Source organism: Chanodichthys erythropterus, chromosome 3 (assembly GCF_024489055.1).
Source record: "Chanodichthys erythropterus isolate Z2021 chromosome 3, ASM2448905v1, whole genome shotgun sequence".
In the NCBI taxonomy this organism is placed as follows: Eukaryota; Metazoa; Chordata; class Actinopteri; order Cypriniformes; family Xenocyprididae; genus Chanodichthys; species Chanodichthys erythropterus.
Window position 1 is genome coordinate 39,083,556 of NC_090223.1, and position 129,135 is coordinate 39,212,690.

Sequence of the window (129,135 nt, forward strand, 5' to 3'; positions counted from 1 at the left end):
TTCAGGACTTAGATTAAAGATGTCTATAGTTAGAGTCTTCTTGTCATTTTTGACTTCAACACGATCTTTGTAGTCTTTATGCAGAGTTAATTTGTCCTGTTTGAAATAATAGTAGAAGACTTCACGGCTGGCCGAACGTCGGCTGTACAGATACACACCCAGCGGTGCAGGTGTTTTAGGTGCAGGACACGTAAAGGTGTAATTGTCACCTTTATATTTGCTCACATCTAAAAATTATTAAAAGAAACAGTCTGGATCAGCTCACAGCATCTGTTAAAACAAACTCAAGATCATTCCATCCATCAAAATAGAACTAAATGAGACACCAAAACCAACACCTGGACAGTGTAGGCTAGATGAATGTACCTCATAAGATCTGCGGTGTTTCACTTATTTTCTTATCATTATATAGTAATATTGCTTATAATTATCAGGTGAGTGCATTTTGTAACATTTTGTTTGCTTTTGAAAACTAAATGCCCCAGCACTTAACACCAAAGTTAGTGCGTGTTGAAATAACGAATGCAGATGGACAAGAATACACTGTTATAAACTCTAACTCATGACTTGAGTAACAAGCTGAAGTAATCAAGAAATCCAGATTTGCATTTACCTAGTAACAGAGGAGGGCCCAGGGGGTTTGTTTCGATTTCGATCTTGATTCAGTGTCAATTCATATGTGTATAGCCTACTAAAAATCTTTTGTTGAATGCAGTTTGCCTTTTTTAGCACTATTTTGCAGTTTTTTACAGTTGGGTTCATTGCATTAATTAATATTCAGCTGTGTGTGCCTATACAAGTATCATTTAAAATATTAGAATGTAAGTTAACTTTTTTAAATTTCACATTTAAAAAAAAAAATCTAGTATTTGATCATGTCTAAATATTTATTCAAATGCAAAATCTAAAAATAAGTAAGCAGTTATGACCTGCAATACTCTGTTGAGCAACTAGACTAGTAGTTACATGTATATTTATTAAAGAGCCATACAGGCACCATGGGTAAACTATGGCATTACAAATGGAAATTATTTTTCCGGCCACAAAACGACTCTAATTTGCCTCTTTGCATTGGATTTAAAACCCTTTTCTCTATTTTAACCTTAAATACTACACTAATTGTATAAAGATATAAGAAAAGATATTATTTTAAGTGGTCATAAATAGACCATAGTTATTGCACAGATATAGTACAAAAAGATCTCAAAATATTAAATAAATATTAATGAACTAAAACATTTATTTAAAAATAGGTAAGGTGTATGGTCAACTCGTTGTTAACATTAATGTTGCCTCTCCATCACTCTCTAGATTAAAATGATATTGCCTACTGTAAATGTCGTTGATGTAATAATCAATGAATGCTATACTGTAATGTTTACCAAACATTGCTGCAAATACCTGTATAGTGAAGCTGTTGTATATCATGCTTAAAGCTATTCAAATGTATTCAGAGGTGGACAGTAGTCAAGTATTTTTACTTTACTCAAGTAAATTTAAAAAGTAGCCTATCTGTACTTTATCAAAGTGTTTTTCTTTGGAAAACTTTTACTTCACTACATAATGTCGTACATTTTACTGCACTACATTTCATAAATAAAAGTTGTTGTTTTTACCTTTAATACTTAAGTAGGCTACATTAAAAAGGTAGTACTTTCTTGTACTTAAAACTTTGCATTACTTTTACTTGAGGAAAAGTATGAAAGTACTAGATTTTTAATGTAATTAAGTATTAAATTAAATTTAATATGAAATGTAGTGGAGTTAAAAAGTACGACATTATGCTTTGGAATGTTGTTAAGTAAAAGTTTTACTGGACGTCAATATACAATATCGATAAACCAAAAATAAATAAATAAACTAACATTAAACAAAAGACGCAGCTTGCACGATCTATCTTCCTTGATTGTCTCGTTAAGATGGCGCAGAAGTGCGTTCAAAAATAAGAGTTTTTTGACCCCTACACTCTTCATCCCTTCGAAGCTCTCACACGGAGGGTAAATCCTTTGAAGGGATAAGGGCATTGGGATGAGCCCTTCCGAATGGAACGCAGGGCTTATCTCGTGTGTTCTGCAGTAAGGGGCTACTGAAATTTTTCAGTTTCCGAAGGAGGAGCATACATGAATATTCATGAGTTTCCCAGACATATGCAATTGCACGTATAATTTCGGATTTTAGTTCATATTCCTTGAATCTCAGCACATTAGTGGATTATTTCATAAAGGTATTCTCAGTGTTGCAGCTGACTTATGCCTAAACTACAGTTGTTTACTTCAAGGTAACAGTTTATAATGTTTTCATTAGTATGCACGTTTTGTGCAGTCGACTGTAACTGAATGACAGACACTTCGTGTAACAGCAGAGCAACCTTCAGCTATCATCTACAATGGGTTCAGCTCGTGGTGCTCTTCCTTTGTTCCTTGCAATGTTTTAAAACTCGGTCCTTTATTAGTTGTTTTCATTAAATAGCCTACATCACTGCCAGTAACAACTGAAATAAACCTGTATAAATGTTTCTGAGGACTAATATCTATGGTATTCTTAAATTCTTGTTCATTTTGATATACATGATATATTGCTGTTCAAAAGTTTAATAAAATTATTTCCCCTGGTTTCACAGACAAGGCTTAAGCTAGACCCAGACGAAAATGCATGTTTGAGCTGTTTTGTCTTAAAGAAACTTTTACTGACATCTTAAAATATGTCACTGCCATTTTTTTTTATTTTTTTTTGTCTCAAGATGCACATCAGTAATGTTTTTTCTAGTGTACGTTTATAAAAGATACTTAAATATCCTAACTGAAATAAGGTGTAACCCTGGCTTAATCTAAGCCTTGTCTGTGATTGTGGCTGCATTTATTTGAAAATAAAAAATAAAAATAAATAAATAAATAATAATAATAAAATAAAAATAGGCAAAAACAGTAATATTGTGATTTGTATTAAATGGCTGTTTATTCCTGTAACTTCAGTCTTCAGTGTCACATGATCCTTTAGAAATCATTCTAATATGCCAGTTTGCTCCCCAAGAAACATTTCATGTATTATTATTAGTGCTGAAAACAGTTGTGCTACTGAATGAAAGTGGAAACCGTGATACAGTTACTGTTTTCAGGATTCACAGAATAGAGAAATAGACTGTGACATTTACAGTGAAATAGATTTTTTTACCATTAACATTAGAACATTAACATTTTAACCAGTGGTGTACACTCTAAGAAGAAAAGGTTCAAAAATGAACCTTTTGAGGTTCCTGGCGATTGCAACTGTGGGGGAACCTTAAAGGTTCATTTTTGAACCTTTTTAAAAAGGTTCTAATTGGAACCTTCACTTAAAGGTGCATTAAAGCCCCATTAAGGTTCCATTTTGAACCTTTTCCTTTTAGATAGCAATAACATATATTAATAATAATTATTAAAATATAATATAAATTATACATTAACTATATGTCTTATATATAACTTGTATAACTATATCTTAATCCCATTTCAAAACACTGAATACAGAACACAATGATTGTCTATAAAATGTTTAATACATAAATATAAAATGTGAGCACAGGCACCAATGGACAGAGAAAAAAGGAATATTGTTTTTTATAATTCAAATAAATAAATAAATAAACAATCAAATAAATAAATAAATTAATTCATTCATTAATCTATACATTTCCATCAACTTTTAACAGAATGTAGCTGAATATCTATCATTTTTATATTATTAAATTTTTCATTTATATATAATTTTTAAGATAATGTTTAAACAGGACATTAAACAGGACATTTTTATTTTTCAAATAATGTTAGAGTGTTTCTCGGCTTTGAAGCATATTCAAGGTTGAAGATGAAGTACATTGTCATTAGAATAACATGGTCATATGACCTGGTCATATCGTCTACTTCACAGACCTTCTCCCTTGCATCATTATTTCTAAAACAGACTGCATCCAAGTGTAACCCGTGCGGCTCGCTTATGCCCAGCGTGATGTGCGGCCAGCGACACCGGGTATTAAAACTTGGTCTGCGTTGTTACGTTGTGTGGATGCAGAAACAGACACGGGACAGCAAGCAGTCGATTCACTGGATCTTTTTTACTGAGTAAAAGAGAAAAATAAGCAGCCTCAGACTGAGTGGCCCTTATAACACTCTCTTCCATCGAATCACATTTCAAAAGGGCGGAAGAAAACATGAACATAAGGAAAATAATATAGAAAACATACCTGTTTAACAGAGACAAATAAGCAGCCTCAGATCGAGTGGCCCTTATAACACTCTATAAAACAAATATGGTGCGCCTCCATTACCATGTGCTGGTCTCACATAAAGACAGAAATATATCTCAAAGAATGTAAAATATCAAAAATAATCCCAATGATAGATAAAACAGTACTTTACATATACATATTGGGTTGAAATAAAGATATAAAAGATATAATTAACATTAGGATTAAATAAAATTAACAGGATGACAAAAGTAACCTACCTCTTCCATCGAATCACATTTCAAAAGGGAAGAGGAGGAGACAGGACAGGAAATTAGGTCATACTGTGACCTCGCATCACTTAAAGGAGAAGCGCACCTTTAGATCAGGTATCATAAAACGTATATGAACAATTTTGTGTGAATTATAACAATATTTACTAGTATACTTTGTATACCTGTTACACAAGGCACATCCATTTACAGTATATACAGCACAGGGTTAGGTGTATGTGGTTCCTAAACAAGAAGAGAATAATGTTATATTCAGTATAACATGTATGTATTCAATATAAACGTATTAAATGATACATAATTTCCATTATTATTTGCTTTTAAGTCACAATTTGAAACACAATTTTACTCACAACTGAGGGGACATTAAGGGCTGGATATAATGATAATATTTCCTTTGTGGAGTGATGTTTCATATAGTCTGTCCTCTCACTCTTTGTCCGTGTCATTTAGTCCTCTAAAAGGATTTGGTGATCTCCAAGCATTTGGTTTTCATTTTATCCAAGTGGATCCCAATGCTGTAATCATCTTCTCCTGAATAAATCTACCCACAAAAATATGTCTGCTATTCTTAAAAAACTTAAGTTGATTCTGTCTGGGACACTTACCCCAACTGCCCTTGACCTCTTTTGATACACATCTTGGTCAGACAGATTGTCCATCTAAAAAAACAAAAGAAATATATTATTAAGCAAGTGTGTAATTTTAGAGAATGGTGGAGAGTAAAAACAGTTCTCTATATTTCCAGGTCTCCAACAAGCGAACAATTCAACAAGGTGTGCTCAGCCATTGTTACAAAATACCAGTGCCCGGTTGCATAAAGCACCTTAAGTGTAATTTTCCCATAAGATCGCCCTTATGTTTCCTTTAAACTTAACGGTTATTTTCTGCAACACCCTTAAGTGTTACTTAAGGGTTTCTTTAGGCGAAACATCATAAACCCTAAGAATATCCCTTAAGTAATCCTTTTAAAAACGATGTGTTGCATAAAGCCCCTTAACTGTCATTTCCCTAAGTATAACATAAGGTTTGGAAAACTTCACCTTTTTCCCCAAGTGTTACAAGGAGTGAGCAGGTTCAATCCAAGTATTCTAACAAGACACGATCGACTGCTTTATATGATGAACAAATTGTAATTTAGGTGTTTATTCACATAAACATTGATGGAATTACATACGTATTTATATCTCTTATGGTCAACGGATGCGGAAATGTGTGCATCACGTGCAAGAACAAATCTCATTGGTTCTTGTGTTTGCGCGCACATTCAAGCTTCCAAAACAGCCTTATTCAGTCTTTCAATGAATGGACATAAATGATGAGAGAATATTAAAAATATCTTTATTTGTTATCCAAAGATGAATGAATGTCTTATGGGTTTGCAATGACATGAGTGTGAGTGAATGACGGCAGAAATCCCAATTTTAGTATTAACAAATAACGTGTCCATGGCAACAGCAGAATTTTATAATGGCAAAACCTGGATTGCTGTCGTGAAACACTTAACGGTTTCTTTTACCTAAGAAAACAGGTATTATACAACACCCTTAAGTCATTCCCTTAGTTAAGGAGAAATCACACCTTACAGTATTAGTTCACTTTCCATTTAAATTTTCCTGATAATTTACTTCTCCATGTCATCCAAGATGTTCATGTATTTCTTTCTTCAGTTGAAAAGACATGAAGGTTTTTGATGAAAACATTCCAGGATTATTCCTCCTTATAGTGGATTTCACTGGACCCCAAATGGTTGAAGGTCAAAATTACAGTTTCAGTGCAGCTTCAAAGAGCTTTAAATGATACCAGATGAGGAATAAGGGTCTTATCTAGCGAAACGATCGGTCATTTTCTAATTTGTTTTTAAAATGTATATGCTTTTATATAAACAAATGATCTCCTCCAAGTGGTTCTGCCACTTTCCGTATTCTTCAAACAGCATACCCTATACGTCCTTCGCCTTCCCTATTCAACTTATGGAACGAATGCAGCACCAGTTCCGTTTTTTCCGTAAGTAGAATAGGGAAGGCGTAGGGACATACAGCATAAGCTTTTTGAAGAATACGGAAGTGCGGTTTTGCCGGAACCACTTGAAGGAGATCATTTGTTTATAAAAAAGCATATACATTTGATTTTTTTTAGAAAATGACCAATCTTTTTGCTAGATAAGACCCTTATTCCTCATCTGGTATCATTTAAAGCTCTTTGAAGCTGCACTGAAACTAATTAATTTTGACCCACAACCGTTTGGGGTCCACCTAAGTCCACTATAAGGAGAAAAATCCTGGAATGTTTTCATCAAAAACCTTAATTTCTTTTCGACTGAAAGAAAGACATGAACATCTTGGATGACATGGGGGTGAGTAAATTATCAGGAAAATTTTATTTGAAAGTGGACTAATTTAAGATATTTTGTTGAAATCCGATGGCTCAGTGAGGCCTGCATAGCCAGCAATGACACTTCCTCTCTCAAGATCCATTAATGTACTAAAAACATATTTAAATCAGTTCATGTGAGTACAGTGGTTCAATATTAATATTATAAAGCCACGAGAATATTTTTGGTGTGCCAGAAAAACAAAATAAGGACTTAAATAGTGATGATGAGTGTGTCGAATCAGCAGTTCGGAGCGCCAAAGTCACATGATTTCAGCAGTTTGGTGGTTTGACGCGCAATCCGAATCATGATTCGACACGCTGATTCATAACGCTCTGAAGCTTAAAGGGGGGTATAATGCTATATTCTGACTTATTTACACTGTTAAAGGGTTGGATTCTCATGCTAAACATGGCCAAAGTTTCAAAACACGAGTTGGACGAATGACGGAGTACTGTATTTCTGTGCCAAAAATACTACACCAGCTTCCTGCAGCAGTGTTTTGAATTTGGCCATCACTAAATAAGTTGTTATTTAGTTTTTTTGGCACACCAAAAATATTCTCGTCACTTTATAATATTAATATTGAACCACTGTACTCACATGAACTGATTTAAATGTGTTTTTAGTACATTAATGGATCTTGAGAGAGGAAATGTCATTGCTGGCTATGAAGCCATCGGATTTCAACTAAAATATCTTAATTTGCATTTCGAAGATTAATGAAGGTGTTACAGGTGTAGAACGGCATGAGGGTCAGTAATAAATGAACTAACCCTTTAAGGTGCTTTATGCAACCGGGCACAGTTCTTAAGAGACAAGACTGGAAGAGTGTATGTAAGAACATGTCAAAGAGCCCTTCAGTTTATATATATTAGCTATGTAAGTGAAAAGGTGTTATTTCATTTGGCATACTTACATCTACAATACTTGCCATATTTTTAGTGTCACAAGTCCTTGGACCCTTGGTAAAATAACCCATTTCCTTACTTTGCTAAACCTGCTACGAATTTAATTTAGTCTTTCAATACCAGCCAAATGTGATCTTTCTTGAATTAGTTTTTAAGCATCTCATGCCATGTGTCACTTACCTGGTTCCTTACCTGTTCGTCTCATAATTGAGATCCCTCACCTTCATCATCCTTTGTCTTCAGTCCAGACCAATCCGCTCACCATCATCTACAAATACAAAGAGACTGTTATCATCCAGCTGATTTCATTCAACCTGTCATCATTCAATCTACTAACCTGTTTATTCTCCCCATCTCTGCCACCTGCAATAATAAACCTTTGTGAACTGTATTACGTTGTCTCCTTCTGTCCGTGACACCATGACTCCTTTTAAAATAATATTATTTAAAATACTATAAAAGGCTGGGCTATGTTATAATGCAGGGCTCTTTGACACGTTCTTAAATACACTCTTCCAGTCTTGTCACTTAAGACTGGTTTTTGGTAACCAGGGCTAAACTAACCTTGTTGTATTGTTTGCTTGCTTTACCTGAAATTAAAGAGAGGCAATTTTACCCTCCATCTTTCTTTAAAATTATGCACTTACCTGTACTTCACTGTGGGAATTAAGATATATATGTGCACATCTGATCAAACAGATTATTTTTTAACTCCATTTGCTTTGTGATAAAAAAAAAAAGTAATAAATACATTTTATGAAGAAAAAAATCTCCACTCTCCTTAAGTTTTTTTGTATTGCTAGTGGGGTAGCTGATAAATTTCTGGTCACCCTGTTTGAGCAATACGTTGTGTTGAGATTGATCCATGTGAAATACCAAATCAAGTCCTACAGAAACAAAAACTGCAGAGAGGTGCATGTTATAATGGTACTACTAACAGCTCAGTAATTTGTAATGATAGCAATATAGTTTAGCTAAAAGTATGTGGAAACCTAACCATCACACCTATACAAGTTGATGGGCATCCCATTCCAAAACGGGAATGCAATATAAGTTTAAAGCAATGTAAGTTGTTTTGGATAACAGTGTCAACTAAATACATACATGTGAGAAAATGCTAGTCACTGAATTCTTCAGTACAACCTATTAAGTAATTAAAAAATGTTAATAATAATTAATAGAGGTGTCCACATACTTTTTTAAAACTTTAAGAGTAGATGTAATAAACTTACACATGAATGGTGTTTGTGGTCTTGGTAGGCATCTCAGTCTTTAGGTTTTCTTCTAATCTTATGAATTTAACTTGATCCTTCAATTTAGGGAATATTTTAGGTATCATAGTTTTCAGTTAGGTTCATTCAAGTGTCTGCATCAATTCCATTGTCTGTTAAAACAACAGGATTCAATAGTAGAATGTCATATCTGCTTAACTGTGAAAATGTCTGTTTTGCTGCAATAGGGAAGTTAAACAGAGTGTGCATTTTTGTGAGATAAACCTTGAAATGTAGGGATGATCACCTGGAAACTGTTGCCATCAACCAGTCAGCCACATGGATTTTCCAGTGAATCAGCTCTGAGCTCATTCTTGCCTCTATATGCAGAGAAATATTGCAATTTAGAAAACAATGCGTTATAAAATATGAATAAAAATAAACTTTTCATTTTTTACTAAATTCTCTCTCTCTCTCTCTCTCTCTGTGTGTGTGCGCAAACACACGCGCACACACAGTAAGGATAAAAACGGCAAAATATCTTGAAATAGTACATGTGGAAAAGGTGTAGTAAGTGGTACACCCGGAATTATTTCTCCAGGCCGTTAAATTGACAATATTGTGGCCGCATTAACACGACGTGTCTGCTTAGGCCCGTCGTCATTTATTCATTATCACACACCTTAAAGTTATTATGACATTAAATAGGTGTTTCATAGCTTTTCAAAAAGTTAATAGTTTATTTGAGACGTTATGTTGTCTTACCTCAGATTTTTGTGTCGTTCCGCTCAGTCCCACTCGGTCCAGCTGCTGCCGCTTCAAAATTTTTAACGGTTTTTTCCACGTGACCACTGACATCATTGCGCGAGAGAGACTTGTGGAGATTCAGTGCATTGCGTTGCGTACCAAAGCCCAGATACAGAAAACATTTAAAGCATTTTCAAGGATTTGCTTATTCATGCTTAAAAACGAAACAATATTAATAATCTCGTTTACTTTGAGTGAAAATAATGTACTTTTGAATTGCTAGTTATTTGTCAGTATTCTTATTTTGTAAAAACATTTAGGCACAAGCAATCTCAGCACATAAATGATTAACAACAGTTGTAGTAAAAGCAATAGTAGTAGTAGTAGTAGTAGTAATGATGATAATAATAATAAACTAAATAAAGAAAAAAATAATCTTCCTGATGAAACCTTACACAATACAATTATGAAATGTTTTCTAAAACATGAGCTAATAACAAAGTAGATAAAGTTGGAACAGAAGGAGAGATGAAACATAAAATAAATTGCCTGTGCATCACACTTTACTCATGATTTTTGCTCTAAAACTGCATAGTGTCCTTTTCAATTGGGGAATATTTATACGGTTGTCTAAGCGGAAGATATTGAACACAGTCTATTTTTAGGGCTAAGAATTTCACGTCACCTCTCCATTTAACATTGAACAGCTTCTTGTCCATTTATGAATGTAAAACTGAATTTTTATTCTTGGTCTTCTTAGTTTATGCTTTAAAAATGGACAAAAAACATGGTGTCTTTTCAATGTTATGATGCAATTTATAGAAATGTATGGGGGAGGTCCGGGGTACAGATGAAACACTGTATCGACTGTACACTCCAATCATATTAGAAAAGGTTCATAAACGAACCTTAACTACACACAGGTTCTAATATGAACCCTGTTACCACAACAAAGGTTCTAAAAAGAACTTCCAAATAACCATTTTACCTGTAAGTTCAACTTTGAACCTTTTTGATAGTTAGAAGTTCATATTTGCACTTTAAAGTTCTTTATTGAACTCCAAAGGTTCGACCTCTTCTAAGAGTGTAGTTGGGGCTTAAGGATCAGTATTTGCGTATACCCACTTGTTTTTTGCTTCGAAAGTCCTTAAAATAATGTCCTGTTAGCTTCCCCTTTAACTGTGTGTCCAATGCTGTTGTGTAAACTCGCGATTCTTTGTTGTAATTGGTGCATGAGCACTTCTGCCATTCTACCTTTTCCCGCTCATCATCGGCTAAAAACCAGGCTTCACAGTGCGTGTTCGCGCTGCAGTGAGAGATCTCCGATCAAAGCCGCTCGGTGTTTTGAGCCGTGCATTGAGCACACTTCTCTCACTGCAGCGGTCTCGGCTTGAGAAATATGCTGGTGAGGAAATGAGACTAATTAATTATAGGCCTATATAGCCTACATCATGCGTTCGGAGCTTTTATAAGCGCTAAGTTCCCGTACAAACTGAAAAGACCATCAGCGCAAATGAAGCCTTCTTTATTTAATGCATTAGTGCGCGAATCAAAAGCGAAACATAAGGCTGCTACTCAGAATCGTATTAAGCTCCAAAAGTTTGATAAGATTTCCACGAGCCATCCCGACACTGATGATAAAATGTGCGATCCATTTGAATATATTGAGAGTGAAACACTTTAAAACGCTATAGAGAAAGTCAAACGTGATCTAGAGTCTAGACTGATGGACAAAATGAACAAAAGACTGAAAAGAGGACAAACATCATCTTGCGCCAACAATTATTAGGGAGCATTTTAAACTATTCATGACCCACCCTTACTAGAATTTATATAGGCTAGTTTTATTGTAGTAATTATGGTAAATTTGGCTAACTTGTAGAATTTATAAGCTGTTAAGGGAATTCACTAGATTTATAGCCTACACCTGTGACATCTGTTGTTTCTATAGGCTATGTGTAGGTTGCTATTTTTCATAACAAATGCTTTGATAATGGAACATGATACAGTTGTTGTTGTTGTTAAAAAAAAAGTTTTTAACAAAAAAAGATTCATTACAATTCAAAGAGTAAAATGTCAAAAACTTGGTCTAAAAATTAAATTTTTTCAATCTTAGAAGCTCTCTTATGTATCGTAACTGCTATGGCCCATCTTTTTGTACGAAAACAAAATGTCATTCCCGTCTCACACAATGTCATGTTCACTCCATCACATTATACCGAGCATCCAGTAATCAAAAGCAAATCAAGGCCATAATCCCATCTTTATTCCAGGATTTGAGATGTTTTGACAGATCCAACAGTTTAAAATTGTATTCATTTATTTTAATTTCATGAGGTCAAAGTTGCCCCTAAGTAAAGCCTCATGAAGAAACATGCATGTTTATGAACATTAATGACCAGTGAATTCAGGTTGACTGGGACACTTTTGCCATTGAGATGACTGGGATTAAGTTTCCCAATCAACCTAAATTCAAACCAAAAGATGAATGTTTGTTGTGTATCAAAATAAATTCTCCATTTATATTAGTGATCATCATTGTCTATCCAGGTACACAAGTGAAAAAGAATGGATGGCAGAGAATAACAAAAGGTTTCAAACATCTATAAGGCCACTGATTTTGGACATTATTTCTTTAATTTCCAGAGGGATGACCCAGTTTTAAATCTTCATAAGGTGAAGTAACAGAAGAACATGGAAATACATCATTGAAATGGCAGCTGCACGTATTTAAGGAGCTCCTTGCTCTTTCGGAAACCGAAAATTTCATTGCACCGTCGAGATCAAAGCATGTCGCATGTTTTTTAACGGCACTGGCTTTAACTGTTGCGCTACAGCGTTGTGTTATGACAAATGTAGTGCACAAAAACGGTATTTATTGTACAAATTTCGAATTAAAACCTAAATTTGAAAGCTGCGACTTTGTTTTATATTAAAAGCAGGGTTGTCAATTTGGCGTGAGATTTACTTGGGAAAAGTGAGAGAGTGAAACAGAGCCTGAAAGTCTTTGAAATTTTAAGTGACGCTTGGGTCGACTGAGAAGCCCCAGGTTAACAGTCAGGTACGTAGGAGAAAATCTACCACAAAAGTTAAATATGTTTGGAACGACATGATGGTGAGTAAATGATGACAGAATTTTAATTTTTAGGTGAAAATTTACTATCAATTTAATGTTGAGCCATGCTCTTGTAAACCACATTTACAAAGTGTTTAAACCGTCAAGAGGCATTTTGGATGCACTCACATATATGCATGAAAGCAATAGTAAAAATATATGCAATACTGAAGAAAAAAAAACATTTAGTGCTAAAGAAAGTAGGTCAAATCTAATGTAAATACTGCTGTAACACTTTGTAACACACAAATTACTAAAATGTATAATAATGAAAACACAAAGCACTAACCTGCACTTGCAACAAAGTTGCAGAGACAAAGAACACCCAACAACAAGATGATTTGCAGAGACCTCATTATTATTATTGCCATGAGTGCATCTTAATAAAGCACATTTCACACAGAGATTCCGGAATCGTTTGATTTTGGTGCGTTCACACGCATCCCATAAAGATTCCCTAAAAACATGTGACATCGATGTGACGTGCAATGTCTCCATAGCGTCGTAAAGGGATAGTTCACCCCAAAATTTTAATTCTGTCATTTACTCACCCTCATGTTGTTCCAAACCTGTATGAATTTCAGTGTTCTGCTGAACACAAATATAGAGAATATAGAGATTTTCCTACTGCTCATAAAACATTCACTACTAGGCTTAAGAGATATAACCAGTTTAGATGGAAAGGATCTCAATCTGACTAGCTGAAGACTTTGCTGTAGCTATAAACATTAATAGACACAGACGATACTTCCTCAAAAATAAGTTGCAGCACAGCGCTGCAAAAACCACAATAAAAATGACCCTTCACAATAGATAATGCAGTGAAATTTGTACTTTACAGTGAATTCTGTTAGAGAGCTACATATTTACATAATATACATATACAGGTGCTTGTCATATAATTAGAACATCATGAAAAAGTTCATTTTTTTATTGTAAATTATTTAAAAAAATGAAACTTTCATTTATACTAGATTCCCTACATGTAAAGTAAAACATTTCAAAAGTTTTTTTTTTTTTTTAAGTTGTTGATTAGAGCGTACAGCTAATGAAAGTCCAAAATCCAGTATCTCAAAATATTAGAATATTTACATTTGAGTTTCATTAAATGACCATCCCTACGGTATTCCGGGTATCTCTTGTTCTTTGAAACCACACTAATGGGGAAGACTGCTGACTTGGCAATGGTCCAGGAGACAATCATTGACACCCTCCACAAAGAGCGTAAATCACAGATGGTCATTACTGAATGGGGTGGCTGTTTACAGAGTGATGTATCAAAGCATATTAAATGCAAAGTTGACTAGAAGGAAGAAATTGGGTAGGTAAAGGTGCACAAGCATCAGGGATGACCACAAGCTTGAGAATACTGTCAAGTAAAGCCGATTCAAATACTTGGGAGAGCTTCACAATGAGTCAAATGAAGCCGGAGTCAGCGCATCAAGAGTCACCACACTCAGACATCTTCAGGAAAAGGACTACCAATCCACTTCTGAAACAGTAACAACATCAGAAGCATCTTACCTGGGCTAAGGAGAAAAAGAACTGGACAGTGAACAGTGGTCGAAAGTCCTCTTTTCATATAAAAGTAAATTTTGCATTTCATGTTGAAATCATGGTCCCAGAGTCTGAAGGAAGACTGGAGAGGCACAGAATCCAAGCTGCTTGAAGTCTAGTGGGAAGTTTCTGAAGTCAGTAATGATTTGGGGGGCCGTGACATCTGCTGGTGTTGGTCCATTGTGTTTTATCAAGTGCAAAGTCAATGCAGCCATCTTCCAGGAGATTTTGGAGCACTTTATGCTTCCATCTGCTGACAAGCTTTATGGTGATGCTGATTTCCTTTTCCAGCAGGACTTTAGCACCCACCCACAGTGCAAAAACACTTCCAAGTGGTTTGCTGACCATGATATTACTGTGTTTTATTGGCCAGCCAACATGCCTGACCCCTGAATCTATGGGATATTTTCAAGAGAAAGATGAGAAACAGTCGATCCAATAATATACAAATGATCTGAAGGCTCAATAGTGCCTCAGCAGTGCCACAGGCTGATCACTTCCATGCCACACTTCACTGATGCTGTAATTTGTGCTAGGAGCAAGTCATTTGCTGTAATATGTGCTGCCGACCAAGTATTGAGTGTACAAATGAACATACTTTAAAGAACTTGAACTTTTATGTTTTAAAAATCAATTTTTTGATTGATATTAGGAAATATTCTAATATTTTGAGATGCTGGATTTTGGACTTTCATGAGCTGTACGCTCTAATCAACATTTAAAAAAAACTTTTGAAATGTTTTACTTTACATGTAGGTAATCTAGAATATATGAAAGTTTAATTTTTAAAAATAATTTACAATAAAAAAATTAACTTTTTCAAGATATTCTAATTATATGACCAGCACCTGTACAATTTATCTGTTCAATAAAATACCTAACTGACCTGAATAATAAAAATCTGTTTACAACATTTCAGATCCCTCAGTTTTTGCCATCTCCAAAAAGCCAAGCCAATGTTGATTGTCGTTTTATTACAAGCTCTGTCGCGTTTTCTTTTTGCCAGCAGAATCTCCTCTGTTCAGCTTTTTTTTTTATACACCCGAAGTTTGAGATTTAGTGTGCTCCATGTCACTCAAACGCATCCAGTCAGAGCCAGTTGGGTTCAGTCTGCAATTACAGTCATTGTTCAAATTCCATGTGTAAATATATAAATCGGCTTCAGTCGCAGGAAACAATCGCTGTGCATGTTGAGCATAGTCTTGGAATGTTTTAGCTAGTCGTTAAATGTGTGCCCGGCTTAAGGGTCTGTTTACACTACACCATTTTCAACTAAAAACAGAAAACTTATGGTTTTTGGCTGTTTATTTACACGACAATGCCATTTCGGTGGCATGAAAATGCAAACTTTTGAAAACGGGTTTCAAAGTGATGTTTTTTTGAAAATGATACCGTTGTCATCTCCGTGCAATATGCAAAAACTGTGAAAACAGTGGCGGTTTTTGGTCGTTTGCGCGGATCCCTGTGAACAGGGATAGTTTTGATAACATTGTCATCTGTACAAAGAAAAAACTTTTTTCCATTTTTAGTACATCGTTGTCATGTAAACATACCCTAAAGCAGCCCAACATGTCACTAACCCAGGAAGAAGCTCGTTGCAGTCTCTACCAGCCGTTTGTTGTAGTCCTTAAAAAGCCATTTCTTAAAATATCTCCCTTTGCATTGAACTTTGAGCGTCGTAATTTTGCAGATGTTGTTTATGCTCAAACAGTAACATTACACACTAACTAAAGTTAAAAAAGAGAAATCATAATCAACCTCCCCTTTAATTTTGGGTCAACTATCCCTTTAATTCTTGTTTGTTGAGTGTAAAATAAAATGAATAAATAAAGGAATATAAATGCATATTTTGGATTTGTTTTGCTCATTTAAAATATTCCCATTATGTCTATAACATACTAAACACAGCAAACATTAAATGGATAAATCAAAGTATTTAATTCATTAAACACTCCACTACTGTTAAGGATGCTGGTGTAGAGAGACGAGGCAGATACGGATTTCCACAATAGTAAGAGACTTTAATTAACACAGGGCAGGAACACCAAACATACATTAAACACAACAGAGAGTGCAGGGAGTGAGTGCATTATAAAGGGAGTGCAGATGATAGAGTCCAGGTGCAGGTGATCTGTGATGATGAGGAGCTGACGAGGGAAGTGAGTGCAGGTGATGAAACAGGAGGATCATGGGATATGGAGTCCAGGAAGACAAGGGATCTGTGACAGTACCTCCCCCTCCCGGTAGGCGCGTCCTCGCGCCGTAAATAGAATAACCGGGAGGGGGGGCGGGCGCCCTGGAGACCTCATGCAGGTGCCGGGGGATGAGTGGACTGGAGTGGAGGTCTCCAGGGCGGGTCAGGAGCCTTGGCAGGCCATGTCAGAGGCCCACCCACATGTGTGGCGCCCACATGTCCCCCACCCACGGGTACTTGGCCCCCCCCCAAAAAATACTTGGAGAGGTTTAGGATCATATTGCGGAGTCCGAGGAATAAAGTCAATGTGTGGGTGGAGGAGCATGGAGCTTTGCTCGGCGGCGGAGACTGGAGAGCTTTGCTCGGCGGCGGAGACTGGAGAGCTTTGCTCGGCGGCGGAGACTGGAGAGCTTTGCTCGGCGGCGGAGACTGGAGAGCTTTGCTCGGCGGCGGAGACTGGAGAGCTTTGCTCGGCGGCGGAGACTGGAGAGCTTTGCTCGGCGGCGGAGACTGGAGAGCTTTGCTCGGGCGGCGGAGACTGGAGAGCTTTGCTCGGCGGCGGAGACTGGAGAGCTTTGCTCGGCGGCGGAGACTGGAGAGCTTTGCTCGGCGGCGGAGACTGGAGAGCTTTGCTCGGCGGCGGAGACTGAGAGCTTTGCTCGGCGGCGGAGACTGGAGAGCTTTGCTCGGCGGCGGAGACTGGAGAGCTTTGCTCGGCGGCGGAGACTGGAGAGCTTTGCTCGGCGGCGGAGACTGGAGAGCTTTGCTCGGGCGGCGGAGACTGGAGAGCTTTGCTCGGGCGGCGGAGACTGGAGAGCTTTGCTCGGCGGCGGAGACTGGAGAGCTTTGCTCGGCGGCGGAGACTGGAGAGCTTTGCTCGGCGGCGGAGACTGGAGAGCTTTGCTCGGCGGCGGAGACTGGAGAGCTTTGCTCGGCGGCGGAGACTGGAGAGCTTTGCTCGGCGGCGGAGACTGGAGAGCTTTGCTCGGCGGCGGAGACTGGAGAGCTTTGCTCGTCGGCGGAGTCTGGAGAGCTTTGCTCGGCGGAGACTGGAGAGCTTTGCTCGGCGGCGGAGACTGGAGAGCTTTGCTCGGCGGCGGAGACTGGAGAGCTTTGCTCGGCGGCGGAGACTGGAGAGCTTTGCTCGGCGGCGGAGACTGGAGAGCTTTGCTCGGCGGCGGAGACTGGAGAGCTTTGCTCGGCGGCGGAGACTGGAGAGCTTTGCTCGGCGGCGGAGACTGGAGAGCTTTGCTCGGGCGGCGGAGACTGGAGAGCTCTGCCCGGCGGCGGAGACTGGAGAGCTTTGCTCGGCGGCGGAGACTGGAGAGCTTTGCTCGGCGGCGGCGGCTGGAGAGCTTTGCTCGGCGGCGGCGGCTGGAGAGCTTTGCTCGGCGGCGGCGGCTGGAGAGCTTTGCTCGGCGGCGGCGGCTGGAGAGCTTTGCTCGGCGGCGGCGGCTGGAGAGCTTTGCTCGGCGGCGGCGGCTGGAGAGCTTTGCTCGGCGGCGGCGGCTGGAGCTGAGGGCTCGTAGGCGGCGGCTGGAGCTGAGGGCTCGTAGGCGGCGGCTGGAGAGCTTTGCTCGGCGGCGGCGGCTGGAGCTGAGGGCTCGTAGGCGGCGGCTGGAGCTGAGGGCTCGTAGGCGGCGGCTGGAGCTGAGGGCTCGTAGGCGGCGGCTGGAGCTGAGGGCTCGTAGCCGGCGGCTGGAGCTGAGGGCTCGTAGGCGGCGGCTGGAGCTGAGGGCTCGTAGGGCGGCGGCTGGAGCTGAGGGCTCGTCGGCGGCGGCTGGAGCTGAGGGCTCGTAGGCGGCGGCTGGAGCTGAGGGCTCGTAGGCGGCGGCTGGAGCTGAGGGCTCGTAGGCGGCGGCTGGAGCTGAGGGCTCGTAGGCGGCGGCTGGAGCTGAGGGCTCGTAGGCGGCGGCTGGAGCTGAGGGCTCGTAGGCGGCGGCTGGAGCTGAGGGCTCGTAGGGGGCGGCTGGAGCTGAGGGCTCGTTCATTCCCTCAAATACAATTAAGATCCCCACAGGCACTGGAGCTGGCTCTGTGGGGACTGGAACGGGCTCTGGAGAGACTGGAGCGGGCTCTGGAGAGACTGGAGTGGACTGTTTCCTCCTCCTCCGCTTTCGGGACCCAGTTGAGGAGTGTGGGTTCCGTGTGGGACAGGAAGGACGTTCACTGGAGGGGTAAGCGGAGGACTACGGAGACTGACCAACTGGCCCGGCTTGACCGTGTTTCTGGACGGACTGAAGACCAACACTCATCCACATAGAATTGGGAATTATTCAAAAACAAAATAAAATTGATAGTTTCGCTTAAGGAGAGACGATAATCAGGTTCATGGAAACGGAGAGTGTTGTCATCCAGACCGTCCAAAAACAGGGCGATTAAATTAGCTTCGGACCAGTCAGACAGATAAGCCAGCTCAACGAACTCCTCCACATACCTCTCCAGTGAACGACCAACCTGAAGAAGCCCGATGAGGCGATCGCCGGCTGACAGATGAGAGAGAGGCGTAGGAGGAGCAGGAGCCAGGGAGCCGGTGGAAGTCTCCATTATTCTGTGGAAATCCAGCATAATTGGTCCGTTCTTCTGTTAAGGATGCTGGTGTAGAGAGACGAGGCAGATACGGATTTCCACAATAGTAAGAGACTTTAATTAACACAGGGCAGGAACACCAAACATACATTAAACACAACAGAGAACGGACCAGGAGTGCAGGGAGTGAGTGCATTATAAAGGGAGTGCAGATGATAGAGTCCAGGTGCAGGTGATCTGTGATGATGAGGAGCTGACGAGGGAAGTGAGTGCAGGTGATGAAACAGGAGGATCATGGGATATGGAGTCCAGGAAGACAAGGGATCTGTGACAACTACAAATATATCTACAAAGTTTGAATATTTTACATAACATATGGACTAACATTCATCCATTTCAGTCACTTGACTTTTTCCACTCAAAGAGATTAATACATTTCTTTTGTACTTAATTTTTGTACATATATTGGTACATAAAGCAAAACATTTCATTAAAAATTATTTCTGTCATTTTTAAGATTAACTGTGACAAATGCTGAGTGAAATCTGTTCTTTCACTTATTTCGAGGATTATTAACACATGTGCTTTAGATTGTTGTATGACAGTCACATTGTTTGTGGCAAAATGCACTTTAATGAGAAAGTGAAATAAGACATTAATGAGGAAGTGAAATAAGACATTAATGAATGCTCTGATAACCGCAATGTATTCATAGTACACTTCCTGAAACACTAGTACACTTCCTCTAAGCTTGAAATGTTGGTCTTCATGATCTAGGAATTAAATTCAAAGAGAGAAAGAATTGATGTTAATTGCAAAATGATCATAATTGCTGTGATATTAGTGCTGAATTACTCACGTAATAACTAATCTCTGTGTAACCATAAGCATTTCCTGAATGTCTGCAAGAACTGTTGAGAGCAACGTCTCTCTCTTCTGTGTGCCATCCAGAAACTCTGTATAAAGTGCAAAGACTTTCAGCCACACACAATTCACCACAAGAGCAAATTAACTCGGTGTGCTTATTGAGCTTTAAAATAACACAGTACCTATGTCATTTACAGCTTCTTCCATCGCTTTTCTGTTTTTCAGGTACATGGGCCAAACATACCTGTCACAGATCCCTTGTTCCCTTGGACTCCATTTCCCAAGATCCTCCTGTTCTCCACACCTGCACTCACTTCCCTCGTCAGCTCTTCATCTTCACTCATCACCTGCACGTGGACTTGATTATCTTCACTACATACCGTAACAATACCCATCAAGGTAGCCTGGTGGATCTGGAGGCACATAGACTCTTGAGCTATAAATTAGAAAGAGATGAAGGTGACAGTCTCAGTCAAAAACACTGAGGTTCATCAAACCACTCTTCTAACAGGAGTCTCATTCCTACCTTCTTCTCTCTTTGCATGTCTCATAAGGGATCTGCAGGAAGTACTTCTTGTTGAACAAGCTATTAAGATGCCTGGAAGTACAACACAGATCCATGAAAACACATTAAACTGTTCATGATGGCAGAATTCATACCCAAACTGAACTGAATTGTCCCACTGACAGGTGATGTGAATAACACTGATTATATTGTTACAATGGCACCTGGCAAGAGGTGGGTTTTACCTCATTCATGTATAGCAACACATGACACAAGGCTTTTATATATTTATTATTATTTATTTACTTACTTGATTTTTAACTCCAACCGTTGCAGTCTGTCAGTTGTATAATGCATGTCAATCTATAAGAATCAAAAAAACATGCATAGACAAATCCAAATTAAACCCTGCAGTTTATGATGACACATTGATGTCCTAAGAGACGAAACAATCAGTTTATGCAAGAAACCGAACAGTATTTATATAATTTTTTTTACCTCTAATACACCACTATGTCCAACTGCATTGCACATGGCATCCTGTGCGTGAGGTGTGTATGCACTCTGGCGCAGTTTAAAGGATTAGTTCACTTTCAAATAAAAATTTCCTGATAATTTACTCACCCCCATGACATCCAAGATTATTCCCCTTATAGTGGACTTCAATGATCTCTTCAAACGGTTGAAGGTCAAAATTACAGTTTCATTGCCACTTTAAATGATACCAGATGATCAGTCATTTTCTTAAAAAATACAAATGTATATGATCGCCTTGCACGTTCTTCTGCTTTCCATATTCATCAAAAAGCTTACGCAGTATGTCCTAAGATATTTTATTTGCATTATATCCGTGCAGCAATATGACAATTTCGACCCAAAAAGCACATTCTTTTCACGAGTGTTGTCACGAGTCATGCTCTCGCTGATATCTCATGCAAGGAGAGTTTGAGCGCACTTATGTATCTGATCGAGAGCAGAGCCATATGCTCGCGCATCACTTGGATGCGCTCTTGACGTTTGCCATTAAAATATTGCCATATAAACGGCCTTAAATAAACTATAAAAAAGGGTGAAGATAGTGTCTGAAAGCTCCAATTGATTTTCTGTTGGTTCTCTCGTATTTTTCTGTGGGTGCGGGATCGGCGCCTATGGCAGGACATACAGTGTAAGTTTTTTTTTGACTCGAGATACAACAAAATGCAAAACTGCAAAGTTGGATTTGTTATTGTGACAGCAAGTGAACTTTTAAAGCTGGAATAATGAGTGGATTAGGCATTTCAATCAGCAAGTGAGGAATAACATGAATGGAACTTTCTTGGCAAGGACTGTGCATCACAGTCAGGTACAAGGGAGAAGGCTACTATAGGTAAAACAAAACGTTTTATTTTCGCAACTTGTTTATTGACTTATTAATAGCAATTTGCTGTGGAATAGACCTATGTGCCGACTGCGGTCTGTGTCTTCCCGGCCTGGTTTGGGTCCAGCTTTCAAATAATAGACGGTTCCGCATTGGTTCCGGGTAGAACATTTATGGCATTTCTCGGTTCTGCACGGGTCCGGGTCCAACTTTCGAAATAATAGTCAAGCCCGGGTCGGTTCCATGTAGCACATTTACGGGTCTCTTAGGGTTCGGATATGAATTTTTGGACCTGTGAAGACCTCTACCTCACGTACAGGTTGCCGTGCGCAAGGCAGTTGGACATAGTGGTGTATTAGAGGTAAAAAATTATAGAAATACTGTTCGGTTTCTTGCACAAACTGATCGTTTCATGTCTTAGGACATCAATGTGTCGTACGAAATGCAGGGTTTAATTTGGATTTGTCTGTGCATGTTTTTTTGACTCTTGAAAACAGCGTCACTATACTGGGCACTCGCTGCCGTCACATGGTAGAAATGTCCAAATAAAAATGTGTTCAACAAGCTAAAATAAGTCGATCCATTTCTTTGTTGGAAACATTTAAATGTATTGTTGTCATTTAATTTATTGTTGTTATTGTAAATATTCACATTCCCATGGCCATTGAGGGGAATCAGAGAGTGTGTGGTTCACATTCAGCAGACAGACAGACAGACAGCGACACACTGTTTTTACATTAACACACAACAACCAAAATCAAATCCCTAAAATCTTGTGAAGAGTTTTGTGGTTGCTGCATGCAAGTTCTGCTAATTCAAAAGCCAACAAAAGCCTTGCAAAGGTAATGTTAAACCAAACAAAATACAAACTATCAAAAGATTTATGAGTGATTTAAAGCACAGAAGAACAGATAAAGGTCAAATAAAGGCTCATTAAGGAAAGTTTCTGTCAAACAAATTAATTGTATTAAAAGGGCAGCTGAGCAACTAACAGGTATTTGAAGCTGCTAGAGTCTCAAGAACCTTTCCATGCAGGCTGGCATTTGTGCATAAAGCTGCATTTCAGCCACCCCTAAACAAAGCTCACAAAGAGAAAGCTTAGCAGGTCAGTCGCCTCCAAATTCTCCAAATCTCATCTACCAACAAATCTGATCCATGGAGGCACCACCTCAAAACTTGCAGGACTTAAAGGATCTGCTGCTGATATCTTGGTGGCAGATACCACAGCACACCTTCAGAGGTCTTGTGGAGTATATGCCTTGATAGATGTGGTTGATCAGTGTAATTGTATGTAATTATATAAATTGACTGTGTAAAGTACAGTATAAAGTGTAATTAATTGTACATATTTATTATAAATAAATTTAATTTAAAATGCATGCCAAGCAATTATGGTTCAACTTCTATTTGTCATATTTGATGTGCTTTATGCGTATGGTAGATCAGGGTTTATGTGTGAATACAAGCCTTAAATAAATCTCATCATATAAAGTGACCTTTTTTTTTTCCATGGAAGACTGACTCCTCAAGTGTCAAAGTTTAGGTTTTATAGACTTTCAGTGGAGGGACAGAAATCTCTCAGGTTTGATTAAAAATATCTTCAATTGTGTTTTGAAGATAAAAGTGGAACTACATGGCTAAGTAATTGATGACAGAATTGTAATTTTTGGGTGAACTATCATGCCACTTGTTTGTCATGGATACTTAAACTCTAGTAATAAAAAAAAAAAAATCTCTTGATCTCTTCAAATCTCTTGAGTGAATTTATTCCTCTGAGATCGACAGAGTTCTATCTGATCTTGCTTTCCAGACTGTAAAAAAACTTCATCCATTATGACTTTGTCTTTACATAAGATAGTCTGTTGGACTAAAATCTAAATAAAATCTTAAAATAATTTTTAATCTTAAAAAAAAAAAAAAAAAAAAAAAAACATTACCTATGATTAAAAATGAGGAATCCCTCCACTATAAGAACAAACGCATTGGGTGGCTCTGATGCTGTGGATTTCACTGCAAAACCACGAGATGTCATGAAGTGCTCAGGATCCTCCTGCCACGAACCGATGTCTCCCATCATCCTGTCCATATGCAGGGCATCTAAACCTGCAGAGTTTTGTTTAAATATATATGGCATATGATGTGCATATTATATATATATATTATATATATATATATATATATATATATATATATATATATATATATATATATATATTATATATATATATATAAAATGAACAATGAAACTGAAACACTGGCCAATATAGAGTAGGTTTCATGCCTACACACTGTGTTCCAAATTATTATGCAAGTGACATTTCAGTAGGATTTTAGTTTTACAAAGAAAGTGTTTGTTTGATTTCTCATGTCTTTTTAGATATCTCAGACAGGCTTGTTAAATAGTCTTCCAGGTCTTCTTAGGGAAATGGAAAACCAACTTAAAGAGGTTGTTCCGCATTGTTAAGCAAGTCACAGTTCTCAAGCAATATGGGGAGGAAGAAAGATCTTTCTGAAGAGAAAGAATGGAGATTGTGATTTAGAGCACAGAAGAACACACTTAGATAAAGGCTTATTAAGGAAAGTTTCTGTCAAATAAATTAACTGTATTTAAAGAGTGATGGAGTATTTTATCGGTCCTACAGAAAACAATTGTAGAATTAGTTTGCTTACTATAAAAGCTAGAAGTGTTTTGAGACCTCTTGACCTATGTAACTGTAAGGGTCAGACAAGGTAACTTGGCCACTGAGCATATTTTGTTGGTAATTTTCCACCAGACAACAGGTGGCTGTGAAATGAATAAGACCATTATTAAGGGTGTCACATGAAGGCTTCTTGCCACCGGGGAGTATTGACTGTTTTGATACAATGTTTCATTTGTCCAATGGGAAAAGGGTTGACTATCAATTGGCAGAAGGCCCATGAGAGATTAAGTTAAAAGATCTCAGTCTCTTACATAAGCAACACCTGCAATTATATTAGTGAAATGACTATGGTAGAAAGGTCGGGGAGTACAAGGGAGAGAGGTGTGGGAGGAGAGCCCCTGTAAGTGAGAATATGGGAAAATACCTGAACTGAGACCAGAACTGAAGGGACACAGAGACATTAATTTGCCACGACAAGGGCAGCCATAAAAAAGCCACTGTTGATCAACAAACAGGTTTTTGAAGCTGCAGGAGATTCTGGAAGCGTTCCATGCAGGCTGGCATTTGTTCATAAAGCTGCATTTCAGTCACCCCTATCCAAAGCTCACAAAGAGAAACAATTACAGTGGGTGTAGAAATACATGAAGACTCATTTTTAAATGGTTTTATTTGAATGTTTATTGTACTGAAATCCTACTGATATGTCACTTGCATAATAATTTGGAATGCAGTGTATGTGCGCAGCCTGGTGGCCAATCTTCACAGATTTTACATTCCATCAGTAAGAGCAGAGTGCAAAGGTTGAATTAGCAGAGCAATAGCAACTATTGCAATACATACAACATAACGGGAGACATGTCAGAGTTCAAAAGAGGACAAATTGTTGGTGCACATCTCACTGGCTCATCTGTGACCAAAACAGCAAGTCTTTGTGGTGTATCGAGAGCTATGGTATACAGGGTAATGTCGGCATAACACCACGTAGGACGAACCACATTCAACAGGTATAACTGTAGGTATAACTGTTGACGCCTGAAGAAGCTGTCTGAAAGGGACGTCCAGGTACTAACCCGGATTGTCTCCAAAAAAAAACACAACCACAGCAGAATTAAATGTGCACCTCAACTCTCCTGTTTCCACCAAAACTGTTCATCGGGAGTTAATATTCATGGTTGGGCTGCTATAGCCAAACCTTTGGTCACTACTGCCAATGGCAAATGTTTAAAGGTGCCAACAGTGCAATTCTTGGGCTGTGGAGAATGTGAAACATTTATTGTTTACTGATGAGTCCAGCTTCACTGACTTTCCCACATCTGTGGGAGTTACGGTGTGGAGAAGCCCCAAAGAGGCTGTTACGTGCACAGAGTGAAGCACTGGTTGAAACAGTGATGGTTTGGGCTGCAATATCATGGCATTCTTTAATGTGCTTGATGGGCATGTCACTGCCAAAGGCTACTGAACCATTCTGGAGGACCATGTGCACCTAATGGTTCAGACATTGTACCCTGAAGGGGGTGCCATGCATCAGCATGATAATACACCAATACACCCAGCAAAACTTGTGACAAAATGGTTTTTAGTGAACATGAAAGTGAAGTTAAACATCTCCCATGGCCTGCAGTGTCATCTTATCTAAATATTTTGGGGTATTTTGAAGGGGCAAGTCAGCAAATGTTTTGCTCCACCAGTACCACACAAAAAGAGCCACTATACAAATAAATTATTGTGGTCTAAAACCGGGTTTTTACATTTCATTGTCCAACCCCTGTGTGTATATATACTATATAATCATACACTGTATCACAAAATAAGACAAGTGGCACGTACAAAAGCAAAGCTGAGAAGTAAATAAGAGAACGGTTCTTACTGTCATATTGCTTAAAGCCATTGATATCAGTAGGGACCACTGAGTCATCCTGAGAAAAAGACACAAATTAATTCAGATTCGTCAGCTACATGCTTGGGTCTAAATGACCTACTTCGATAAAGAAGGACAAATTAATTAAGTTATAAAGTGGGTGTGGTACCTTGAAAAAGTTGTCTTGAGAAATAACACAGCTATTACACAGAAGCTCCTGAAGGCTTTTACTCAAAGTGGTCTTTCCTCCATTTGTCGTCCTGTCACATCAGTTCATAATTCATATATGATAGGACTGAACATGGGAAAATACAAATCTTATAGCGTTTATTTTACTCACCCACCAATTCCTATTATTACTTTTCTCATTTTACCGATATTTCAACTTTTGTTAAGAAGTCAGCAACATGCATTTAAGAAAAATTGTAGTTTTTTTGCAAGCGGTTAGTTGATCTCTAGATACTAAGCTCAGTTCAACTCCACTATGGTAAGAAACTCGTGTATGTGGCTTGCAGCTCTTCTTCTTTGTTCACTTTTAGGGTCGAAACTGCTCTATGGCGCCACCTGAAGTGCTGGGTTGTCACTGGCGCAAAAAAAAAAAAAAAAAAAAAAAAAGGTTTTATTTACAAGTTTAAGTCCTATTCTGAGGGATAGTTAATCCAAAAATGAAAATTCTGTCATTATTTCCTCAACCTCATGTCGTTTCAAGTCTGTATAACCTTTTCTTCTGTGGAACATAAAAGAAGATATTTTGATAAAAGTCTCAGTGTTTTTTTTTCTTTTTTCTATACAGTGGAAGTCAAAACTGTTTGGTTTCCAGCATTCTTCAAAATATGTTCTTTTGTGTTCTGGAGAATAAATGCATGATGAAAAATATATTTAGGTGAACTACTTTTTTAAGGTTTTGATCTATCTAATAAGCATATAGTAAATAAACTATATAATGTGGGTAATGTCTAACTAATTGGGTATTGTATAACTCATCTGTTGTTCTGTAAAAGTCCCACCACTAAAATTCACAGTCTGTTGTTAATGCACAAAAACAGACAAGCAAAGTGATACAAACAGTAAAACGTATGCCTTCTCAATGACTTTATATCATCAATCTTGAAACGCCAATCAAATTTGAGATCTGTACCTAACAGTATAATATAAAAGGGACAAACAAAAGACATAAAAGACAACAGAGTACACTGCTGCTTTTTTTTTTTTTTTTAAATAATTTTATTTCTTTATAATATTTGTACAAGGCAACAGTGCAAACTTGCTTCTCTACTTACAGTCTATGTACATGAAAAAACATGAGGTCATATAAACATGACAAAACTTTTATTTCCTTTACTTGGAAAAAATCTGATCCCCAAGCAGTGCACCTGAAAAATAGGATAAAAAAAACAACAACAAATTTATGGTCACAAATGATACCCAATCAAACAACAGAATCCCATTTTATTTTTAATCAGGGCTCTTACCTAAGTTTCTGACACAGCTCCTAGATTATTGGCTTCAGTGGTTGGGATAACAAAAGAACTCAAGCGAATATCAGTAGCACTGTACTATAGAGAGCAATCAAACAAGAATAAGTAAACCAAACTGCCAAGAGTGTCAATTTACAGTACAGTACAAATCAAGAAAATTAGCTTGTAAACTATGAGTGACATACAGGCAGTTCTCTGGGTGATGACGAGAATGGCGGGTCACTGGCATACATGCGGGTGAAGGGTTTCTCTTTGGTAGTGGGGTGATTCGTGCAGCAGAGGCGCAGAGTGGCAGCAGGGAGGTGGATGTGCCAGATGCTGCTGTGTTTCTTCACTAGCTCATCCAGCATCCTGAAATATGCATTAAATAATGCTGGACATGTAGAAACAATATATTTTTTACAGTATATATTTTTTCCACCATTATAAAAAATGTATTGATCATGAAATAGTTAAATATCATTTCTGCTAAAGGGTTAGTTCACCCAAAAATGACATTTCTGTTCTGTTTCTGTTTTTGATGAAATGTTGAGATCAGATGTTTTTTATCCCCCATAGAAAGCAACGTAATTACCACATTCAAGGTCCAGAAAAGTAGTAAAGACGTTGTTAAAATAGTCAACATGACTACAGTGGTTCACCTTTAATGTTATGAAGCCACAAGAATACTTTTCTGGACCTTGAATGTAGTAATAACGTTGCTTTCTTTGGATAAAAATCCTCTCCGATTTCATCAAAAATATCTTAATTTGTGTTCTGAAGATGAACAAAGGTCTTGGAACGATGGGTTTGGAATGACATGAGGGTGAGTAATTAATGAAAAAATTTAATTTTTGGGTGAACTAACCCTTTAAGAAGCAAATAATACTGTTAAATCAAGTCACATCACATATTGGATACATTTCTCAAGTTCAAAATAATTCAATAGTGATGCTGTACTCATTAAGAAGTGATTCAGTGACCAAGTCCATGTAACCAGTTTGACGGTGGTGTATCACCAAGGCGTTTGCATTCAATCGCAGCCGTTTCTTCAACTCACGGTTAATCTATCAGAGAGAAAGAGGGAAAATGAGAACCATTAATCAATGATATGAAACTCAACTGCTTTTCCAAAACAAATGACTGATAAAGGAATTCCTAGATACACACTAGGGGTTTAGATTTTTTACATTTTCTGACAGAAGTCTCTAATGTTCAACAAAGCTGCATTTCTTTTTAAAATACACTAAAAACAGTATTACTGTGAAATATTAATAACTTTTTTTATTATTATTTTTTAAAGATTTTAAAATGTTTTCCAGTGATTCCAATAATTTATTCCTGTGATGCAAAGTGATCATTCAAATATGCAGTTGTGCTGCTTAATATTTTTATGGAAACTTTGATCAGTTCTTTTCAGGATTCTTTGATAAACAGAAAGATCAAAAGAACAGCATTTATCAGATTTAAATAGATTTTTCTTGTAACAATGTAAAAGTCTTTACTGTCACGTTTGATTAATTTAATGCACCCTTGCTGAATAACAAGTATTAAAATCTTATTTTTCTTTAAATCTTACTGAGCTGAAGTCTATGTGTCTCTTACGTCCAAGAGGATCCGCCTGGGAAGCCGGGAGAGAATTCCGAGAGGGTATCCTTGCTGACTGATGACTTCAGCAAGACACTGGGCCACATCCTGACTGAGTTTCTGAGTCAGAGGAAAAGCTTCCACCCATTTGGAATGGTAGTCCGTCAGAGTCATGATGTGCGTGTGCTTGTCTACTGTCGGAGAGAACGGGCCTCTAACATCCAGCCCAAGCCATTCCCACCTCTCTTTAACCTGAGAGAAAGGTTAAAAATTTCTTATTCAGCTACAGTTTAAAATGTTCTTATTTTCTTCTATACTACCTATAAAGGCCCAAACACAAACAAATATAACTATAACAATTACTATACTGGCATCTACATCAAGGGACAATACTGCAGTTATGCTGTCTGCTACTTTAAATGGTTTTTTCATTCATCAGCTTCATCCCGTTCATGGAAAAATAATTTTGAAAGTGTTTTGAACAATTAGCACTCCTCAGTGTTGTTATCGTTACAGTTGTGGTGTAGACTTTACTCTCCTAGAATTAGAAAGATGATTACAACTCTCAAATTATGAATCATGTATCATGTAGAAAATTTAGCTCCAGAAATGGCTGTTTTACACACACACACAAAATGCATTCAATCCAGAAGGGTTGTTGTCATTCTCACTATCTACAGCACAGCATGACGCAAGACAATATCTGATTATCTTGTCATCATCTTTCATAAAAATGCAATTCCCCAGAGGACTTACCCAAATTAAATCTTCCTGATGTAATCTTAGCTACAAGCAGATACCATTTTATGATAAAAGTTGCACTGCATTTCTGCCGTAAACAGCCTTACCTCGATTAAGTGTGGTTTTGTTTGTCCAAGAACGCCATAAGCCACATGAGGCATCTGATTAAGAAATAATAGGAAATGCATAATTAAGTCTTGAAATGTATTCAACTGTACACCATGATTACTTACAATATTTAATTCATCATCTCCAGTCCAGCGAATGTTCTGAATGAAAAAACAACAGACATATGTTACATTTTTTGTGCACAGGAATGTAAAAAAAGTCTTAATTGTCTTTATTAAGTTTTTTTATATGAAAAATAATTTTGAAAATGTTCATTACATTGGGCAAACAGTATCCACTGTGAAAGAAACTGGGTATAGTCATGCTTCTGTCCAGAGCTTCATCACCCATGATGGTCCATGGTGGGCTGAACAAGCAAATGAAAAGAATAACAATTGAAACAGAATAACATCAACACAGGTTGCATGCATCTGATGAGCAGCTGCAGACCTTTTTTCTGTTTCAGTCAGCTGCTGTGTGTAAACACTCTGTGGGTCTGCTCTCATCTGGCTGGAATTACTTTCTGTATTGTTCGGGTGTAAACTCATGTCTGTAGTTCTGTGCTCAGGCTTTTCTGAGTCAGACGTCTGCGGGGTTTCTGCTGTCATATCAGGTGCTGCTTGAAGGGAGGATTTTGAGTCACCAACTTTTCCCTTCAACTGCAAGCAAAAGACAGCAAAGAGGAAAATTTTGTCATCATTAATAAAGAAGGCAGTCAAAAGGCATCTATACTAGTGATGGGTGCATTCAAAACACTGCTTCAAAACTGTAGCAATTTTTTTACTTTGAACCATTGATTCGGACTCACATAGAATTTAATGGTTTCAATCTCAATTAACTAATGAACCAGTGTCTACATGGCTTTATACTGAAGACATTTTAATGGCACATTTGTATAATAAAAAAAGAAGTGTAGTAGTTGCATCACTAATCTATACTCAGGTGAGTTAAGAATGCTCTGAGCTGCCTTCAAATTTGGTGTAAAGATGCTGAATGAAAGCCATACTAACATGTGCAGTTCTGACCCACTTCAGTGTAAATGACGCAGCATCAGTGCGGGCTTAAAGGGTTAGTTCATTTATTACTCACCCTCATGCCGTTCCACACCCGTAAGACCTTCGTTAATCTTTTGAACTCAAATTAAGATATTTTTGATGAAATCCGATGGCTCTGTGAGGCCTTCATAGGGAGCAATGACATTTCCTCTCTCAAGATCCATTAATGTACTAAAAACATGTTTAAATCAGTTTATGTGAGTACAGTGGTTCAATATTAATATTATAAAGCGACGAAAATATTTTTGGTGCGCCAAAAAAAACAAAATAACGACTTATTTAGTGATGGCCGATTTCAAAGCACTGCTTCAGGAAGCTTCGGAGCACAAATGAATCAGTGTGTCGAATCATGATTCGGAGAGCCAAAGTCACGTGATTTCAGCAGTTGTCAGTTTGACACAGAATCATGATTCGATACACTGATTCATTTATGCTCCGATGCTTCATGAAGCAGTGTTGTGAAATCGGCCATCACTAAATAAGTCGTTATTTAGTTTTTTTTTTGGCGTACAAAAAATATTCTCGTCACTTTATAATATTAATATTGAACCACTGTACTCACATGAACTGATTTAAATATGTTTTTAGTACCTTTATGGATCTTGAGAGAGGAAATGTCATTGTTGGCTATGCAGGCCTCACTGAGCCATCGGATTTCAAATAAAATATCTTAATTTGTGTTCTGAAGATTAACGAAGGTCTTACGGGTTTGGAACGACATGAGGGTGAGTAATAAATGACAGAATTTTCATTTTTGGGTGAACTAACCCTTTAAACTTTGTCATATATTTTATAATTTATGGTTTCATATTTTCAATGTATAATTTCACATTAAAACATTAATTTCATAAAATGATTTCTAAAATTGTAATTTCTCTGTAAAAACATACATTCACATGTAATTCAAAGAAACAATTAATAGTGCAAAATGCAAATAAAGAAGGTTGCATAACTCACCAAAGCTCTTCTGCTTCTGGGGTTGATTTGAACCTGTATGGGAGAAACCAGAAAGTAAAAAAAAAATAAAATGTAACATAGAAAGACATTTTAATGGATAGTTGACATGAAATTTCAAGCCAGTGTCCTGTGTTGGTGTAACATACTATAATTAAACAACAACTATTCTAACCTGCTTTAATTTAAACCTAAATTATGCTAATATCTTATAATTATTCTAAACCCAGAGTTTAAGAATTGCTTATATCATGAAATACATGTACCTTTATGATTTAAACTAGTGAAAAACCTAAAAGTGAGTGACCAGTGACATGAAACAAGACACTGTACAACATTAAAAACACATGTTCATGTTCACTTTAAGTTTTTAAAAAAGTTTCACACACCTTTCTTTCTAGATAACGGTTTGGGAATGAAAAGATGGTCGGCACAGCCCATGAATGAAGTCTTGTTCTCTTTCCCTCTACAATAAAACACTTCTTTTCAAAGTGGATAGAGCAAATTTTACTACTGGGAACAGGTTTCCAGTCTTTCCATCTTAAATTTTTAAGCCACTTTTTCAGTAAGTTGGGATCTTTCAGCGGGAATCTGAAATAAAACAAATACGAGAACACGAACTTAATTACATACCTTCAAGAACTTTTAAATATAACCCTAATAAGTGAAAGCTTTGCTCTTACTTGTGGAATGAGACGCTCTTGTTCCTCGCAGCAGTGTTTTTACAGTTATATGCACAACATATGAACACCATCGTGTTTCGGGATCAACATTCAAGTTATCTACCGATTGTATACTTTTCTAATGGCTTTTATCAAAGAGGTTGTTTTATGGTTATTGTTTCGCTAATGCTGTGTTGTATTATATTTCAAAAGACATCTTATTAACAAACAGACTCTGCACTGACTATTCACCAAAAACCAAAACAGACACCTAAGAGCCAATCAGTTACAGCTCCGTCTACATCTGTGGTGTCTGTTTACGAGAAGTGAAAACACAGATATCGCCACCTTCCGGACAAAATGAGACTTGAGCTCAGATTAACTGACACTTTGAGTATTTTTTTTATTATTATTATTTTTTTTACAGTAACTCTTGAAAACCAGGAACATAGATTATGATTGTACATTTTAAAGGATATTCAGCACCAGTTATGCCTATAGGCGGAACATTTTGGCCTGGTTAGACTTTAGATCAATTATTTAGGGCATTTAAGTAGCTTTTATAAATGTGCTTTAGAAAAAAAAATCATTACTGGTCTATATCTTGAGACAAAACAATGGCACACTGACACATTTTAAAGTATGTCAGTTCAAGTTGCTTTCAGTTAAAACAGCTCAAACATGCATTTAAGTCTAGAACTATAGGCTTAAATCTTGTCTGTGAAACCGGGGGATAGGCAGGTTGTTTTTGTATGGAAAAGAGCCTGAAGAAACCTCAAGAGTTCCATAATGCAGTACTATATACTATATACAGACCAATAATAATGTATTGTAATATGCATAATATATTTTTATTGTTTCATGATGTACTCATTTTCTTCACTAAGACCCCACACAGCTCTGATTTGCTAAAATAGTTGTGAGTGCTCAGTTAAAATTGTTTCTAAATTTCACACCTGTCACAGACACGCCAGGCTCCAACGTCCACCAATCATAGCGCACCCCATCTCCTGAGTACTGATCACGCACACCTGCACCTCATCTTCTCACCCATCAACACCAGTACTTAAGACACACACAGTCCGGTGATGTTTGCAACTAGGACTCTTCCTGTATGCTTACCTCAAGGACGCCCATGCTACTTACATGTCTCCAGCGATCCCTCGTGTGTGACCTCAGTGTGTGAGTGTCTTCCAGTGTCTCCAGCGACCTGCACCAGACTTCACCCTGCAACCACAAAAGGACAGTATTACCATTCATCCACCTATCACTCTGATTATTGCACCTCATACTCACCTGTGTTTGACCATCTCTCTGCTTGTGTCAAATAAACACCTTAATTGTGATCTTCTGTCTCCGAGCCATCTGTACTGTAACAACACCAAATGCACAAGTTTTTTTTTTTTTTTTTTTTTTTTTCTGCAGACACTTCAAGAAGGGAATTAAGCACACTAAATTTCTTTAAAAAGCATTACTGTAAGAATAAAAGACAGCCATGTTATTCTTTACCTGCTTTCATTGTCATCAAAGTGACTCACCATTCAGGAGTAATAAACTGCATAACAATTTTACTAATTTTACTCAAACATAATAAAGGAAATGTATTTATGTGATGTTTGTTTGGATTATTTGTACTTTTTTTATTTTACATTTTGATAATTAGATTTAAAAGAGAAAAACAAACGCCCATAACAAGCATAAAGCACCATCAACACTAATAAAAAATAACATTTATCTTTGTGAATCCAGAAGGCAAACATATACGCCTTCTCTTCAGTTTAAAAGCATCTTCCAGGAACGTGAATTTAACATCATGTATCCAATTGCATGTTCTTTGTCTGATATCAGACAGCTTCCTGAAATTATATCCTTCCATTTCAAGGGCAAATCTTGCCTTTTCTCTAATGGCCTTCAAACCAACTAGGAAATTATGTCCAGTTTGCATGACAAGTGAAAGTGGAGAAACAGACAGAGTGGTATGATGATCTGGGCCACATGTGTCACAGACACGCCAGGCTCCACCATCACCCAATCACAGCGCACTCCTTCACCCGAATACTGAGCACACACACCTGCACCTCATCAGCACAGCAATCAATGGCACTACTGAAGACACACACACTCACTGTCTGGTCTTGTTAGCATCAAGACTTACCTTCATGTTCACCTTAAGGACTCCTCCAACCTGTCCCCAGCGTGTTCCCAAGTCTACTTCGTTGTTCCACGTCTTGTGTGAGTTCTCCTGTGTCAAGTCACCTTTATTTATATAACGCTTTTTACAATGCAAATTGTCAAAGCAGCTTTACAGTAATAACTGGCATATAATTTTGGATGGACAGCAGCTCTTAAAGAATAGTGTTAATGCAGGCAGATCAAAGCACCGTTGAATATCAAATGTCAAGTTAAATGTCAAGTGTCCCCAACTAAGCAAGCCAACGGCGACAGCGGCAAGGAACCCAAACTCCAACAGGTGACATCAGGTGGCAAATAGGTGTTAAAATGGAGAAAAAAAAACCTTGGGAGAAACCAGGTGTTATAATACAGAAGGGGACGGAGATGGAATATAAGTGAGTTTATTGAACAACCAGAATGTAAGCAGAGTGCAGGTGAGTGATAGCTGGTGAAGTTCTTGGCAGATGTGATCGTTGAGCTGATATTTGTCTTGTTATTTGCAAGTACCGTGGAGAGCAGGCAGACGTGAAGCAGGACAGACACAGAGAGATTCACTGGAGATGAGGAGGACACTGGGAGATGAGGAAGACACTGGAGACAGGTGAGTAACTTCGATGAAGTCCTTAAAGGTTCTCTAAGCGATCCACTGTGTCTGTGTGACTGTGGAGCCTGGCGTGTCTGTGACACCAGGCTTAGTCAGGGGCCAGTTCTCCTCTGGAAGAACAGTGCTTTGTTACGACTCAGGTTGCTATCATAAGTCCGATAGGATCGCAACATTCAAAGTATTTATTTCAGTTCCATCCAGTTGAGGATCATATTCATCACGCCGGTATGGATGGTCTGTTGAGGAGCTGTGCCACTGGTTGTCGTGTCGATGAGGCCTTCACAATGGATGATCCAGTTGACTCAATCTCTGCTGATACTTCAGGGCTACGTTGTGGTCGCGTCAAGGCGCCGGTCCTCAGTCCCATCTGGATACAGCCCGGATCCGGTTGACTATGGTAAACCTTGGGATAAACAGAAAGACTAATATTAGCGTAGATGCCATTCTTCTTCTGATTTAAAGAGTACATCTCATGTTATAGAAAGTGTTCCCGGTTCCAGGCTGGGATAATATGGTCATACTTCCTAGTTCTAGTAAGAACTCTAGCTGCTGCATTTTGTACGAGCTGTAGTTTATTTATCAGGCGAGCAGAACAACCACCTAGTAAAGAGTTACAGTAATCTAACTTTGAGGTCATGAACGCATGAACTAACTGTTCTGCATTTTTCATTGAGAGCATATGTCGTAGTTTAGGTATATTTTTAAGATGGAAGAATGCAGTTTTACAGATGCTATTAACATGGCCTTCAAATGAAAGATTGGTATCAAAGAGCACACCCAGGTTCCTAACTGACGACGAAGACTTAACAGAGCAGCCATCAAGTGTTAGACAGTATTCTAAGTTATTACATGAAGAATTACATGTCAGCAGCCATATCACCCTGTAGCCCAAGACTGGTTGCCCACTGAAGCTAAGCAGGGCTGAGCCTGGTTACTCCTGGGAAAACCAGGTAGCTGCTGGAAGAGGTGTTAGTGAGGCCAGCAGGGGGTGCTCACCCTGTGGTCTGTGTGGGTCCTAACGCCCCAGTATAGTGATGGGGACACTGTACTGTAACAAGCACCGTCCTTCGGATGAGATGTTAAACCGAGGTCCTGACTCTGTGGTCATTAAAAATCCCATGGCACGTCTCGTAAAGAGTAGGGGTGTAACCCCGGTGTCCTGGCCAAATTCCCTCCGTAGGCCCATACCAATCATGGCCTCCTAATAATCCCCATGCATTGAATGGGCTCTTTCACTGTCTCTCCTCTCCACCTTCAGCTGGTGTGTGGTGAGCGTACTGGCGCCGTTGTACTGTGGCTGCCGTCACATCATCCAAGTGGATGCTGCACACTGGTGGTGGATGAGGAGAGACCCTGATATGATTGTAAAGCACTTTGGGTGCACAGTAGTACATATGAAAGCGCTATATAAATGCCTCATTCATTCATTCAAGAAGTTTTTGGTCCAAAAATTAGAATCCTTGTTTTTACTGAATTTAGTAGTAGAAAATTACTGGTCATCCATTATTTTTATATCAGCTATGCATTCCTTTAATTTTGTGAACTGGTAAGTTTCATCAGGGCGCGAAGAAATATAGAGCTGAGTATCATCAGTGTAACAATGAAAACTAACGCCATGCTTCCTAATGATATCTCCCAAGGGTATCATGTATAGAGTACTGTGTACTTTGTAGCATGTACTGTGTCTTCTCTGCTCCAGCCAATCTCCATATCCGCTACATCTGCAAAGGAAAAGGACCGTATCAGTCAGTTATCATTACCAGTCACCTGCAATTCCCCATTCACTTACTTGCACTGTTGTTTCACTCATCTGGTTGTTCAATAAACACCCGTTACCTGCATTCCAGTGTGTCTGTCCATTCTGTTTGTAACAGAAGACCGGACCATAACCGCTAAACACCAGAATGAGCACCCCAGATCCATTCCAAGAGCTCGTGGATGTGTTGCGTGGATGCACCTGTACCCCAATGACCACACTAAGGTAGCGTTTATAATTTCTCAGTTAAATGGCTGGGCTGAAACTCTTTGGTCCCAGAATAATCCGATAACACAGTTGCTCTCCAATTTCATCTCTCGTTTCAAAGAAGTCTTCGGGAAACTTGCCGGGGATTCATCAATTGGTGAGCAACTCGTATGCAGTTGTGTCTCGAAGAGCACCAGGGCCAGCCACTCTTTACATCATCCCTCCACTGATCAGAATCCGTCAGCCCTCAAGAACCAGCCAACGAACCCATGCAACTTGAAAATACTCAAAAATACTCATGTCACCCACTAAACGGCAGAGGCAGCTAACCCAGAATCTGTGTTTGTACTGTGGTTTACCATTTGTCCTTCTCGTCCCATGGTGAGTGTCATTATTCCTTCGATAAATAAAAAAGGAAACCACTCACCACTATTGTAAATCTTACTGCTGCTGATGTTTCCATTCCAGTTAGTGCCCTCCTCGACTCTGGGTCAGCCGGCAATTTCATCTCTGGCGCCCTCTGCCATCAGCTCAACCTCAAGACGACTGCAACGCCGTCCATCTACCAGGTCCACTCGATAATTGGAAGACCCCTCAGAGTACGCTGACGGTCCTGTACAGCTTCAAGTTGGAATCCTTCATGTTGAGCAACAACATCTGCTGGTTCTGGAGGAATCCACTGCTGACGTTTTATTAGGGTGCCCATGGTTGGAGCAGCACAACCCCGTCATCTCCTGGAAAACCGACAAGATCCTGAAGTGGGGCGACAACTGCTTCCCGAACTGTTTCTCTGCTTTCCATGTGCCATCCTCTCCACATTCTGAAGATCTGTCAGTCTGTGCTACCGCCATCGAAAGCCCCGTAGAGAAATGTTTGATGGATATTCCACCATGTTACGCCCCCTTCAGTGACGTCTTCTGCCCTAAGAGAGCTTCCAAGCTGCCTCCACACCGGCCATGGGACGGTGCCATCGACCTGCTTCCGGGTGAGCCAGTGCCCAAAGGAAAGATCCACTCCCTATCATTACCAGAGGAGAAGGCCATGGAGGATTACATCAAAGAGGCTCTAGCACAAGGTTACGTCTGCCCATCTACTTACCCTGCTGCTTCCAACTTCTTCTTCAAAAGACGTTTGGTTACTTTGCTTTTTTTTTTTTACGAGATTTCGAAGACAAAAGCGGTCAAACTTTTTTCCCTAGTTTTCACTGATGGCCGGTTTTGTTCTGTCATCAACTTTCAAAAGACGGGCGATTTGGTTACTTTGCTTTTTCATGAGATTTCGAAGACCAAGGAGGTTGGTTTTGTTCTGTCTCTAGATTTCACTGATGGCCGGTTTTGTTAGAACACGCAATCTCAGTGGTGGTGGGATTTTGTTCTTTCATGAACTTTCAAAAGACGTCCGACTTGGTTATTTTGTCTTCGAAATCTCGTAAAAAAACAAAAACAAAGGCAGCCGGTTTTCTTATATCACTAGATTTTACTGATGGCCGGTTTTGTTAGGTTATGTAATCTGAGTGGTGGTGGGATTCTTAGGACACACTATCTCAGTGTGGTGTGGTTTTTTTTATTTTTTATTTATTTTTATTTTTTTATTACCTGATTTTAAAGACCAAGGCGGTCGGTTTTTGGTTACTTTTCTTTTTTCATGAGATTTCGAAGACAAAGGCGGTGGGTTTTGTCTCTAAATTTCACTGATGGTGAGTTTTCTTAGGACACGCTATCTCAGTGGTGGTGGGATTTTGTTCTGTCATGAACTTTCAAAAGACGGCCTGTTTGGTTACTTCGCTTTTTTTTTACGAGATTTCAAAGACAAAGGCAGACGCTTTTATTCTGTCTCTATATTTCACTGATGGCCGGTTTACTTGGGTTACGTGCTCTCAGTGGTGGTGGAATTTTGTTCTCTGAACTTTCAAAAGACGGCCAGTGTGGTTACTTTGTTCTCTTACAAGATTTCAAAGACCGAAGTGGTCAAAAATGTTTTTAAATTTCACTGATGGTCGGTTTTCTTAGGGCACGCTATCTCAGTGGTGGTGGGATTTTGTTCTGTCATGAACTTTCAAAAGACGGCTGGTTTGGTTACTTTGCTTTTTTTTTTTACGAGATTTCAAAGACAAAGGCGGCCGGTTTTGTTCTGTCTCTAGATTTTACTGATGGCCGGTTTTCTTATGACACGCTATCTCAGTGATGGTGTGATTTTGTTCTGTCATAAACTTGAAAAGACAGCCGGTACTTTGCTCTCTTACCAGATTTTGAAGATAAAGTCGGTCGGTCTTGTGATATTATGAGACTTAATTGATGTCCGGTTTTCTTAAATTACATGATCTCAGTGTCGTTGGGATTTAGTTCTGTCATGAACTTTCAAAAGACAGCCGGTTTGGTTACTTCGCTCTCTTACCAGATTTTGAAGATAAAGTTGTCGGTCTCGTGATATGAGATTTCAGTGATGGCCATTTTTTTCTAGGTTACGCAATCTCAGTGGTGGTGGGATTTTGTTTCTAGATTTTACTGATGGTCGGTTTTCTTATGACATGCTATCTCAGTGGTGGTGGGATTTTCTTCTGTCATGAACTTTCAAAAGACAGACGGTTTGGTTACTTTGCTCTCTTACGAGATTTCAAAGACAGAAGCGGTCAAAAATTTGTCTGTTTTTAAATTTCACTAATGGCAGGTTTTCTTAGGGAACGCTATCTCAGTGGTGGTGTGATTTTGTTCTGTCATGAACTTTTAAAAGACAGCCAGTTTGGATACTTCGCTCTCTTAAGAGCTTTCGAAGACAAAAGCGGTAATTTCTTTTTTTTTCTAAATTTAACTGATGGACGGTTTTCTTAGGATATGCTTTCTCAGTGGTGGTGGGATTTTGTTCTGTCATGAACTTTCAAAAGACGGCCGGTTAGGTTACTTTGCTTTTTTTTTTTTTTTTACGAAATTTCTAAGACAAGGCAATTATTTTTTTACTGTCTTTAGATTTCACTGATGGCCGGTTTTCTTAGGTTATGTGATCTCAGTGGTGGTGGGACTTTGTTCTGTCATGAACTTTCAAAAGGCGGCCCGTTTGGTTACTTTGCTTTTTTTATGAAATTTCAAAGACAAAGTGGTCAAAAATTTGTCTGTCTTTAAATTTCACTGATGGCCGGTTTTCTTAGGGCATGCTATCTTCGTGGTGGTGGGATTTTTGTTCTGTAATGAACTTCAAAAGACAGCCGGTTTGGTTACTTCACTCTCTTACCAGATTTTGAAGATAAAGGTGGTCGGTTTTGTTCTGCCTCTAGATTTTACTGATGGCCGGTTTTCTTAGATTACGTGATCTCAGTGGTTGTTGGAGTTTGTTCAATCATGAACTTTCAAAAGACAGCCAGTTTGGTTACTTTGCTTTTTATATGAGATTGCAAAGACAAAGGCAACCGGTTGTCTTATATCACAAAATTTCACTGATGGTTGGTTTTCTTAGGACACGCTATCTCAGTGGTGGTGGGATTTTGTTCTGCCATGAACTTTCAAAATACGGCATGTTTGGTTACTTTGCTTTTTTTTATGAGATTTCGAAGACAAAGGCGGACGGTTTTGTTCTGTCTCTAGATTTCATTGATATCCGGTTTTCTTAGGACATGCTATTTCAGTGGTGGTGGGATTTTCTTCTGTCATGATCTTTCAAAAGATGGCTGGTTTGGTTACTTGGCTCTCTTACCAGATATTGAAGATAAAGTTGGCCGGTCTCGTGATATCATGAGATTTCAGCGTTGCCCTTTTTTTTTTTTTTTTTTTTTTTCTAGATCACTCAATCTCAGTGGTGGTGGGCTTTTGTTCTGTCATGAACTTTCAAAAGATGGCCCGTTTGTTTACTTTGCTTTTTTTTTTTTACGAGATTTTGAAGACATGGGCGGCTGGTTTTCTTAGGACACGCTATATCAGTGGTGGTTGGATTTTGTTCTGTCATAAACTTTCAAAAGATGATACGTTTGGTTACTTTGCTCTCCTTCGAGATTTTGAAGAAAAAAGCAGTTGGTTTTGTTCTGTCTCTAGATTTTACTGATGGCCGGTTTTCTTTAGATTACATGATCTCAGTGGTGGTGGGATTTTGTTCTTTCATGAACTTTCAAAAGGCGGCCGGTTTGGTTACTTTGCTCTCTTACGAGATTTCAAGGACAAAAATGATTGGTTTGGTTCTGTCTCTAGAATTTACTGATGGCCGGTTTTCTTAGGACATGCTATCTCAGTGGTGGTGGGATTTTTGTTCTGTCATGAACTTTCAAAAGATGGCCGGTTTGGTTACTTCGCTCTTTTACGAGATTTCAAAGACAGAAGTGGTCAAAAAATTTGTCTGTCTTTAAATTTAACTGATGGCCGGTTTTCTTAGGGCACGCTATCTTAGTGGTGGTGGGATTTTCTTCTGTAATGATCTTTCAAAAGATGGCCGGTTTGGTTACTTAGCTCTCTTACCAGATTTTGAAGATAAAGTTGGCCGGTCTCATAATATCATGAGATTTCAGCGATGCCCGTTTTTTTCCTAGGTCACTCAATGTCAGTGGTGGTGGGCTTTTGTTCTGTCAGAACTTACAAAAGATGGCCCGTTTGTTTACTTTGTTTTTTTTTTTTACGAGATTTCGAAGACATGGGCGGCTGGTTTTCTTAGGACACGCTATATCAGTGGTGGTTGGATTTTCTTCTGATATCATGAGATTTCAGTGATGCCCATTTTTTTTCTAGGTTATGCAATCTCAGTGGTGGTGGGCTTTTGTTCTGTCATAAACTTTCAAAAGATGGCACGTTTGGCTACTTTGCTCTCCTTCGAGATTTTGAAGAAAAAGGCAGTCGGTTTTGTTCTGTCTCTAGATTTTACTGATGGCTGGTTTTCTTAGGACATGCTATCTCAGTGGTGGTGTGATTTTGTTCTGTCATGAACTTTAAAAAAATGGCCCGTTTGGTTACTTCGCTTTTTTTATGAGATTTCGAAGATAAAGGTCTCTTGATGGTCTCTTGGTCTCTTGATATTATGTGATTTCAGTGATGGCCATTTTTTCTAGGTTACACAATCTCAGTGGTGGTTGGATTTTGTTCTGTCATGAACTTTCAAAAGATGGCCGATTTGGTTACTTTGCTCTCTTACGAGATTTCGAAGACAAAAGCAGTCAGTTTTATTCTGTCTCTAGATTTTACTGATGGCTGGTTTTCTTAGGACATGCTATCTCAGTGGTGGTGGGATTTTTGTTCTGTCATGAACTTTCAAAAGATGGCCTGTTTGGTTACTTTGGTTTTGTTTTTTTTGTTTTTTAGGAGATTTCAAAGACAAAGGCAGACGCTTTTATTCTGTCTCTATATTTCACTGATGGCCGGTTTACTTGGGTTACGTGCTCTCAGTGGTGGTGGAAATTTGTTCTGTCATGAACTTTCAAAAGACGGCCGGTTTGGTTACTTTGCTCTCTTACGAGATTTCAAAGACAGAAGCGGTCAAAAATTTGTCTGTTTTTAAATTTCACTAATGGATGGTTCTCTTAGGGAACGCTATCTCAGTGGTGGTGTGATTTTGTTCTGTCATGAACTTTTAAAAGACAGACGGTTTGGATACTTTGCTCTCTTAAGAGCTTTCGAAGACAAAAGCAGTAATTTTTTTTTTTTTTTTCTTTCTAAATTTAACTGATGGCCAGTTTTCTTAGGACATGCTTTCTCAGTGGTGGTGGGATTTTGTTCTGTCATGAACTTTCAAAAAATGGCCCGTTTGATTACTTTGCTTTTTTTACGAGATTTCAAAGACATAGGTGGCCGGTTTTCTTAGGACACGCTATCTCAGTGGTGGTGGGATTTTGTTCTGTCATGAACTTTCAAAAGACTGTCGGTATGGTTACTTCACTCTCTTAAGAGATTTCGAAGACAAAAGTGATTGGTTTTGTTCTGTCTCTAGATTTCACTGATGGCCGGTTTTCTTAGGACACGCTATGTCAGTGATGGGGGGATTTTGTTCTGTCATGATCTTTCAAAAGATGGCCATTTTTTTACTTTGTTTTTTTACGAGATTTCGAAGACAAAGGCGGCCGGTTTACTTAGGTCACGCTATCTCAGTGGTGGTGGAATTTTGTTCATGAACTTTCAAAAGATGGCTGGTTTGGTTACTTTCTTCTCTTACGAGATTTTAAAGACCGAAGTGGTCAAAAATTTTTCTGTCTTTAAATTTCACTAATGGCCGGTTTTCTTAGGGAACACTATCTCAGTGGTGGTGGGATTTTGTTCTGTCATGAACTTTCAAAAGACGGCCGGTTTGGTTACTTTGTCTTTGAAATCTCGTTAAAAAAAAACAAAGGCGGTCGGTTTTGTTCTATCTCTAGATTTTGCTGATGTCTGGTTTTCTTATGACATGCTATCTCAGTGGTGGTGGGGTTTTGTTCTGTCATTAACTTGCAAAAGACGTCCAGTTTGGTTACTTTGCTCTCTTTCGAGATTTCAAAGACAAAGGTGGCCGGTTTTCTTAGGACACGCTATCTCAGTGGTGGTGGGATTTTGTTCTGTCATGAACTTTCAAAAGACTGAATCGGTATGGTTACTTCACTCTCTTAAGAGATTTCGAAGACAAAAGTGATTGGTTTTGTTCTGTCTCTACATTTCACTGATGGCCGGTTTTCTTAGGGACATGTTATCTCTGTGGTGGGATTTTCTTCTGTCATGAACTTTCAAAAGATGGACGGTTTGGTTACTTCGCTCTCTTACGAGATTTTCTTACCAGATTTTGAAGACAAAGGCAGTCGGCTTCATTATATCGTGACATTTCACTGTTGGCTGCTCTGTTTTTAGGTTATGCAATCTCAGTGGTGGTGGGATTTTGTTCTGTCATGATCTTTCAAAAGACGGCCAGTTTGGTTACTTTGCTTTTTTCATGAGATTTCGAAGACAAAGGCGGTTGGTTTTGTTCTGTCTCTAGATTTCACTGATGGCCGGTTTTCTTAGGTTACATGACCTCAGTGGTGGTGAAATTTTGTTCTGTCATGAACTTTCGAAAGACGGACTGTTTGGTTACTTTTTTTTTACGAGATTTCGAAGACAGAAGTGGTCAAATTGTCTGTCTTTAAATTTCACTGATGGCTGGTTTTCTTAGGGCACGCTATCTTAGTGGTGGTGGGATTTTGTTTTGTCATGAACTTTCAAAAGATGGCTGGTTTGGTTACTTTGCTTTCTTATCATATTTTGAAGATAAAGTCGGTCGGTCTCATGATATCATTAGATTTTTTTCTAGGTTACACAATCTCAGTGGTGGTGGGATTTTGTTCTGTCATGATCTTTCAAAAGAAGGCCAGGTTGGTTATTTTGCTTTTTTACGAGATTTCAAAGACAAAGGCAACCGGTTTTGTTCTGTCTCTAGATTTCACTGATGGCCGTTTTTCTTAGGACACGCTATCTCAGTGGTGGTGGTATTTTGTTCTGTCATGATTTTTCAAAAGAAGGTCAGGTTGGTTACTTTGCTTTTTTACGAGATTTCAAAGACAAAGGCAGCCGGTTTTGTTCTGTCTCTAGATTTCACTGATGGCCGTTTTTCTTAGGACACGCTATCTCAGTGGTGGTGGGATTTTGTTCTGTCATGAACTTTCAAAAGACGGCCGGTTTGGTTACTTAGCTCTCTTATCATATTTTGAAGATAAAGTCGGTCAGTCTCGTGATACCATGAGATTTCAGTGATGCCTGTTTTTTCTACGTTACGCAATCTCAGTGGTGGTGGGATTTTGTTCTGTTATGAACTTTCAAAAGTCAGCCGGTTTGTTTACTTTTCCTTTTTTTATGAGATATTGAAGACAAAGGTGGCCGGTTTTCTTAGGGCACGCTATCTTAGTGGTGGTGGGATTTTGTTCTGTCATGAACTTTCAAAAGACAGGCGGTTTGGTTATTTCGCTCTCTCACCAGATTTTGAAGACAAAGGCGATCGGTCTCGTGATATCATGAGATTTCACTGTTGGTTTCTCTTTTTTTAGGTTATCCATCTCAGTGGTGGTGGGCTTTTGTTTTGTCATAAACTTTCAAAAGATGGCCGGTTTGGTTACTTTGCTCTCCTTTGAGATTTCGAAGACAAATGCGGTCGGTTTTATTCTGTCTCTAGATTTTACTGATGGCCCGTTTTCTTAGATTATGTGATCTCAGCGGTGGTAGGATCTTTTTCTGTCATGAACTTTCAAAAGATAGCCCGTTTGGTTACTTTGCTTTTTTTACAAGATTGCGAAGACAAAGGCAGCCGGTTTTCTTATATCACAAAATTTCCCTGATGGTCGGTTTTCTTAGGACACGCTATCTCAGTGGTGGTGGGATTTTTTTCTGTCATGATCTTTCAAAAGATGGCCGGTTTGGTTACTTTGCTATCTGTGGAGATTTCAAAGACAAAGGCGGCCGGTTTTGTTCTGTCTCTAGATTTTACTTATGGATGGCTTTCTTATGACACGTTATCTCAGTGGTGGTGGGGTTTTGTTCTGTCATAAACTTGCAAAAGACGGCCGGTTTGGTTACTTAGCTCTCTTACCAGATTTTGAAGATAAAGTCGGTCGGTCTTGTGATATCATGAGACTTAATTGATGGACTGTTTTCTTAAATTACATGATCTCAGTGGTGGTGGGATTTAGTTCTGTCATTAACTTTCAAAAGACGGCCAGTTTGGTTACTTTGCTCTCTTATCATATTTTGACGATAAAGTCGGTCGGTCTCGTGATATCATGAGATTTCAGTGATGCCCGTTTTTTTCTAGGTTACGGTTTTATTCTGTCTCTAGATTTAACTGATGGCCGGTTTTCTTAGGTTACATGATCTCAGTGGTGGTGGTATTTTGTTCTGTCATGAATTTTCAAAAGATGGCTGGTTTGGTTACTTTGCTTTTTTTACGAGATTTCAAAGACAAAGGTGCCCGGTTTTCTTATATCACGAGATTTCACTGATTGACAGTTTTGTTAGGTTATGCAATCTCAGTGGTGGTGCAAATTTATTCTGTAATGAACTTTCAAAAAATGGCCAGTTTGGTTACTTTGCCATTGTTTATGAGATTTCGAAGACAAAGATGGTCGGTTTTGTTCTGTCTGTAGATTTCACTGATGGACAGATATCTTACGATATGCTCTCTCATTGGTGGTGGGATTTTGTTCTGTCATGAACTTTCAAAAGTCGGCCGGTTTGATTACTGCTCTCTCTTACCAGAATTTGAAGACAATGGCAGTTGCTTTCATTATATCATGAGATTTCACTGATGGCTGCTTTTTTTTTTTTTCTTTTTTTTTTTATCTGACACAATCTCAGTTGTGGTGGGATTTTGTTATGTTATGAACTCTCAAAAGACAGTCGGTTTGGTTACTCTTACAAGAATTCAAAGACAAAAATGGTCAACTCTTTTTCTGTCTCTAGATTTCAGTGATTGCCAGTTTTCTTAGATAAAAAAAAAAAGAAAAAAAAGCAGCCATCAGTGAAATCTCATGATATAATGAAAGCAACTGCCATTGTCTTCAAATTCTGGTAAGAGAGAGCAGTAATCAAACCGGCCGACTTTTGAAAGTTCATGAAATTATTCCTGCAATCAACAGATGTAGTCTTGCGGTCCGGCTGAATCATCTATGTGTGAGTTCAGAGGATTATAATGCTAAAAATCAGTTGAAATGTCATTATGTCTGTGGTCTCCCAATTTTAAAATTGGTTAAGAATTGAAAATAGTCTAGTGTGTCCCAGGGACACGTGATTTTTTTTTTCTTGATTTTTTTTTTGCATTGTAATCCTCTGAACGCACACACTAGATGATTCGACCGGACTACAAGACAACACACCTGTTGATTGCAGGAACGATTATGTTTGCAACATGTTTGATATTTACAATTTGAGATCAGAGATGCTTCTTCTCAATCAGCAGCAGTTAAATAATTGTAATGACATAACACAATAGAGGATTTTTGGGACAAATAAACATTTGTGACAAGCCTCAAATCAAATGTACAAATGTGGTTGACAAACACATCTTCACTGAAGCCAAAGAAGACAAATATATTATTTGAAGACAAATATATATATTGAAGTCATTATGGTGACTTCAAATGAAATAAAGTGTTAAACTTCTGTTAATTCTTAATAAGTACTTCTGTTAATGAATGACAGAAATAAAATAAATCTGGTTAGTAATGTGAAGCTGTAATATTGTGTGTGGAGTTGTTTAATCCTCTGCTGAGATCTGGAGAGATTTCATGTCTTTTTATCTTCAGTTGATTTCATCTAAGGCTGTGGCTAAAGTCAATTATAGCTCTTGTGTTTCTGTTTGTCTCTTTTTTTTATGTTCTCTTCTTTCCTTTAGTGATTCTGCTTGTTAACAGGCTTGTTAATGCAGATGATTCTATTAATAATATATAAGATTTTTTTTTGCTCAGATAAGGTCTAGTTCTGGTTTCTTTGCTCTTGGCTGACATGTGGCATTGCTACGGCCTGCTTGTGACTCAGATCTGGCAAACAGGAGCGGTCCGTCCAAGTGCCATCACTCCACGCCAAATGTGGCCCAGATCATCATACCACGCTTCACTGTAAATTCAAATTGTATTCCTTACTATGAAAACACTAGTATTTATACTTGATTTTAAATAAAATGTTGACTGTACTACAAATTTTTAATTGTTACTGAAATATTTGAAAAGATCGTTCCCATATAATGTAATTTGAGTAACATTTAAAAAAAATGTTCAAGACATGCTGTTAGGCATGCGTACTGGATGACAATTCCCCCTCCCCCCACACAGCATAGAAGCACACAGACTGAGGATTTAATGTTATGTTTGTGGATCTACTTTACGTTAAAAGCAGTAAAAGCTATTCTTGCTGCATGTCTATTAATGGCTTGTTTACTCAGAAAACACAAGTTAAGATTAATTGATTGGTTTGAGTGCCATTTTGTCAAGCAAATTATACCATTATGGTAATTCATGTTCCCTTTGGGCACTTGGACCGTTGTTTATGTATTTCTCTTCATTTTGGTACAGCTGTGCATCAAGAAACCACAGTTTGTGGTTTCAACGAAAGAGAAGTAATAAATGGGTCACTTTTAAAAGGTGATCTTATTTTTAACTAAATGTTGTTTAGTTGGATGTTTAATTTTCATATTCAGTAATGACGTTTTTAAAATTTTAAGGCTAACGCTGATGTTATGAACATCTTGTGAAACTTTTAATTTGGTATTTGTAACATCTTGTAGTTCACAGCATTTGAGTCACACACAGATATCAACATTCAACACGCAAACCACAACAATGGTAACAATTAAATTTATTTAAAGTAAATTAAATACTCTCTACAGTTCTTTTTTTAGTAACTAGCTCTCGTATAAGTAAATTATACTATCAAAACTTTTGTCAGTACAACATACTATTCCTCTTTCACTTTACCTGAAGAAAATGTGGAAACCGATTGCACTTAGTTTTTTAAGTCTCCATAGCTTAAAATGGCAGATTAAAACCATGTTGAGAATAATAGTATTTAAGATGTTTGCAGAACACAATAAAACTCTGTTAGTTAAATGGAATTCCTCCAGTAATCTTACTATTAAATCTTAAGTAAGATTAGTAAATATAGAGTATGTTTACTAGAATTGACATTAAACTAACTTGATATTTATTATCTTAATTTACGTGAGAAGAGTTTGCTTTCTTTACTTTTAGCAGATTATTAACATAACTTTTCCTTTTAGGTTTGCTTTGCAAAAATAAGGCAATCGGTTTACAACTTTTTTAAAGTAAACTGAACTTGTTAGTGTTGGCAGATGTGGGACAGATTTGGGCCGGCACAAAGTTGCTATCTGGGAAGTGTCATTTGGTGTCAAAACTCATATATTCTTAATAAAATTAACTCTATAAATATGTTGAAACACTTCAGTGTCCTCTAAAGGCACCATTTTTTTATGTACTCTATAGATAAAGGGATGGATTGTTTGTGTGTGTGTGTGTGAGAGAGAGAGTGGTCATCATCTACAATGATATAAATAATTTAATGAACAATGCCTATTTTACTACTCTTTGAACCAATAAATAAAATTATTTAAGGTAAAGTAATAGTATAGAAATCGTTTCCCTCCCAAGGAGATATGGGAGATCATTTTTGGGAGTCCTTAATTGGCATCATTTTGAAAAACCTTTTTAGTGCACAATAATTTTGCAAGTAATGCAGTAATCACACTATATTAAATTAGGGAAATAAATAAAGTTATTCTTTGTGAGTATTTGTTACTATACAAAGGGAAATTTAACAAACAACCTGACCTGGATTTTCTTATTACATTGTATTGTAGGCAAATTTCCTCTGTTTGCGCAACTGGCACGCAGCTTTGATGTTGTTTAATGTACACGCAAACGTACTACGTCATGCATTACGTCAGTGATGCTCTCTACGTCTGTTCTTTCTGTATTTTGTGTAGATCTGCTTTTCGCTTTTTATGGTAAAGAGTTATTTCGGTACATTTTACCAAATATTGATCCTTTCACGTTTGCTGGCCTTCACAGCGTGTGTAGCGGGGCCGCAGAGAGCGCATGCGCACTGCTCGCCCGTAAGGCCGTTGCTGTTGGAGCGGGAACACGCACAGGGATTGTGATTAACTGACAGCAGCACATCTCTCACCTTTTCTGATTGTACAGTGGAAATAACAGGATAGCATGCCTCGAGAAATCATCACCCTGCAGCTCGGACAGTGCGGGAATCAGAGTGAGCCAATCGCTTTATTACGCTCTGTTTGCTAATAATCTCTACATAAACAGTTAACGTTAGCTAGCTAGCTATCAGACTGGACAGCTTTAAAATGACAAAATTAAAAACAAAGTTAATATGACCAGGGACTGATTTTGATTGTTTATTGTATATTTCCATCTGCGAGAAGTCAAGGACTCTTTGACCTCTCTTTGTTTTTGATTGATAAATATTTAATGCTGTCAATTGGAGATAACTTGTAACGTAATGCATCAAATTGTAGTGTTACTTAACCTGCCCAGCTACTGCGAAACGTTGCTTTTTAGTATTTACCGTCACGTTTGATAGTTTAAGCTTGAGGGATTTGCATTGTGTTTATCATTTTACTCTGAGAAAGATGGTATTCATGCAGTATGAGTCTCACTGTAAGAGGAGTCAGACTTAGTCAGCAAATTATCATTTGATTTTTGAAAGATTTAAAAAAGATGTGATGTAAACAGTAGCCATTATTAATCTTCAATCAGCAACATATAATGGCATATGATGAAGCTTACAGCCTTATTACTTAAGCATCATGTTCTTAAGCATCATGTATTAATGGACTGAACTGAATTGTGTCTTTATTGTCTTTCTGTGCAGTTGGTTTTGAGTTTTGGAAGCAGCTGTGTGCTGAGCATGGCATCAGCCCGGAGGGCATTGTAGAGGAGTTTGCCACTGAGGGCACTGACAGGAAAGATGTCTTTTTCTATCAGGTACACAAATACAGACTGATAATGCATTCACAGCCTGAATCCTGCTTTATAATCTACATTTTATTTAGTGATATTAACCATTGAGTTTCTGTTTAGACACCAGTGGCCTGTTGCATGAAGGTAGTTGAACAAACTGAGTTTCAGAGTAGGTTTGTAGATGACAAATCCAGATAAATCCAACCTGGTTTAGATCAGGATCAACCGTTGCACAACGCTCGGTATAAACTTTCTCTATCAACTCAGGTTTAATCCAGAGTTTGCAAAGTGCATGCACCTGAAAGTGTGACACGTGCGACAAACAGCCAATCACACGGAACAAGGAGAACGTCAGTTTGATTCACTTCTCGCAAGAGAGCCGTGCAATTCATGCCCCTTCTGAAGATCATTATGAAAAATATGAAATTAAACGCATTTACGAAGCAGGAATAAACACTGATGCAGTGAAAGTTTGAGAAGGCAGCTGAAAGAAAATATCTGACTATATCAATGCATGTGAATCAAACAAATAGACCAAATAAATAATATAGTTTCATAAAAAGAATATCTACATGTAAATGTAAGCTTAATCTGTTTAACAGTTTTATATATTATGCATGTATTTATTTTAATTTAAAAGCAGTTTAATATTGTCAATTAATATAACAGGCCTAATTATATGAATATGTCATGCACTATTCATAATTTTAATTTATTTAATATAAATATAATAAGTAATTAACAGCAAATGTTGAGCAATTTTGTCTCTAAAATGTTTTCACTATCAACTGATTTAATTTGGATACAGGGGGAGTGGCTTTATAAAGCTACAGTAGCCTACTGTGAAAAGTTTTAGGCAATAGGCACTTATGTAAAAATGCTGTACAGTGAGGTTGCTTTCAAAATTTGTCATATCATATATAGATTTTATTTATCAATTAACATCTATTAACTAAATCAAATTAGTTTTTGCTTTTAAAACAGCTTTTGTCCTAGGTACACTTGTACATAGTTTTTCAGGTCGGTTATACTAACGTGCTCATTGTTAGTGAGGAGTTCACATAATTTACCACCAGGTGGAGCCAGGTTCCAATGTTTGCGATTGTCAAAAGTCCATTATTCCTCTGCAGTCATGATGTGAAGGCCTTTTCACCATCTGATGGAAGACTAATTTAAAATAATTGGTGCAGCTCCTAGTTCCATTTTTTCGGATTAAAAAATGTAAGATTTAATTAAAGACCTAAATTAGTTATTTCAGTGAAACTGGTTTCAGAGGGGCTGTGTATCTTCTGATGTGAATTTTCACAGATTCACAGATTGTGTGTTACAGTATTATAGTCATTTCCTTTGTATTTTTTTTTTTATTTTTGATGGTGATGCTGATATCTTTAGAAAAAAACACATGCTGCAATGAAATTTATATTTATTTTATATAATATATACTAAATTAGAAACAAATATACTTTATAATAATATATTTTATACTTTTGAATAGATAGCAACGTCTTGATTCTGGAATCCTGTTGATAGTGATTTTACTAATAAAGAAACCTTTAAAAACAGCAGTAGTCACACATTTTTTATGCAGGCTACAAATGCACACTTCTGAGCTGAGTTCAGTAAAGTTTGTGTGACTTGTTGAATTAAGTATTGTTTAAAAAATATAAATGTGAATGCTTATGTTATATGAGACAGTATTACTGCATTTGCTTTCTCTTAATAATTAGCTGGCTCTTTCAGCACTATCAAAATAAAAGTTTCTCTTCTGACATTTATCGGCTAGATAAATTATTGGTTGATGCTAAATATCAGCCAATATGTCAGTATCAATATATCAGTCGACCACTCGTATAAAGCAAGGCCTAACCTACGCAACAGCTTGAGTAGACCTGAACTGCTTCTCTTCATTTTTTTGTAATGAGCACTTGCTCAAATGCAGTTTCCATTGATCCTTTTTTTATTGTTTCGCCCCCTTCAGGCAGATGATGAGCACTACATCCCTCGTGCTGTGCTGTTGGACCTGGAGCCTAGAGTCATCCACACCATCCTGAACTCCCCCTATGCCAACCTGTACAACCCGGAGAACATCTACCTGTCAGAGCATGGCGGTGGAGCCGGTAACAACTGGGCCAGTGGCTTCTCTCAGGTGCAGTCATGTTAAATGTCAGATAATTGCTGACACATTTTTTTTTTTTATTTATAAAGGGTTTAGATTAAATTTATGTTATATTTTAGGTTCTATAACTGATTATCATTTCTTTTTCTCTATATAATTTCTTCTTTTTTTCTGTGGATATCTTTTCTTTTTCTCTTTTTGCCCCTGTTTAATCACTTTTTTTGCAGTTCACATAGTGTGACAATTTAATTTAAGATTTTAAGATGCTAATACAGGCTATACAGACCCATTATAGTTTCAGATTTACAAATGGGGTCATAAAAACTGCATGTATAATTGTACAAGAATTAAACTATTTTTAATAAAAATTTTTTTAAAAAAAACCCCTGAAGAACATGATTGCAAAGCTGTCACTGCTTGGCAAAATTATATCAACTACCCTAAAATACTGGAAGCTAAAACAGTAAAATTGTCATGTTTGACAACTTTTTTAGGTTTTGTCTTTTAATTCAAATGTTGTCAACATATTTGTTTACTTCAGGGAGAAAAAATCCATGAGGACATCTTTGACATCATCGACAGAGAGGCAGATGGCAGTGACAGTCTTGAGGTATGACTCTCATTTGATGTACACTTCTTTGTCAGGAGTTTTTTTTTTTTTTTTTTTTTTTTTTGCATAAAGTGATTTACCATAATATCAAATGTACTTCAAAAAATAAATTCAGATAATTCAGAAATAAAATAGCTGTAAGTAAATGTTGAAAGTAATGTGTATTATCAATGGGTTAGTTTTTACTCTTTTATTCTGTGTCATTCATTAATACTGTTTTCTCTGACTTTTGGAGAATATTTGGGTTTTTAAACAGATTATATTTTTAAACAAAGTAAAACGCTTCTGATGATCTCCAGATGGTAAAGTTATGTACCATTTGACGTACTTTCATTTTTTTTTTCCATCCCTTTTTTTTTTTTCTTTCTTTTACCCCTTTCTACAGTGCTCTGTCTACTCTTGTTCAGGTTGCTGACATACATAGAACTATGTAAAATTAAATATACATATACATTATATATGTGTGTGAATGGTTTAGATGGTTATACAAAAGTGCTATTTTATGCCATATTTTGCACTCTAAATGTACAAGATACAGATGTTCCTCCCATTAAAACAACAGACTCGGGCCTCCCTGCGTAATCTGTGTCGCTCACTTTATTACCCACAATTACTGGTGTGTGTGTGTGTAACTTGTATGTAAGTGGAGGTTAGGGAGTGGTTTGGAGAATAATGTTTAAAGTCTGTTAGTTGCATGCACGTGTGTGTGTGCAGCGTAGCTTGGCAACTGCTGAAGGTGAGTGACAGTTTCAGAAATTAATCAGAGCAAAAATTCCCCAGATTTTTTTAAATGTCGGGGCAAAAACGCTCCCTCCCATTTACCCTCGTAAAGACTAAAATGCCCCTCTTAATCAGTTCTAATATGGTAAATATTCCCACTTTGTTAAACTGGCACTAGATAGTAATAACTATTCTTTCTGGTTTTAGTTAGCACCTAAAGCAGCTTAATCATATACAAGTAATTTGTGTGTATTTTTAATATTCTGTTGTTTTTTTTAAGGGGTTTGTGCTTTGCCACTCTATTGCTGGGGGAACAGGATCTGGTCTGGGGTCTTACCTACTGGAACGACTGAACGACAGGTGCGAAAACACAACTCACTGATATAGGACTCAATAGGACTTTGCATCCCCCTGCTCTGACTGATTTTTGCAGTCCACACTCCTTCTCCTGAAGTGTAGATCCACACCCTCCGCATTGTTCGTCTAGACTTGCAGTCATGAAGCGTTTGGGTGGCAGTCAGTGTAATTAGAGGGAGATGCAGGCAGCAGCCATCACCGGGTGTAATTACCTCTCTTTAGGGGTGTGTTTAATACCATTGCGTGTGCAACCTCAAGGGCACCAGCGGAGTTCAGCTGGGCGCGTGTTCTTGTGCTTTAAACGTTCAGCTGTTCTTCTGTTTTTTTAGGTATCCTAAAAAACTAGTTCAGACCTACTCGGTCTTTCCTAACCAGGATGAGATGAGTGATGTTGTCGTACAGCCATATAATTCTCTTCTGACGCTAAAGAGACTGACCCAGAATGCAGATTGTGTGGTGAGTGAATGAATACATGCAAACACAGTGTCTGCTAACCTTTTCAGCTGGCCTAGAATTTGGGAAGAGGTGTTAAAAACACACACACACACTTCTAGGTTGTAAATCTCAAATGTGTTTCTATTTGAAACAGAGCCCTTCTCACATACAGCCTGCTACTCTAACTGCACATTTCCTCACAGTTACACAATCCACCTCCCCAAACAAACCTTCTTTTTTTTTCTCCCCCGCTTTCATTCCTCAAACACCAGCAGATGGAGAAAAGGAAAATAGTCTTACATGATTATCCACATCTCTCTTTCCATTTCCTCCTGATTAACAGGGACCAAGCTATTGAGTTAATTCCATAAACCATCCTGTCACGTCTGTACATATGGAATGGTAATTTATAGATGTGTCAACAATTGCTGTTTTACTTTCAGACTGATAACCATCAGCACATGATTAAGCAGATACTTATTCGACAAATAACACGTCTTGTTGACTCTCTGAGGAGTCAGTAAATATGTATATCCTTATTTGAGGTTTTTAAGGGTTTATTGGTTTGATCATCCCAGCAAAAGGCATTCTTCATATATCCAGCAAATCTCTTTATGTGTGAGGGCTGCAGTTCAGAATAGATTGAGCTGTAGTGGAGCAAATGTCATTAGTAAAGAGTAAGATCTGTTTTATGCATATTGTCTGTCTTGCAGCTGTCTGCTAGCTTCATGCTCCTCTCTGGCTTATATAATAATGTCAAATCAAAGAGTCAGCAGAAAAGTTAAGGAGGTTAATTGGGGTAGATGAGTTTCTGTCTTTCTTTGATGAGAATACAGATCTCGACTTAACTCCAAGTATGAGGTGTTATTAATGTAAACTTAACTTTTATTTAAAAGTATAGTTCACCCCAAAATGAAATCATTTTGATGACAAAAATGTCATTTATTCACCCTCAAACCCATAAGACTTTTGGTCATCTTTAATACGCAAATTAAGATATTTTTCTAATGAAACCTGGTGAGATTTCTGTCCCTTCTTTGAAAGTCCATTTCACTAAAACTCAGGCCTCAAAAAGTTTTTGAAGGTCAAAGGGAACTATCCCTTTTACTCTTAAGAGGAAAACATTCTCTAGTCATATATATATATATATATATATATATATATATATATATATATATATATATATATATATATATATATATATATATATATATATATATATATATATATATAATTGACCATTTCTGTACAAAAAATATTGTATAAATATTGTGTAAATGTAATACAAACTGGGGACAAGGTTTATTTTAAGAACAGATTTGCTCTTAGTTCATTAGTTGGAATTTGAATTGAGTACAGTAGTACTTGAGCTTTGCAGAAAAAAAATCCTTAAATAATCATTAATTCAATGCAGTACCGTAAAAAAAAAATGAACACAGCGTTTAAAAGAGATTGTCATTTTTTTCCATACAGCACCACAAAATATTCACGACAGTGTTTAATTTTTTTTTTTTTTTTTACAAAAATAAATAAATATTGATATTAAATATTATGGTAAAAAATAATATTGACATTATTCTACACTGACTGTGAGAGATCAATTCTAGAATAAACTCTTACAGCAGTTATATGAATTTCTTTCATTTTCCACTTCCTTAATTAAAAAAGTCTTTAGGTATACCTTATGTTTGTTTGTGTGTTTTCTGGCAATCGACCATCAGTGTCATACTCTTCCAGTTGAGTAGTGTGTTTTTCTGCAAGATTCTCTAATTTCTATTTTGAATTACAATTCTGCATCCTATTTGATACCTCCATCAAATTCAGTAATTGAATTTGAATTCAAATAGCACAAAAGCAACACACAGTAGGTCCTCACGGCTCCACTTGGGTCTCAGGGAATATAAAATAAATGCGTTTTTACCCAAGAAGACCTGAATTTTTTAAAGAAATGCCAGCTTTTCATTATTTGTTTTGAGCATTTAACAATATTCTATTATTTGAAATGAATACATAGTAAATATTTCCATAACAATGTTATGGACTGAGAAGACCTCTAAGACACAGTCATGGTTAAAAATCGCTTTCCTTTTCATACTTTCTCCATGTCTCTTTCAGGTGGTGCTGGACAACACAGCTTTGAACAGAATCGCCACAGACCGGCTGCACATTCAGAACCCCTCGTTCTCTCAGATCAACCAACTGGTGAGTTTTAAAAGGCATCCTGTATCTGATCTCTCTTTTTGGAGGACACAACAACTGATAAACTTGTACAGTAAATCTCTAAAACAGTTTTGCCTTCTGAAGTAGGTGATTATGGATGTTGACACGCAATTTCATTACATTTTGGGGGTTGCAATTAGTAGCCTCGGGTCTTGGGTAATTTTAAATAAATGTGTTTTTACCGAATGGACCTAAGACCTGGATTTTTTCAATATATGCCAACTTTCCATTATTCATACACAATCAGAGCATTTAACAATATTTTATTATTTAAAACAAATACATAGGTATAGGTGACCTATTATGCCCCTTTTTACAAGCCGTAATATAAGTCTCAGGTGTCTGCAGAATGTGTCTGTGAAGTTTCAGCTCAAAATACCCTATGGATTTTTATTATACAAATGTTTTAACTGCCTATTTTTGGGTGGGAGAGAAAATGCACTGATTTGGTGTATGTACCTTTAAATGCAAATGAGCTCATGTGAAAATAACGAATGAAAATAGCTCCATGGCTCTGGTGTCCGTGAATACAGTTAGAAACAATGGTAACTTTAGCTGCATTTAACAGTACATTAGCAACGTGCTAACGAAACGCATACAGAAAGACAATTTGCAAACATCACAAAATATATATGAAATTGGATCATGAACCGTTGATATCGATCCATCTTTGAGTCAACTTCTGTGCACATACTGATATATGAATTTATCTTTAATTTTACACCACTGTGTCCATTGTGGCTCAGGTGTTTATAGAGACTATATGTTTACTATTATAGCCGTTAACAGATCAGTGATAATGTTTACATAGCTGAGACATATCACAAGCTCAGGGACAGTTGTTCTTGAGTGCTGCTGTCCTCCGACTCAACTCACCTTCCTTCGCGTAGCTTTAGTAATCCTGAAGACATTCAAGTGAGTTTGATCAGAGTTGTAGCTAAACTGTGCAGGACCGCTGCACTCCGGGACCAGTGCTACTGGTACACTGTTTGTCGCTTGCGAAAACAAAATGGCAGAACATACAGATTAATGGGTGGTAATATTATAATAAGATCCCCTTCCTACGTCACAAAGGCAGTTTTTTCACAGGCTTGCAGAGAAAGGCTTACAAAAACAAAGTTACTGGCTTGTCCTTTTTCACATTTTCTGTGTTGGTAGATGCAGCGGGGACCCAGTTAAAGCACTTACGATTATAACGTGGAAAAAGTCAGATTTTTCATGTTATGTCCCCTTTAAATATTTTTTTAACAATGCCATTATCCTCCTTGTACCTTGTGCTCTTTCCATCCTTTGTGGATACTTGTGCGTGCAGCAGTGGTGTACGGTGCTCTCATTTGATCATGTGCAACATAAATCTTATGAGCGGTATATTAAAAAGATTTCGTTACATTTCTAGGGACTGCAAAACTACTAAAATGCTTTTAGAATTTTAGAAAAGCATAACAAGTTTGATATCAGTATCTTCTGAAATCATGTCTGAGGATTCATTCCAAACTCAAACCTGCTTGGAGTCTTTAAGATAAGATACAGAGGCCTGTCTTATCTAAAATATGATTGTGCATATTTGTGTTTAAGGTGTTTTACATGCTGTAATAAAGCGATCATATGATGCAATTTTAAAAGTTCATTTATTTTGTTTATTGGTTTAATATAATAAGGTTAACATGCTTTAATGTTCAAAAAACACATTTAGACATAGTTTACATTATTGCAGACTTTTGTGAACAGTTTTGCTTTGACATCCAAACACACAGCGTCTTTGCGACATGACGACAGCACTACAGTTGAATGAATCCTCGTCTTTTTTCTTTGCATATGCCTTTGGTGGGCATTATGCTCATATTTCATATTGTGACAGACATTTGAGGAAGTAATATCTGGACTTCCATCAAAGCGTTTTAGGCAGGTCTGGTACTGTGTTCTCTGCTAGATAGAATAATTCCCTTTATGGGAAACTATGAGCTTTGTAACTTTGCAGATATATGCACAGATACATTACATACTAAGGGAAAAGGAAAACATTAAAAAGCTCATATGACATCTTTTAAGCATAATTGACTTACTGACATTGATCCTAAACATTTTTAAACTGTCCCCAACATGGCACCATTCTGTATTAAATCATAATGTTGAAAATACAGGGGCCTATTCATCTGTCCTGAGGCTTCCAACCCAAAGTGTGTCCTTTTCATTTTAAAGCCCTTCCCTGCAGCAGAGAGGGACTGGCCTGGTGTGGTTCAAGTTGGGACAGTAGAGTCACTCATATATTAATCACAGTTGGGCGCTGGCAGTTCTCCTGTGACAAGATGTGCATTTTCTTACATCAGAAAACCAGCCTAACTATAAAGCCACCAAGGGTTTATTAGGTAACGAGACAAATGAAAGCATGATTTTGGAGTGTATATACACACAGCTGTGAGTAAATAAGCTAAACCATAAAATGTTAAAATTTGAAACAACACAGAATGTCAGTTTCAGGAGGATGCAACATGGGGAGTTGTCTGTTCTGAAAGTTGTCATCGGCAGCCTGACATGCTGTCATGTCACATTCTAAATAACATGACATTCCGTTCAGACCTCATCTATGCTTTCCTCTTATACGCCCATTCTTACAGCACCCTGCTCCAAGGTGAATAGCTCACTTTGTCGACTCATCCATCACTGTCTTCATCGCCTCTAATAGAAATGGGTCAACTTTCACAGTACAGTGCATAGATTTCAATAAAGGGGTACCAGGGTGTTAATAGAAAACCTGTTTCACCAGTTCAGGATATTGTGTTCTTAAACACCAGCTGCATTTACACACACAGCAGGTTTCAAGTGTATCATTAGCACACCCAAATAATTAAGACGACACAGTATAAAATTAAAACGACTTTTTTTTTTTTTTTTTTTCACATTCTTTGTGTCACCCATCCACAGACTGTCAAAAGACAAGTGTTCCTCTTCTCTAACAGGTGTCCACCATAATGTCAGCAAGCACAACAACCCTCCGTTACCCTGGATATATGAACAATGATCTGATTGGTCTCATTGCGTCACTCATCCCCACTCCCCGCCTCCACTTCCTCATGACTGGATACACACCACTGACCACCGATCAGTCCGTATGTTGAGACTAATATCTAATTTAATTTCTTTCCTTTGTGTCCACTATCTTGGTTTTAATACTTTTCTTAAAAATGAGTGCTCTTTTAATCATACTATGATTTTTTTTCTCTTCAGGTGGCAAGTGTAAGGAAGACTACAGTTCTTGATGTGATGAGGAGACTCCTGCAGCCTAAGAACGTCATGGTGTCCACAGGCAGAGACCGGCAGACCAATCATTGCTACATCGCCATTCTCAACATCATCCAGGGAGAGGTGGACCCCACACAGGTGTGAGCTTGTTAGATAAACACAGCACATCCTGAGCAATATGTGCATTCCCTCATGTTTATGTGTCCTTGCAGGTTCATAAGAGTCTGCAGAGAATCAGGGAGAGGAAGTTAGCTAATTTCATCCCATGGGGTCCAGCTAGTATCCAGGTGGCACTGTCCCGCAGATCTCCCTACCTGCCCTCAGCTCACCGTGTCAGTGGGCTTATGATGGCTAATCACACCAGCATCTCTTCAGTAAGCCCTGAACTTCATTTATGTATTGCTCAAAACATGGTTTATCTGTATTGGATGTACACTACCGTTTACAAGTTTGGGGTCAGTAAGATTTTTCAAAGTTGTTGAAAGTAAACTCTTGTGTAAACAAACCTGTCAAAGCAGCATCTATTCAGTGACCCCCTAAGAAACCTAAAAGCTACTGAGCAAATACAGATGGCAGTGCATTGAATAATATTACTACCTAAAACAAAAAGGAAAATTGCCTAGGCCAACATAATCGAAAATTTGGTAACACTTTATTTTACAGTGCCGTAGTTAAACGTTACTACATGTAAATAACAGTATACAGTAAATAACAGTAAATTATGCATAATTACAAGTAACTAACCCTAAACCAATAAATGTAGCTCTATAATAAGTACATGTAGTTAATTAATAGTTCTCAGTGCTTATTTGTGTAATTACAATGTAGTTACGGCACTGTAAAATAAAGTTTGACTCAACGAGTCAACAAAAAGTTTGACTCAACGGTATATTAACCAAGTTTGGATATCAACGATATCCATAAAATAAAAACATTTTAAACCACCAGATATAAATACGTCTTAGATGCACAATTTCAGGGGTTTTACCATGAATATACACAAGTTGCCAATGATACCACCACCACCAAAAGTAATTAATTGTGTCTGCTTTACTATAAAACGCACTCGTTGTGACGTGTTTAACCGATACATAATTTCATCGTAAGTTAGAACAGCCTGAACTGCAACCAATGACAAACAATAACAATTAATCATACCTTTAGCAGTGCTTCCCACAGGTTTGAAATATACTTACGGTGGTAGCCGGGTGAAGAATCCTCCTATTACCCACGGCACAAAAATGGTCTACTACATGTGACAAACAAATAATGTGTGATTTTTAACAGTATTTTTATTTATTGGAATTTAATTACATAGCTATTACATTTAATTACATACTAATATTATTCATTATTATGCATTATAAATTATGCAAAATTACAGCATTTAAATGGTTCTCCTTTTCCTATGTTCTCCTTGCTGTCATATAGTGTCTCTCTCAGTGAATGGGACACAGATTTTACTAGTAAAACTTATATAATGAATAGTCTATGTGTCAAATAATGTTCTTAGTCTATGAATTAAATGGAAATCAAATTAAATACAATTTATTGTGTAACCAAAATACCAATAATGCCCAGAAGAAAAAAGCGTGTGACTTAATTATAAACAAGCCCAAAATACACCAGGACTCTTATTTTGAAGTGTCTATCCTTACAACCGTCTAAAACATTTTATATATAAGCCATAAAGTAGACATTGTAATAATTCATCAACTTGAGTTCATTAGCAATCGCTTGGCATAAATCTGCGCTTTTCATTGATTGAGAATCACTTTAAAGCAGACTGAAGCGCTGTGGAACCAAGCGGCAACCTCCCCCTTTCTCCCGTGAAGCCAATACGGAAGTAACTTAAACTGCGATTCATCGACTGGCCGCTAGGGACAGGCTCCAAAAGAGAGCAGAATCTCATAGAGTCCCATGTTAAATTGGCCAAGTTTATAGCAGAAAAAAACATGTTTACAAGTTGGTTCAAATTGTGGTTTTGGTCTATACTGCTATTTTTGCCCTTCATGACAACTCTGAGGGGGGTGAATTTTTTTATAACTTATCCGTTTAAATTATATTAAGCCTTAAAGTTCTGCATAATTAAGGGCAAGGTCACTTGAGTGACAGGTATGCCACTGCTGTCTGTGAGCCGTCATGTTACCTCAGCTGCCGCTGAATTTGGCATCTCAGCCGTTTTTGTGCTTTTTTTTTTCTCGATTATTTTATACAATTATAAAATATGGCTTGCTTCATAATATTCGAGACCGATGTGTGTATCTGTGTGTGCATGGGGAAGAAACAGAACACACGTTGTTGGATCGTGGCATTGGCTGAAAGTTTTGATTGCGAGATTTACTACAATGACAATACCAGGAGGATATACAACTCTGACAGCACTGCTTGGATATTATAACTAAAACTGCTGCATTATTTTGAAAAAAATATACTTTGGACACGGGCTCATTTGTTTGTTAGATACGATCGTATAGTTTTACAACATAAAGGCTGCTCAAATTGCATCCTTTCTTGAAGAACGATGACAGAGAGCAGATCATTCAGAAGAAATGTGAAATGTTTTTTTTTTTTTTTTTTTTTGCAATGGACATTTATATTTTACCCAAGTGCCACAGATTGGATTCATCTCGCGATCTCTATTATAAAGATATGAAGTCCCATTTGATGTTCCATGTTGTTATTTGCACACCCGACACAAATTACTGGTGTTGGAGCATCTATATCTTAAAAAAACGCTGTAAATTGACAGTAAACCTTTGGAACGTTATGATGATAAAACTTATCTTCATTAATAATTTAGATAGTATCTAGATAGATAGCTCTTTTGCCTGCTAACATGGTCACGTCGAGCTAGGTGGGCGTGGTTTCAGCAACCAATCACATCAGCTCAAACCACCTCCCCGCCTCTTTGCCCATTTTCAGTTATCCGGGAGTGACGTGCGGTGACGCGCAGCTAAGATGGCCGCGGCCTCATTTAGGCGTCAGAACTGCTGTTCAGAACTCTATGGGTGACGTCACGGACACTACGTCCATATTTTTTTTACAGTCTATGTGTAGAACGCGCAACAGCGCCGCCTTGTGACTTTGCACATGCAGCACTCTTTGTGAAATATCCAAATATGCAGCGCACGTGGGAATGTCAGCGGGAGTAAACCGTTATGAGGCACACATAATGAGCAGGTACGAAACGCGTAGAGCGAGGGGAGATTTTCCACTAGTTAATTGATCTCGGATGGTCGGATACAAAAGTATAAGAGGATAAAAATAATAAAAGCATAAATGTGTCTCCAAATATACTTGGGAGGCCGTTAATAAGCGGCCGCCCAAGTAAAGTCTGTGTGGGAAGCACTGCCTTTAGCATACTCCGTAGAGCTGCATTCTTTGTGACAGGGGAAGTTCGTAGATCAGTGTGTCACAAATACGGTGCCAATAAAAATGTGACTTTGCAAGATAGTGTCTGCAATTGGCGCCGGCCCTGATATTCCATAATCACAAATGACTGGAAAACTTATGGAAATTCATTGGTCTAAATGTTGGGAAAAACTTTTGAGCAGACTTTTCTAATCTCTGTTCTCCTCTCCCTCACTCCTAGTTGTTTGAGCGTACCTGTCGTCAGTATGATAAGCTGAGGAAGAGGGAGGCCTTCCTTGAGCAGTTCAGGAAGGAGGACATATTCAAGGACAACTTTGACGAGCTGGATAACTCTCGTGAGGTGGTTCAGCAGCTTGTGGATGAGTACAGCGCCGCCACGCGTCCCGACTACATCTCCTGGGGCACACAAGAGCAGTGAAAACCCCTCCGCCTACTCCCTAAAGAGCCAGGAAAGAAAGCCTCTAAACTCATCCTAATAAAATGCGCAGTGACTCCAGTAGCGAATAACAGAATTTCAGTAGTGAATGCACTTCTTAAGACTCCATAAATCTTTCATGGCTCGTCATACTGTTCCTCCAGAGCCTATTTCTGCATTACTGCTGTGGCAAGAGCCACTCGTTTATGTATATACATGTGATTTCTCATGTTTACAGGCCTATCAGACGTCCTTCATAATTTTGTGCCTCTATCCTGAGCTGTAACTTTTCTCTTTCTCCCTGATTTCCTTTCTTTGATCAGAAAATTTATGGCTCTGTCTTAATCTATTTTTGTACTGCACTCTGCACTCTTCTGCACACAATCTACATCAATCTACGTCAAGGTGGCCTGCACACAAACTTCCCTGACCACACACATTTTGGACGTCTACAGCGATAAGACTGGGTGGTCTCAGATGAATGTAACCGTAGGAGGGAGTGTGAAAGATTAAGCCTCTTAGAAAAGATCAGACTCGAAGCAGCTTATGAATACACCATCTTACTCCCTCACATTCACGCATGCATGCTTTTAGACAAAAGGCGCTTGCTTTCAGGGGATAGACTGTGATTGTGTGATTGAATCATTTTGTCCTCTGTCTCATTGTCATGGATTATTCTAGATGATTATCTCAGAGTTTTGAGAGATAATCAGTAAGTCAAGTGTTATGCTGTACCTCAGTCCTATCCAATCAGTGAACCCTCATCAGGTTCTTTCTCTAGTCAATTCAATCAGTGATGTTACCTCAAAGTCTGGCAGACTCGATCACCAAACACCAAAATCCAGACATATAACGTTTCCTCATTGAATAATTTAATCTTCTGCTCCTGCCTTTCTGTTTTTTGTATTGGGAGTGGTAGAACTTTCACATGGAACTCTCATGCCAGATTTATTTCTCAAGTGCTTTCTTTTCCTCGGTTACCACATGTTCTTATTATTAATGTTATTATGTGTATATAGTTTGCTGTCAGACTTGATGCATTTATTTGAAGTCCATGAGATTAAATAAATGTTTTTCTACGAGAACATTTCCATGATTGTTGTTCATTAGAGTGTATTGATTACCCTCACAAACCATCTGCATCAGGTCAGAATCATTCACAGCAGATGGCATGTGTCATTTGGCCTTAAAACACATCAGCTCAGAAATGGAAGCTATTACCTCTGATAACCTCTGGTTTTCATCTCTTTACCATATTCCAATACTGATGGATACTGATAAAATGAATCAAGGACATACTGAATCCAATCCTGCTTAGTTGATGGCCCCTTTGACTTCCATAGTATTTTTTTTCCCATACTCTGAAGAATGTAACCAAACAGTTGATGGGCCCCATTAACTTGCAAAGTATCTACTTTTGTGTTTAGAAGAAGGAAAAAAAAATCAACTATCCCTTTAAGTTTGGCTGCAACCTGACACACTTGAGTAGAAGTTGCTAGTAATCCTGAAGAACTTGATTAGCCTGTTCGGGTGTTTTAGCGTTAAACGCTGCAGGATAGGACACCCCTGACATGCATAGCAGTTGCTCTTCCAGTGGTTGCTGTATTAACTTCCTTTTTTTTTATTAGGAGCAAAGTGTTCCCCAAATAAAAATTGCATTGGAGAGAGATTAAATGAATACAATTATTATTTTATTAACATTTTATATAGTCTTCAAACCCCTTCATTTTTTCACATTATGTTGCTCCTTTAAGTTAAACTATACTACTTTAAATGACTTTTTTCATGTTAATCGACACTCCATAATACGAAAGCAAAACAGATTTGTTATAACTTTGCAAATGTATTAAATAAAAAAAATAAAAAATAAAAAAAAAAACTGAAATAATTACAATACATATGTTTTCATACCCTTTTCTGGGACACATGACATTTAGCTCAGGAGGAGCATTCAAATTTCATTTGTAGATGAAATACACGGAGTGGAGTTAATCTGTGGCTGATTTAGAAAGGCACACACCTCACAATAAAAGATCGAACAGCTAAAAATGCATATCAGAACAAAAACCAAGTTATGAGGTCAAAGGAACTGCCTGTAGCACTCAGAGGCAGTGTATGAAGACAGATCTGGGGAAGACTACAACTGACTGCTGTACTGAGGGTTCACAGAAGCAAGTAGCCTCCATAATCTTTAATGGAAGAAGTTTGGACTCCAACTAGGACTCTTCCTGGAGCTGGCTTCCTGGCCAAACTGAGCAATTAATGGAGAAGGGCCTTGGTTAGAGTGATGACCAAGAAGCTGATGGTCACTCCGGTTGAGCTCGATGATCATATATGGAGATGGGAGAAATTTACAGAAGGACAAACATCACTGCAACACTCCACTGATCTGGCTTAATGGCAGAATGGCTAGACTCAAGCCTCTCCTAAGACACAAATACCCACTTGGAATTCCCCCAAAAAGGACCCTCTGATACTGTGAGAATGAACCGCAGTTCCAATCATCGTGTATGGAGGAAACCAGGCACTGCTCATCACCTGCACAATACCATCCCAACAGTAAAGTGTGGTGGCGGCGGCAGCATGCTGTGGGGGTGTTTTTCAGCAGCAGGGACTGGGCGACTAGTCAGAGTAGAAGGAAAATTGCCCAAATGCAGATGTGCAAAGCTTGTCACATCATACATAAAAAGATTTGAAGCTATAAAGGTGCTTTAACCAAGTACTGAGTTAAAGGTTTGAATACTTATGCAATGTACTTATTTCATTATGGTGTATGGAGTGTAGATTGATGTGGTGGAAAAAAGTAATTTAATGGACACAAAAGTGATGTTGTAATGGTGCTGCTTTTTATTACATACAGTATTCATCATTTTGCATTATTGCACATTTAAGTTAGCAGTACAAACAATAGTGCAATTGACTATTACATGTGTAACATAATAAAGGTACCATGCAGCATACAAACCATCTAAAGCAGTTTGTCGTTCGAGTTGTGTTACATGAATGACAGTGGGTCGGAGCTGCCTGCAGCTAAAGAGTGACATGAAAAGAAGACAAGAGTATGTGACAACCACGACTGCCGTCACAGGGGATGTAGGAGGAACACGGATTGGGCAAAAGACACTTCTTAAAACAAAATAAACAACATTGAAGACATGATTGCCCTCCACCTTTGAATTTCAAGTAGCTGGTAACTTCTTTTTTTTTTTTTTGTATTCAGGCAGACGAACTGTTGTAGAGCAAAGATAGTTCAGAACCAAAATACTCTGAATACAGAAAAAAATGAACCTGATTATGGAGTATGAGTGAATCAAAGATTGTACAGACTGTTTGACAGGCACTAGTGGCTCCTCCGAAGGCAACCTGAAGCCTCATACTGAAAATGGGCTCATGCTCAGGACGGCTAGGCGGGTTTTATTGCTTCAGTGATAGTTTGGCAGTCATTCGAAGGGAAAAAAAGACCCCTAGAAATTTGGTCCACTTTAAAAGGGGCGAATGACTTCATTTTCTGATTATGACAAAATCTCAACAATCCTATTAGATCTATAAAATAAATTGATTATTAACAAGTTATTTGTAGACCTCACGTGACAGGGGGAAAATAAACAACAAATAACCAAAAACGAAAATAAAGATTTTGACATCATAATTTAACTATGACGTCATCAGCTCTTTAGTAATTATTTCAATGCAAGCACTAAAATACAAATACAGGTCTTTATGAAAGATATATAAAACAAAAGTAAAAAGGACAATAAAAAACTCACTTTCACACAATGTATACAACAGACAGCCATAAATAAAACTAGTAGAAACTAACACACATTAAAGGACACAATGAGCCGTCATAAGGCTTCATAACAAAGCACAACAGACAGAGGCTACAGGTTAGGCTTAAATTGATAGTTCACCCAAAAATAGCAATTCTGTCATCATTTACTTACCTTTATGTCATTCCAAATTTCTTTCTTCTGTGGAACACCAATGAAGTTAAAAAATGTTTTTTTGTCCATACAATGAAGGTCAATGGGATCCAAACAATGTAATTACATTGTTTGTACCCCATTGACTTCCATGAAATGGAAAAAAAACTGAAATATAATATCCTATTTTGTGTTCAGCAAGATAAAAGAAAGTCATACAGGTTTACAACAACATGAGCATGTGTAAATGGTGACAATATTGTCATTTTTGGATACACTATCCTTTTTAATGGAAATGTAATATCTTTAGAATATGGGATGATAATGTTGCATATCAATAGTGTTTATTATTTGTCTATCTTCAGTGTTTCAAAGTGTGTTCGAGAGTCTGGGAAACTTGGTTTGAACCAAAATTGTCATTTTTTGAAAATGTCAAAATGCCATTTACCTTCACAGGTACCAGGCTGCAATAGGTGTCTTGTTAGTTAGTTGGTTTCATCTAAAGATCTGAGGCTGTTGTGGCTACAGGACGCACAGTGCAGAGTTACCGTAAGCTAACAGCAAAGTCAAGCAGCACCAGGTAAGGCTCAAAGCATTTCACAAATACACTCGCATCATTCAGATGAGCTAAAGATCCTTTGGTTTCTACAGCTTAAAATATTCAAATCGGTCTCTCACGCACACATGCACCACTGTCGGTTCGGTAATGGACAGTTCCAAAGGGCGGCATGAAAGCGACTTCCACCGGCTTTCATTTAAGGTTTGACGAATGAGTTTAACAGCAAGCCAGGCCGGAGTTTTGAAAGGAGCGTTTAAAGCGCAGTGACTGTGTGAGTGCAGTGGCAACATGTTTGTGTCATCTTCCTGTAGTGGAATATAAAGACAACGCGGCAAAAAATATTTTTGCCTTGTTTTCCAAAAAAAAAAAAAAAAAAGAACATCCTTAAAACAAGATAACACAATAATAAGAAAAGGAACTTAATTCAAGGTGAATTCCTTGAAAAGTTAGTCTAAAAATTAGTAAAATGAAATTTCAATTTTTCAAATGAAGTAAAAGTATATTCATGTTGTTTTAAGGATGTTTCAAGAATACTAAAAAACAAGACCAAAATACTCAAGAAAGTTTTTTTTTTTTGCACAGTTCATCTCTGAAGTCACGCTATTTTCCTTTCTGTGATATTTGGCAGGCTCCCAGGTGGCAGGGGCCATCGAGGGCCCCATGTCCTTTCTGGATTTGGCTGGCGGTGTAGCAAAGTGAGTTCCTGAACCTGCTCTCCTGTTTGTGGCTCCCTGGACACCTTCCACTCCTCCTCCATTTCCACAGCATCTGCTCCTTTCAGTCTCATCTGAGTTAGTCCTCTTTGCAAAGCTCCTCACAGGGAAGCAATCAGCCAGGACTGCATATGCACGTGTACATCAGTCAGAGCCAGTGTGTGCGTGTGTGCAAGCGAGCGAGTCGTTCTCTCTTCACACCGGGTGAGAGGGGAGCTCAAGTAGGGAGGGGTGGAGCTTAGGGTTTGTTTCTATGGAGATGCAGTCATCTTTGCCTAGCTGGCGACGGGTGGCACTGAAGTAAGCATTCATCAGCTGCATGATCTCAGTCAGCTGAGAAAGAGAGAGAGAGAGAGAGAGAGAGAGAGAGAAATGACTTTAGTAAATTTCCACTGTGAAATTTGTTACAGTGCTTTGTGTACAGAGTCATTGTACTAGTGTAAAGTGCACAGTAAAAACAGTTATATTGTCAAATATTATTACACTTTAAAATAACTTTTCTATTTGGATGTATTTTAAAATGTAATTTATTCCTGTGAAGTCAAATCTGAATTTTCAGTATCATTACTCCAGTCTTCAGTGTCACATGATCCCTCAGAAATCATTCTGATATGGTGATTTGCTGCTCAAGAAACATTTCTTATCATCAATGTTGAAAACAGCTGTGCTGCTTAATATTTCTGTGGAAACCATAATGCATCCAAACCAAAAGCATTAATTTATTTGCAACTGTTGAACTGTATTGTATGTAGTGTGAAACAATGTGATAGAATGTTTTGGTAACACTTTACAATTAGGTTTACAATTAATTTAGTTAACAAACTAAGAATGAACTGCACTTCTACAGCATTTATTAATCTTTGTTAATGTTAATTTTAACATTTACTAATACATTATTAAAATCTTGTTAACATTAGTTAATGCACTTTGAACTAACATGAACAAACAATAAACAACTGTATTTTCATTAACTAATGTTAACAAAGATTACTAAATACAAATGTATTGCTCATGGTTAGTTCATGTTAGTTAATACATTAACTAATGTTAACAAATGATCCTTATTGTAAAGTGTTATCAAAAGTATATATGTATAATTTATATAAGATTTTAAAAGGGGCACTAGTTTTTGGTAAATATAGTAGAAAGTGCTATATAAATGAATTGAAATGAAATCAAACAGCAATTGACAGATGTACTCACTTTTAATTTGTCATATTGATTTTTATAAGACTTTTCGGAACAACTCTGGGTGACCAACAACTTGATGGCTGGCAATAACTCATTAAAAGTGTATGTGTACGCTACAATAGAAATTCTTGCATCTCTCAGGAGGCACGTAGATGTATTTTGGCATGAAAACTCAAGAGATTCATGAGGTAAAACACATAGGAGTGAGGCACAGGATGGGTGTGAGCCTGAAGCTAATATCAGGAGAAGATAAACTGGTTGTCTCAGTGTTTCCACATGTGTGCACACTGAAAGTCACAGCTGGTCTGACCTGTATTGTGTGAGTACTGGAAGGAGGTTTGTAGTATGCATTATAAAAACCCTCTGACGTCAACGTCTTTCTAGTTTTGAACTGTGGCATCACGATTCATGTTAATGAGGGGTATACACATACTGGCCTAACAGTATAATGCATGATGCTAACACAAAGGACAAACTGCATCAGCCCATTATTGTTAGAGTAAACTTATGGCATCTGTGTAAAATGCTACAGAAATAGTTTTATTCCTTAAAGCACTAGATTCTTTTAATTTTCCTGAAAAAAAAAAAAAAATTGAGTGGTTTCTCCAATGCAAAGTTATTGTGGGTGGTTTTGTGGCTGCCTGTGTTAGTGTTTTAGTATTATTTATATACTGTAGTGCTATAGTATAGGGCGTCCTTGGTGGTTTCTATGGTCTTGCTAGGGTGTTATGGGTTGCTTACTGGTCCAAGTCAATAGAGCTCACCTTCAGTTTGCTGAGACTTTTTGGTCTAATGTTTTGGCTTGTATGGCTCATAAGTCTTGGCTCATAGTTATGGTGTGTTTTTAATCACCTAACAGACTAATATTGAAACTAACCACTTCAAAATATATATATATATATATTATATATATTGTTCTCAACAAGTTGCATGGTTTGAAGAATATTTCATGTCACATGCACAAACATTGTGATACCAGTCAGAGCTCTCCTACCTTTGTGGTCTCAAAGAGCAGGTCTCTATCTCCTGCGGTGATCCTGAATGTGTTGCTATCAGATACACCATAGGAACAGATCTGACCTATCGGTAGAGACTCCAACGCTTCGGCTTCGCCCTGACGATACAGAGACACGCAGGAAGCTGCCACACCCAGCCACAACTTCTGAGAGAAGCTTCCTGTCGAGCTCTACAAGACACACAGAAGGATGTCAGACACAGCTGTCATTCTCTGGGAAAAATGATCCTGTGGTACACTACCAGTCAAAATGTCACATGATCCTTCAGAAATCATATGCTAATCAAATATGCTGTTCAATGTTGAAATGTTGAAAACAGATTTGCTGCTAAATATTTGTGGAATTGACAATATTGCTGTTTTTACTGTATTTTCGATCAAATAAATGCAGCCTTTGTGAGCATAAGACAACAAAAACATCTCGATGATTCCAAACTTTTCACCAGTTGCCTAATCATCCACTCACAATGTAGAAGTCCACTTCATAGAGTGTGCAGCCAAACCCCGACCACTGCCGGGCGATGGTGAGATAGGCGGCCATACTGTCTCTGCGACTGTATCCCACAAGGGCTTTCCAACGCTCTAAAATGGTCGACATCACAACGGCTCCCTCCTCCCTCAGCCTGGCCCGCAGTCTTTGGTCCTGTTCCTGACGCCGCTTGTGCCCCCACAGTGTCCCAGCCAGCAGACCCCCGGGGAAGGAAGGGCAGCCAGGGGGATCAACGGGGGCCAGCAGGGCCCGGGCCTCCACCACTTCAGCCGGAAAGAGCTGCTCCAATGGCGGGTACGGAGAGAGGGCGCTGAAATCTCCCAGTACACACTGCAGTCTCAGCGCCGCCAGAGAAAGAAGGTCATCCTCACAGGCTGGCAGCTGCCCCCGCACCACCATCTCATGACACTGACACAGAAAGAGAGAGAGGGAGGGAGGGAGGAAGTCAAGCAAGGGAAAGTTTACCGAGTTCAATAGTGTGTTGGGTTTGCATGTTTGCTTTTCATTCGACTGATAAAGACGATATACACACATCTATCCACACAAGTGTGAAACTAGTCCACATTGAACACAAACAGAGAGAAAGAACTGGAAAATCCCTCTTTCTTTCATGCACATATATAATGTCTTAAATAGATGTCTGCAGACAAATCCAAACTGGGTTGGCAGCAGTTGTGTTACACTAACCCTGCTTTTATTATCCAGCAGGAATTAATGGCTTGTAATGCAAATGTTCTGAGGAAGACATCCATTATTAGGCCTTCATAAAACACATTCCACAGAAGGCAATTTGTCTTTTAGGCTTCTGTCAGACTCTTTTAGGGCCATTTTTCTTAATAATCTACATTCAACTTTTATTTCTGCTCGTCCCTGCCTGTCTCGTGTCGTTTTACCTGCTCATAGAGGAAGAGGTACTCGATGCTGTCGGTACTGATGTTATCGGTGTCCAACAGACAATAGAGTTTGAAGCAGAGTCGGCACAGGCAGTCAGAGTCTGGATCTTTAGCTGACAAACTGGAAGACAGAGAAACCGAGATTTGTTAATGGAATATGCATATGGATCAGATGTACAGTGCTCAGTGTAAATGAGTGCACCCCCTTTTAAAAGTAACATTTTAAACAATATCTCAATGAACAACACAAAAACAATTTCCAAAATGTTGACAAGACTTTATATTATGTTTAACTCATAACATGAAAGTAAGGTTAATAATATAACTTAGAGAACAACATTGTATATTAAACTTAGTCTTGCCAACATTTTGGAAATTGTTTTTGTGTTGAGATATTGTTTATAATGTTACTTTTCAAAAGGGGGTCAAAAGCATCAAAGCAAATACACTTTGCACTATAGATAGATATATAGATAAAACTTTGTAGGCTACAAAAAAAATGCAAACCTCACTATAGGTGTCCAACGTGCATCACAAAGAATGGCTTAATATAACAAGAAATGTCTGCAATTTGTCAGATTTACCTAAATAAGCATTTGCAAAAAAAAAAAAAAATAAATAAATAAATAAAAAATGCAGTTTTGAAATTTGTTTATTTTTTATGAATTACATATATTAGTATTATTATTTAGATTTGATATTTAATAAATAAAGAATGAAGATTATTTATATTTTTATGTATATTACAGTGGCTCTCAGTCTTAGTGACTTGAATGGCCCCCATTGTCCAAAACAATATTTGTAGGCCTTTTAGCATTTTAATTTAGATTACAGTTATATTACATGAATATATAAATAATAGTTTATTAATTTAAATAGTTTTAATATACTTTTTATTACACTTATTTGTTATAATGTATTTAATATACATTTAATATTTCACATTTGTATTATTAGTGTTTATAAGTATATTTATCATTTATTCCTTAAATATTTAATATAATGAAGTAATATCTATAATGTTAATATATAACATCAATAAAAATGAAACCTTTAGATTTAGTTATTTCTTAAATATTTTTAATCTATAAATGTAAATTTATAAAAAGAAAAAAAAAAGTGTCTTTAAAGGGACAGTTCACCCAAAAATGAAAATTCTGTGTGACTTCCAGTGACTTGAAGAAGAAAAGAAGAAAGAAAAAAAAAAAAGTAGTATGAAAGTCAGTGGACCCTGTAAACTGTTTGGTTACCAACATTCTTCAAAATATCTTCTTTTGTGTTCAGCAGAAGAAAGAAATTCATACAGGTTTGGAACAACTTGAGATTTTTGGGTGAACTATCCCTTTAAGCACCCTAAAGCTGTTTTAGCTATGTTTACACAAGTCCACATGTCTTTAAGTAGCTCAGGAGACTTGCGATAACAAATTAAATCCTCCAACGCTCCCTAAACACACGACTAAAATCACCCCAACAGAGCGATGTCATCATTCTCAATCACATGACTCACCCTGATTCGCTCAGCTTTTTCTGCTGCATGTGCAGTTTTGCACGCGCGGGTTTGTGTTTGTGTGTGTACACATATGAGTGTGAGAGAAAGACTAGGCGTGTGTCCATGAACCCATTTCTGGGAAGAGTTGGCACTGAGACGTGCAAAAGCACACAGAGACAAACACAAACACACTTCCCAGAATAAAGCGGATGCCTTGAATTCTGGCTGGCTTGGCTTATCTCTCCTTCAGTTTGCCTTCCACATCAGTTAACGTGATGACATCAGTCTCACCTTGAGATGCCTGCTGGACCACTGAACACTAATAAAGAGCCACTTGTCCATTCTCACAGAGTGTGTGTGTGTGCATCAGGTGGGTTGGTTAAAGTGTGATAAAGTTTTGGGAAAGTGAATAAATCAAAGATAAAGAAAAAAACAGACCTGCACTGTACTGTACTGTGGTGCTAGCGTGGATGGTAGTATCATGGTACCTTGATGTATATTATGGTACTGAATGATTACCATATTCATGTAACATGGTCTTTACACAGTACTTAAAAAATACCATAGTATTGTCCGATTGTCACATATGTCCAACAAACTGGTATTGATGTGGTACTTTAGGTTTGGTACATTCAGCTATTTGTTGCATTCCACATAATACAATTGGTTGAAAAAATTTAGACTGAGTTACTTTTCAAATCTGGTGATGACATCAGCGATTATGGTGCTGCCTCCGATAGCTTTCTCCCAGCATGCATTCTGCTCAAAAAGAGCAAATGTGTTTCGGCTGTCCTGCAGCCCGAGGCGTTCCGCCATCTTCCTCACAACCTGGACAGAGAAAATGAGAGTGAGAAACAGTGTTGTTTTAGTGTTATTTATAAACTATTATAGTTTGAAGTCAATATTTGAATTTGTTTTTATTCGTATATTTTCAGTTTTTATTTTAATTTTAGTTTAAGTTTCAGTCATTCTATTCTGTGCTCTTGTCATTTTATTATATAGATGTAATAAAATGACAAAATGTAAATAAAGTTGAAATGAAATATAAATAAAAAACGTAAACATATACGTATACATACATACATACATACATATATATATATATATATATATATATATATATATATATATATACAAATATACATATACATATACATATATATATAATGTGTGTATGTATATATTTTATATACATACATATATATATATATATATATATATATATATATATATATATATATATATACACATATACATATATATACATATATAGATATATATATATATATATATATATATATATATATACATATACATATACATATACATATATATACATATACATATATATATATTATTTTATCTAATATTTATATTTTATTTCAGCTTTATTTCAATTAGCATAAACACTGACGAAAAAAAGAGAGAAAAATCCATGTTAAAATGAAACAAAGTCAATGAGTTCAAAGAGTTCACAAAGCATTGTTTATATGTGAAAATGCAATAATGTGTATACAGTACACATTCGGTTATATTTTTGCCAAAGACAATTGAAGAAAAATTCTCAAATATTTTCTTAAATTAATATACGCAAAAAAAATAAAATAATAATAATAATAATATTTTATTATATTAATAAATCAATGCATTTTCTTATATTTTTGTGGAAGGATAACTGCAAAAAGAGAAATCAATATTACTAAAAAAATAACTAATAAAATAAACTGCAAAATGAATGTGTCTTGATCTTATTGATAGTGTGCTAATGATGACTTCTTTTTGTGCCAAGAGTGGCACATGAGCCTAAGGTTCCCAATCCCTGCTGTAGAGGAAACGAGTGATGCAATACCTCATTAGCCGTAGTGTGCGAGGTGATTGGTATCTGGCAGCAGCCTGGTCCAGGGTAGTGCACAGTACACAGTATCTCCTGCCTTCCCATCAGCCCCTGGATCTCCTCCCAAGAGGGCACGCACTCACGGCCACGCGTCTTTTCTAGAGCCTGGGCTGTGAAGGACGCGTAGCTCTCAACCTCCGAGTCTGCACTCAAACTTTGAACCCTGACACATGGAGGAAGATATTAAAAGAAATAAGATTTCAAACTTTACAGGGACCATTCACAGAACTTCGCATCCAAACCACAAAATTTCCCTCCAAATAAAATCAGGGGGAAGTTGTGTGGCCTCTCTGTTTAGTTTGTCTGTTTGCGATATGAAGTGTCAGCCACTTGGTAATCACATGCATGGCGTAGGCCCTAATTGCGTTAAGTAAACACATGCGGGAAGCGTCTGGGGGCCTCAGGAGAACAGAGAGTCCTCCGTCTCCATTACACCAGCTGCCTCTGTAATCAAAGCTCTGTGGTCAACGCACCATTTCCTCACGGCACACTCATTTATTTAGCCATTCTCTTATTTTCTGCCCTTCTCCCCTGTCTATCCTCCGGCCTGGCAGTACTTTAAAAGTCAATTAGCCATGGGATGCAGAAAGCATTGTGCCGTTTCCCAACCCCTCAAGGAGAGGAAAAGAATGAGTGAACAGGAAGTGAACATTCCAATCCAGTCAACCTCAGGCATCCCATATTTCCTACACACTCAACCACAGGACCGGAGGCAGTGGTGCGTCTTTATACTCAAGGCCTTCTAGGTAACGTTTATGTGTGTATGTTAAGATCCGGCTGCACTGAAAAAAAGCGTACACATGGAAGTGTATATATAAAAAGCGTGGAGTGTATATATTCATCGTGCAATTCTTCAGATTAACCCTGCTGTTATGATGTAATGCCGACGCTGTCTGAGAGTATTATAAGTGTGTATTATTTGTGTGCAACTGACCTCTTGAGGTGAAAGCGCAGGTATTTTAGTATGCTGCAGCTGGGCAGGAAGGTGCAGCTCATGCAAGTGAGCAGCTGCCAGTATCTGAGCTGCGGGTTCGGCTGCGTCTGCACACTTGATTTGGTGACGCTGGTCTGTTTGATGAGCTGGCAGTAGAGTTCATCTCGGAGCGGCCGGAGGTCGAGGCAGGTCTGGAGGATGCCCTGTATGAGAGGAATGGGCTCACGGGCCAACTCTAACTGCTGGAGGCAGTTAAACAGCCTCACCGCCTCCTCACGGATGGATGTGTAGCCTTTACCAGCCATATCTAAGAAGAAGAGGGAGAGAAGGTGTGTTAACTGGCACAATGAGAAGAAATCGAGTAGGACAATATAAACCAGAAGCTTTAAGGACTCCCTACGGTTTTCCGTCAAAAAAAAAATGCTTGGTGTTTTAACATTTGAAAACAAACTATAATACTGTAATTTTACGCCGTTGTAAAGAAAAAACTAAAGTATTATTAAATTATTATTTTAAAATTTGATATATATTAAATACTTGACTTTACAGTGCAATTACAATAGTAATGTTTTATTTTGCTTAACATTTTAATTTCATAAATTTTATTACTGATGATGATAATGGGGATTAATATTATTATTATTATTATTTATATGTCATCACAACATTTCTTGCCAAATTGTGCATCTCTACAAACAAAATCAGCAAACCTGGAGGTTTTATTATTATTATTATTATTATTATTATTATTTAAAAATTTCATTTTAAAATGCAATAATAATTTTTATCAGAAAAATCACAATTAGATTTTCCCAAATCATGCAGACCTAAATCTCCATACTTCATTATTCATTCCTCTAAATTATTCTAATTACCAGTGAAATAATACAATTAAATGTAAGCAAATACACCATAATTTCTACAGATTTTTCAATTAGATTTAATTTATTTTAAACCTTTGACCAAGATTTGAAATAATAATATATATATATAAAATGGAATGCAGAAAATTATACTACATCCTAAAAACAGTAGTAACTGCAATAACTGTCCTGGAATATCACACCTTAGTCTCTGTCAAATAAAAGTGGTTGCAGGTCACAGTCAGATTCTTTTTTAAACCAATCAGAACACCTTTGAGATGATTTCTGCCTGCCAATCATTTTGCGCATTTAGAGGGACAGTCTATATATGTTGAGCCAGACACTGAAAGCGTGATCGATAAACTTCATGAGTTTGGAGGATGTACAATGTGTCAAGAACAGCTTACACAGCCAAATGTCCTTAAATTTGGCATGAAACTGACATTGTGATTGTCTGCTCTAAATTGGCATATACCGATGAGCCAAAACATTATGACCAGTCACAGGAAAATCATTGATCATCTCCTAACAGGGCCACATATTAGGGTCTGGGTAAGCTGACAATTAGTTCTAGTAGTCAACGTGTTGGATGCAAGATAAATGGGCAGGAATAAAGATCTGAGTGACTTTGACAAGTGCCAAATTGTTATGGCAAGGTGACTGGTTCAGAGTATGTCTGAATTGGCAAGGCTTGTGGGTTTACTAACAGTGGTCTAAGGAGAGACAAACCACAAACTGGACCTTGGAGCAGTGAAAGAAGTTAGCCTGGTCCAATGAGTCCCATTTTTCTTTACCACATGTGGACGGCTCTATACGTATGTGCCGTTTTCCTGGCGAAGTGATGGCACCAGGATGCACTGTGGTACGACGACAAGCCGGTGGAGGGAGTGTGATGCAATTTTTAATTTATGGTGAATTCAAAGAAATGGGAAGACAGATTTAAATAAAAAGACCAAAAAGTAACAAAACCAGAACAGAAGCAAGACTAAAGACTAAGGCTCTTCATCACTGAAGAAAGTTGAGCGCTTCAAAGCACTTGAAAACAGATGCTGATTTTGCTTTGCTTCTGCTTAACAGGTAAATATATTGCTTGTTCACCATGGTTACACCAAAGCGGCAGGGTTGTAGAAAGAGGGTGTGTGTCTTATCTAACTGGCTGATAGAAATGTTCTTCCAGGACTACATGAGCAGGTGTGTGTATGTGTGACATATGCAATATAAGTGTGTGTGCGTTTGACTCACGTGTGTGGTGGAGACTGCCGTAGGGGAAAGGCAGCAGTGGGGCATAGAGTGGGCTCTGCGTGTACCTCAGGATGGGATTATGCTGATAGATGTGCTCCACAACCTCTGGATTGAATTTATTCTCCTATACAAAAACAATGCACATAAACACATGTAATGCAAGGTCAATTAAAGACCTTGAAATAAATAAACAGATATATCTGCTGTGTACCATCATGTCTCCATAAACAGATAACCTCTTTGTTATGGGGTCGATAATGAAATGAGGAAATGATGTTTCAAATGTAAATGCTGTTTTGGGGAAACGGATGAGAGAGATGAAGGAAAGGGAAATTTCAGCTTACAGACCCTGGTCAAGGTCTGCTCTCTGTATGTGTGTATAATGAAAGCTGCTGTGTACATTTCAAGGGTGAATAAGGCCAGTTTATGTTTGTTGTGGGATGTTTGCTTATAATGGACCGGATAAACTAAACCAAGAACAGTTAAACATGTCAAGACCTCCTGCCATTACCACTATGTACCGTATGTGTGAGTTTGCGAGCAGTCAAATAAATAGTACACATAAATAATATGCTAAAAGAATAGCATAAATAGTATTGTAAACTTAAGTTTATTGTATGCATGTCAGTAGCTATATCTTCACCACAACAAAATTATATGGTAACAATTTTTTAAAAAAAAGCAATACAGCAAGAATATAATGTCTTTTAGCCATAACTATATTGAGAATACAGCACAGCCTCCTGTGTCTTATTACTTAATATCCACACATAACTTATCTTTAAAAGATATATAGCAATCACCGAGATCATTTAGGGGTCTGGCCACTTATCATTTCAACCACTGCGGTTTTCACGCCTGTCTGTCTGCCTGTCTGTCTGCTGTCTGTTTATATGCAACCTCAATGGGATTCCGTGGAGTTCTGTGGGATAGCAACTAACATCCTATTAATACAGATCTCTCCGAGAGTGCCGGCATTACATCATAACAAGAGGGATATTCTGAAGAGCTACTCGCTGCCTTCAAAACTATTTCCAGGGACACGAGATACCGAGCAGCACATCTATAAGTGTAAAATCACTAGCCAACAAACTAATAATAATATACTGGGGCAGAGAGATGACAGTGGGTGGGGTTTAGATGGTTTACACAAAGTGTCAGCGTATGTGTGTTATCCTCCTGACCATGGACTCTTTAGGAGCTAAGCTGCCATATATATGTATGTGTGTGCATGTGTATTCCCTGAAAAAAATATTGTTATATTATAGTTTATATATATTTATATATCACCTCAATGTCTCGTATGAGCAGCTGTGTTGGCGTCTCCACCGGCGCTTTGCTGTCGATGACTTTCTGCACTGCACACGCCCAGTGCACTGCCTCATTGTAGTGCTTTGTGAATAGTCTATAGCAATGCTTGCGGCCATACACTGTCAGACTCCAGTAACCTGTCACACACACACACACACACATTTCAAATATTTTAGTGCTGCACTTCAAAAAGAGAATTCATCAAAGCAGAGCAATACAAAAATAGAAACTCCTAACAATTACGAGAGTATGTACATAAAGTAAAAAAAAAAAAAAAATGCAATAAAACTTATATGTGCTTATACTGTTTCTGATTAAAGACAAATGTACTAGAGCTCCAGAATTCTGACAACCTCATATTTCACATGCCTGGCCTGCAGTAAATGTGTTCAGATGTTCCTAGAGTTCCTGAATCTGGATCTTTTATGAGGATCTTACTAATATATAATTTCTCCCTTGTTGTTAACTTTGGCAGTCAAAAGATTGATGCTTTGGTTCAAAACTGAGACATTTAAAGACACCAATTCTTTACAATCTCCATAAAGCCCACCAATCTCTCTAGACTAGGCAAGTTTTCGCTCTACACAATACTCACAAAGAACAATATCTAGCCAATTAAATATTTTAGAGCAGAACCATGTATATAATTTTTCTCTAATTCATTTCTATGACTATTCCAAGGTTAAATTCCTTGATTTTCCAGGTTTTTCAGGACCACTGTGTTTATAAGATTTGCAGGCCAAAATATTTGGTGTCCGCTGTAAACAACTCCCATTTCTTGGGCACGAAATTGTACCTCATTAATGGTTTCATTAAAGGATCTGTTTTACTCTGTGGACGAGCCAAAGCATTAGACATGATATTATATGACAAATTGTTTGTTAAAAGAAGAAGTCATTTCCATCGTGTCTGCTGTGCTGGATAATGAATGACTCCTGACCAACCACTGCCCTTGTACACACACTTTCAGACTTATACATACACTTTTATCTAGGAAAGTCCCTAAAGTTAATCTGGGAAAAGTTCAGAGTTTTGTGGACTGTGCTGTTGAAAGCCGCCATGTGAATATGTGTGTGTGTGTGCGCGTTTTATTCACATGGCACATGTTCAGCTGGAGTTCTGAGTCACACATACACACACACAAACACACACATACACACACACACACATATATACAGTATGACTAAGTCTTTGGGTCTGTCTGGTCATTGCCTACCATCTCCCCAGACAACAATGCATGTCGTTTGTCTTCCTTCATTTCTCATTTGGCCTCAAACAATCCTGCATTTCATTTCAAAGTCGATCAAAGTCTTCCCACAAGAAAGATTTCATGCCAATGTCGACAAGAGATCAACAGGTCTCACGGCTGCCCTGTGCCTGTGATCTGACCAAAAGATCTGCTCTCTCTGAAAAATGCATGTCATCGTGAGGACAAATCCTTAAACAGTGAATGAAATACTGTGTTTATCCTCCACTGGACTTTAAAAGGTAAGTTAACACCATTTACTAACCGTGATACAAGATAAGCAATTTTGTAAATATGTTTCTGCGATGTCAAACATGAATGAGGAGAGATTGATTGTGGAAGTAAAAAAAAAAAAAATTGAATATAATATGGTAAATAACAAGGACAACCTTAAAGGGGATAGTTCACCCAAAAATGAAAATTATGTCATCATTTTAGGCTTTATTATAAGTTAGGCTTTTATTCACATATGAACATACACACATAGAGCACATCACATATGGTAAACATCGTAGCTCACATGCTTGAGTAAACCTCATTGGTTGTCACACAACCAATCACCTTCCATGTTTACCATATGTGATGTGCTCTATGTGTGTGTCAATTGATGATTGTTTAGATGTATATCTCTTCACAACACTGAAAGCATATGAAACCGCTCAATTCATATGGATTTGTTTTACTACGCCTTTACGCATCTATGATTCCATTACCTGGACTTTCAACGGAGGAACAGAACCTTTCAGGTTTTACTTAAAATATTTTCATTTGTGTTTTGAAGATAAACAAAGGTCGTCTGGGTTCGGAACAACATGATAAATGTTGTTCCAAATGATGATAGAATTTGATTTTTTGACAGAACTATCCCTTTAAAATCATCACAGAATTCAGAGGATGTATTCTTAGTTTTACACTCTTTCAATGCAAACAGAAAGAACTACTCTGATTGGTTGTTTTTAACCCTCCTTTAAAGACATACTCAAAGGTAAAAATGATGCATAAATAAAGTAAAAAATCTATTTATAAACCAGAAAATGAAAAAAAAAAAATAGTCTCAGAAAAAAAATGTGCAAATAAAATGTACCTTTAGTGATACAACAGCTTATCAGTGGGGCGGTACTCTTAAAAAGACAACTTTGTACTTTATCTACCCCTTAAAGATGCCTATTATTTCCCTAAAGGTACGACTATTGATCTTTTAGGTGTAAATAAGGCACAAAGTTGTCCCTTCAAGGGCACTACTCCAGTGACACGCTATTGTGCCACTAAAGGTAAAATTTTTGCCCGAGAGTGTATACAATGATAGGGAATGGTCACTGTGACTACCTAGTTTATTTGCAGGTGTGTTACCTGTCTGTTTGTAGGTGTGTTTATCGGGCCACAGCACTGAGCAGAGGGATGTGAGTACAAGCGTGCCCAGTCTGCGAGCATCTCTGTCCGGACCGCTGTAGTAGTCGAGAGAGTCGGTGGTTAACACAAACCAGAACCTCCTCTGCCGGAGCCAGCCTCCCTGCACCTCTCGCAGGAGCCAGCCTGAAAAAGAAAGAGAAAAATATCCATATTATACAAACATTGTAACAGACCAATCTGAGAATATGAAGGTTTCACAGTGCTCATGCAGAGTCAGACTGAGTGCTCATGGAAAACGCCGGAACAGCACAAACCAGCCCGTCCACATCCAGTCGAGAGCAGCGTACCAAACCACCGCTCACACAACTTAATAGAGGGTTGTGTTAAGGTCACACTGGGAATAAAAATCTCCCTCCAGACCTTCAAACTAAGTTTGTTGGCTATGCACAAATGTGTATCAGAGCCAATAATCAAGAAACATTTCATGGGAGACAACCCTCATGACACTCGGACCATGTTACCTTTTTTCCGCTGTTGCTTGCAGATGTACTGCACCTGCTACCTTTCCCTTTGAATGTGTGTTTGTGTGTGTGAGAGTGTGAGTGAGTGAGTGAGTCAGCCAGACAGACTGGGGAAAGACTGTCTTATTTAGCAGCTCCGCAGGCCAGCATGAGACAGGCTGGCGGAGCATTTGGACCCCACTACACTAATATTACTCTGCCCTGCTTATTATTACTCATTACATGTGATTGAGTATTATTACCACTCCAGTGCAACAAATATCGCACAGTGCTCACATTTACACACTCTGAGATCATAGACAACCATGAATAACACACACACACACACACACACACACACACACACACTTAGACATTGTTCACCAACATTTAAGTTGCTGACCACATATTTAACTGTCTCAATTAGTGTGCACTGTGCAGTGTGTCAGCCAATCCGTGTGTCACTGATAATACTGCAAGCTATAACTGATGCATGTGTGTGTGGACTTCCCTATAGATTAGGGACAAAACTGTACACAAAAGTGAGCTAAAAATGAAAAAAATTCCTTTGGGTATTACTCATATTCATTTAAAAATCTATTTATAAATATGCATAATTTTTTTCATGTAAATATTTTTAATAGTTGGGTTTGTGTCAGATTGATTAATATTGTTTTTTTCCCAACAAATAACAATACTGATTATTAGTGTTCAATAACCGATAATAAATAATGCAACATTTAAAAATTGATAATAAGTTAAAAATAATAATGTTTCTTTAGCATGAAATCATCATATCAGAATGATTCCCGAAGGATCATGTGACACTGAAGACTGGAGTAATGATGCTGGAAATTCAGCTTTGACATCACAGGAAAAAAAATTATTTTAAAATATATTCATATAGAAAGCAATTATTTTAAGTTGTAATAATATTTCACAACATTCCCGCTTTATTGTATTTTTTATCAAATAAATGCAGCCTTCACAAGCATAAAATATTAGACAATACCCAGATTTTGAACCGCAGTATCTGTAAATAATTATCAATAATGATTATGTTTAAAATCATTAATGTCTGCAAACAAAATTGGTTAATTTTATTCAGTTTATTTGAGTTAAATTATAGTAATATAGTGTTATATAATATGATAAATATAATATAATATAATATTTACCTTTATTTTAAAATCTATGGTATGTCCCCAATTTCACTTTTTCACTTTCTGAGACCAATTTAAAGGCATGTTTCAGGGACAAGACTTGCTTTTAGGGATAAGGTTATATTTAGGTTAAGGGTAGGTTTAGAGTAAGGGTTCAGGTTAGGCACTTCATTGTGATGTGTAAGGTTAGGGTAAGGAGTTAGAAAATGCTTTGTGTCAATGAATGTCCTCAAAGATAAAGTTACCAGGTTGTCATAAAACAAACAAACAAAAAAACATCTTAGAAATTGCAATCTTCACAATAAAACTGAAACAATTAAAAATCTGATTCAGTTCAGATCTGATTCCAAGTGACCAGTAGAATCATTGTTAATAATGGACATTGTTATACCCACAAATGCACCAATGCATGCAAACAATACATCTGGTCTTATAGCCATAATGACATATGAATTTCTTTCTCACCCTTCACGAGCACCTCTGGGTCTTCGTCCATCGTCATCTTGCTCTTCTGCATGATGAGACTTCTCTTCTCCTCAGGAACTCCTGACAGACTGAACAACATGGAACACAACACAGACGTCAGCAATGTGCCTACTGTAACCCAGTAAGTACTGTACAACCCCCTCCCCTGGCCCCCAAAACACACACACACACACACACACACACACACACACTCATATATGCACACCCATCCCTTGAGGAAAGCTGGGGTCAACATCATAATTCTGCTGCTAAAACGGACCCCAACATAGCATGAAACCACTTCGCATATGCAGACATTTCACATCTCGCAGACAAACACAACACACACACGCACATCTCTCCACCCTCCACCACCATGGCCAGGCAAGCAGAGCTTTATCGGTCTGGCAGCCAGGGAAAAGACTGAAAATAAACGTGACTAAGAGACGCCAAGGACACTCGCACGCAAAGAGAGAACTAGGAAGAGACGCGGAGAACAAGAGTGGTCTAGGGGCAAGAAAATAGTTGTCACTAAAATTCACATGGCTTGGGAGAAAGAAAAAAAATTGGTATAAAAATTGCTATACTATAAAGGAGCTTAAGGGAACACTCCCCATCACTGGGTCATGGACAAATATATGGAATGTTGCTGATTTGATTCCTGTGAGAAAAAAGTCATACTGTCATCATCATGGATAAAAATCAAGGCCACAAGTGTCTACTGTACACTTGGACAAAAAGAGCAGAATAACAACTTGTAACGAACAGGTAAAAGATTAGTTAAAGGACATCAGTAGCTAACAACTGATTTGAGGAATGCTGGGAGCACAAGCACCTTGAAGCAGACAGTGACAGATAGATAATCACTCTGATAACACTGGCACTCAGTGGGTTTAAAACACACACACACAAATGTGGGGCTGTATTGGAGGAATTGAATGTGGCAGTGTGTTGGTTAATCAAACAAGACATTCCTGACTCAAACTCCTTGTTATCTGAAGTCAGAACTTCATTTGACACTAATTATTTGGACTGGCTAGTTTCTCACCCAAATTAGCCATTTGTTAATTCAATCAAGTTGAGAGACCGGAAAACATGGTACTGCTAAATAATAGCATAATATTATGATGATATAATAATATGGTACTGCTATACCATGCTATAATAGTATGGCCAATATGGTACATCAATAATAATACCTTAATATTCTTTGTAATACCTTAGAAATCCATGTATATACTATAGTACATGGGTGGTAAATATTTATATCACACAGCTTAATAATGACAACATCTTTTATCGTTTGTAAGTGAACATTTGCTTTATGTTAAAGCAGTTCTACATTATGGCTGCAGACTTTCTGATGCTGTGTTTTGAAGCCTGCCAATCAGGCCTAAGACTATGCTGCCTCTTCACTCACCTCAGATACGATAGTTGAGTATTTTTGTGTTCTTTGAATCTCTCGAACCATATCGATGCTCTGTACATTTATTTACAGGACTGTTTACAAGTGTATATGTGTAATGGAGATGCAGTGGTCGATCCCTGCGGATTTGCATCACTCTCTAATTTAAGTTGAAGCTTAGACAGAGTCAAGAGTTTACAGACATCCATCAGGAAGAGGGAGAGAGAGTGAGAGAGTGAGAGAGAGAGAGGCAGGCAACACAAAAAGAGGAAGCCTCCATTCGCAAGAGCTGTGAAAGCTGGAATCAGCCGGTCAGAACCTGCCAGAACCGGTTTATGGATCAGAGCAGAATCAAGATCAGCAATCCGGTTTTAACAAAAAAACCTTCTCTGTCCCTCAGGCATGAGAATAACCCTCATCCTAATCTAGACAGCATTAACACACACATACACACACACAGATAAAATGAGCCTAGCTCTATCTCTGCTGGAGGCTGCTGGAATGAGACCAGCACGCAGATACAGATAAACATGCTCTGCTATATAGAGACTTTAGAGGGCAGTAAGATATCTTATGGATATGGGGTATAAAAGTGGAAATGAGCTTTATGACTCAGGAACTGTTTTACTGTCTAGACTATCAGTAAAACTAAAAAAAGTTTTTATGAATATGGGGTCCACAGAAGTCTGTGACGGTGACCTAAAAGGATAAATATTTTGGTGCTAAACTGAAAAACCGGAGCAGCAGGCGATGACTGATCCAGATCAGAGTCAGTGCACGCCTCAATTCACTTAAAAGTTAGAGAGAGATATGAAACACTGACTCATCAGATAATCTCTTACCTCTGTACAGAACATGACAGTACAGGAGCCCGTAATATTCAACAGCAAAAAGTAAAAAAAAAAAAAAAATAGGAACTCATAATCTAAGGCCTGATTCCAACAGCATGCATATGCAGCATGTAATTGGCACTGTGGCGTAACTGCAACAGCAGACTCACAATATGCACAGAGTTTTGGTTATATACTAGGGCCATGGCTCTGTATACTGTAGAAAAAGTGATTTCAGGGTTATTCTGAATACTTTCTTCTGGATGGATGGATGGATGGATGGATGGATGGATGGATGGATGGATGGATGGATGGATGGATGGATGGATGGATGGATGGATGGATGGATGGATGGATGGATGGATGGATGGATGGATGGATGGATGGATGGATGGATGGATGGATGGATGGATGGATGGATGGATGGTCCGAGATCGCATTCAGAGTAGGTACTACATTTGAATTTGAGTTTACTTCACGAGTATTAAAAAAGTATGTTCTATATAGTATGAACGAATTTCGGAACATACTACATCTGCCATGTTGTTACTGTCACGTGACCTACCTTTCATTGTCACATGACGCTTCATTTCCATTCATAAATCCCCTCCCATGGCCTCATGGGGCAGTAAAGTGTCCACCGAATGGCCACTTCAGAATCTCGGCGGAAGTAGTAGGTCATCTGGGGACTTTTTGCCTGCTGTTTTTCGAACACTATGTATTCAGACATACTACTCTTTTGGCATCTTCAGTAGGGAAGTATTTGATTTCAGATGCAGTGGTAGATAAATAGATATGACGAAGGAACAATCAATAGATTGATAGACATATCAAGACATCTCTATAGTGAAGAATGGCTCTTGATAACAGAATGGTTTCTGAAGAACCTTTATTGTTTAAAGTGCAGGCGTGATCACAAAACCATGTTATCTGCCCTTTTCTCTGGGAAAATACAGTTAGTGAGTAAAAAAAGCAAGAAAGGCAGGAAGTAAGGGTTAGAGTAGTTGGGCTTTGGCTGTCTAAACAGTGGTGCCCTTTTGAGTGAATGAGCCACTCTTGATCAATATGAGCACCTTGGACCCTCAGAGCCAGATAACACGCAACACAATTACATGTCGTTGATTACCTAACAATACTAGCTCCCGATCGACACGAAGCAGGTCACGTCTCGTTCAAACCTTTCAAAGTATACATGTACACATGCGTAGCAGTGCGCGCGCACACACACACACACACACACACACGTGTCTGTGCAGTTATTGTGTGTCTGAACTTGAAATGCCACACCTACACATGAAGGCACTGATAAAGCACGGGGTTTGGCGTGGTATGACTGTTTGATCTATTGTATAGGATAAGAGTGGCGCACAGTGACATCAGCATGGCACTAGGCCAAACCTATGCACTCACTCTCGGCCATCCTGCCAGTTGAATGAGGAAGAAGAAAGTAATATTTCCTCTATAGAAAAAGGAATGTTGAAATGAACGAGAAACTGCCATTCTGACTGAAAATATTTTAAACGATTAATATGTAGCATGATGAGATCATCATGTATGTTTACAGATTGTGTGGATATGTTTGCCCAAATTAATATTTTATTGTTTAGACACTGCTCTTTGATTGCCGATACTTTGCCTCATGTCATGTGACTACACAATTTACATCTTAAAGGTGCAATATGTAATATTTTGAAGTAAAATATTTGTTAAAATTGTGAGAAAATAGCAATTTTAACCAAGGCTAAGGAGTCGCCTGTCAATTGCGTCATACCCGCGTTACCCTCGGTTTCCGGTTTTATTTTGTAGAAACCATGGAAACACCAAAGACGCTTTAATATTTACATGTTTTAACATGTATTATAAACAAGGGAACAACTGTTTCAATATATTTATAGACAGAAAACTAATTGTTGTTATATAGCTAAACACGTTTAGTCTTATTGTTTAAATCTAATTTTCAGATTTTTTGTGAGTACCATGATTTTACCACTATTTTGTGAAGGAGCTAACATTAACATAATCAGATATTTTTAGTAACATCATACAATATGTTTTAAAATTAATTGCATGCCATTTATCAACACAAGCCATCCAGCGTTTAATATGATATTCTAAAATCGATCTAGCTTACTGCAGTGTGTCTCAAACAAGCGTCTCATAACAGCCACCGAGCGAACGCACAAAGTAACGTTATAACATCATTTTCAACACACTCAGATGTATCTAATATGATAAACAGAGCTGCGTTACCTCATACTCATGACCGGAAAAGCAGAAACTGCGCCGGCGACTGTGGCATAATAAAAGGTCCGCTGCTCATGCCGTGTGTTGCGCAATTGCTCCGGCGGCCTCGTTCAGCTCCCACAACACTCTCTCCTGCTTCATACTAGAGTACCGTTAATAAATCACATCCATGAATATGATTTCTCCCAGAGTCCTATCCCAATTCTTTTCCACCGGCTGTGAGGTGAAGACCACCAAAAGCTACGCCTTTGTTTTGAATAGGCCTCTAGCGACCTCTAGTGGACAGAAAATATTACATATTGCACCTTTAAAGGGTTAGTTCACCAAAAAAATGGTAATTTACTCACCATCAAGCCATCCTAGGTGTATATGACTTTCTTCTTTCAGCCAAACACAATTGGGGTTATATTTAAAAAAAATATTCTGGCTTTTCCCAGCTTTATAATGGGAGTTAATGATACCAGAGATTTTGAAGCCCAAAAAAGCACATCCATCAATCATAAAAGTAATCCATACGGCTCCAGGGGGTTAATAAAGGCCTTCTGAAGTGAAGCCATGGGTTTTTGTAAAAAAAAAAAAAAATCAATATTTATAGTCCCCCTGTAGTCAATAATTTTATCCCTTAAAACTCATCTTTTTCAAAATGCCATATTTAAACATGATTTTTTTTCCTGTGAAAAAATGTCTTCATGCCTTAAAATAGCTTGAATTTAACTCTACACCCTTGCCTCATTTAGTATACGCGGATCAATGCAAATTAGCCTCGCTCACGCCATCTCAGAGATAAACTCGCTCAACTTACTGAGGTAAACGCTGCACAATGGTATCGCTCTTTACAACATCAGACACATAATAGTAATTAATATGATTAGCCTTTTGCTTGACTATGTTATCAAACAGCTAATTATGTATTGCTAATGTTACACAAATCATGTTCCCATTCGCAAGTCAGACAGCGGTCTTCTAACAATCAGTATCCTTACAAATGCTTTGAACAACTCAGAAAGTCGGTGGAGAAAGGCATATAGTTCATCATAATCGTAATATACATCATACATCCGCCATATAGCTAAATCTACAAGATTTTTCATATCAACAAAAAACATATCGGGATCACCTGGCTTCTCAAGACTCCCCTGCTAGTTAATGATATGCTAAATCCTGCCGGCATGTTGACGTGATTGGTTACAAGGTAGTTTGTGACGTCACAGACACCAGTGATTTCAAACCACGGGTTTGAGACTGTCTTTTTTTTTAATGCAGTTTTAAGGGGAAAAAATACTGGTGTTGACATATGAATTTGCACATGGTTTGTCTTAAAGTATAACAAAAACACCACATAGACATAAACAACATTAAAACTTGACGTAGGATGTAGGAGTAGCATAAATTTGAGTAGACAGCTCTCGTGGTTCAAACAAATAGGGATGGGAAACAAACTCAAGCTCCTCTTCTCTGATATTAAAATCCTCAGAGATTTCCCTTTAAAAACTTTTGTTCTAATTCATGACTGGTGTTTTGCTTTGCTTTATCCTCTGTGCTTCTGCATTCATCAATACGTCACATGTCAGGTCAGAGGTCACTCTTCCACCGGAACTAGACTTGTATACGGCAGTTGCTGGAAGCCAGTTATTATAGTATATAAAGTTTTAAATATGGATATTTCTCTTACAAAAACCCATCGCTTCACTTCATAAGCCATTTATTAACCCACTGGAGACGGATTATGGATTACATTTATAATGGACGAATGTGCTTTTTGTTACTTCAAAAACTCGGGCACAATTCAATCCCATTACAAAGCTGGAAAGAGCCAGGATAATATAACTCCAACTGTGTTAGGCTGAAAGAATAAAGTCATATACACCTAGGATGGCTTGAGGGTGAGTAAATTTTGGGATAAATTTCATTTTTGGATGAACTAACCCTTTAAATTTTCCTATCAAAATGATTGGCTCCTATGGCTCTTTAATGTAAAGTATTTACCACTGATTGCAGATGAAATTTGGCAAAGCACTTGTCGAATTCTAAAATCTAATTCATTTATTACATGTAATAAAAGAGCCACAAAGGCTTTCCCAGTAAATACCACTACCATTTTATACTGTGCCAATTTCCTCAGAACTGTTTATTACAATTTGATAAACTCAACTCATAAAAATAGCTCTTCCTGAGATTGATCATTAAAAAAAAATAAAAAAATAAAAATCTCAATTTGCTCTCTGTTTGTGGAGTAGAAGAATTAACAGACATTTAAAAGGTCTCATTTGTCATTTTCTTTCCTGTGGGAGACTGAAATTCATAGGCAGATTTGTGCTATGTGATTGTGTGAGTAAGTATGTGTTAGATGTTGGAGGCGTTTGAAGTTTAAGTCTGGAAACTGTAAAGTAGAGGTTTATTCAATAGTCACAGCTGGAACGCAGGTTTGGAAAGCTGTAGAGGATCTGTAGGGGGTGAGGGTGCTTTGTATGTGTGTGTCTGTGTGTTGGAGGGGCTGGGGGTCTCCAAGGTTTCAACAGCTGTCCAATCAAACCCATCCCAAACCTACCCACCACGGCCCACTCTTTTCCCAGAGTCCACAACAGTGGTCCCCAAGAGGGGCCTACGAGTCGACTTCCTGTAAGAGGGAGAGCAGAACAGGAAGCAATTTGTCACACAGGATTAAACGGCAGGAATAATAGAAAGAGGAGAGGAAAATGAGTGTGCCTTTCTCCAAAACTAGACATGGAAGCCTTGAGGGAGAAAAGGCAAGAGAGAAATGCAAACAAATGGAAATATAAGATAAAGGGGCCTAGACAAAATATCAAAACGAACTGTCAATCAAGTGGTATGCTGACTTTACTGAAACATGGATGAGGGATAGAGACATAGACATCAATTCAACTTATTATAAGTTGGGTTAAAGAAAGAGAGAGTGCAAGAGAGAACAGGAAGGATGATTTGGAAGGGAAAGTGGAAAGTGCTGTTGAGAATGTGGCTGTTGTTTGGTGAAAGATGTCAAATTAAACACCCTGAGCACTGATTTTGATGAGGGGAGGAAAGGAAAATCGTGCTTGTTTATGGAAATGACAGCAAATTCACCCCCAAAAAACCTCTAAATTCCAGCTGCAGAAGAAAAAAAGAAAAGAAAAAAAACTGAGCCTGCAAATTAGGGGTCTCAAACTCAAATGACCTGGGGGCCACTTGGGTCACTGAAGTACTTTTATAAGCACAATTAAAATTATTATTTATTCTTTTAATATTTTAGGCTCAGTAACAAAAAGTTTTTATTTGTATAAAGACTAAAAATACATTGCAATTAACGTACATTTGTAAATAATTTTATGTCAGAAACATTGCTTTGAGGCCAGCGCAACAATGCTTCAGGCAATTTCAAGTTTGTGTTTTTTTCCCCATCCCGTTTCCCTCTCCTATGACTTCTCTGTTTCAACTATCCGATCATATTAAAAGCAAAAAATATATCCTAAAAGGATATGCTCTAGTTGTGCAGCATGTGAATAATTTAAAAAAATTAATAAGTATGTTATTGAATGGCAAAACATAGAGGAAAACTGATTTGCAGATTTAAGGATTAAGTTTTTTTATGTGTGAGGGGGGGCGAATGAAACTACAGTGTGGTTGAAGACGTGAACTCAGATGTTTTGTATGTTTTCAGTGGAAAAGCGTCATGGAACTGGAAACTCTGGGGTTGGTAATACTGCCAGGCAAAACGGTTAATATGAAGGCAACGTAGCACTGTGCGCATATCCCTCCCTCCTTGACGCTCTCTGTGGCCTAGGCTCACTAACCTAAACCATCTGTGTGGCCTACACTGACAGGAAACTGATAAAACAAATGGAGGGATGGAGGAAAGGTAGAAAGAAAGGAAACATATTTTATAAACCCCTCCATAAACGTCCACCAAATCAAGGGGATTTCTTTCGTGTGTGTGTGTAAAACTTTTACTGCCAACTCCACGTGACTTACTGTAACAGACATCAATAGCTTGATTAATCAATGGTTAACACAATAATGATAAAAGCTAATATAACCCTGTTACCCATTATACTCACACGTACACACTCTCTAAGTTTGAATAAATCATTGGTTCGTAACTCCCCACTGTCAAAGCTGACATTATCATGACATTACAAATACACAAAGAACTAAGCAGGTTCTTCACTCCTTGTTTACACTTATATTTTATACTTCTCTCTGGAGTACACTTCAGAGTGTGCAACAATCTCTATATTCACTATAGTTCACTTACGTGGCGTGTTGAACTGTAGTCAATAGATGATTGATTTTAATCCAATTAAAATGCAGTGCTGCTTATTTAGTAACCAAATAAGCTATGCCCTTGCTGGAAGGCTTGCACACAATTGACCACATGTGTATGTATATGCAGTATGTGTGCGTGTGTATACTGCCATGATTGAAGGCAAAATTGTTCCTATAAGTAGAGAAAATGGGGGACATTCAGGAACATCCTCATTTGGAAAAATAATTCATAAAGAAAGATAATATTTTGTTAATTCTAAAAAGTTAGCTTTTTTCGCTAGTAATTATATATTTGGGTTAGTTTCTAGTCATTTTAATTAGCTTTATGTAACAACAATAGAGGACTATGATATGCTACCTTTTAGACAGTTTGTGTGTGTGCGTGTGTCTGTCTGTTTGTGTCTGTTTCAGATTTTCCCTACATTATAGGGACAAAATGTCCCCACAAAGATGCCAATATCCGAAATCCTTGGCATTTTTGGTCCCCATGAGGAAAACATCTTATAAATCATATTTTATGTTTTCTGAAAATACAAAAATGCAGAAAGTTTTCTGTGATGGGTAGGTTTAAGGTTAGGGGATAAAACATACAGTTTGTACAGTATAAAAAATATAATGTCTATGGAAAGTCCCCATAAAACATGGAAACCCAACATATTAGAAACCATGAAAGTCCAGGCGCTCAGCTGTTGAAACGTGGGAAACACATTAGCACCAAGCTGTGACCTGTCAGGTTGACCCGTTAAATGGACTGACAGTGCAGAACAGCTGGCCAAGTGGAGAAAGACCTGAAACCTACAGCCAAACTTGAACAAAATGTTCTTTTGTTTGAGATTAAAAAAAAGGCAGAGAAAGGAAAAAAAAAAAACAAGAGACAGATACAAAGACAATACATTCTTTCAGATATGGTGATTGAGGACAGTATGATGGAGTGAGACTTTCTGACCTCTGCTAAAAATAATACAGTTTACTCAAGAATACTGCCAAGACATTCCACATCCAGCCAGCTGAGCGAGACAGAAAGCACTCAGGATGACAGGACGTATGTGTCTAATCCGTGATGAGACTGAGCGACCTCTAAACGCGATAAAAGAGACTGAGTCACTGTCTGGCTGAAGGTTTCATGCAAATCTCAACCTGCTTAAACACACACACACACACACACACACACACACACACACACACACACACACACACACACACACTTGCTCTAGATTCAAGGCTTGATAATACAATAAAATAACTGCTCAACTGTAGTGATTAATTGTACAGTAAAGCATTTTCTGTATGCGTTTGAGTCTTTGTGCTGTGACACACCCAAAGCTATGACACAGTCAGGCTGGCCCACATACCACCTTACAAGCGCTGTATAACCTGATGCGTATTTTTTTTAAAATGCTGTTCTTTTCAACCTTCTATTCATCAAACAATATTAAACAGTACAGTCATTTTCAACTGATAATAATAAGACATGTTTCTTCAGTACCAAATCATCATATTAGAATGATTTCTGAAGGATCATGTGACACTGAAGACTGGAGTAATGATGCTGAAAATTCAGCTTTGACATCACAGGAATGAATTACACTTTAAAATATTCAAACAGAGAACAATACCTATTTGAAATTGTAATAATATTTCACAATATACTGTTTTACTGTATTTTTGATCAAATAAATGCAGCCAGGGTGAGAATAAGAACTACTTTCTGTATACTGCTGCAGATATCAAAATACCATGGTGTTACAATTTGATACCAGTCACTGCACCGCCACAATACGTTTTTGTAAGAGTATGTGCTGTACGGACTGACAAATCTATCTGTATTCACATCTCCCTCTGTCCAGGTTGGTGAAGGAGATGTAAGACAGACATACATGCGTGCTCACACACACACACACACACACACACACACACACACACACACACATGTCCTATTAAACATCATTAATGTCTGAACTCACCAGGGTGTGCCGTTGGCTGTGCGAGTGGGCTGAGACAGAGTGACCTCTAGTTGCCCCTGTAAAGGAGAAAGGACAGAACACATGGGTATCTGGCAGGTATTGATCTCACACTTCCCTTCCAGTAAACTCTGCTACATATTCTCAAAGGATGTGCAGTACGTGGAGAACATTCAGTTTCTTTCACTTCCTCTGTTTCGATATCTTCAACAAACATCATACGGTTTGATTTGCTACTTCAGTTTTGGGTTGGCATGGTACCAAAGTTAGTTTCTTCTTATTGGTGTCATCATTGATGTACATCAGAGGGTTTTGTTTATTTTAGTGTGCTGTGTTAACCTAATGGTGTTTTGTCTCTGTTTGACCCGTTTGACCCCGTGCACCATCTATATATATTATAGTATTGGCCATTTTCTATGAATAGGCCGCTTGCGATGAATTATGATTCATCATGTGGCTTTATATTTTACTACCTGTATTATGATCAGTACCTTTTATGTTAAAAAAGCAGATTTAGGCAAGTATATTATCATTATATCACTTGATGAAATATACAGTTCTAAGTTGTGAAAACCTTCGATATACCATCCCGTAATGCCTGAAACAATGTCACAGTATGTTAATGTGAATTTCTAGCAACCACATCTGCTGTTTTATACTGTAAAATTTAACAGGATATTTTTTACAGTGACCAGTGTAATTGTGCAATACTCAATACCACAGCTAAATTTAATAGCAACTAACAAGCTAATAATACACTTTAAATTTAAATTGAAGTAATAGAAGTATTAATATAAACATTTTAAAACTATATTTTGTTGACATTCCAGGTAAAAAAAAAAATTAAAAAAAAAGTTGGTAATGAAACAGCTGGTCTTACAAAAAAATAAAAAATAAAAATAAAATAAGAGTGGTTTAGTATTATACCAAAATGTCCATTGTTGCCCAATCTAGTTGCACAAACCATTCTCAATATGCTAAAAAGAATAGTGGACTCAAAAACTAGCTATCGGAGATGTTTTGGCTGTTGACGCCTATGCAGGAGATTGACAGCATGGGGGGCTATAGGCTTCAAGGGGATGTCCGGATTCTTTAGTGCATTCCTCAGGTCTGGCTTCCCCTTCCCAATCTCAGAGCTCATATTAAAGAGGGGAAGACGGACCTAGAAAAGAGCTCTGGAGGGGCTCTCTCCAGCAGGGGTCCAGGAAAAGTCAACCTGAATGACCTGGAAACCCTTTGATGTGGCTCAATGCAGCTAACCAAAAGAAAATGTAGCAATTGGTGGTATTGGCAGTCAGCTGGTTGCATGGCGTTTCATCAGTCAGAATTATGAATTAATGATGAATTTAGTCATGTAATTTATATAGCAATTTGTCAAACAACTCTACAAATGCCTAGTCTAGTGCTGTGAGTCATAAGGGAATTTCCTGGACTCAAAAAGTCTCCCTTGGTTGGAGGAAACCTCCAGTGCTCTAGGGATATAAAGCTGAGTGGTACAAAACTAACCAAACTTCCTCTTTGCTACATTATATATATAGTGTAACATTCTGAAATTATCACACACAATCACCTAGCAGTCAAAATTTGGACTTCCTATTGACCTCTATTGTTCTTAAATTGAGCTAAACAAGGCAAACATCACTATTATTGCTCACGCTTAAGCTTAGGTATTTGAACAAATCCTTAGATACTAAACTAGTCTTGCACTATTTGATTTTGTCAAATCATGCAGCTTTTCAAGGAGACGTGCCATTTCATTTCCCTGTGGACTTACAACTTTCACCTGGTAACAATGCAGTCAGAAGAATAAGAACACCCTAGAAACTACAAAGCCACATGCTGAAACTACCCAAAACACTCTAGTAACTGCACAGCAATGCACTAAAAACACAGTTATAACATCCTAGCAACCATATTTGCAATGCACTAAAAACAACCCTGAACACCCTAGAAACTGCATAGGAAACATACTACAGAGAACACTTCAGTAACTGCACAGAATTGTGCTACAAACACACTAGAAACTGTATTGCAATGCGCCAAAAAAAAACAGAACACCTTAAAATGTATAAAAGTTAAAACCTATTTACTATTATTTCTCTAACCAACTCCTGAACCCTGACATAAACTGAAATAAATAAAATGCATTACAAAGGATAAGCGATTTGAAGAATGGATTAAGTGAAAATTCACCCTATATATTTTTTAAATGTGTGTTATTGATCTTATTGTGAATGATTCATCCATGCACGTTTCATTTTTTAATAGGGAAATCAAATTTTCCTTGGTCTTTTGGCATGTAAGAGGTCTTTGTATCATTTAAATTCCATGACCTTAAAACGTCCTCATCATCAATAAAAAAGCATTTATATAATCAAGCTGTAAAAAAGCTTTGTTTGGAACAGAGGTGGCATGTGACGTCACAGGGGCAACGCCTACTTTAACATCATTGCATCGTTGTCCTCACCCACTGTTGTTCAGTCAATGAGCAGCGAGTGGAATTAAAAAGTAGGCCTATTAGTTTACGATAAAATAGATTGTTATAATAACAAGATTGCGATGCCATGCAGACGTTGTGCTGTTTATGGCTGTGGAAAAACTTCATCCTTGCATAAGCTGCCAAAGGATAGTGAAGTCAGAGAAAAATGGATTCAGTTTATTTTTAACAAACGTCCTAGTCACGTCAGTGCTGACTAGCATGTTTGTACTTTACATTTTACCAGCAAATGTTTTGAGAACAAGTCGCAATATGATATTGGCTTTGCCCAAATACTTTTGCTCAAAGATCAGGAAACAACTGTTCTGGAATCAGTAAGGACCCCGCAAACTATATTTCATTTTCAAACCGGTAATCATAATGAATAATATTAGTATTTTTACTTCAAAGAACGCTCTCTTTATAATGGCTGAAGCGGTCGATCACGCAGTTTATCTGGACACTTGCCAAAACTCCCGTTATAGTGATGCTCTTACGCTACACAGTGAATCTCTTACTTATTTAAATCGTGTTTGCATTGTTAGTTAGTTATGGTGAAAGCATTTCGTGAGAGCACAGAAATTGCATTGCAATGACGAGATCACTGCATTCACGCGATCAACAGACTGTCATCTGCTCAATGCTCATCACTGCAACCTTCCGTGTGATAGTAATAGATTTAAATATAATAATAATCAACACTTTTCATGATTTGCTAATCTCGACAGCTGAAATAGTAAAAATGTGGTAAATATAGTCGAAAGGATTCCACATGAAAGATGTCAGCCAGTCACAGCAGTGGGTGTTTACAGCAGACATGCCCCTTAAAACAGAGCGTTCAAATTAAAGGCCTGAAATCAGGGTAGAAAATAGCCGTTTAATTCTAAATTATGACAATTCTTTGATGTAAAAATCATATTAACATTATAATTGCACCCCAGGAAACATTATAAAATAATAAAAAAAAAAATCCATATTATGACCCCTTAATCAAAAGGTTATAACTTATGTAATGGTGAAATGACAGACTTCTCTAAGGTGGCATATGCCAGACTTCTCCAATAAATTAAGTATAAATTAAACTCTTTCTGCTGCCCTCCAATCAACAACCGGATAGAATCTTCATTTTTTAAATAATAATAAAAATTACATTTTTTAAATTTTCTTTGCATACTTTTTTTCCCTACCATTTCATTCAGATGTATCAGAATAAGAAAGAAAATATCTGTCACTACTTCCGTTTCACCGACACTAACGTATGTTAGTGTAACATTACATTAAAAATGTAACATTGTTAGTTTCTTTACAAACCTTTCAGCTTTTGAGCTTTTCTGATTTGGCTAACATTCTTCAGTAATTTAGTCACTAGGTCATAAATACACACACACAATCACAAACATGCATACCTCTATGAACAAGTGCACTTAGTAACGGCACCTCTTCTGTAATAATTGGCAGTGGATTCAAACACACACACACACACACACACACACACAACTGCTGCAGGCAGATCATAACATTCAAAACGAGGGCTGTTCACAGAACTGACAAAGACACAGAGAACTTTTGTGCTCAATCCGTCTACATGCAATACCAACCAAGTTCTGCCACACCCAGCCCCTCTGGACCAACTCTGTCCCGCAGCCAGCCCTTCACACCCAGTGGACAGTAAATACATACTGTCCTTCCCTGTGGACGGATCTGATGTCAGCTTTAGTTTCCTTTCTGTGCTACTTGACATACATATAAACCTGAATATTAACCCCAAAATGAAAATTTTGCCATTATTTACACATAATTTTCATGTTGTTCCAAAAGTGTACGGCTTTCTTTCTTCTTTGGAACACAGAGAAGATATTTTCGAAGAAATTTTCTAAAATTGAACCCCTTTGACTTTCACTCTATTGAAAAAATATTTTTTCAATATATTTTTTGTGTTCCATAGGCATGAGGGTGAATAAATAATGACAGAATTTTCATTTTTGGGTGAACTATCCCTTTAATGGCATACGAGAGAGAGGAAAAAAAAAAAAAAAAAAACAGACATAGTGGGAAATATTTCCTACTTTGAATTATGTTGCCTCTGTCAACACCATTAACCTAAAACACACACAGAGTGAAGCCTTCGATACCTTCTGGGAGGTGATGGCTACAAATAAACGTGTACAGAAGTGTCCTGAAGGATTAGTTTGCTCTTACCGTTTTGCCAGCAATTTTCTTGTGAATGATGCTGTAGTCAATAACAGCAGTGTTTCGCCATACAGGCAGAGAGCAGCCCGCAATTTGCAATAAATACTGTTTATGAGCGGATTCTAGTTAAAGTTGATTTCCAGGAAAATTACAAGGAGACTCATTTATACAACCATGTATTTCTACCCACTGAGATGACCATCTGACCCCTGTCAACCGCCCACCCACTGGCAGGCCCGGGCTGCGGTGCCACGCTCGGCTTGTCTGCGGGTTCCCGTAAACAGCTGGTATGCGTTGGCTTTGATTCTGCCCTTTGGTTCAGTGACTTGGTGAGGTTTATCAAAATCAATCCCGGCTGTAAACCGACTCATTCTGACTCCCCACATCAGCTGTAACTCTAACCCCCCCCCCTCACCTTGACCTCTTTCACAGACACACACTTCTATGTATGTGCGTGAGCGTGTGTCTAAGTCTGTGCCGCTCTGTAGCATCATGTTTCGGGGCTTTGGCACAGCCTTGGAGGAATGTTCCGTGCTGGACCGGGGGCTCCTAAGGGTCACGAGGCTAAAGAGTCAGGAAGACGGTTCTTTCATTACACAAACACTTTCAAAGAAACTCAAACATTTCAATGAAAAGATTTTTAGATTTCATAAGATTTCTTCACACTACGACATTCACTTCAAACTCCTTATTCACTGCTTATTAATAGTTAGTAAGGTAGTTGTTGTAGTTTAGGAACAGGGTAGGATTAAGGGATGTGGAATATGGTCATGCAGAATGAGGCATTAATTTGTGCTTTATAAATACTTAAAAACAGTCAATATGCAAGCAACTAGTTAAAAGTAAGAATTATTCCTCATACTAAAGTATTAGCAAAATTTCATTTAAATGCAGCAAAATGTATCACTAAACACCATCTGAATGTATTAAATCACCGCGTCAAGAAAAACATTAAAATATTAGCGCATTCCGAGGCGCATGTGACGGGTTTGGCGCTATATCTATGAAACGCCATCCAGGTCAAGGGCTTCACAATTAGCACGCCACAATTTACAACTACAGCTGCTAAGTTTAGTACACACACGCATTCACAATGATGGCCTAGTAAGATGGATGGCTGCGGTCTCTGCCAGAGGAAGAGTGGAAATAAAAGAGCAGGAGGATGGAGGTGAGAAAGAAGGTAAAGTGTGTTACAGAGCAAAAGGGGTGTGTATAATGAGACTCGCTTAATGTTTAACCAGGGTGGAGAGGCACCATAAATGTTGGACAGGCTCAGCAGGAGAGACTGAGAGGTGTCATTAAACCTATCTTTCTCGCTCTCTCTTCACCTTTCAGTTCCTCTGAGTGACACACGCTGATTCTTTTAACACGTAGAACTTTAGGCACAAAAGCACAGATCAGAATTCAGATGAATTTCAGGAAAGGACACATCCAAATTCTTCTTTGGAAGCATGCCTTCCACACTAAGCCACTTCCCAAAACATTTTTTTTTTTTTTTTTTACACAATACAGTGATGACATCATTTTGTTGGCCAACACAGCTCCCTGGTTCACACGACAAAAACCCAATAGGATTTTTCCATTGGATTACTGCAGAAAAAAAAAGGTCTGTGACCATCAAAATGTTTGGTTCATCATGATAATCTTCACAAATGAACACAAAATTGATGAATTTTGAACCCTGAATACAATCACCATGATGTAAACAGCTACACATAGGCTCTGAAAAAACGACACCATGGTCATGGTCAAGTATCTTTAGCGTCACCGTCACTAAGCTTCCGACAACTCTTACAGTCTTTATTTTTAAAAAATGTACTTGCAAGAGCACAATTATAGACACAATGAGGTTGTAAAAAGCGAGTAGATGAAGTTTCCTGTTCGGTGTGATGACATTTAATGTACCTGAACCTCTGTAGTCCCATTTAGCCACTTGTTAGCAACTGCCTCTTTCACAACAAGAAAAAGCTTTAAAAAAATCTAAATGGTGTATTACTCATGTATTGTAAGTCGTGGAATAAAACGTGAAAAAATGAGCGTGTTCAAAAACCAGACTCTATTTCAGGCATTTAGCCAATAACCTATTCAAAAAAACATTGACTTCGGGACGATTGAGCTGGAAGTTCTAAAATGCGAACTGGTTACTGGGTTTTGGCCTATAAAAATATGTCATCCCTGCGGCACTCTATATCCAAGTAGAGTCTGATCAGCGGTTTAAGTCAGTTAGGAAGACTGGGAAAGGTATGGCGTGTGAGCGGGACCTCTGGCAAGAGCATTCTGGGATGAGGAGCAGGATGAATCATCCGGGCAGGAGATGCCGTGATGGGTTTGTTCCGTGGCTCACTTCCGTTCCTATGTCCCAAGAGACAGGGTTGAGTAAGCAGGCGGAAATGCCACTGCTCTGCCAACCACGGGCCTCTGGAGCAGATGTTCGCCTGTGTGCATTTTTTTTTTTTTCTATGGTTCTACCCTGAAGGGACTTTTAGGGACAGGCAGGACTAGCCAAACAAAACATAATATTAATTTACCTTGTGTTTGTTATGTGAAACACCAAAACTTCAACTCTTTATACTGAATTTCAAAGTATCAGTCAAATCTGTTTTTATGTTTATGTAACAGTTTGTCTAAATTACGGTGTGTTGCTGGCAAACTATAAGATTAAAAAGTGAAAACATAAGGGGAAAAACAAATGTTGCGTTATGGAAAATCAGTTTATTGTGCCCATATCTCTGTAACAAAAACAACAACAAAACATTAAACCTCAATTTAAATCTGCATAGCGCACGATTTTGGCTCGTTGTAGAGGGTGTGGGGGAAATACCATCTCAAAGCTCTGTGGTTCTACCGTTATACATTAACAGCACCAGGTCTGTGCCAGAAACTACTGCCAGTTTGTGTTTCTTTCCCAGGATGCCCTGCTCCTCACCTCAACAGCTGCAGTGGGTGGGTGCCCTGGTGTCATAACATCTTCAAGGCACAGCGTGAATGTCAAAAACAAAAAGAAAGAAAGTTCTGTGTCTCCTAAGAGAAACACAGAAGAGTGAAGCGAGGGTAGTTCGTCACTCTAAAATAGAGTAAAGAGGGGGGAAAGCAAGAGCATGAAGGACAAACAGAGGCGCTCTTTCAGCTCGCCTGCTGTCTGTTTGGCCAGCTTGATTACGGGACCACTGCTGACGTCAGAGTCTCTCACATGGACGAGCAGATCCCTGAACCAGCACTACAGTGCTGCACACCTCCAACAGGCTATAATGGCCTCAAAAGGAAAGTTTGTCACCTTTGTGTTATTCCAAACCTGCTTTCTTCTGTGGAAGAAAGACATTTTGAAGAATGTTTCAACTGTTTTTGCACCCCATTGACTTCCATTGTTTGGACAAAAAACAGTTGAAACATTTCTCAAAATGTTATGTTCCACAGAAGAAAGAAAGTTATTCGACATGAGGGGGAGTAAATAATGAATGAATTTTTAGCAGTTTTTACTCTTTAATTTAGCATTATAAGTTACGAGCCAAAATATTCATACTGTACTAGGATGAAATGTACAGTGTTAGGGGTAAAGCATTACAAAATCTTTAGATTAAGATTTAGAAATAGGAGTCTCCTGTATCCTATTCTTCTTTAATCCAGAATGGCAGCACAGATGAAAGGTTTGTTAGAGCTGCGCCCTCTACTGTACAGGAGTAAATATGCATTTCCTTCAGCCTGAAGCTTATTCATTTCACTTTGGATGTGAAAGGGCCTTAACATTTGCCAAAATAGAACTTTTTTGTTGTCATTAAAAAACAAAGTCTTGCTCTTTTTTTGAGAAAAAGTAACGCAAATGTAACCAAGTAACACAATTAGTTACTTTTTTTAGGGAGTAACGCAATATTGTAATGCATTACTTTTAAAAGTAACTTTCCCCAACACTGGAAATGTAGGGCTTGTTTCAGCATACAGTATCTCACAAAAGTGAGTACACCCCTCACATTTCAGCAACCATTTTATTATATGTTCTCAAGGGACAATACTATAGAAATGAAAATTGGATATACTTTAGAGTAGACAATGTGCAGCTTGTACTGTCCTCTGAAAATAACTCAACATCTGAGCCAAACATGTTTATCTTAGTCTCATCAGACCACAGGACATGGTTCCAGTAATTCATGCTCTTGGACAGGTTGTCTTCAGCAAACTGTTTGCGGGGTTTCTTGTGAGCCAGCTTCAGAAGATGCTTCCTTCTGGGACGACGGCCATGCAAACCAACTTGTTGCAGTGTATGGCGTATGGTTTGAGCACTGACAAGCTGACCTTCCGCTTCTGCAACCTCTAAAGCAATGCTGGCAGCACTCATGCATCTGTTTTTTGAAGCCAGCTTCTGCACCTGACGCACAGGACAAGGTCTCAACTTCTTTGGCCTGTTCCGAGTGGAAAACCTCTCTCTATGACCCTGGCCACTGTGCTATAACTCAGTTTCATGGTGTTACCGATCTTTTTATAGCCTAGGCCATCTTTGTGGAGAGCAACAATTCTAATTCTCAAATCTTCAGAGAGTTCTTTGCCATGAGGTGCCATGTTGAACATCCAGTGAACAGTATGAGAGAATTGTACTCAAAGCACCCAATTTTAACTGCTCTAATACAAGATCCACACATTTGTATGGTCCTGTCAAGCAGACAAAAACATGAACAAGATGAACGGGACATGTGGCTTTGCATGGTTAAACAACATACAACTGTTATCACTTAGGGTGTACTCACTTTTGTTGCCAGCTATTTTGACAATAATGGCTGTATGTTAAGTTATTTTCAGAGGACAGTAAATCTGTACTGCTATACAAGCAGCACACCGACTACTCTAAAATATATCCAAGTTTCATTTCTTTAGTATTGTCCCTTGAGAAGATATACTAAAATGGTTGCTGAAATGTGAGGGGTGTACTCACTTTTGTGAGATACTGTAATAGTACAGATGTACATTTGAGTTAAAGGTGGATCTGTCGAGATGATACATTCAGCTGCGGTCTCCTGTGGCACAAAAAAAGGACCGTTAACAGTCACTGCAGAGAGGAAGTATCCAAACACACACGTCTGTGGGGTCTGACCACCTGCTTGAGTGTGTGGCCTACAGAGGGTTGGGTGCAATGGAGGAGGTCTTTGTGTAAACACGTCAATGGATGTTTCCGGAGCGGGCTTTCCTAGACTTCAGCCAAACCAGTCCTCTCCGTACCCTCCATGTTTTCCAAGCATGCATTTCCTCTCTGGCAATAATAGTTGACAGTGAAAGCCCAACTTTCTTAAGTACCTGGTTTTAAGTCTGACTAGGGGGAAAAGCTTGCTAATATTTCATCAAAATTGAGCAAAATGGGTAATTAAACTTTCTTAATCAGTTCTTTGAAGGACATTAAATTTATACAAATGAAGCTAAACTGATTCAGCCTGCGAAATTCCTAATTGTAAAATCCAGTAAGCTGTTAGCTATGTTTTGGAATAGGGTAGCTAGCTAGCTAGTCTAAAGGTGTGGTCACATTAGAGAAATTTAGAGGGCAAAAAGGTCCATTGTATATTGTTGGTGGTATAAAACACAAGTCACTTTCAAACCAAGCAGCTTTCTGTTGGTCAATGTGAATTTGCGTGACCAACTTAAACCCCATGTGCAATCTGCATGGGGAAATTCCCTTTTGTGTGGACTGCATAGCACGTCATTATCTGGTCCAAACTGATCATGGGCTGGTAGAACATTTTGGACCAGCTTAAAATGGTCAACCTGGATTTTGATATAAACCAGCTACCATGTTGCACAGCTACCAGTTTAGCTAAATTTTCCAACATATTACAAATTCTTTAAAGGTGCCCAAGATGTTTTTTTACAAGATGTAATATAAGTCTAAGGTGTCTCCTGAATGTGACTGTGAAGTTTCAGCTCAAAATACCCCATAGATTTTTTTTTTATTAATTTTTTTAACTGCCTATTTTGGGGCATCATTAATTATACACTGATTTTGGCAGCCGCCGCCCCTTTAATTCACCTGCTCCCTGCCACACGAGCTCTCGACTATATTACAGTGCATTTACAAAGTTCACACAGCTAATATAATCCTCAAATGGATCTTTACAAGATGTTCGTCATGCATGCATGCTTCGAATTATGGGAGTAAAGTATTTATTTTGATGTTTACGTTTGATTCTGAATGAGTTTGAGGCTGTGCTCTGTGGCTAACGGCTAATGCTACACTGTTGGAGAGATTTACAAAGAATGAAGTTGTGTTTATGAATTATACAGACTGCAAGTGTTTAAAAATGAAAATAGTGACGGCTCTTGTCTCCGTGAATACAGTAAGAAACGATGGTAACTTTAACCACATTTAACAGTACATTAGCAACATGCTAATGAAACATTTAGAAAGACAATTTACAAATATCACTAAAAATATCATGCTATCATGGACCATGTCAGTTATTATTGCTCCATCTGCCATTTTTCACTGTTGTTCTTGCTGGCTTACCTTGTCTGTGCACAGATCCAGACGTTAATACTGTCTTTCCTTGTCTAATGCCTTGAACTAGGGCTGGGCGATGTATCGAATGCTTTTGTCACGCGCATTTCTTCAGTAAAGCCGGTTCCCTGATTACCGCTAAATCGCCATCACCTGCTTTCAAATGAAGCGGCATTTAATAAACAGAACCGTAGTTCACTGATAAGACACGCAATATCGCGTTCAATATCGATATGTATCGCCGTCGATATTGAGCGCGATATTGCGTGTCTTATCAGTGAACTACGGTTCTGTCTATTAAATGCCGCTTCATTTGAAAGCAGGTGATGCCGATTTAGCAGTAATCAGGGAACCGGCTTTACTGAAGAAATGCGCGTGACAAAAGCATTCGATACATCGCCCAGCCCTACCTTGAACATGGGCTGGCATTTATTTAAATATTGGGGTCATACATATTAATGATCCCGACTGTTACGTAACAGTTGGTGTTATGTTGAGATCTGCGTGTTTTCCGGAGGTCTTTTAAACAAATGAGATTTACATAAGAAGGAGGAAGCAATGGGGTTTGAAACTCAATGTATGTCTTTTCCATGTACTGAACTCTTGTTATTCAACTATGCCGAGGTAAATTCAAATTTTGATTCTAGGGCACCTTTACAGAATCAGCTTTATTAGTCCAAACCCCCAAAGGGCAGAGTGCTAATCATAAACAACAAAAAAATAAGACATCATCACAACCTAAGAAGCAACCACACCATTTCTTCTAGAAAGGACAACTGAAGGTTGTTGCTCGGACTATTGATCCTGCCTGGCATGAAGAGGAAGTCTTTGCAAGGCTTTGCAAATGCACTTTAGATATCAATTTTTTTTTTTTTTTTTTTTTTGTCAATAATCAATAATGTCACCGTGTCAACAGTGAAAATAGCAAGAGTGAATTGTGGTGGTGCAACAGCAAGAAAAGGCTGATGAATCATAATTAAAGTTCAGGCTGTGTGTGCCCTTAAACAATGACTCAGCAAATGGTAATTCATATTACAATAGGCATTCAAACAGTTAGATCTGATTATCAAGTCTTTAAAACTGCTTCATTACTCTATATATATGCTACCATAGACTGTAAAAAAAGCTTGTATGCTACCCAAAGATGTGGCAACCGCTCAGTTGACTATGTAACATTATCTAATGGTTACATCACATACCGGAGTCTGGCTTTGCTCAGTGATTCAAATTAATAAAATTTAATCATGCAATCACCCATTCATATGTCTAAATTTAGTCTGTGCCTTACATTTTAAAACGTATTGTTGTTTTTTTCCTTTGGACATGTCTTTTCTTGTTTATAAGGACTGCCATTGGTTCCTCCTTAGAAAAAAAAGAAAAAAAAATAGATGCATGATGACCCTGGGGAAAAGGGGGGATGCACTGACCTATTAACCTCCTATATTCTCTACCCCCATTACCCTAACACATGCGCACACATGCAAAAATCCTTCACAGAGCCATAAATGGGTTAATGGCATAAGACTTCACCAAGGAAATATGGAGATTATTGATTTTAGGGTGATTAGTCTATAGAGGATGAATGGGGTGGGGATAAAGGAAGTATGTGAGATAAGAGGTCAGTCCATAAGAGATTGCTGCAAAAGGTCCCTTAGGCTGTTTCTTATTGATTGGTCCAGTGTATTGTGTGTAACATGATTTCACAATATGGGCCTGATTATAAAACCAGTGAGAGACTCATAAAGTGTGTGTGTACATAAGTTCATACATGTCAATATCTCTTCATACCTGCCTATCGTAGGACTGATATAAACTAAAGACAGTGCATTTGAGGTAAGTCAGCATTACAAGTGAGAGTTGGGTTATAATTGAGTGTGGAATACTTTTAGTTGTCGGCAATTAGCCATCCCAGGAAGTACATAGGGTCTACTGGAAATATTTCTGCTTTAATTCAGAACAGCTCAAAACAGCCTTTGTGTGAGAAAGTCTCACTGGCTGTTGAAAAACTCATTTAGTGTACAAGAGGGGATCAATACCAGAGATTTTACTGACAGAGGAGCCATTATTAAATATTTGATCATGCGGATGTGTTCAGTTGCACAGAGGCGTAAAATAGATGGGGAACCTGAGTGCTGGCTCAGCTGAATGCCCTTCACTGTTCATTATATTTCACAGGAACCCCTTCATCTCTGTTCTTCACTTTGATTTATACCTTTTTAACGCACATGGGCTAATCATGAAACACCTCAACACTAAGCTCTTGTGTGTGGGAACAGTGGAAATAATACAAATAATACAAGTACTGCTGTCTTACAGACAAAGGATCAACTACATATTTTGTTTCATTCATCTTTTCACTGTAATAGGGTTGCTAGGATTTAAAAAAAAAGCCCTCAAAACCACATCCATAATGAACGTGTATGTATGAAAGTCTCACAAATTATATATGGGAAGCACTAGTATCTAGCATGCAAAGCTTGAGCACTCAAAATATGACCAGTAAAACTGGTTTTGCTAGAATAACCTTGGTGTTCTCATCACACTCCATTTCCACCACTTAAAACTGAGAAATCAATCCATTTTCCATGTCAGTGCTGCTTCAAATATATTTCAACATTATTATAAATAATTCACATATATGCATGTATAGAATGTTTGAGAATGTATCTGATTATAGCAATAAATAATAGAAATTATCATTTTAATGTTAATTCATGTTTTTCTAGTATCCTTTCCAATTTCACTAGTAACCATTCATTAAATTTTAGTACTTATTCATTAGATACTAGCACTTCTAACAATATAAGACTAGTAGCTATTCCATTAACTGCTAGCACTTATTTTTCACATAGGCACTTATTTATTTTACTACTAGTCATTAGTTTTAATAGTACTCATTGAATAGACACTAATACTTAATCATTATACATGGCACATAAAAAAGGCAATTGTGACTGGCAAGACAAGTAATATAACTAATGATATTCAGAATAGATGCTAGTAGGGTCTCATAAATAAGTACAAGTATCTAGTAAATAAGTACTAGTATAGGAGGATTAAATACTAGTAACTATTATGAGAGTTTCTCAACCTAACAAAAAGAACTAGTACCAAATAAAAAGTTATAAACTGGAATTGGCATACTAGTTGAAAGTGAGATCTGAACCACACATTCCCAGAAAATTCGATGTGTTAATTTGGAAACATGAAAGTTACTTACTTTGTGTCAATGACTAGGAAAGTATTAAGTTACTAGACCATTTGAAAATTATACATATACGTTTTTAAAAAGTTAGAGTAACATCAACACATATATAAAAAAATGAACCATGATGGATGTCATACTGTTGTATCTAAGTAGTCAGCTTACTATGTCTTAAGACAGCTTCAGTTTTGTCTACATACCCGTCCAGTGTGTGTGTGCTCGTCCTGATTGCGTAACTCGAAAGACTCTTCCTCCTCTTTCTCTCCATGATCCCGAGCCAGCAAACTGAAGCCTTGTCTGCAGCACACAAGCCACCAAAGTCCCTGCAAAGGCATTCAAATTACGGCGTGTCGTCCAGTTTCTATCCGTAAATGTCCAGTGATGTCCACCGTCCCGGTGCTGTCGTGCAGATGGGACAGATGGAGGATGTCTAGCCGCATGAAATGGGCTGATTCAAGAGAATAAACTCCTCGATTTCGGCTGCAACTACTGAGAAATGGCGCGTTTTATCCAAATACGTGTCCAACTTCAGAAAAAGAGTGATAAAAGACTTTGATCCCACGGGTACTTTCAAACTGAGAGTAGATCAAGCATCGCGTCTTTATCGGCTTCTGCCGCGTCTCTGATTCTGCGGGACATGAGCATGCAGACTTTCAGTAGCATGAGTGGAGGGGCGGGGCGAGTCACCCCATGCGTTCGCTATCGCAAGGTGATTGGCTCATCACGCACACGCCCAGAGAACGTCACGCCCCCTGTCTGGCTCGCTGTACATGTGATGTAGGCATTTCAGGAAATGGAAGCAATTCAGTGATGGGAACAGAAATATTTAACTCTCACTCTAAAGCAAGCAACACATGTCAAATGCCTGTTCTTAATACTCAAATGTAGGCAATGCACAATAACATTGTACCTTTTTACTGACTTGGTTGATATACATAAGAGTTATGAGCCCTTGTCCGACGGGTTATCTACTTTGAATGGCAAAGTGAAATTTGCCTTCTATTATTTGGATAGTGCTGGAACGTGGAGACTGTGCAGTTGCATTAACAAGTAAGTGTGAAGGTCTGGGTAAAGGGGTGAATGAGCACTCTGTGTTTTGTGTGTGCGTGTGTGTGTGTGTTGGGGGGTAAATGTAGTCTCCTGAAACATATTATGTGTCTGAATGGAAAGCAGATGGACTCCTTTATTCCAGGAAACTCCTGTCACGAGAGGCTCTGAAGAGAGGGAGACAGACAGAGAAAGAGGGGAGAGGGTAAGAGCACCAGAAAGACTTTTTGTGTGACTTCCAAAAGATCTGATGATCCCCCTTCCTCTTTATTGTCTTGTGCAATGTCTGTTTTCTACATTTTTTTTTTCAGTTATTCATTATATTTTATGGCTTGCAAAGCAAGTGACTCCATGTGGACAGCAAACAAACAACACTAATTTTCATTTAGTTTTATTGCACCTATCTTCCAGGAAATAACTGTTCAGAACAGTGTTAGCATTAATCAAACGAATCAGTCTGAAAACTGAATTCAAATAGCTGAAATATTATAAATAAAAGTGACCTTGTGTATTGGTTCATAAAAAGGTTTCTTGACCCTGCTAAACTATACTGATTTGCTGGTCTTAGCTAATTCAAGATGGTCTCCAAACCTAACCACTTAAAAGTGGGAAAAACTCCTCTAAAACCAGCAAACCCCATCAGCCATTGGTCAAACAAATAGATAGCCTTCCCCAAATTCACACCATTGGTTGTGCCATTGTTGCTGTGTGTTGCTGGTTGGGAATGCTCAAACAACTTTTTTTGGGAAACCACTACAGTCTAAAAGTTTGGGGTCTGTAAGAATTTTTACAATTTTTTAAAAGAAGTCTCTTATGCTCACCAAGGCTGCATTTATTTGATTTTAAAAAATACAGTAAAAACAGTACTACTGTGAAATATTATTACAATTGAAAATAGCTGTTTTGTATTTTAATGTATTTTAAAATGTAATATATCCTGTAATGTAATGTCATGTCACATAATCCTTCAGAAATCATAATAATAAGCTGATTTGCTGCTCAATAAACATTTCTTATTATTATCAATGTTGAAAATAGTTGAGCTGCTTAATATTTTTCATTTTTCTTTGATGAATTAAAAAGAACAAAAGACCAGCATTTATTTGAATTTTTTTTTTTTTTTTCAAATCCTACCGACTAGGCGGTTGCCTAGGGCGACAAATATGTTGGGGGCGCCCTCAAGGGTCGCCGTTACGTTACGTTACGTTAGGCAAGTGTGCAGTTAATGAAGAAAATGAAGCGGTCTAATAAACCCTCCGGTGCACAGGGACGAAAACGGAGAAAGGAAGAAGATAAAAGGAAAACCAAGTATAGAGGTAAATCTTCTCATCTCAGCCATTAAGGTGTTAAATGAAATAAATTTGCTTAGTATTGTGCATCATCACCTTGAACTAGTGGTTAAACGGATCGTTGTTGATCCGTTCGGATCAAGCCCCACGGTTCAGGACGCATGTGATTCACGGATCATTTGCAAGTTTCACCGCAATAGAGTGAACAGGTTATAATTTGAACGTGTTTTGTCTCGCTATTTCACACATTAAATAGATATAAAACCATTCCAGCGCTAGAAGAGGAAAAAGAGGATTTAATTCGGTATCGCACGCAGCGCTGTTATCGGTACGCGCAGATGCGCATACAAGGCTCGCGCGCACAGAGAGCGAGAAAGAGAGAGAGAGGCGCGTTCCAGATAGCTCTTAAAGCAGAACTAAGTACCGTAACTTTTTTTACCTTCATAAATAGTTTTCTAAGTCCTTACGATGGTTAATTGACTTGTAGTGGTGTGTTTGAGGCGAGCACTAACCCCCTCTGGCACATCTATGCCAGAAAACAGCACTTGCAAGTTGAGCTGCATCGACCCGCCACAATCTCGCCTCATGTTCACGTTCACGCGAGAATGACAAAATGCTTTACGGTAATTCAAAAACAATGTATATATTATGACTTTATAAGACAATTTCGAAAATTACCCACCTCCATCGAGTGTACTGTATTTGCAAATTACCCACCTCCTCTTTCTTGTACTGTATTTGCAAAACTATTGCGCTGGTGAGTGTTGTAGTCGTTGCTGGAGTATTTATGACAGTGTCATTCACTGAAGGAAACTGTAGGGGGAGCTTCACAAATCTTGCTTAGTTCTGCTTTAAACTCTAAATTAATTTCTCTTTCGCGTCCTTAATGCACTTGGATGGTCACATACACGCATTATGTCAGTCAAAATAATAAAGTATTCTCGAAAACACATTCGGTTATGTTAATTGAACGAGTTGAGCATTCGGAATCGGATGTGTATCTATCGGATGTGCGCGTGCATGGAGTCTTACTCTTAAAGTGACAGCAACCTAAAAATACCTGCTGTTGTCTGTCATGTAAATCGAACAAAACACAGCTTTAACAAAGATTAATCTATATTACATTACATAGGGCTGCACAATTAATCGCATGTGTTTGTCATGCGTGTCTCATCAGTAAAGCCGGTTCTGTGATTAGCGGTAAATGTCCATCACCTGCTTTCAAATGGAGCGGCACTTAATATACAGAGCCGTAGTTCGCAGACAAGCTACGCAATATCGCGTTCATAATCGCAGATGAATCGCCTTCGATTATGAACGCGATATTGCGTAGCTTGTCCGCGAACTACGGCTCTGTATATTAAGTGCCGTTCCATTTGAAAGCAGGTGATGGACATTTACCGCTAATCACAGAACCGGCTTTAATGATCAGACACGCATGACAAACACATGCGATTAATCGTGCAGCCCTAACATTACATTTACACAGTGAACAGTTTCATTTTATATTTAATTATTACATTTCTGTACACGAAAATTAATACTACAGTTAGAACTCATATTTTATTTGTAACTTTATGTTGTATTTATCTATGCTTGTAATTGGTGTACAGTATTTGTCCTTTTTACAGTCTGTTCACATGCCTTTAATAATGTATTAGTTATGCTTGTAGTTTCTGCTGTGGTATCAGAGTAGTTAAAGTGGGCTAAGTAATAAATGCAAAGTTAAGTTACCCCCAACCCCTAATTATTATTATTATTATTATTATTATTATTTATTTATTTATTTTTTTGCTGATCCGAAAAATTATCCGATCCGTGACTTCATAACCGTGATGTGATCCGAACCGTGAGTTTTGTGATCCGTTGAACCACTACCTTGAACGTTTCATTGCTGTCACTAAGCTATCACTAGCTAGCTAGTTACTTTGCTAGTTTGCTACGCATTAGCAAACGTAACTTCACTGATACCTACATGGATGTAAATGTCAAAAGAACAGTATTTCGGATAACGTATGCTAGTTATGAAAAGTACAGTTGCTCTCTACTCTACATTCATTATAACTAGCAGGCTCATACACATACAGTAACCAACATTATGCTGATAGTGGTGTTAATTCGGTAAAGTTGGTTTTATATTCGCACATTCAGACTTCTGATAAATTCAGACTTTCCAATAAATTAATGTTTGCGAATTTTAAGCAGCGATATGATATTGACAACCAACGATTGTCAGCTTACAACATTTTTCACAGTCGATCAAAATAGGCAAGTATTGTTTTAATGGCATATTTACTTTTGAATGTCCACTGAATGTCCAATGAAATGTCTCGCCTAGGGCAACCAAAGGGCTAGAGCCGGCCCTGCTACTGACCCTAAACTTTGGGACGGTAGAGTATGAATGCTAGGGCTGGGCGATATATCGAATGCTTTTGTCACGCGCATTTCGTCAGTAAAGCCGTTTCCCTGATTACCGCTAAATCACCATCACCTGCTTTCAAATGGAGCAGCATTTAATAGACAGAGCCGTAGTTCATTGACAAGCCACGCAATATCACGTTCAATATCGATATGAATCGCCTTCGATAATGAACGCGATATTGCGTGGCTCGTCAGTGAACTACGGCTCTGTCTATTAAATGGCGCTCCATTTGAAAGCAGGTGATGGTGATTTAGCGGTAATCAGGGAACCGGCTTTACTGACGAAATGCGCGTGACAAAAGCTTTCGATATATCGCCCAGCTCTAATGAATGCCTTGCATAGTTGCCTAAGCATTTTAAAAGTTAATTTATCCATAATCCAGCTGGCAAAAAAAATGGAGAAAAAACATCACTTTTGAAATTTGATCATTTCCTCAAAGTGAGTTCATAATTTTTACCAATTGCTTCTTAAAGCGTTCCACTCTAATCCTTCTTTCCCTGAAGTCTCACACAGAACCCAGCTCACTCCTGTACACCCATGAATCACGCTTTCAAAAAGCACACCAAACACACTCTTGCTCGAATACAAGCACGTCGATGACACATGATATTTTTCAGGGCCCCTCTGTGCCTGCGCTCTCTTCGCTCTCGCTCTCTCTCGTTTGCTCCGCTTTGCTCTCTGCTGACTCTCTCCACACATTCATCATTCCACAAGCTGGCCCTGGTGTTTGTCTTTAAGTCTGCCTGTGGCTTTACCCAATAGTTACGCACACACTCGAGCAGGGTATAGCGTGCTGTCCAGTGAAAACCCCCTGCTTGGCATCTCTCTTTCAGTCTCTACCTCCTCCTTTCTCTTACTCTATCTCTCTCTCTCTCTAACAGATCACTGTATCATTTTCCTCACGGCTTATAATTCTGCTTCTCTCTCTTCTCATCTTCCTTGTCATGCCGCGTCAGACCTGCCTCCCACCTGACCTGCTCCTGGAACAGATGGTTTATTTTTAGAGTGCTCTCTCTTTCTTTCTCCCTCTTTTTCACTCTCTCTGCCCACGCTAAGGAGAAAAAGGGAGTTTTGTGTCTATATATGGCTTGTGAGAGAGTGAGGTTTTCAAGAAAAAACAGACTGTCATTATCACACCCATCTTTTGTCTCTGAAGACAAGGGAGTGAGAGGAATTTAACCACACTGACACACTGTTGTTGGAGCCTTTCTTTCGGTTTTTGGTCTTGATGCCACAGTCTGTTAATCCTCTACTACTCTCATCTGTTTAAATTAGGGTTTTTTTATTTATTTTTTTTGCTATACTGAATTGGTCTCACTCATACTGTAGTAACAGCAATACTGACATTACTGCATACTGTTTAACTCTCCTAAACTTCTCAAAAAATGGTCACACTTCACTTGACCAGGAACAGTAAGAGTCTAACCTTTTTTAATGAAATGATATAATGCTAATTTCCCTGAAATAGTAACATTAAAATTTATTTAAAATTCCATGATTTAAAATAAAAGTGTGATGATATTGTGTAGTTTGTGGGAATGTGATTCATGGACTTTTTCCTCTGCTCTCCCTTCATGCTTTGCGTTCAGGTCCCAACTTGGTGTGATTGACATTTCCTGTCTGTGAGGTCATTTTAGGCCTTAAGGTGTTGATGCTACTTGAAATATGGGATGGAGTCAAGCCCTGAGTCAGCCTGACATTAGACAGACACTACACTCATAATATTCATCCTATAAAAGTCTTCCACTTTGAACTGCTTGTTCATGAATACACCTTTTCTCTTGTTTTGTTAGTACACAGTCTTATTCTCCAGACTTTTTTCTATCTTTGTTTATTCATCCTACTGACTTGTCTGAAATGTGTCTGAATACCTCAGAAGCTGTAGAAGTCAGAGGTCACCTCTGGCCTTGTAAATCTAAGACACAGCAATTGAACATACAAACATTTACTATACTGTGTCATGGTAGATGTGTTAGGAAGATATACGTAGTAATGCTTTTACTATATAGTTTTTTGGCATAGGGGCCACATTGGGCTTTAAATAGCACAATAAGGCCATATATAATGCCCTTTAAATTATAAATGCAATTGCTTGATTGTTGATTTTTGTGCACTGTTGACAAAAAAAAAAAAAAAAGCATCTGGAATGAGAATGACAACAAGTGGTTTATACAAGATATGTGTTTGGGTTATCAATGAGAAGGTTTGCTCAAATAAGTGGCACCAAACAGAGCAAGCTGCCTCTGCAATGAACACGTGAACTATATTAAACTTTTCTGTGCAGAATATTGTGCTTAGTAGTGCCTTTTTGCAATAGACAACTTGGAAGTGCCTCAGAGTAAAAAGTAATAAAAGGTAATTGTCAGATGAAGTTTAAAATAAAGTCACATTGTAAGATATACAGTAACATTGTCAGATATGAAGTCACATTGTGAGGTATAAAGTCAATCTTTCAGATATAAATTTGCAATTAGGAGAAACGAATCACAATTACACAATAAAAAGTCACATTGTGAGCTATAAAGTCAAGATTTTATGAAATTAAGTCAGAATTCTGAGATACAAATCACAACTTTTTTTTTTTTTACTCTGAGGTGGAAGGAGAGAGGAGAGCACATGTTCATTGCCAGATTCATTGGTGGTTTTGATTTTGAAATCTGGCAACACTGAGCTTGTTAAAATGCTCATGAAGGCATGTTAGGTCCTACTGTAAGATAATGGAGCTATTACATGAAAAATGTTTTCATTATAAATGACCTGTAGCCCTGATTAAGCTGTGGGGAAGGCTGGATCCGGGCCGTGGGGAATAGTTTGTACATGTCTGTTTCAGTAGAATTAGTGTATTTGTATATGACTCTCTCTTCTTTGTTTGTGTGTGTGTGTTTTTGTGATTTATGAGGACACAAATTTGTATAATGACATGGGTATTACATTGGTATTACGGCATAAACATGAAATATGAGGATATTTCATGAGTCCTCATATTAGCTTTAAAAACATACTAAACAATGTTTTATTAAAAATGTAAAAATGCAGACAGTTTCCTGTGATGGGTAGGTTTAGGAGTAGGAGTAGTGTAGAGGGATAGAAAATACAGTTTGTACAGTATAAAAACCATTACGACTATGGAATGTCCTCACTAAGATAGCAAAACAAACCTGTGTGTGTGTGTGTGTGTGTGTGTGTGTGTGTGTGTGTGTGTGTGTGTGTGTGTGTGTGTGTGTGTGTGTGTGTGTGTGTGTGTGTTTTATTCCTCTCCCAATCTCTCTGGAAGGAGGGGTGTCAGGGAGAGGGCACATAGAAGAAAAAAAAATTCTCTCCATAAACTTCTGACCTCTATTCCCATCCCCCTCTCACCTCCCTTCATGGTCTCCATTACTCTATCTTTAACCCTGGTTCCTTCACCACTTTTCCTCCTCTCCTCTTACTCAAAAACCTGCTCACAGCCCATTTAATTTACGTAAAGCACACTATATGTGTCCCTCATATAACGGTCTCCCTTGTGGACACATTCTGCTGCTCCTTTACAGGAAGTTGTTGTTTTACTCTGCAGCTATCAAGCGAGTGCCACTCTTTGTCTTTATGTTAACGCCATTCAGAGTGAACGTCCTGGTATTTCCTTCTGCAAAATATTTCTCTCATGGTCACAGCAGTGACAGAACAGGATCTGAGACACTTCTCAGTTATCTGATAGTAGCTGATTTCTGTCCATTGTGAACTGGCCTAGAAAATTAAAGGAGAAAAGAGGACATAAACAAAAGCAGACCTTATCATGTCTTGCATCGGAGTCGTACAACAATAACCAGGAAGAAATGCTTAGATCTGTGAATGCATACACAAACACAGACACATATATTCATATAGGGTTGGTTGGAGCACAGGAGGAATAAGACAAAACAGTAGGAAAGCAAAACAAGCAGCAAGAGAAAACCAGCATCCAGACACCCACATTCTGCATGGTATGTGCACACTAAAGAGGGAGAAAGATAAGACCACCTGGAACTCGCCCACTCCATCTTCTTTTCTCTTCTCTTCTCTTCTCTTCTCTTCTCTTCTCTTCTCTTCTCTTCTCTTCTCTTCTCTTCTCTTCTCTTCTTGTTCTCTTCTCTTCTCTTCTTGTTCTTTGCACTTCTCTATTTTAATTTGTCAGGATCTACTTTTTTGCTTTATTATTAACTACAGATGCAGACAAAAATGTGCATTTCAGCACTGATTTCAGAAGGAATCTGTGGAATTCTGCTGAATGGATTTAAAGAGGTTGTATAATGCCACTTTTACAAGATGTGAAATAAGTCTCTGAGTGTGTATGTGAAGTTTTAGCTCAAAATATCCCACAGATCATTTTTTATAGCATGTTAAATTTGTCACTTTTTGAGGGTGAGCAAAAACAAAGCCACTGGAAGGCAAGCCTGCAAACTTTAGCCAAAAAAGCGTAACGGCTAATGCTAACTGGCGGTACGGGCGGTACGCAGGGAGGAGTTTTAAACGGCAACACGATAGGCTGAGAGGTGCCGCGTGTGATTAAGATATTGCGCTTTCTCCAATGGTAAGAGATACAGATCCTCTTATCTCCCTATAATAATATGATCTCTGAGAAAAACGCTCAGTTTTTGTGTGTGTCCCTTTAAATGCAAATGAGCTGCTGCTCCCAAGAAGGGGGTGGAGTTTCAAGAGCTCATGTTAGCAGCGCTGATTATCTCATGCAGACTCACTGAAAATGACACAAACTGTTCAGCCTTTTATGTTCAAACCGGAGTCAGACAATGATGGAGAGACTCAAGAAGAAGTGACAACATGTAGAATGCAACAGGACACTTCTGAACGGTTAGTTGATGAATTTATGCAGCTGATGTGAAGTTAACTATCTTAAAGTCATTGAATAGCATATTCTGTCATATAATCTATTAATCGCTCATGTGGGAACTGTTGTAAGATCCTACAGGGCCAGAGAATATATGATGCATGAAGATAGATGAAGACTGGTATAGTTTAGTTTAATTACGGTTATAACTTATGTTGTCATCTTGCCTTTATGACATGCTATTGCATTTGTGTTACATACTGTAATGCAGTAACATGGCCTCACCCCTTTGTTGCGTGTTCTCTGGGGCAGGGTTTATGTAAATTTTAGGGTTAGTGATGTCACCAACCCGTGAAGAAGCTTATACCAGCCGTTTGTTGTAGTCCTTAAACAGTGAATTCTGTAAAAGAAAATATCTCCCTTTGCTTTGAACTTTGAGTGTCATAACTTTGCAGATGTTGTTTTTGCTCAAACAGCAACTTCACACTAACTAAAGTTTAACAAGTGAAATCATAATCAACCACCCCTTTAAGCATGGTCAAATAGGTTTATAGTACTAAATTCCTGGTAGCTAAAAGTAGAGATGCACCGATTTTAAAATTCCAGCCAATACCGATAATTATTTTCATGTTAAGGTTGATAACAGATAAATGACTGATATAAAAATTCTTTGCTATTTTGTTGTGTGAATTAAAATAAAAATGAACATTGATGAATTTAGGATACATTTAAATGTACATTTTGAATGTATCTTTAGTAATTTATCTGCTATATATAATTATTAACATTTTAACAAAGTGAAATTATTAGTGTTTTAAAGGATAATTTGAGCATTAAATGTAAAAATTGGGCATGCACAATCTTGTATATTCGGTATATTCAATGTTGACTGATAGAATCAATTTAAAGCTGCAGTCCCTAGTTTTGCCTCTTTGTCGCCATCTCTCTTTGAAACCTGTAATTGCAGTTATTTGCGGAATTATCATCTTTAAGTGCATTGTGCCTCGGCGCAACTCCTCAGCAGTGGATGATTCTTTGCTGTCAATCACCAATATGGATACTGTACTTTGGAATCACAGAAATATGACCAAAATAAGAATTTTCAACAGAAAATATCATCTGAACAAGTAACATGTCTGCCACATTTGTTCTGACTGAGGGGAAAAAAAGCATTACAGTAAATCACGCTGCCAAAGGTGATTAAATCTAACGATCGCTTAGCTCATATCACATCAAACCATGCAAATTATTATTATTGTTATACTTTCTCATATTGTTAATGTTAACAGCATCAGCATTGCGTGACTATCCCCTGGTTTCACAGACAATGCTTAAGCTAGTCCTAGACTAAAATGCAGGATTGAGCTGTTTTAACTGAAAGCAACGTACACTGACAGATCTTAAAATATGTCAGTGCCATTGTTTTGTCTCAAGATGCACACAAGTAATGTTTTTTTTTTTCTAGGGTATGTTTATAAAAGCTACTTAAATACCCTAATTGAGATAAGGCTTTATCCTGGCTTAGCCTAAGCCCTGTCTGTGAAACCGGCCCTATGTGTATTTTGTATTAGCGTTACCTATAGATCTAATCTCTAACATTAATTTGTCATACCATACAATCCATCATCAAAATGATAAGTTTAATTATTGCAGCTGCTGTGAGAAAAGGCTATAAATGATCCGTCTCACATGCGATATAGCCAACTAGCTGGAACTTGTTTACAGACGTGATGCAATGACGCAGAGACAAATTTCCTGCGAAAACCCACCAGTACTACCCGAATTATAAAACATTTTTACAAGCTTACAGTTGTGAATCAGGCTAAGGTAAGGATATGAACACTGGCTGGTTATGTATTTGAATTTGATTTTGGATCATTTTTAACCAAAAAAAAAAAAAGTTACGGGCAGCAGCTTTAAAAAAAAGAAACTCTAGTAATCTGTACTTTACCAATATACAAATATTGTGCATTCCTGACTAAAAACATGATTAAATTAGCCACAATAGCTAATAAACAATCTCACAAGTGGTCTGAGATGCCGCTGATATACTGTAGGTAACTACATTTTATTTCATAACTTTAATAATTTTATGTCAGAAAATCTGTTTTGAATAGAGTATAAACTTATTTGTGAAAATGCAGGCTTATTTTCTTTTTCATCCAAGCTTCGTAAAACGATGAAATACCCATCTAATGCTTCTAAACGCACCCAAAATCCATTATATTTATAAGTGTGTTTACGTTCATGTTCATGGCATATGCTCTCCTAAAAGAGGCTTTCTTACAGGTTTGCGTGTGAGCAGAAGTGCACAGCCCGTAACTGTAGGGTAGACCCAATGGTTATTAAGAGTTAAGGAAGGGTGGGCAGTCATCCAGAGGCCTTGCTCTATTTATAGCCTCCAGACTGTGTGAAAGTACTCAGAACTCGTACAGATCTGCCAAAATCCCTGAACCTCTCTCTCTCTCTCTCTCTCTGTGTGTGTGTTGCATGTGTCTTTATACATGTGACAAAGAGTATTAAACCATGTCAATCTTAAAGAAAGATTTCAACTTCAATCCATGTGCTGTAGGGGTAAAGGAAAGAAATGTTGGAACATCTAGGGTAAATAACCAATGGTCTGAGTGGAAATCTGTGCATGCTCCCAGATCTCATATAGCTGAAATGTGATTTCTTATGCATAAGGCCTCAGAAAAAACATGGCTTACTTTGCTTTAGGGTAGGGTGGAAGTTACCGTGAACAATCATAGAAACCTGCAATTTCACCCCGAATACACATACACATACTCGCATTAAAAAATATGGGTGAATGAAGCCTATTTCGGTATTGAGGTGGGACCAAACTGTTAACCATCAGACCAGTGTGTCGAATTTACAAGCTATTGTGGTCAAAAGCCTGAGCAATTATGACTGTTAATGAAAGACATTAGCTTGCTGCTTAGCCTGCAGACACGCACACAATGAGACGTACACGGACATATATTTGGCATACTGTAAACTCACGTTCATATGTATAGCTGTCTAGCAGAACGGCCAAGAATAAGAGACTGTGGGTCAAAGGGTTGGCAGGGCATCCACATGCTTGCTGGATCAGTTTGCACTTGGAGAGTTCAGTAAAGCTTCCAGTACACACAGACAATCACGCTGCACACACAATATACAGTCCATTTGTCATATTGACGCTTTTACAAAACCTTAAGCAGCTGGAATGGATTGTGGCACTGGTGGCTGGGGATTGTGGATTAAATCTCAAACCCTTTTTTATTTCAAATATTTACTCAGCACGTCTCACCACATACATCACATACACACGTTCTTGCATGCACTGAAAAAATGAGGTGTTTGTAAAACTTCAGAGAAATTCAGAAAAAAGGGCTACAGTTTGTGTTGTTTTTTTAAGTTGAATTCACTCGGGTAATTAAGTAAATGTTTCATTGAGTGTCAAATTGTCATGACTTAAAATCAGCTATTACAGCTGTTACAGTGAACTATTATGAAGTGTGTCCGAGAATATTTCTGAAATTGCAATATGCAAATTGTTCCCTTTGTTTAAATGTTTTTTATTATTTAATATTATGTGCTTCGTCTCTTCGTTTTCTTTGTGTACATGTGCATAGCAATGTGAGAACACTGTAAAAATGTTACATTTTACCATTGACAAAACTGTCACTAGAAATTCAATGTTTCAAGCATTAAGGAGGCAGTTTGATGTATGTGTATTTCACAGTTCATTACAGTATATTTCATTAAGCAATATAATTAATATCAACCTATCTGAACAACTGAAATCTGCTTTAGAGTGCTATAGCTGTCTTAAACTATTGTCAATATCACATGAATGTTTGTCACATGAGCCCTCATGGGACAAAAAACACCCAAGATGCACTGCTCTATAAAACTTAACGCCCTAAGTTTCAAAGTAGAGTTTATGGAGAATGTCAGCATTAATCCTTAACATTTCTTGGCTCAAATACAATAAAGTACTTGCAGTTTTGAAGATTATTACGTGAACTCTATATGTGTATACTTGTGATTAAAGTTAGTGATTTTAATTAGAGTTAGTGGACAACAGACTAATTACAACATAGTCTAGAGAAGCTTTATAAAGAGCGATAGTGTTTTCAATGTACTTAATGTTTTATGATTAGGTATGTTTGCATATTGTCCCTTATCAAAGCAAAATCACAAGGATTTATGCTGATATTAAACTTAAAATTCATCCTGATGCAAGACATTAGCTTACTTAACATGACAATAAAACCAACTTGTAAATAAAACTGGTAGAAGCTCAAAGAACACAACCATATTAATTATTCATGGGCTGGTGCATTTTGGGAAAAGAAAATGAACTGAACTGATTGAAGCACATTTTGATGTAACTTACCTGCTCTGCTTGTCGATTTGACTTGAAAAATTTCATTTTTTTTGAATTTCAGAATAGTATTTGAACTAAAATACTACAGAGTAAATCTTTACTATTCTAAGGATATTTAGTTATATTTAAGTATAAAGGACATTCCTCTCACTGCTCACATGCATACAGTATAGCAGCAACAGCCACATATAGACTATGTCTATACACATGCACACACATAGTTTCGTCTCCCACACTTCGGACAGGCCTTGCATGTTTGGTCTGCCCATTTGTTTGCACGCCAAAGTGTTTGTTTGATATTGACAACACTATGCTGACTATCATACTTGGCAGCAGTTACCAGGATTGTGTTTCAGAGTCCAATGTGTGTGCTTGTGTCTCTGAAAGTGTGCAGATAGCATTTTGCAGTCTTCCATATGCAATTGCAAATGTTTGCAATTTTCCCCCAAATAATTCTCTAATACCTCTCTACAAGCTGTGCAGTGACTTCAGTAAAATTAAGGAGAGAATGGATAGGTGCTAATTTCATTTCAAAGGTGTTGGTTGATGGCCATTGACACCCTGATAAGGCAAACACTATTCTAGCCTGTGAGCTGAGCTGCAGTCATGGTTATTTAAAACTGTAAAGTGGAACTTGATGACAGGACTAGTCTGGGCTCTGTAAAATACAATACTTGCTTACACCGCTTGCACACTAATGTGCCTGCTATTGAAACTCTTGCTGACAGAGCTAGCACGCTAACCTCTGCAGTGTCTGCATGCACTGACCAAAATTGTCCAACACAAGTTATTACGAGACTGTCCTCTTTCAAAAAATGACCCTATAGGTTGTTTTTTCAAGCACCTTATTATGACCTATATTTACGATTTAAAGTCATACACCCTCTAGCTGGCATAAAAATAATGAAAGTGTCTTGTTACGTCTGTCGTCATGAAATGATGTATGACCGTTGTTACCAAACAAAATGTGTGGTCCTTTTACACTGTCCCTTATCTGCCATTTGTCCTATTTCCATTTAGCAAAACTAATTTTTTTATTATCGACTACAAACCAACCCCACCCCTAAAACCTACCCTTAGTGATTTATAGTGCATATACACTTTATGAGCACAGGCGTTCCCTGGGATCGAACCCACGATTGTATGATCTCATGATTGCATATTGCAATGCTCTACCAATTGAGCCACGCGTAACCCAAAATATGATGTGGATAAAAGTGTCGTGTTGTTGATAGGGGTGCAACTTTAGTAAACGCTCCTATGGGTCTTGTTTCGTATTTCGTATTTCATGGTCGTATTGGTTGGAGGACATGTTGGTTAATACTTAGAGGGAATTCACAGATTAAGGAACACTCTACAAAAATGCTGGGTTAAAAACAAGCCAAGTTGGGTTGAAAATGGACAAACCCAGCAGTAGGGTTAAATGTTTGCCCAACCTGCTGGGTAGTTTTATTTAACTCAACTATTGTTTAAAAATTACTGTATTGCTTAATTAAAATTAACCCAAAGTATGTTTGAAATTAACATTTATTAATGTTCAATGAATAATTATTAAACAATAAACATTTATTAAATTGCTTATTAATAAATTTATATTAATAAACTATTAAACTATACAATTTATATTAATAAAATATTAAAGCTTATTAATAAACATTCACCTTTTGTCTATTATTGTTGTCTCTAATTGCATCTGGTTTTTAATTTCCCAACTATTTTGGGTTCATTTTAAGCTAGCCATATAGCAATTTTTAAACAATAGTTGGTTTAAATAAAACTACCCAGCAGGTGGGGCAAACGTTTAACCCAACCACTGGGTTAAAACAACCCAATCGCTGGGTTTGTCCATTTCCAACCTAACTTGGGTTGTTTTTAACCCAGCATTTTTTAGAGTGAAGTAATAACTGGTCATTTTCTTTTTTTAGATTTCTCCTTATTGTCCATGGTAGATGGTGTCAGGCAGCTGGCTAGTGCTTGCGGTCAGGGTATTTAATTGTTCATTTGCCCAATAAACTCCACCACAACCATTTTCTTGTAGCAGCTGTCATGTCAGGGGATGATGAGCCATGGAGAGGTTGCAGGTCCACCAACACCCCCTAAGACTCTGTTTAACCTTCAGAACAGCTGAAGGGTTCGAGGATAAAAACAAAAAAATAGTGGGTGAAATGCTGTTTTGAATCAATTTCTAATAAAGGTGACTTGACTTGACATTAAAAATGTAATTCATACATATAATGACTTGATTACACCTCTTCTATGGAAGTGGTTCTCAACCATTTTGACTCCAAGGCCAGATTAAAAAAAAAAAAATCTGCCAAATCAAAATCATAAAACATATAGCAAGTGTTACAGGAAATTATGTCATAGAGAGGACCCATGAAGGCCCATGTGTCAAGGTCAACAAGTCTCCTAAAATATCAGATTTGACCTTCTTAAGACAAGTCAAGGATAGTTCAGGTTGTCATGTGGTGTGACTCGCCAAAAACAAAAATTAGGAATTTAAGAACATTACATTTATTTTTCCATCCTTTTCCTTTCTTTATAGCGAACTCTTACATGTCATCGACCCAATTCTCCACATAAAAAGCACAGAATTTGTATTATAGGCATAAATTCCAGTTATTTATGTTTTTGGCCTATAGACCCTAAAAGCAAGTCTGTTCTGGATCTCTCTAAATGTTTTAGACAAGTACATGCCACCTAACATACTAAACTGTAGGCCTATGTTTTAATGTACAAAATTAGCTTAGAGGTCATATGCAAGTTTTTGCCTGATTAATCTTAACTTTGACAGAAAAGACCACATCAGCAAAACCATCTTGATAATGTTTAGAGAATAACCAAGAGATAAAAATGCAAATACTCATGTGGAAAATTCATATGCAGGGTAGTGACACACACATATGCATATTTACACAGATCGTCTGATAAACAGAGAAGTAGCCATCAGATCAAAAGAAAATCCTGTTGAATGGAGGAAACAGAAGAGAAGTTTTTAGGGGCATGTGTGGTTTTATGTTTTATGTTCATGTGCATTTCTGAGTACAGAGAATGTGTCTGAGCAATACAGAGAAGGGAAATGCTTGACAAAGGGGAAGAGATGAAGAAGAAGTGCATTTACATTTGAATGTATAGTTCCTGTTGTCACTATTTGCATGATTTTGTAACTTGAGCAAAAGCAGCACAATTTGTTCGATCATTGGTTTCATTTTCTAGCCAAAGGTGTTTCACAGCCTGAGAAGGATAACTGAATCAGAACCAGCTAAGCTTTAACCTGATGAATGACTACCTTGGGACCAAAGCAAACCAAACAGCTGTGAGTATGTCTCAACGTGAAACTTCCCTCACGTGTAGAAATCCAAAGACAAAGCACTGTTCTTCCAGTTACACAAAAATGATTTCCTCTTTTTTTGGAAAGTCACTGGTTGGAACAGAAAAGGGAAGTGGATCTAATGACCAATGTTTCAGAATCTTTATTAGATATCTTTTGGGGTTGCACGCTGACATCTATTTAACTGGAAACCTCACGCTATGATTTGTGTGCGCCATCTGGTGCTCACATGAGGCATTTAGTATCACCTGTTTTTATTGTAGATACAGAGACTGTAAACAAAGTTTAAAAGCAAGGCAGGATAATAGAAAACCTCTTTTCAAAAGAATATTTTTTGAAAAAATGTCAGTAACCAAACTGTTTTGGTTAATCTTGGCTTTCACTGTATGGACAAAAAAGACATCTCAAAATATCTTTTTTATGTTCCACAGAAGAAAGAAAGTTATACAGGCAGTGTATTTTCAATTAGTTACTTTTTTGGAAAGTAATGCGTTATGTTACTTTTGCATTAATTTTTCTCATCTGGGCTGGGCTTGCTCGTTTTTTATAACGAAAAATGTATTCCATTTTTAGCCCATTTAAAGGCCCTTTATACCATGAATTCACACCTGTACAGTACAGGGTGCAACTAGAATGTTCAGACAAGAATGTTCAGCACTCTTCAACAATAAAAACCAAAAATGAAACAAATGTTATGTTTAAGTCATTTTTGTTTATTAGTATGGTTGAAATGGATCATTGAAGGTCAGCAGCAAAGACAATGGTTAATAAAGTGAGATTAAATACATAAAGATTATTTGTGTTTTTTAACATTTAATTAGTGCATGTTTGCATAATATTCTGAGTTTGCACTGATTTTAATCGTTTTGAGGAACACTGAATCTGTTAAATGTTCATTTTATACAGCTTTGAATAAATTTTTGATAAATATTTGAAACTCATGGGGGGGGGACAGAATTCAAAGGCAAATATACAGCTGTCGAAATCCGTCCATAGCACCCCAACCCACCCCACCTCACCCCTCAAATGATGAGAGATGTTGATGCAGTG

General features: G+C 37.9%; 4 protein-coding genes and 1 long non-coding RNA gene across 13 annotated transcripts; 1 reads left to right on the plus strand and 4 right to left on the minus strand.

The window, feature by feature from the left end:
• Nucleotides 1–4,717: 4,717 nt before the first annotated feature.
• On the minus strand, nt 4,718–9,792 carry LOC137012121 (uncharacterized). 3 transcript variants are annotated; one of them, XR_010893543.1, is made up of 5 exons: nt 9,756–9,792; nt 9,298–9,370; nt 9,012–9,163; nt 5,103–5,156; nt 4,718–5,012 (listed from the first exon to the last, which is right to left on the minus strand). It is a non-coding gene; the product is annotated as an uncharacterized lncRNA (long non-coding RNA). The 3 variants fall into 3 exon arrangements; XR_010893542.1 differs by having other exon boundaries at nt 4,718–5,156; XR_010893544.1 differs by having other exon boundaries at nt 4,718–5,156; nt 9,276–9,370; nt 9,756–9,788.
• A 9,055-nt stretch (nt 9,793–18,847) lies between these two features.
• LOC137012129 (nicotinamide riboside kinase 1-like) lies at nt 18,848–26,876 on the minus strand. Of its 2 annotated transcripts, XM_067375212.1 has the most exons (9): nt 26,702–26,876; nt 26,531–26,621; nt 26,371–26,419; nt 23,799–23,964; nt 20,526–20,597; nt 20,391–20,435; nt 20,182–20,243; nt 19,992–20,088; nt 18,848–19,905 (listed from the first exon to the last, which is right to left on the minus strand). In XM_067375212.1, exons 1-9 carry the CDS (start codon nt 26,728–26,730, stop codon nt 19,899–19,901), a joined length of 618 nt encoding a protein of 205 aa, XP_067231313.1. In that variant the 5' UTR covers nt 26,731–26,876; the 3' UTR covers nt 18,848–19,898. The 2 variants fall into 2 exon arrangements, with proteins under 2 accessions (XP_067231313.1, XP_067231320.1); XM_067375219.1 differs by lacking the exons at nt 20,182–20,243; nt 23,799–23,964 and having other exon boundaries at nt 20,244–20,435.
• Nucleotides 26,877–27,479: 603 nt separating this feature from the next.
• zgc:163143 (uncharacterized protein LOC795946 homolog) lies at nt 27,480–33,216 on the minus strand. 3 transcript variants are annotated; one of them, XM_067375235.1, is made up of 12 exons: nt 32,947–33,216; nt 32,653–32,854; nt 32,267–32,299; nt 30,705–30,913; nt 30,534–30,621; nt 30,380–30,415; nt 30,254–30,307; nt 29,424–29,657; nt 28,779–28,885; nt 28,025–28,190; nt 27,834–27,917; nt 27,480–27,734 (listed from the first exon to the last, which is right to left on the minus strand). In XM_067375235.1, the coding sequence occupies exons 1-11, from the start codon at nt 33,015–33,017 to the stop codon at nt 27,834–27,836; spliced, it is 1,284 nt and encodes a 427-aa protein (XP_067231336.1). In that variant the 5' UTR covers nt 33,018–33,216; the 3' UTR covers nt 27,480–27,734. The 3 variants fall into 3 exon arrangements, with proteins under 3 accessions (XP_067231336.1, XP_067231330.1, XP_067231345.1); XM_067375229.1 differs by having other exon boundaries at nt 27,482–27,734; nt 30,254–30,415; XM_067375244.1 differs by lacking the exons at nt 27,480–27,734; nt 27,834–27,917 and having other exon boundaries at nt 28,090–28,212; nt 30,254–30,415.
• A 16,806-nt stretch (nt 33,217–50,022) lies between these two features.
• tubg1 (tubulin, gamma 1) lies at nt 50,023–65,615 on the plus strand. Of its 2 annotated transcripts, XM_067375256.1 has the most exons (11): nt 50,023–50,338; nt 50,960–51,072; nt 53,027–53,194; nt 53,706–53,774; nt 54,775–54,854; nt 55,181–55,307; nt 57,402–57,488; nt 60,464–60,613; nt 60,732–60,884; nt 60,959–61,120; nt 64,342–65,615. In XM_067375256.1, exons 1-11 carry the CDS (start codon nt 50,290–50,292, stop codon nt 64,537–64,539), a joined length of 1,356 nt encoding a protein of 451 aa, XP_067231357.1. In that variant the 5' UTR covers nt 50,023–50,289; the 3' UTR covers nt 64,540–65,615. The 2 variants fall into 2 exon arrangements, with proteins under 2 accessions (XP_067231357.1, XP_067231365.1); XM_067375264.1 differs by lacking the exons at nt 60,464–60,613; nt 60,732–60,884; nt 60,959–61,120; nt 64,342–65,615 and adding an exon at nt 59,979–60,186.
• A 1,755-nt stretch (nt 65,616–67,370) lies between these two features.
• plekhh3 (pleckstrin homology, MyTH4 and FERM domain containing H3) lies at nt 67,371–111,454 on the minus strand. 3 transcript variants are annotated; one of them, XM_067382175.1, is made up of 13 exons: nt 111,021–111,454; nt 96,481–96,536; nt 85,778–85,866; nt 83,650–83,832; nt 81,033–81,190; nt 79,743–79,866; nt 77,638–77,944; nt 76,659–76,866; nt 75,501–75,637; nt 73,321–73,441; nt 72,404–72,835; nt 71,917–72,108; nt 67,371–70,064 (listed from the first exon to the last, which is right to left on the minus strand). In XM_067382175.1, exons 1-13 carry the CDS (start codon nt 111,153–111,155, stop codon nt 69,927–69,929), a joined length of 2,280 nt encoding a protein of 759 aa, XP_067238276.1. In that variant the 5' UTR covers nt 111,156–111,454; the 3' UTR covers nt 67,371–69,926. The 3 variants fall into 3 exon arrangements, with proteins under 3 accessions (XP_067238276.1, XP_067238278.1, XP_067238277.1); XM_067382177.1 differs by lacking the exon at nt 111,021–111,454 and adding an exon at nt 108,904–109,456; XM_067382176.1 differs by lacking the exons at nt 96,481–96,536; nt 111,021–111,454 and adding an exon at nt 90,263–90,669.
• Between the last annotated feature and the right edge of the window lie 17,681 nt (nt 111,455–129,135).

What these genes read in the sequence shown, in the direction of transcription:
- LOC137012129 (XM_067375212.1), bottom strand. Translation starts at nt 26,730, where the DNA reads ATGAGAAAAGTAATAATAGGAATTGGTGG. An exon ending in TGGCTTTAAGCAATATGACA is followed by an intron (nt 23,965 to 26,370) that starts GTAAGAACCGTT and finishes AAAACTCTGCAG; the next exon opens with GTTTAGATGCCCTGCATATG. An exon ending in ACATGCAAAGAGAGAAGAAG is followed by an intron (nt 20,436 to 20,525) that starts GTAGGAATGAGA and finishes TCTAATTTATAG; the next exon opens with CTCAAGAGTCTATGTGCCTC.
- zgc:163143 (XM_067375229.1), bottom strand. Translation starts at nt 33,017, where the DNA reads ATGGTGTTCATATGTTGTGCATATAACTGTAAAAACACTGCTGCGAGG. An exon ending in CTGACTGAAACAGAAAAAAG is followed by an intron (nt 30,622 to 30,704) that starts GTCTGCAGCTGC and finishes TTGCTTGTTCAG; the next exon opens with CCCACCATGGACCATCATGG. An exon ending in CATCACCCAGAGAACTGCCT is followed by an intron (nt 27,918 to 28,024) that starts GTATGTCACTCA and finishes TGCTCTCTATAG; the next exon opens with TACAGTGCTACTGATATTCG.
- tubg1 (XM_067375256.1), top strand. Translation starts at nt 50,290, where the DNA reads ATGCCTCGAGAAATCATCACCCTGCAGCTCGGACAGTGCGGGAATCAG. An exon ending in CCCAGAATGCAGATTGTGTG is followed by an intron (nt 55,308 to 57,401) that starts GTGAGTGAATGA and finishes TGTCTCTTTCAG; the next exon opens with GTGGTGCTGGACAACACAGC. An exon ending in TCTCTCAGATCAACCAACTG is followed by an intron (nt 57,489 to 60,463) that starts GTGAGTTTTAAA and finishes CTTCTCTAACAG; the next exon opens with GTGTCCACCATAATGTCAGC.
- plekhh3 (XM_067382175.1), bottom strand. Translation starts at nt 111,155, where the DNA reads ATGCCTTTGCAGGGACTTTGGTGGCTTGTGTGCTGCAGACAAGGCTTC. An exon ending in ACAGCCAACGGCACACCCTG is followed by an intron (nt 85,867 to 96,480) that starts GTGAGTTCAGAC and finishes CATGTTGTTCAG; the next exon opens with TCTGTCAGGAGTTCCTGAGG. An exon ending in TGCTCTTTGAGACCACAAAG is followed by an intron (nt 70,065 to 71,916) that starts GTAGGAGAGCTC and finishes TCTCTTTCTCAG; the next exon opens with CTGACTGAGATCATGCAGCT.